General features: G+C 38.5%; 3 protein-coding genes across 15 annotated transcripts; 2 read left to right on the forward strand and 1 right to left on the reverse strand.

Moving 5' to 3' along the window:
• Positions 1-1,455: 1,455 nt before the first annotated feature.
• Positions 1,456-44,982, forward strand: ep300b (E1A binding protein p300 b). 11 transcript variants are annotated; one of them, XM_067381550.1, is made up of 30 exons: positions 1,456-3,373; positions 5,256-5,839; positions 11,554-11,715; positions 12,375-12,615; positions 12,715-12,828; positions 13,067-13,294; positions 15,402-15,495; positions 15,586-15,717; positions 16,100-16,217; positions 16,502-16,670; positions 17,033-17,131; positions 17,230-17,318; positions 17,409-17,561; positions 18,732-19,190; positions 25,468-25,692; positions 25,824-25,983; positions 28,097-28,248; positions 32,460-32,699; positions 33,514-33,602; positions 36,527-36,607; positions 36,775-36,831; positions 36,927-37,004; positions 37,414-37,481; positions 37,731-37,881; positions 39,043-39,189; positions 39,331-39,610; positions 39,736-39,903; positions 41,089-41,250; positions 41,331-41,612; positions 41,745-44,982. In XM_067381550.1, exons 1-30 carry the CDS (start codon positions 3,280-3,282, stop codon positions 44,634-44,636), a joined length of 7,968 nt encoding a protein of 2,655 aa, XP_067237651.1. In that variant the 5' UTR covers positions 1,456-3,279; the 3' UTR covers positions 44,637-44,982. The 11 variants fall into 11 exon arrangements, with proteins under 11 accessions (XP_067237651.1, XP_067237656.1, XP_067237654.1 ...); XM_067381555.1 differs by having other exon boundaries at positions 28,097-28,215; XM_067381553.1 differs by having other exon boundaries at positions 25,827-25,983.
• A 140-nt stretch (positions 44,983-45,122) lies between these two features.
• Positions 45,123-51,675, reverse strand: cbx7a (chromobox homolog 7a). Of its 2 annotated transcripts, none has more exons than XM_067381563.1 (6): positions 51,385-51,675; positions 50,274-50,317; positions 49,334-49,399; positions 49,149-49,215; positions 48,438-48,789; positions 45,123-47,766 (listed from the first exon to the last, which is right to left on the reverse strand). In XM_067381563.1, exons 1-6 carry the CDS (start codon positions 51,442-51,444, stop codon positions 47,168-47,170), a joined length of 1,188 nt encoding a protein of 395 aa, XP_067237664.1. In that variant the 5' UTR covers positions 51,445-51,675; the 3' UTR covers positions 45,123-47,167. The 2 variants fall into 2 exon arrangements, with proteins under 2 accessions (XP_067237664.1, XP_067237663.1); XM_067381562.1 differs by having other exon boundaries at positions 51,376-51,670.
• Positions 50,377-61,894, forward strand: desi1a (desumoylating isopeptidase 1a). 2 transcript variants are annotated; one of them, XM_067381564.1, is made up of 7 exons: positions 50,377-51,269; positions 53,064-53,181; positions 56,537-56,558; positions 56,802-56,871; positions 57,152-57,261; positions 57,417-57,539; positions 60,775-61,894. In XM_067381564.1, exons 1-7 carry the CDS (start codon positions 51,222-51,224, stop codon positions 60,866-60,868), a joined length of 585 nt encoding a protein of 194 aa, XP_067237665.1. In that variant the 5' UTR covers positions 50,377-51,221; the 3' UTR covers positions 60,869-61,894. The 2 variants fall into 2 exon arrangements, with proteins under 2 accessions (XP_067237665.1, XP_067237666.1); XM_067381565.1 differs by lacking the exons at positions 50,377-51,269; positions 53,064-53,181 and adding an exon at positions 55,189-55,837.
• The last annotated feature ends 52,799 nt before the right edge of the window (positions 61,895-114,693 follow it).

Here is a 114,693-nt window from a genome sequence, read left to right on the forward strand (position 1 = left end):
TTGAGCTGAGCTCAGTCAGAATGTGCAGAAAGTTCTCAAAAAGTATGTCTAGGTGGGGAGCTCACTAGGTTGTGAGACACAACTCTCAGCTGAGATGACTTGCAATCAGTTTATGCCCAGAAAATGCTGAGTAAGTAACTTTTTGAGCTGAATTCACTATGAATTGAATATGCATATGATGCCCAAAATGCTGGCTGCATAGTCAGTTCCCTTGATTTTAAGACAATCTCTCAGCTTGTGCTCGTAATGCGCTCATGTCCAAAAACTCGGTATAGGTAATCAACGCTTGAGCTAAGCTCAATGCGCTTATGACATCAAAAATGCTGTCTAGGTTTGAAGACCACAAGGTTTTTTGCGAAACAGCCCTTGAACTCAAATGACTATGATGTCCAGCAACGCTGCTGTGTTTAGACACAAAATGCATCCCAATTTGTGTACCTGTGCACTATTCTGTCATCTTGTAGTATTAATAGTTTTTCTATTCATAGTTTTTCAGTGTTTTCAAACTGAAAATCCCCCACCCACCCCAAAGGGTGCCCAATAAATACCCAAGTGATGCACTTAATTAACCAAAAAAAAAGAAGTGTGGAATCTTGGACATGCATTCAACTGTTGCAGCTTTACTATCAGACTATGATGCTGAATGACAAAATAACCATGTATACACTACACAGTTAAGTAGAGCAAAGTATATAATGTGTGATTTGGGACACACTCAGCTGAGAAGATTCACAGTATGGTCAAAAATGCTATCTAGGTTGAAAGCCCATGCAAGATTTTTAACACGAATTGACTTTGAACTCATTTATAATGCTGTCTACATAGACAAGTCTCTAAGTTTTTAAGTGTTTTGAGCTGAGCTCAATCAGACCACACCAAAGGAGCCCCTAATGCTGGGTACGCAACTTGAAATGTTTGAGCTGAACTGACTCAGAACACGATGATGCCCAAAATGCTGGTTGCATATTCCGTTCCCCCTGCGGTTGTGGGACACAATCCTTCAACTGAGATGATTCGTAATGTGGTCATGCCCAAAAAAAAGCTGTCTAGTTTTTGTACTAAGCTGACTATGAATGTGCTTATGATGTCCAAAAATACCATCTAGGTTGGAAGCTTACTAGGCTTAGCGAGAAAGCCTCTGAACTGAGACCATTGCTTGTTCTCTATTGCACTTCATTAGGGCACTTGACCCCTGGGCTTCACTGTCCCTCCTCCAGGTAGAAAGCCAAGTCGAGTAATGTGTTTCTGCTGAACAAGTCATTTCACTGTTATGACTCCATCATCTGATGATGCTTGGACGCCGTCTTGCACCCGCCCAGAAAAGTCGCAACTCCGAAACAGTACGGAAGCAGCACTGTCCGGGAAATCCCGATCGCCATCTCCCCCTCCACCCCCCTTTACTAATGTTACCGCACCTCCAACCTTCCCTCCCCCCAGCCAGAGGAGTAGAAACAACAAGCCGCCATTTTGTTTGTGCGGAGAGAGTGAAGGAGGCAGGAGCGACCGAAAAAAAAGCCACTCGAGCGCCGACCACTGCGACTCTGAGCGCCGCCGGCTCCGTCCTCGCGGATCCAAACCGGATAAAACACAACCCGGGTGATTAGCGGAGGAAACGGAGGGAGATTATAGATTCTTCAGTGTGGAAATAAAAAAAGCAGACCGGGTTTGCCTTTCTTTTTCTGTTCTTTTTTTTTTAAACGAGGCGGAAGAGGGCAATACATTTAAACGAAGGGAAGCTCGTCAGGGGGAAAAGGAAAATAACAGCGTCACGAAGTGGGAATATCTGTGAAATTACATCGCCGGTTGCTGGTGGACGACAGCGAAAGTGGGAAAAATTGCAGGAACTGTGCAAAAGAAGGGAGAAATTTAAAAGGGATGAACGCGCAGGGGGGTTCACAGCATCACAAAGCCTATGAAAGGGGTTTGAGGACCCCCAGATTTTGGGGGGTGCAGCTGGCAATATCACCCGGATCGGCAGATGCTTCAGACCCGAGATATTACTGAAGTCCACCTCGGTTCGGTTCATTCTATTTTCGACCCACTGCTGTTCCTCTCGCTCTTTCTTTAATGCTCCGCAAGGCTCTTCGTGCAGTGACAAATTATTCTTATTTGCTCGATGTGACAGTGCATTGAAATACAAGCAAATGCATTGACCAACTTCACTTGATTCCCATTCTTTAGTTCGTGCACACAGCGAACTGCGAGACAACATCTTCTTGCACTTCAGACGAATTGCATACATGTTCTGTCCATCAGACAGCCACTTTTGAAATCATTTCTTTGCATTTTTTTGCATGCACGAGCTGTGCGCAGTGCAGGGTGGTCTCGTGAAGCAATGGTCAGAGATTTCCTGCAAACACTTTTAACTCGTGCAGTGGACACATTCACACAGAGGGCGCACGAGCCATATTCAGACGTGAATGCACAATAAACCATTTAACTTGACACTTTGAAGTGTTGTTGCAAAATACTAAGACATGGACACTTAAATATATGCAAGTTGTCTGGAATCCTCTGAAGTGGTAGCTCGTGCATTCAAACTCAAGTCATTTCAGTCCTTGGATGCACATTTCTCGTGTTATTTATTCTGCAAAGAGGAGGAAACTTTTACATTCATACGATTGCTTAATTATATTACGATTTTCAAGTATTTATTTGTTCTCTCTATCCAACTTGATTACTTGGGAGGAAATAAAGACGTCGGCGAAGGAGATTCATGTCAATTTTAAGGAGCTCGATGGACTTTTAATCAAAGTAAAGTGATGCTGTTTGAGAATTGCACATGCTACAATGCAAAGCGAGAAGGAATTCTGAATCTTATTGTTTGCTTATAAGCATTGCATGAAGTCGCACCGGAGTGAGTTCGCTTTCTCGTACACAACGCCTTAAAAAAAAACCCAACACTTCAGTTCGCCGCCGACAATGGCGGAAAAGACGGATGCAAGCAGCGAGGATAAATCTTGGGAAAATTGCTCAGTCGCCGAGGAGGCTACGTGAGTTTGCGGCGAGCTTGCATGACCGTCTGTCCCTCCCTTCACCTCCTCCATTCGGAAATATACTTTGAGGAACTAAAGACTAGAAAATCTTAAAAGGGAGCATTAAAGGTGGACTGAACATTGAAGCATTGCATTGCATGCATGTATCGTCCCATGAAAGGGAAACGGGAATACGTCCGGAGCTCGTGAACGAGGAGATTTCATTCGCACATCGGCTCGCGACTGCACAGGAAGGGCTATCCTACGCGGGATATATGCATTAACACTAAACCGGAGGAAAACTATGGCCGATAATGTGCTGGACTCCGGTCCGCCTTCAGCTAAGAGGCCTAAATTGTCTTCCCCGGCTCTGTCGGTCTCCGCGAGCGATGGAAACGGTAAATAATAATGTTCACGCGCTGCGGTGTGCGGCGTATCTCGCGCCTGCACATCGCCGCCGTTCGCGTGCATGTATGAAAAAAACACACGCGACGTGTGTTTTTAAGAGCTTTCTTTGCTTGTATTTGTTTGTTTGCATCATCCTCGGTATTTAAATAACTTAGCAGCATAGCTAGCAGGCTAATTTGCTCAGTGGTTTCATTTGAAGTTGATGAGGTGCGTTACAAAACTGTTTGTGCTCGATCGTCTGAGTGTGCAAAATAGTAGGCAGTGTTTTTCCGGGTGTACGTTACACAAACTTTTGGCGTTGTGCGACGTCGAGAGTTGGGGTTGGTGTCAAAGGTTTATGAGGTGATGCATTTTGAGCTTGTCAGGAAAGGAAAACTCGACACACACGCGTTATAAATCACGTCGCTTTACTGACACACGATTGGGAACGACGTCGAGATCACTTATCAAGTTGCTTCACATTTAGTGTGTACTAAATAGTTGACAAACCAGTGTTTGCGAGTTTCTAATAAACACTAAGCGGTAGATGCTGCCTCATCTAACTGGTTTTTCTATATCTTAAACTAGCTTTAGGTGGTTTGCTGGTCTTCCTGTCTGACCAGAGGAAAAGTGCCCAAGACCCTTCTAAAACCAGCATGTCCAGTTAAGGCCAGCTGACCATCCTAGGCTGGTTTAAGCAGTTTTTCCTAGCAGAGTTTAATGTCTAGAAATCAAAGTCCGGTCATATTGTCTTATGCACTGTAGAGATCCACAATACAGTGTTTTAATGGTTGATGTTATGCTTTTATATATATTTACTTATATCAAATAAGGTGAATTTGAATCACCATTATATAAAAAAAAGAAACTTTTGATAACTGAAAATAAGTTTAGGACGTTCGGGGTAAGTTGTGCCACTGTTTATGTTGTCATGTAGGAACTGAGAAATGAGATTTTATGCCAAATTGAATACTTGGGATTTTATTCCAGAGTTATTTTATTGCTTTCTATCCACAGTTTCTTAAAGATACCCATAAAACAGCCATAAATAGGTTATTTTAATATTCAGAATATTCATATTTCATTTTTAGAATTTTTTTTTTTTACTTTTCTCCTATGCATCTCTTGAAATAATCATGCATTTAAAAAAAACATTTTTAAATATAAGGTGACATGACAAATTAAGCCTTTTAGATTATGATTATTTAGATTAGATTAAGCCTTTAGATTTAGATTAACCATTTTGTCTATGACCTCAACTCAAATCTAAATATTGTATAATTATGAATCACTTGGCTGATAAATCGATCTATCATTAATGTCGAGACTGCATTCAAAAATTTGCTTGCTTCTTATATAGAGTATGTTGCATGTGTAAGTTGTTGGTGCGTTGCTGTTATCAGGACTTGCCATTATGTAGGAAAAGGCCCCCATTTTGTCCCACTTGTCCATTGTTGTGCCATGCCATGTGTTTTTTATTAGTATGAACCATTAGGGCATGCACACACCGGCTCTACTATATGAGATGATAATCTCAGCTTTTTTTCTCGTCACGAGAGCTGTCATAATCTTGCAGTTTTCTCACCATCAGCTGAGATTCGTTAAATTTCACTGGTCAGTTTGTGTAGATTCCTTACTGTGTGGTGTCTGATAGACCGAGATACTGAGCAGTCTAACTTTACATTAGAGACGTTGTTCGTTTATTGTGTAGTATTATTTAATCTCATCAGATTAATCAGTCTGCAAACTCACAACTTGGGTAAAATATGATTTCTTTTGCTGAAAAGGTCTCATTTTTTGGGCACGCTATAATTATTCTCTAATGGATCTAATTATGAGTGATTTTTCTGTGAGCGACAACCTGATTAAAGTCTGTTTTTCTCCGTCTTTCAGATTTCGGCTCTCTATTTGACCTGGAGCATGACCTCCCAGATGAGCTCATTAACTCCTCCGACCTGGGCCTTCCTAACGGGATGGACCCCAGCCAGTTGCACACCAGTCTGGGAGGCGGAGGGATGTCAGGTCCTCTGGGCGGCTCGGGCCAGGACACTGCGGCCAAACACAAGCACCTGTCTGAGCTCCTCCGCCCTGGCGCCCCTCCATCCACCTCCACAGCCACCAGCAGCCCCGGTAACGCGGCCTCCCTGGGGATGATGGGAGGTCTGGGCGGCGGCCCGGTTACTCAGGGACTGGGTGGCCCTCAACAGCAGCAGCCTGGCATGATGCCGCAGCCTGGCATGGTGTCGGGAATGAACCGGGGCATGATGGGCACCCAGAAAGGGAACGGACAGCCGCAGAGCATGATGGGAGGGCAGATGATGAATGGTGCACCCAGAATGGGCTACGCCAATGTGAACATGAATGCGGGCATGGCTGGTAACGGGAACATGTTGCCCGACTCTCTGCAGCAGCAGAACGCAGGGCAGCAGATGGCTCAGGCAGCAATGAGACCGCAGCAACCAGGAACGGTGAACAAGGTAACCTGTGAACAATACTATAGTGAGACAAGTATGCATCCATGCACAGTGGAGTGCACACAAAACTTTAAAGCTAACTCATTACACTTCTGTAATCTGACATGTTTCTAAACGAAAGATCTATATCAATATCTGTGTCTTTATCTGTTAAAATATCAAAATGATCTGTATTTGGAAAAACAGAAAGTGAGCAGGGTCTAAACTGGAAGTTCGTAAAATTACATGAGACGCTTGTTTTAATTCTGTTCCCTTCATAGTTTTATTTAACAAATATGTCTTGTATAATAAATATTTTTATTACAAATATCCTCTGATTAAAACAATAATATTAAAAGTTGTATAAAAGGGCAGTGTTGGGGGTAACGCTATCGACTGACAGCTCTCCTGTCCCCATGTTGAGAGAAATCGGGAGTAAGTGCAGAGGCGTTGTGTGATCTGTGTAAATATAATGGTTATTCTAGACTAAATGTGAGCGTACATTTACTCATTTATTCGTCTGTAATCCACAATGGCAGCACAGCTGAAAGGCTTGTTTGTTTGAACTGCGCCCTCCACTGTACAGGCGTGAATCTCATTTCCTTCAGCCTGAGGCTTATTCATGTCACTGTTGGTGTGACTCGGCCTTAAAGTCGTCATGAAATCAAAATTGACCCCATTTACTTTGTTGGCGTATATTACTGGTCTTGTGGTGAACAATTAATCCGTGCAAGTTAACACACAGAAAAAAATAGTTTGTCGTGGTAATCTTTAATCAAAATCTGAAAAGTTACTTCCGGTCTGTAATGGCGTTCCTTCTCTGATGATGCCAGTTTGACGGCTTGGGTTGAAAACATTTAAACCACTCCCCTCCAACGGTTAGTCTGCTTTGAGCGAGAGATGGAGAGGAGGAGCGCTAAAGTAAAACCCTGCCCTTTATTCAGTATTTCATTTCACTTGGTAATACGTCACAACACTGGAGAAAATTTGTTTGCAACTTCTGGTTCACGGGGACTTTAAAATGAGCCTTTTTTTGTTGTTATAAAAACAAACAGCGCAGCCCAGATGAGAAAAAGTAACACACAAGTAATTCATTACTTTCCATAAAAAGTACCTAAGTAACACAAATAGTTACCTTTTTAGGGAGTAACGCAAAAGTAACTTTCCCCAACACTGTAAAAGGGTACAAAATTCCAGAGGAATGTTGTGTACAGAGTTATATCAGGACAAACATCCCCAACCTCAAATAAGAGGATTCTATATAAACTAGATGATAAGAGAACATGGAAGTTGAAAGAAAATATTCAGTGGTTGAAAATTGCTAAAACAGCTATTACTATTCATACAAATGCAAATCTGAACAAAGTATAAAGAATACAAAATTCTTACTGGCTCCGGGAGAGAGTGAGAAACTTGTATCCCCTCGTACAAGATTTATAACCTTTAAAAAGACACGTCAAGTAGTAGAAAATGTGTATGATTCAGTATCTAAAGGCTGGAATACACTGCTCAACTTTAAAACAATAGTCATTTTACACTTGCCGACTTTGTAAATAGTTACAGAGGAAAAAGTGGGCATCATACGCTAAACGACATGTACGATCACACACTATCAGACTTTCAAGACATTACGAACAACAAATGACAACAATATCTGTTCTAAAATTGGCTCAGGCCCTTTTTACACTAGTGCATTTTCGTTTTGAAATGGCGTTTTAAAATGAAAAGATCCTCGTCTATACTTTCGTTTCAGAAACAATCTCTGTCTACACTACTCGACCGAAAACGCATGTCACGTAGGGCTGCAACGATTAATCGCGATTAATCGTTTGCAAAATAAAAGTCTTTGTTTACGTAATATATATGTGTGTGTTCTGTGTATAATAATTATGTATATATAAATACACACACATACAGGTATAGAGTTTAGAAATATATGCATGTATTATAAATATATATATTTATATACATTTTATATTACATATAAACAAATATTTTATAAATATAAATATAAAATTTTTCTTAAATATATACATGAATGTGTGTGTATTTATATATACATAATTATTATACACAGAACACACACATATATATTACGTAAACACAGACTTTTATTTTGCAAACGATTAATCGTGATTAATCGTTGCAGCCCTAATGTCACGTGATCTTTAATGCTAAAAAGTACTGACTTCGGTACCTATCGGTACTGAAATTTTAAAAATGTGACGCTTTGAGCGCTGTTGAGTGGATTCATAAACATCTCTGATTGGCCATTGTGTTGACGTGCTCATCGGATATGCCTGTGATTGGCTACAATGATCAGCGCATGGGAGCATTTGAAAGCACACGGAAGTGTTTGAATTTGAAAGCGTTTTGAAAGTGGGAGCGCGAGCGATTGAAAGCAGGTGTCTAACAGTGGACCGATCTGTGATAGATGCCTGCTTTCAAACGCTCCCGTGTGTATCTGTGTAAGCGCTTAGTGAAGAGATTTATTGATGACTATTTACAACATTTTTACAGCATTGATCATTGAAGCCAATCACAGACATATGCGATGAGCCGTGAAAACAACGGCCAATCAGAGATGTTTACGAATCCACTCAACAACACTCAAAGCGTTCAGTACTGACTAGGTACCAAAGTCGGTACTTTTGACAACTCTAGCGTGTACAAGTGTAAACAGTTGCATCTTGCACATCTAGGCAGCTGCGATATTATAAAATGCAGAGTTTAACTGCACAATGGCTACTAAAAAGGACCACAAAGTCAGCAAAGCATGCAATTCCATCTCCATGTTATTGTTTACACGGTCATCGAGGCTGATACATTACAGAGCCGCTAAGAGAGACGACTCTGGGCTGAGTTTCCCCAAAGCATTGAAAGTTGATCATATAGCCACCAGCGGTCTCGCTCTACGATCAATTTAGGCTTGTGATGCTTTTGGGAAACGATCTGTTATTGTTGTGTTCTGGTAGCAGAATGTGGGCAGTCACGCCTTCATCATCAAAAGTCTCAGTTTTGGTCCGTTTACACTGAAATGCAACCGTGGAGCTTTCAAACTAAAATGGGGTCTGCAGCATTTTCGAAAGTCTCTGTTTTCGAGGGTCAAAAGCGCTGGAGTAGTGTAAATGACAGGCGTAACTGTAGTAAAAAATTATTCGTTTCAAAACGAAAACGTACTAGTGTAAACAGGGTCTCAAAATATCAAACATGCTTGATATCTTCCAACTGGATGGAATCAAAATTTAAAGTCTTTCACCATCATACACTACACGATTTTCTGTGAGATCTGTCTACTCAAATCTGCAACTGGCTCTGACTTTTGGCAACTAGCGTCAGGTTGTCCAGACTGTAAATCAGGGCAAAAGTCGTGTAGTGTATTCCAGCCTTTAGTTGATATTACTCTTGTCATGCTCTTATTTCTGAGAGGCGAGAGGCACAGAGATGGCGATGTGGCTATTAGATTTGCGATCGTGCTGCGCTCATTTCATTAGTGTACAGTCATTTGTGTTTCATATTGTAGATTTTAAAACATTGAAATAGACATATGAAATAGTAGTAGTATTTTAATTTACCTTACTCCTGGCAGGCTCTTATTTCTGAGAGACACACCGAAGCGGCAATGCAGCTATTTGCGATCATTATGCTCATTTAATTAATGTATAATGTCGTGCTATGATACCCTGGTTCATCTGTTATCCAACAAACATGAGAAGTGTCTGCCGAATATTTTTCCTTTTATTCTGTTGAATTTGTTATTTGTTTTGAAGCCATTATCTGCCTTTTTGAATTAGGTATTCGGCTTCGGGCACATCCCTAGTTTCCACAAATGTTTTCCGTCACAGAAATAAATGACATTTTAAAATATATATTAAAGTAAAAAGCAGTTGTTTATATATAAATTTTTACATCAACATGAGTGTTACTGTCCATCAGATGAATTAAAGACCCAATGAAATCGATATCAATAAACCATCTATTGGATATTTTTAAATTTAAAGGTGCCCTCGAATGAAAAATTGAATTTATCTTGGCATAATTGAATAACAAGAGTTCAGTACATGGAAATGACATACATTGAGTCTCAAACTCCATTGTTTCCTCCTTCTTATATAAATCTCATTTGTTTAAAAGACCTCCGAAGAATAGGTGAATCTCAACACAACACGACTGTTACGTAACAGTCGGGATCATTAATATGTACGCCCCCAATATTTGCATATGCCAGCCCATGTTCAAGGCATTACACAAGGGCAGCCAGTATTAACGTCTGGATCTGTGCACAGCTGAATCATCAGACTAGGTAAGCAAGCAAGAACAATAGCAAAAAATGGCAGATGGAGCGATAATAACTGACATGATCCATGATATCATGATATTTTTAGTGATATTTGTAAACTGTCTTTCTAAATGTTTCGTTAGCATGTTGTTAATGTACTGTTAAATGTGGTTAAAGTTACCATAATTTCTTACTGCATTCACGGAGACAAGAGCCGTCGCTATTTTTATTATTAAACACTTGCAGTCTGTATAATACATAAACACAACTTCATTCTTTATAAATCTCTCCAACATTGTAGCCTTTAGCCACGGATCACAGCCTCAAATTCATTCAGAATCAATGTAAACAATATAACAGTATACAATACTCACATAATCCGACGCATGCATGCTGCATGCATGACGAACACTTTGTAAAGATCCATTCGAGGGTTATATTAGCTGTGTAAACTTTATGCACTGTTCAAGGCAAGCGCGAGCTCCGTGGGCGTGGAGCAGGAGAATTAAAGGGCCAGTAGCCCTGAATCGGCTCATTTATAATGATGCCCCAAAATAGGCAGTTAAAAAAATTTATTAAAAACAAATCTACGGGGTATTTTGGGCTGAAACTTCACAGACATATTCAGGGGACACCTTAGACTTATATTACATCTTTTAAAAAAAAGTTCTAGGGCACCTTTTAACATTTTTTTCTTTTATGTTTAGTCCCAACTTCCTGTTTTAACAGTTGCTGAACTGTTTTATGGAACAAAAAGTGCAATGCTCCGGTTCTGTCGCACACCTATCAGTCCTGTGGACCTAAGCTTTATGGTTAATTTGCTTTGGATGGAAGTAAATATCAAATATTAAAGGTCAAAAAAAAAAAAAAGGATCTATGACTTTTAAAGGCCAAGTTTTCTTATTTTCAAACTTTGACTTGAAGACTCATGTAGTGTTTACTCACTTGAAAACTCAAGTTGTTTTTCAAAAACTAAATTCACAGATCTGATTAGTTATGTTCTTGTTACAGCACTGTATTCCCCTCTTTTTTTTTTTTTTTGTCTAGTAACACTTAGAAATCAGGTAGTGAAATAGACTACTCAAGTGAATAAATAAAGATCTTGTGGTGTTTCTTTTATTTGGACGAGACGTTCAGTGATGTGATCCTTGGAACACATCTGAAACTCCTCAGTTTGAAAAACCTTCTCAGCTCCCTCATACGAGGAACTGCGCACCATTTTGTGGATTCACAGGCGATTGCACAACCTGGGCCGCAGGAAATGGGTGGAAAAAAAGAGGGAATGACATTTTCTTTGTTTTGCTTTGCTCTTTTAGAAATTTTAGCAACTGTTTGAGGTTTGTTTTACGGAATTGATACCGCAGTGTCACTAACATTATATGTATGAAGTGAGTAGACAATGTGAACATTAAACATGCTGATGAATCTACTGATTTTTTTTCCCCTCTCTGTCTCTCAGATGGGAATGATGGCTGCTCCGGGCCCCTACGGTGGTTCGTACGGTCAGTGTGGAGGACAGTCCCTTGGGCCTCAGCTCCAAAACAAAGCGGGTCAACCCAACAGCATTAATCAGTTCAACATGGACAAGAAACCTCAGCATGGGCAGAATATGGGTGGCATGGTGAGAGACCTATATAGAAAATATCATAGTGAACCACATCCACACATTCACTTAGCCTCTCTGACTGAAAGGATGACAAGCTGACAAGCAAATTCGTCCGTCCGTCCATCCATGCCACACTCCCCATCATTATTTTTTTTTAAAGATATTATGTCTATTCAGCATGGATGCATTAAATTGATCAAAAATGTCAGTAGAAACATTTATAATGTCACAAAACATAAATGCTGTACTTTGCATTTATCAAAGAATCCTGAAAACACTATGTATGTATCATAGTTTCTTCAAAACTAAGCAGCACGACTGTTTTCAACATTGATAATGAGAAGAACTGTTTATTGAACGGTGAATCAGCATATATCTAGAAGATCATGTGACACTAAAGAAAAATTCAGCTTTGCCTTGACAGGAATAAATAACAATTTAAAATACATTCAAATAGAAAACTGTTTTAAATTGTAATAATATAACACATTATAACTTTACTGTATTGTTGACCAAATAAATGCAACCTTGATTATGACAATAAAAAAAACTTTACGTATATGCTGCCATCATTGCTAACAGACACTCCAGTCTTCCCTGATCCTTAAATATGTAAATCACTTTGAGCTGCAGGAACATGAAATCCTGACCCTTGGAAAACCTTCTGTTTCTAGCAGAGCTCAGGTGTGGTGGGTGGCGTCTCGGGCCCGGTTGGGGCAGTAGCGCCCCCTGCGGCGGACCCGGAGAAGCGTAAACTCATTCAGCAGCAGTTGGTGCTGTTACTGCATGCTCACAAGTGCCATCGCAGAGAGCAGGCCAACGGAGAGGTCCGCCAGTGCAACCTGCCCCACTGCAGAACCATGAAGAACGTCCTTAATCACATGACCCACTGTCAGGCCGGCAAATCCTGCCAGGGTGAGCGGAGCCACCCATTCATAATCTTTCATTCCTATTTTATCTTCCCCGCACATAAAAAAGATAGCACCTTACTTACGTGCTTGTGTTCCCCGACAGTGGCTCACTGCGCGTCCTCCAGGCAGATCATCTCTCACTGGAAGAACTGCACGCGGCATGACTGTCCCGTCTGCCTGCCGCTCAAGAGCGCCGGAGACAAAAGAAACCAGCAATGTGAGCTATTATGCACAAATGCTACTGTATGACTTTCTTTCTTCTGTGGAACACAAAGAAAATATTTGGATGAATGTTTCAGCTGTTTTCCCCCTTACAGTGAAAATCAATGGGGTCCAAAACAACACTTGATTCCATTGGTTTAATACTTGGTTTAAAATATCTACTATTACTCAACATATTGTAGTATTTGAAAGGATTGTTCGATCACTCATCCTTCATCTCTGTCTTTCTCTAGCTCTGCTGGGAGGTGCTGGGATGGGCATGGGTGGTCCATTAGGTGGGTCATTACCTGGCGGCCAGCCTTCAGCCCCAAACTTAAACCCACCCAGTCAGATTGACCCAAGCTCCATCGAAAGGGCGTACGCCGCTCTTGGACTCACCTACCAGGGCAACCAGGGATCCAGTCAGAATCAGCAGACCTCGGTACCTTCTCAACCCGGCATGAGGACACTCAACAACATAGGTAAGAGTTTCCGTAACCTTTTGTTTTTGGGCTTGTACATATTCCCACGACAGGAAGTAAGTGCGCAAGACCATCCCTAGTCTGAAACATGCTGAAGTGCAGTACTCTTAACACATACTGAATCCACACTATCTCTAATACCGCTTCAGAGCGGGCTTTGAGACTATGCGTATCATTCATCTCATTCAGGAACTTGCATGCCCTGATTTTGCATTATGTGTAGGAAAACTTTCCAGTGTAAGGTAAATTAATTAAATGTCACACATAATTTGGTTGTGAAACATTATCCCCCGGTTTCACAGACAAGGCTTAAGCTAGTCCTAGACTAAAATGCATGTTTGAGCTGTTTTAAATGAAAGCAACTTGTACTGGCATATCGTAAAATATGTCAGTGCCACTGTTTTGACTCAAGATGTAACACCAGTAAGGTTGTTTTTTTTTTCTAGTGTACGTTTATAAAAGCTACTTAAATATCCTAATTGAACTAAGGTCTAATCCTCGTTTAGGCTAAGCCCTGTCTGTGAAACCGGACCAAAGTGTTGCACATTATATTGGTGCAGAGATTTGTATGTATTTTGTAAAACGTTTGAAAAATAAAATAAACAAAGCACCATAGTCACACAGTGATTAAGTGTGTCCCATTGAGTAAACAAAAATCTTAAAACTCAGAGTTCATGCCCACTTGAACACTTTCGCCAAACTCCGGAAATCCGTCATGCAAGTAGACAAGCGGTCAAGTGCAAAAACAAGAATTGTGGGTATTTGGACAAGCCCTCCACTAATGTGATCCGCTGATCTTTTATACGTCTATATTGTTGTAGAACAAAAGATTGATCATATTGATAAAACACATCTGATTAAACAAAAAAAGTGTCAGTAATTCAATACAACATACATGAAAAATAGAATGTTTCTGAAAAATAATATAATGAATAATAATAATAATAATTTTATTTTACATTAATTACAATACTAATATTTATTGCTGTCTTAATTTCTTCATTTTTAAACCATCAAAGCCCTTAAAGCTTCACTTTTGTCAATTGCTTCTCATTACAAGAATGATGAGATGATTGATGCATGCTGCGTTCCCAAATGCATTAAAATGATTCAAACTCCGAGCAGATGCAGAGATTGTTTTACAGAGAGTTTTTGTGGAGCAGCATTTACTGTAAACCGAGCTGCCTCTGAGCCGCTGCAAACTCCGGGAGATAATGAGCTGCTCATGCGTATAAACACTGTGAAACATGCAGTGCATATATTTATTTAATTCAGTTGAAGTGTTTGCAATTTATTTTTAACTGCACTAAGCCATATCACAATTTTGTTTTTATTTCGATTTTATGCTTGCTGCAAAAAAAAAAGATTTTCTTAGTCAGTATTTTTGTCTTGTTTCCCAGTATCTGATCATTCTTAAATCAAGATGCATTTACTCCAGATATTAATTCATGTTGTCTCGAGAGAAAAAAAAAAATGCTTAAAACAAGAATAGTATTTGCCAATGGGTTAAAGGGTTAGTTCACCCCAAAATTAAAATTCTATCATTTATTACTCGCCCTCTTGTGGTTCCAAACCTGTAAGACTTTCGTTAATCTTCGGAACACAAATGAAGGTCTTTTTTATGAAATCTGAGAGATTGACAGCCTACACAACTACCACTTTCAAGCCCCAGAAAGGTAGTAAAGACATCATAAAAGTAATCCATGTGACTCCAGTGGTGTAAGTGTGGTGTTCAATTTTATGAAGTGATGCAAGCGCTTTATTTGCACAACTGGGGGGGGGGTGGGTTCATAATTTACCACTTTATTTACAAAATACTAATCTCCAGTGCGCATTCATGCAACATCTGCTCTCGCGTCAACACAACACGCATGTTTTGTGGTGCTCTCCGATTTCATTAAAAACATCATAATTTGTGTTCCTAAGATGAACGAATGTCTTACAGGCTTGGAACGACATGAGGGGAATTAATGAGTAATTAATGACAGAATTTTTTTTAATTTTTGGGTGAACTATCCCTTTAAGAAAAAAAAAATTATTAAGTTTATTAAAGAATTAAGTTTATTTAGCATATATTACCTATAATGTCTTATACTGTGTGCTCAAGCAGGTGGGAACTCAATGGGAGTGAACGGTGGAGTCGGGGGTCCGATGATGAACCAGCATCCGGGAATGCTGCCTGACGGCATGTTGCACAGGAGGTACTGAATATCACTGCGGTTCACTGGTTAAAATAGGTTGGTCAATGAAAGTTTAATGTTGATGTTTGATGGTTTGTCTCTCTCTTGCAGTCTGATGAATGACACCTCTGGTGTTGGTAACATGAGTTCTGCAGCGACTGCCACGCCCCCCTCTGCAGGAATGAGGAAGAGCTGGCATGAAGACATCACACAGGACCTCCGGAATCACCTCGTACACAAACTGTGAGTGATACACACACGCACACTACCGACTGCCAATTATGATTAAATCTAACGATCGCTTAGCTCGAATCACGCCAAGCCGTGCAAATTATTATTACTGTTATATTGTTCTCAAATTGTTAATGTTAACAACATCAGCACTGCGTGACTGTGTATTTGGTGTATATTAGCGTTACCTGTAGATTTCAATTTCTGTAGCCATTTTGCATTTTGACTACGAGTGAATCTCCAGCTGTCACTGATGATTGTCATTTGGATCTTTCTGAATTACAATCCACCATCAAAAAAACAAATCACACACAACTGGAAAGTCAAACATAAGGTGCTGTTTAATTCTATGAGCTCGCTCTCAGTCACATGTGTTGTTTTTGTGTGTGAGTAGTGTGCAGGCTATCTTCCCCACTCCGGACCCTGCAGCACTGAAGGATCGTCGTATGGAGAATCTTGTAGCTTACGCACGCAAAGTGGAGGGTGACATGTACGAATCTGCCAACAGCAGGGTAAGAAAACGCTTGCGCAGTCTCATGTCTGTGGATTATATTTGGAGAATATCTGAGTGAATTGACAGGATCACTTGTTTCTTCACTTTTTACCCATGACACAGCTGTCACAGTCTAGTGCTGGACAGAACACTGGAAAAACCATCCTAACCAGGCACAAATACGTCCATAAATTTTTCTGTCTTCACTAAAAGTGCATGAAAAAGACTTTGAACTGAATCATTGTACATGTTTTAAACCGATTTGTAAGAATGATTGTCTTCATGAATGTTTATCTTTTCCAGGCGGAGTATTACCACTTGTTGGCGGAGAAGATTTATAAGATTCAGAAGGAGCTGGAGGAGAAGAGGAGAACCAGACTGCAGAAGCAGGGTATGATGCCAGCTCAGCCTGGCATGCCCAACAGTGCTCTACCTCAAGCACCAGCTGGCATGAATCAGGCACAGCTGCCCAGTACGTACACATACACACCTGCATACATCCGTGAACGGCTACCCGTCAAAATAAAAGCTCGATGCATGAAACGGAAGTTGAGAAATACTTATCTTCCATTTCGTGAGGTATATTCGAGTAAAACGGCTTCTCAATCAACAAAAAATGTAGTGCGGGACTTGATTTTGTCCATCAGGATTTGGATGGGTGCGGTTTGCTATTGGTCAATACCATGTTCATATCGCAGTCTATATTGCAGAAAAAGTAAATATCGCATTGTCAACATTTTTTTTCCAATACCGTGTAGCCCTATCACAATCAGATGCTGATGTTTGTTATTGATTGCGTTGAGTGGTTGTAATGGATGATCTGGTCTCTCCTAGATGGTCCTCATTCAGATCCGTCCTTAGTTCAAGCCACTGGACCCAATCAGATGGTCAACCGCATGCAGAATCCTGCTGGTATGGCACACTCACTAAATGGTCTGTAGTTGAAGAACAGTTTCTTGAACATCCTTAAATAAATCCATATTTTTGTGTTTGTCTTTTCTTGTAACTTTGATTCTCGCTCACCTTTGCAGGTATGAATCAGTTTGCCCAGGTGGGGATGCAGCAGCCAATGGGTCAAAGGGCAACGCCGCCCCTGCCGATGGGAGCAAACCTTAATCAGGTAAATTGACTTGTGACCTGAAGGGGGATGACTTATTCAACTTAAAATGATTTAAGCTTTATTTTGTTGTCTTTATTGTGTATTTTTTAGATGAGTATGCAGGGAACACCTCGAATGGCTCAACCCAATGTACCCCAGTTACAAAATCAGTACATGCAGAACCAGTTTCCAGGGACGGGTGCTGGACTGGGCCAGGGTGTGGTTAGCCTGAACCAGCCTGCAGGGCAGGGAGCCATACCACAGGTCTGCTATTAAAGCACATTCATACCATATTAGTCAGTACATTTTGTTGTATCTAATACTCTAATATGATTCGTCTTTTGGTGGTTATAAGAGTGTATAACCGTTTTTCTGTCATAATCTCTTGTAAAAGACAATATAAATTGACACATGCTAAATTTGAAGAAAAATGACTTTTATTGAGATTTAAGCATAACTTGAGATTATTAGGTTGGAATTGCCATATTAAAACCTCTTTTGTTTCATGTTTTACGTCTTGTGTTTAGTTATGTTGTGTGTGTTTTAGTGTTATTTGAGTGTACTCATAAAACTTAATGTTAGGATGTAAATGAGGATGGATGATTTAACGTTTACATCGTAAAAAAAAAAAACAGTTTATACACTTATTATTTAGCAAGGACACATAAAATTGATCAAAAGGATAGTAAAGAAATTTATAATGGTAAAAAGATTCATATTTCAAATAAAATGCTGTTCTTTTCTACTTTCTAGAGAAAATAAAGTCAATCTTTTCAACAAAAAATCCTAAAAAAAAAAAAATCATAGTTTGCACAAAAATGTAAAATGGCTGATTTCATTGTTGGATATTTCATAATATTACTGCTTTTTTACTGTATTTTTGATCTAAATAATGCAGCCTTGCATAAATTTTAGCGACTCAAACTCTTCATATAATATTTTCAACAAAATTATTTGGACCAAGCAGCCATTTTTGCTAAATAGATTGTAAATGTTTAATGCAAAAACTAAAATACATGTTAAAAATCTAGTTAAGATTAACAGCATGTTTTTCACAGATAGTTCTTTACTGCAGAAACTCAAAGTAATTTGTTCATATTTATATGTACCAATATACATAGTAATACACAAAACACAAACATTTTAAAACATGAGGTGAGACTCCAGTGAATTACTGAATCAGTTTTTTTTTTTTTCAAAATTGATGGTTTGAAAGAACTGATTAGCGATTCATGAAACAAGAAGCAGCCATGAAACATTCTTCAGGAAACTTGCACAAACTTGCGATCATTACAGTATTGATGATGTGTGGTGTTATATCACCAACAAAACTATCAGGAATGTGTTAAATAATAAATGCATCGGCCAGACATTGATGTGTAGTAATACCACCCAGTTAACTCTCACCTCTTTGTTGTCTTTTTCCTCTCTCAGAATCAGATGCCCACTCCACCATCGCTGGCAGTCAGTAGTCCAGTAGCTCAAACTCAGTCTGCGGTCTCTGGCTCTGGAGCCTCTGTTGGCCCTCAGGGGCCTCCGTCCAACCTCCACCAACCTGCTCCACAGTCTGGATTGCACACGCACTGTCCTCCCTTACTCCAGAACTCCCCTTCTCCCGCACGCAGCCTCACCCCTACCCCTGCACCGCACCAAACGCCCCCGCAGTTGCCGGGTAACCAGACTCCCCAGCCCCACACCCCCACTTCTTCGACCACTATGGCCCCACCTGCAACGCAGCTGCCCCCGATGGCACAGGGGGTAGGCTCAGAAAAAAACAGTCAGCTACAGCAGCAGTCACATGGGGGCGGAGCCACCGGAGGCCCCCAAACAGGGCTAGCGTCATCTGTGCCTTCCCAGAATACCCACGGGCTTTGTGCACACCCACACACTCCTGTGAGTATCACAATCGAGAATGTGTTTGTTTAGGGTGCTTTTGCTTGTACCTTCACATCTTCTCATAAGTTGACTCGAATGTCACTGAAGAGCCTCCATTTATTTATTTTTTGTTTAGATCTGCTGTGAATTTAGGGATTTTCGTGGCGTGGAAAATGTGGACAAAATCGTGAAATCCAGTCATAAAAGTGGATTTTACTGTATAACGTGAAATGTCATTTGGCGAAATTTGGATGAATGGATCAAAATAGGATAGTGCTTGAGAATAATACTAAAGCTCAGAAAGACTGCTGTTGAATATATGAAGGCTGCATGTTCTGCGTGTCTCTTGTGTGAATGAGTGCCGCAGTTTTGTCTCTAACACACATACTCAAGCACGCATGAGGCTCGTGGTGTTTTCAGCATCTGCCATCTCGTTATATGAGGACAGACCACTTAAACTTCATCATCAGATACAAAGAAACACAAAAGCCTTCACTACAACTCAGCAAAACAAAGGTTTTTGAAACCTGAAAAAATTTGAACAAATTTATTACTATTGTGGAATATACTTTTCAAAGTAATAATATAGTTTGGTCACACTTTATATTAAGTGGCCTTAACTACTATGTACTTACATTTAAATTAATCATTTGATACAATTCACTTATTGTGTACATGTTTTTACATTGTACTTATATTTTAAAAACACCTGCATGAAATAACATCTGTAATTAATTTCTGTAATTGCATTTATAATTACACTGTTGACCCATCCCTTAACCCTTACCCCCACCCTTAAACCTACCCATACCACCAAACCTGTCCCTAACCTTACCCATATCCCTCCTCAATAGCAGCAAAAGTGTTCTGCAATTCAATATGAACCCAATAAATACATTGTACTTATTTTTGATCTAAGTACATAGTAGTTAAGGCCACTTAATATAAAGTGGGACCTATAGTTTTTAAAACATTTTTTAAATGTACATTTTTTGTCCAAGTTTTAATTTAAACTTTAAACTTCTGTTGTGCAACACTTTGTTTGCAAAACTGAAAAGAAATGGTTCAAATTTAATTTTAAAAGATTAAGTTTAAGGCCCGTTCACACCAAAAATGATAAAATAAACAGAACGATATTGTCGATATTGGGATGCTAATATAGTTATCATTTTAATTATCATTATAGTTAAGCGTGCGCTGCAATTATGTTGTCTGCCACTTTAAATGCTCGAGCTCTTAAAGCAGGATGGATTCTGTCAATATTTTTATCGTTCATCAGCTGGAAACAAAATCGTTCTGAAAGTGATTCCGATGATACAGTTTCTCTGTGCCATTATCATCATTAAACGGATAGTTCACCTAAAAATGAAAATTATCGCATGGTTTACTCACCCTCAAGCCATCCTAGGTGTATCTTCTTTCAGACGAACACAGTCGGAGATATATTTAAAAATATCCTTAGTCCTTAAAGGTATGGTTGTGAATGGGGGACTGAGATTTGAAGACAAAAATAATGCATCCATCCATAAAAAAAAATAATACATACCACTCCTGGGGGTTAATAAAGGCCTTCTGAAGTGAAGCAATGTGTTTTTGTTAGAAAAATATCCATATTTAAAGGTGCCCTAGAACTTCTTTTTAAAAGATGTAATATAAGTCTAAGGTGTCCCCTGAATGTGTCTGAAGTTTCAGCTCAAAATACCCCATAGATTTTTTTAAATACATTTTTTTAACTGCCTATTATGGGGCATCATTAACTATGCACCGATATATAGGTTGCGGCCCCTTTAAATCTCGTGCTCCCGTGAATACAGTAAGAAACGATGGTAACTTTAACCACATTTAACAGTACATTAGCAACATGCTAACGAAACTTTTAGAAAGACAATTTACAAATATCACTAAAAATATCATGTTATCATGGATCATGTCAGTTATTATTGCTCCATCTGCCATTTTTCGCTGTTGTTCTTGCTTGCTTACCTAGTCTGATGATTCAGCTGTGCACAGATCCAGACGTTAATACTGTCTGCCCTTGTGTAATGCCTTGAGCATGGGCTGGCATATGCAAATATTGGGGTCATACATATTAATGATCCCGACTGTTACGTAACAGTCGGTGTTGTGTTGAGATTCACCTGTTCTTCGGAGGTCTTTTAAACAAATGAGATTTATATAAGGAGGAGGAAACAATTGTGTTTGAGACTCACTGTATGTCATTTCCATGTACTGAACTCTTGTTATTCAACTATGCCAATATAAATTCAATATTTAATTCTAGGGCACCTTTAAAATCTTATAAATTCAAATACTAGATTCTGGTGGACAACTATAAGAAGAATGCACAAGAAGAATGTGCAAATCACGGGATAATTTTCATTTTTGGGTGAACTAGCCCTTTAATGGGGGTGTAGCGACTGGTGTTCGTTTAAATTTAGAGTGATTTTTAGAACTATGTCTTCATCATTATAGTTATCATCCTTGGTGTGAATGGGCCTTTAAAGTTGTATGCATTAATTTGATTAATAAATGAAACATAGGGCCCTGTGAATTCCTTTGTTTTGGTTGCAGTTCACTCTGTTTCTCTTTGGATGTTGCATCTCGGATGTTTGACTGTTCCTTATGTCTTAAGGTATACTTCATTTTCCACGTTCCGATCCTTTCGAAGTACTCAGGAGTGCGAAAAGACGTGTTTTTCACGTTAGTGGACTTTGTTTCAAGCGTTCAAGTAACTCCCACATGTGGTGTTGTATGAGCCAAAATTGGGCTGCGGTGTGCGCGGATGTCCGCGGACCCTCCTTGTTACGAAAATTACGTAGCTCAAACAGTGCATGGACCTTCACGGACGGCCGAAGTTTACTTTGGGCTTTAGTGTCTCTTATGTTTGTTCTCTCTCATTCTGCTGTTCAGCATTTCCTTTTGTCTGATCCTTCTTTTGTTTGTCATTGGTTGTTCTCTCTTAGGGGGTTTTCACACTGAAGTTTAGTTCAAAACCGAGCACGGTTCACATGAAAAATTGTTAAGCTATCATGCAGACCAGGGAGCGCACTGAAGTTCCTAAACCAAGACTACCTGTTGGAGATGATCTGAGTTCAGTTGCAATGAACCTGTGGCATGATTCATGTGACTGTGCAACTCAAACTCTGGTCTGCACTTGTTTAGGAAGTAACATGCACATGCATTTTAGCTGATGACGATGTCATTAATTCAAACACATCTAGGAGATAACAGTGGTGTACCTTTTGATATAACAGTGATTTACCTTTGATATGAGCGACAGTGAGCATGCAGAGTGAATGAATGCGACCCGCAATCAGCTCTCTCCTCCTCAAACAAGATTGTTTGTGCGCAGCAGAGAAGCCGCCGTCATGCATCACACAGTCACAAGTATCATTCATTTTTCTGCGCATAATAGCGCCAAATTAAATAACACAGTATATTGACCCCGCATTGTTTTTTTTTCTGTCATGCGCGCTGTCAGGGCTGTCCTTAGGGCGGTGCAACCGCTCCGGGCCCCGTGCTTGAGGGGTCCCCACGGCAAACAGACCGAGGGCACATTGTGATGATGCAAGATGACCGCAAATGCATTGGGGTTTGATAGAACTAAGTAAGTGTGAAACCAGAAGCTCCAGAACAATTGCATTTAGATCCGGTCCGCCACGGCAGACGTGCCCAGTGTGAAACCCCCCTTAATCTGCTGTTTGTTTTGGCTTTTCCTTTATACTCTTGATTCTCATTGCTTTTCTTTGTTGACTGTTGCTTATGGGTCTTGTTTTTTTATTTGCTTGTTCTCTTACTGTATTGTTCTGCAATGGCTGTTCCTTCTGATGTTAGTTTTTGTTTGCCATTGGCTGTTCTTGCATACTCAATTATTCTTTGACTTGTTCTGACATTTGTTTCTCTTTTTGCTCGTGCAATACTTGGTTTTTTTTTTTTTTTAATCATTTTTATTTATTTTTTAGTTTGCTGTTCAATCTGATTTTTGTTTGCCATTGGCTGTCCTTGCGTGCTGTGCTGTTGACATTTTCTATTCACTCCTGTGCTGCTGTATTTTAATTGGCTGTTCCTTCCGACTTTTGTTTGCCATTGGCTGTTTTTTGGTTACTCTACTATTCTTTATTGAATTGTTCTAACATTTTTTTTTTTTTTTTTTTTCTATTACCTCTTATTCTACTTTTTAATTAGCTGTGCCTTCTGACTTTTGTTTGCTATTGGGTCATTCTGTATCATCTCAACCAGAGGTCCCTGGCTCAAATTTTTAATTTTACATTTTTTTCTGTAGAAAGACAAACATTAATAATGATGAAAGCCAAAATATTAAATGTCACAGATGTATATTTACTGAGTAATGCACTATTTTGTAGAGGGGGTCATAATGACAATTTTCACCTGAGATTTGGAGCCAAATTAGAGGGGTGTAAAAATGACTTTAGAAAGATGGCAGCATCGTTATTTTATTTTTGCACAGAGTTTGGTAGGTCTATTAGTAAAATCTGTTGACTTTAGCAATCTTTGTTTCATTATATGCCAATGGCAAAAAGCACTTCTTGTGTGTTTTGCCTCATGTTTGCATGCCTGTAACTCAAGAAGTATTAAAGATATCTTAATATCGTTTTAAAATTCTGGTTCTTAACAAACTTTCCTTTTGGTATCTGCATTTTAAAGGCCTTCAATAGTTCAATCCCAGAGAAACGGAGATCTTAAATTGGTAAATTGTACACATTTTCAGTGGTCAAAAACCAAATGTGGGTCACTTTGCATACAGCTGATACTTTGTTTCTTCTTAAGATATTCCTCTTTAAAAGAAAAAAATGTTAAAACTAGAAATGTATCTCGTGTTTTTTCTATCAACACAATTTTAAGGACATACCTGTCTGAGTGCCATAAATATTATTTTTCTAAAGTTGTCATACCTGTAACTCTGAAAGTATTCAAAATATCTTAATATACTTCTAGATTCTCATTCTTTGGAATCTTAATTTTTCAGTCCCATAGATATAGTGATCTGTTTGTCTTTGTACAGAAAAAATATTAAATGGTTAGTTCACCCGAAAATGAAAATTCTGTCATTAACTACTCGCACTCATGTCATTCTACAACCATAACACCTTTGTTCATCTTCAGAACACAAATTAAGATATTTTTGATCAACTCCGAGTCCAAGGGTATCTGATCCACACATAGACCGCAACATCATTGCACCTTTTGATATCCAGAAAGGTGTTAAAGACATGGATAAAATAGTCAATGTGACTACAAGGTTCAACCTTAATATTATGAAGTGACGAGAATATTTTTTTTGTGCGCAAAAATAAAACAAAAATAATTTATTAACCAATTTGAACCGTTGTCAAACATAGTGAGCTCAGTGCAGGCTTCCTTGTTTACGTCCGAACGCCAACTCAGTATGGCCGAAGTTGAACAGGTGAGCAGCACGACGCATGCATGTGATGCTGACACAGGATCTGGCCAATAATGAGCCGGCATTTGGACATAAGCAACGTAGCCTGCACTGAGTTCACTGTGTTTGACAACGGTTCAAATTGTTTAATAAAGTTATTTTTGTTTTGTTTTTGCGCACAAAAATATTCTCGTCGCTTCATAACAAGGTTGAACCACTGTAGTCACATTGACAGTTTTAGCCATGTTTTTAAATACATCTCTGGACGTCAAAAAGGTGCAATGACGTTGCTGCCTATGAGTGGATCAGATACCCTCGGATTTCATAAAAAAAAAAAATCTTAATTGTGTTCTGAAGATGAATGAAGGTCTTACGGGTGTGGAACGACATGAGGGAGAGTAATTAATGACAGAATTTTCATTTATGGCTGAACTAACCCTTTAACAAAATTTTGGAAACTTCCCCAGCTCAAATTTTTGATTGATTTGACACGGAATGACCCTATTTGGCTGTTTTCCTGTACTCTATTTTGTTTATTTGCTGTTCCTTCTGATTTTTGTTTGCTATTGGCTGTTTTTGCTTTCTCTACTGTACTTTATTGACTTGTCCTAACATTTGTTTCTCTTTTCATCCCTATGCTATTTTTTATTTGCTATTTCTACTGACTTTTGTTTGCCATTGACTGTTCTCTCTTTCCTCCTGATTCGCTTCTTATTTGACTGTTTGCTTTTACTCCTTTCTGTTGTTTCTCATTGTCTGATCTCTCTATTTGCTGTTCCTCCATAATTGTTGTTTTCTATTCTCTCTTAATCTGCTCTTCTATTCTTTCTGTTCTTCCTCATTTCTGTTTGCCATTGGTTGTTCTCCTAATCAGCTGTTTTGTCCCACCCTCAGCTGTCTCAGAAGTCGTCTCTTACTGCGGACGGTCAGGCCTCAACTCCTGCCTCGGTCAGCAGTGCTGACCCTAGCTCGCAACTGACATCGTCTGAGCCCACCGCCCCACTCGACCCCAAAACTGAGGTCAAGCAGGAAGAAGAGGATGAGAATGAGACGGAAGATAAGGCCTCAGGGAAAATGGCCGCCATGCAAACTGAGATAAAGTCTGAGGAGAAACCAGAGGTGAGCAGGAGAAGACAAATGACATATAAAGTCACTAAAACAAAAATACACTTTTGTCATCTGTTAAATCTGAGACATGCGAATGACTGATTGCTTCCCTAACCTTATATTAATTGGTCTGCTACATTAAGAAGGAGGAGCCTGCAGGTGATGAATGCAAGACGGAACCAATGGAAACATCGACTGGGTCGACAGATGAGGATAAGAAGCCGGAGGTCAAAACCGAACCCAAAGAGGAAGAGACTGCAGGGACAAACAGCACTCCCGCAAACACACAAAGCAAGAAGAAAGGTAAAACAAACTCGTCCACACAATCTTTCATCCTTAAAGGTGATGTTTTTTCAATGTTAGAATACTTTTGCAAGTATAATGTGCTGAGAAAACTATATGCAAGCCATAGGTGGACTGTAAATGTGGTGCTTTCATAACATGTTGTGATAGCTGGTTAATTTGGTTTATTGCTTATATCTCTTAAATGAAGACTTTTGCGTCTGGATCCAAAGTCTTTAAAAAAAAATGGACAGGCACTGTTTGTATGGTGTGAGTTTGTGGTGTTACTTTTTGTTTCTTGACTTATTGTCATACAGGGGGCTATTTGAGAAAAAAAATGTTTTTATTCTGTTTGCTGAAACTAGTGGCACAGAAATCATATGCTTTCACCTTTAAGGATCCTACAGACGTTCTTATATAATTTGCATAAATTCATTAACCAAAGCAACTTACAAAAAGAAAAAACACCATACAAGAAGGTCCGTGTACTTTTGCGTCCATTCCTTTTTCGTTTTTTTTTTACCACGTCAAGAAAAACAAAAAAACGAACCGTTGCTTTATTTTTAAATGCTATGGTGAATACCAAAATTTAAATTAAAACTGAATGCACAAATTTAATGTGCACAAAATAAATATTGACTTCTTTTCAGATTTTTTGTTTATTAAGTTTTGCATCTTTAATCTGTCCATTTTTAATTTGGGTTTTTAAAGTCGAAGAAATGTGAATTTACAAGTTTTCTTTTGTAAAATTGTTGTTCCTCCCATACTTTCGAGAGCCATGTCTCTGAAACATGATGATAATTGACTTGATTTCCACCCCCTTCTCACTCACGATAGGGTCCAGAGAACACTATACTGGCGGCAAACGCGTCCAGCGAAGCGGGACATTCTAAGTGCTTAACGTGAAAAATGCCTAATGTGGCTTCATGTAGGTGATATTGGAGGAGCAAATTCACTACACCTTATAAGCAGCCCACTATGAACACAATTAATAACACGTTAAGCATTTTCCTTGAAAATAAAACACAGGTATGAAGAAAACGCTTAATGCATTAAGGCACTGATATTAAATGACCAATAAAGATATATAGACAAGCAGGTCAGGCCGAATATGAAGACAACACGCTTTCAAGTTTCAGCGTTTTCCGCTTATAGAAAACCATTATAAATGCTTAACATAAAAATATATAAAAATATCCTTCCACTTTGTTTACGTTGCCGTTGTCTTAGCCTTTGATGATAAGAAAATGTGCAAGAAAATAGTTTTTCACTGGTTGTTGTTTTAGTAGGATTAAGCCACATAAAGCGTTAATGTCCAGCAACGCAGGCGTAACACCTTGCTTTCAATGAGAATTGAGAAATATTTTATGTCAAACCTCCACTAAGGCAAAGGTCAAGGGATTTTGTCTTCATGAAAATCACATATTGGGGTATAATTTTGTTATCATAACAAATGTTGGTATATTTTCAATTTGAAAAGCATAGCATAGCTAAGTAAGGGACTCCTAATCCCAACCAATTTCTCAATAGAAAACAATACAAAACACCTAACTGAGCCAGATGAAAAAGTCACAGTAATTTAGATGTCATTTTGGCCTTTATTCATTTATTCATGCAGGCTCTTGAAGCGAAGGAAAAGGCACTAGAGGGCGCTTTAGCATCTGTGTGTATGACGCAAAACACTGGAAGTTAAATTTAGCATTTTTACATATTAAGAAACAAGTTGTATATCATTTATATTATTTTTCACAAAATAATAATCATGCATAAAGAAAATAGCCTGTATCTGGTAATTCTATTCATCATTGTTAAAATAAAAAACAAAGAAACCGCATTTTCCATATTTCATTTCTGGTTTAAAAAAGGAAAAACGAATGGACGCGAAAGTATACGGACCCAAGAATTACTTTTGTAATTCATTTTATATGGTGTTAAAACTAAGGAAAAACGTCAGGTCTCATTGCATGAAATCTACTAATTCTGTTCTAGTATCAGCAGGTGCTTGTTCATATTCCTTTCCGCAGTTTAATATGAAGGACAAACACTGCTTTGAAATCAGTACTCATGATTTTCATATGAATATGTACCTGATTCCTGACTCTGCTGCTTCCTTCATTTCCTTCCTCTCCATCAGTCTTTAAGCCCGACGAGCTCCGCCAGGCTTTAATGCCCACTCTGGAAGCTCTGTACAGACAGGACCCAGAGTCGCTGCCCTTCCGGCAGCCGGTGGACCCCCAGTTACTGGGAATACCCGTACGTATTCGAACTAGTAACAAAACTAACCTGGTAAGGGCCTGCGCTGGCACGCATTATGCTACAAACAACCTAGCACTTTTCAGTTCTAGTCTCATTACTTTTTTTTTTTTTTTTTTTTACCTTTACTTTTTTTTTACCTCTCTTCCTCTTCTGCCTGCTGTTGTGTGTTTTGTATGTGGATGTGAGAGAGACGTTGCAAGCTTGCTTCTGTAGCGTTTCTGTCAGAAAAGAAGAGCGAAAATAAGGCAGCACAGACTATGAACATCTGTTCTTGCGGTTGATGTGTCTTCATCCTATCAAAAAAGACAGAAAGTTATGTTAGACACAATGCACATCAGGAGAATTTAAAAAACTTAAAGCTGATGTTTGTAGTTCTTTTAACATTAAAATTTAAGATGAATGTGCTGAGATGACAAAAGCCTTTTTTTTTTGACCAGTCCAACACTGCAACTGTGATTTTGGGGTGGGACTACCTGCTAATTTTTTTTGGGAATACTACTATTGTTTTTTTAATCCAAATGTTAATGCTGCAGAGATTACAGACTTAAGCTTTAAGCTTGTTTTATTTACACAATTTTCTTCAACTGAGGAATGTAGTTTTAAGATATATACAGATTTGGGATATGAAACGAAAACATTTTAGTTAATGATAAATTAATGATTTGGTGAAAATGAACTGGCACTTGGAACTAGTTCGTTTTCAATCTTCAATTGGCAATAAGTCTTGCTGGTTGTTTGGCATCAACAAAATGAATCTGCTGTGAATGATCCCATAGCCTGTGCTGGCCTTATTTTCTTTGTTCGTTTAGTATAGTTTTTTTTTGCTGTCATCTGCTTAAACTCCATGTAATTCATTATTTTAACCTGAGCTTTAATCCATCACATTTGTTTCATTTTGCCACATAAAAAGCCTCAAGTTTACCATCAATCCCCAGAGTTATGGCCAATATTTTTTAGCTGTAACCAGCATAGCAGATTAAAATTTACAGATTGATCAATGCATCACATTTATGCAAAGTATAAATGGCTTTTATTTGCTAAATAGCCACAAATGTTTAGTGTCATGTGTTGCATGATGGGATCAGTTGAGTGAAAATGACTTTCCTGCTATTCTGGTTATGATTTGATTAAATGATGCACTGGCCCCACTTAAAGGGTTAGTTCACCCAAAAATGAAATTTCTGTCATTAATTACTCACCCTCATGTCGTTCCACACCTGTAAGACGTTCATCTTCAGAACACAAATTAAGATATTTTTTGTTTTTGAGTTTGTTTTTTTTAATCTCCCATAGAATGCAACAAAATTACCATATTCAAGGTCCAGAAAAGTAGTAGACATAGTTAAAATAGTCAATGTAACTATAGTGGTTCAACCTTAATGTTATGAAGCGACGAGGATACTTTTTGTGCGCAAAAACAAATAAAAAATAACTACTTTATTTCGACAATTTCTTCCCTACCCTTTCAGATTCGTATGCCGTTTACATTGAAGACACATTGCAGAGCTTCTGTGTTCTACGTTAGAAAGCAAAATCTGTATTGGCTGGCTCCTTAATCAGCATCACACACATACGTCGTGCTGCTCATGTGAACAGCGTCAGCCAAAACTGAGCCGCCGTTTGGACGTAAACACGGAAGCGCTGCACTTGAATGTGGTCATTTCGTTGCTTTTCATGGGAGATAATAAAAAAAAACCTCTCGGACTTCATCAAAAATATCTTAGTTTGTGTTCTGAAGATGAACGAAGGTCTTACGAGTGTGGAACGACATGAGGGTGAGTCATTAATGACAGAAATGTAATTTTTGGGTGAACTAACCCTTTAGGTATGACAAGCAAACATTACAAACAAAAAGAGAGATGTTTGACCTAAAAATTGAACTTTTGGCGCCATCTTGCTGATAGCCATCCCACTGCTGCCACCGAACGTGCAGGGTGTAATTTATTGATGGCACCGAAAACCCAAAAATGCAAGTAAATTTGAACGAAATGTCTATAACAATCCTCATCCAGTTATCACAGATGACTCAAAAAGTCAGACATTTATTTGGTCAAAAGGTGTGGGAACCCTAAAGAAAAAATAACTAAATTATCATGTGTAACTTTGTAGTGCTTATAATGATTCTGTCCATCTGATTCTGGGTTTATACACTCTCGTCACTGGTCTCAGATCAGTGTTTGTTAATGTATGTTTGTTTGAAACACCTCAGATTGTCATGGCATTGGTGTCGTTCCCATTGCATCTGTTTAAAGGACTCGTATGGTTGTGTGGGCATAGATCAGGTGACTATTGTAAATACTGTAATTTGTAATATTTAAATAGATGGTACTGCAGCACTGTCAGAGGCTGCTGGTGGTTACAGGAACCCTGCAGTCTCTAGACTTTTGATGTGAACCAAAAGTAAAACTCAGTGCTGTAAAACTCATCATAAGTCTGTTTTAAAGAAAATCAACTCTCTGTGGCACACAACCTGAATACTATGGGGTCGACACCTGAAGGAATGTATTTTTACTGTGTCTTTTGATGATTTGTGATGTTGGACTTTAAAGAAGGGAGTCCAGCTGTGCTTTGTGGTGTAAACGCTCATAGCTGCGCTGATGTAATTGAATGTGTCTGTGACGATATCACCCCGCTTGTACTCACCTCAGCTTACTGTACCCTAAACGCTAACCCTGCCAACATCACCCTAGAAAGCCTGTTTATTTGGCGAAATGATTCATTTTGCATCCAGGCTGTCCTCCAGATGTGAAATGAATCCACCAAACCTGGATTTAAAATTAGTAAATGTTTTCTTAAAGCTTTAAAAGATGACAGAGCAATGAATACATTCCTAATGGTTACAGGGTGAAGAAATGCCAGGATCTTATTTCTCCCCAAAATCAAAAGAAAAATGCTAAATTATATTTAGCATAAAGTAAATAAAGTTTGTTTTTAGGACTGTTATTTTTATTTTTTTGCAATATAGCTTTATTGTGGCAATTAAGCACAAATAATCTCTTCATTTTGTACCTATATTATTAAAAAATATATATTTTTTTAATTATTATTATTATTATTATTATTTTAAAATCACTGCTGAGGGAGGGTTAGTTCACCTAAAAATGAAAATTTTGTCATTTATTACTCGCCCTCATGTCTTTCCACACCCGTAAGACCTTCACTCATCTTCAGAACACAAATTAAGATATTTTTGATAAAATCTGAGGGTATCTGATACACAAATAGGCAGCAACGTAAAGTAGTCCATGTGACTACAGTGGTTCAACCTTAATGTTATGAAGTGACGAGAATACTTTTTGTGCACAAAAACAAAACAAAAAATAACTTTTCTCAACAATTTCTTCTCTTCCATGCTGACACAGAAGCCGGCCAATAGTGAGACGGCATTCTGACGTAGAACCTGGAAGCGCTTCAGTGTCTCTACAATGTAAACAGCATAGGAGACTGACATGGAGGAGAAGAAATTGTTGAATAAAGTCGTAATTTTTGTTCTGTTTTTGCACACACAAAGATTTGAAGACTGAGGTTGAACCACTGTAGTCACGTTGACTATTTTAACAATGTCTTTAGTACCTTTCTGGACCTTGAAAAGTGCAATGACTTTGCTGCCCATGTTGTGGTTCAGAAACCTCTCGGATTTCATCAAAAATATCTTAATTTGTGTTCTTACAGGTGTGGAACGACATGAGGGTGAGTAATTAATGACAAAAATTTCATTTTTAGGTAAACTAACCCTTTGTGATTTTAATAAAGCCAATTAAATTGCCATTTGTTTAATTGCCATGAAAATAAAGACGATGCAAAAATCTTTCAGGTCTTAAAAATTTGCTTAATTTTCTTTACGCAAAATATAATTTTCCAGGCATTTCTTGACATTTTGAATGCGATTCAGACTACTATCTGATAATATCTTTGCCCATCCCAGTTCGTCTGCCATCATTGGCGCTGGCCCAAAGATTTGTGTGTTTTGTTTGTGTGTATGGGAGAACAGGAGAGAAATAGGGTACAGATTTGAGTGAGGCAGTGGGAGTCTGTTACGTTTTTCTCTGTTTGTGCATGTGAACCTCTTCTACAGCGCTCAACATTGTCCCCCTGCACCCTCTTCTCTCCCCCTGATTCTCAACCCGCCGGGCCACCATCCATCGCTCCTTCTGTCTGGAACTTCATTTCATCTCATGATGATGATGATGATGGCCTTCATCCTTCATCCTGCTTACTGTGCTCTGGACTCCGTCCTCCAGGACTACTTTGACATAGTAAAAAACCCCATGGACTTGTCCACTATCAAGCGTAAGCTGGACACGGGTCAGTACCAGGAGCCCTGGCAGTACGTGGACGACGTGTGGCTGATGTTCAATAACGCCTGGCTGTATAACAGGAAGACGTCACGGGTGTATAAATACTGCTCCAAACTGGCTGAGGTGTTTGAACAGGAAATAGACCCCGTTATGCAGGAAATGGGGTACTGCTGTGGAAGGAAGGTGAGCTGTGTGTGTGTCTGTGCATCACATCTTTTATTTAGGTTTGTGTTTGATTATTTGTTTTTGTGTGGATTATGTTTGTATGGATTTTGTATAAAGACGTGGCTCAATCAATCAGTTTTCATTAGTCAGAATATTATTAAACATATTTGCTAATATAACTATCATTAGTATTATCATTGTTTTTTTATTATTATTATTATTATTATTATCAGTAATTCTTCCAGCAAGCAAAATGGTAATGCATTAAATGTTAAATTAAATATTATTATTACTATATTAATGCTACAATTTAATACCAAAAATAACTATTATGAAATATAAAATGATTCTTCCAGCAAGCACTAGTTAATACTTGCCTTAAATGTATGTTAAAATGCATTATATTATAAATACTTATTATTCTTATTTATTAATAAGAATTATAATATACTATCATGTAATACCAAACCTATTTAATAATAGAACTATTATTATTATTAGTATTATTAAATATACAATCATTCTTCTAGCAAGCAGTATATTTAATATTTGCCCTGAATTTGTTAAATGTTATTTTTTTTATAAATTCATACTACTATTATTATTTTATTAAATAACAAATGTCATCTTTTGTCATATTATTATTTCCATGTACAAAAGCACTACACCACTTATTACAGTGTTTTCACCATGGGTGCGTTGTGATTTTTGTCACATTGTGAGGTGGATTGTGGTTTATTGCTTTAATATCATTATCTGGCCTAAAATAATGGGATATTGCTACCCCACTTCTTTCTTTTAATGCCTTTATCCCTCTTTTTCCATCTCTCAGTTGGAGTTTTCTCCTCAAACTCTGTGCTGCTATGGCAAACAGCTGTGTACCATCCCTCGAGATGCTGCGTACTTCAGTTATCAGAACAGGTCAGTATTACACACACTATACACCATCACTCACACCCTTATCTTAATACTATGCAGTGTAGCCATTAAAATATTGAGTTATAAAATGCATTAGAGTAAGAATAACTACTTGAAAGTTCAAAGCGACTTAAATTGGGTCTATATTTATGCATACAAACTCAAGCAAGTTATTATATTCATAAGAATAGTTATATCATAGTGAATGTGGCCTGATGGGTAATTGACTGACCTCATCAGGCATATCATCACACATTTGCATTTCAGCCTGAAATATATTTCATGTTGCCTGGCAGCATTAAAACTGCTGCTGTGAAGCAGCCCAGCGGTAGAATGAAATTATGAAAGTATTATGAAAGCTGGACACGTTTTCTGAACACTTAAAGACAAACATATTCAGATTTGATAGACATTGTGATTTGTATGATAAAATATTCAGGTGAGTATTTTTAAAGTGGTAAGAGTTGTTTTTTGTGTGCTTTTAAAAATGTAAGCGCTGTTCTGCTGTGAGCACATATTTCCCACATCAGGGTGTTGTTGAATTTCAGGCCTGTTGATTTGACTTTCGGTGGCAAAATAGACCACATTTCACATCTCTGCTCTTTTTCTGATTTTAAATGGCCATTTTAAAGAGGGTCTGCATTTCTGTCTCTAATTCTGTTTTGAGGTTTTTGTTGATGTTCTTACAGTTAACTGTATTGGCAGGTGTGTTGGCAAGTATTTGTGTTGATTACCTCAGTTGGTAGCTATGAACACACACGCACACACACAAAAACAAGTGGTAATAAGAAGGAAGCACCAAAACTATTGCAGCGCACTTCCTCTAATGCCTTAGTGAAAATCATTGCCAATTTTAAACAGAGTTAAATCATGCTAGTAATTGCCAGGCAATGTGAAAGAGTTTTGCTGCATCTTTCACCAGAATCCAAGGTTTCGTATAAACACAGAAAAGCTTTTGTATTCATTTGGCTACATTAGTTAATATGGTCCTTACTTTTGTATAAAAATGCTACTTATGTTAATGCTACTATAGTGTAAAAAAAAAAAAAAAAAAAAATAAATAAATAAATAAATAAATATATATATATAATAAATATAATTAATATATATATATATATATATATATATATATATATATATATATATATATATATATATTAATTATATTTATATAATTAATTTGTCTTTATGTGGATTTAAATAACAAATATCTCAATGTCTCAATATCACCAATGATAATAAAATTGTAGTATTATTAAAACATTGAAAATAAAAGGTTATATTATAACATAACATTGCATTATTTTATATAATAACATTTTATTTCTAATGTAGTAATGATAATGACAATAATCAAAATAATGTAATTTAACAGCATTATTTTATATTATTTTGACAATTTTTAAATGTGTCTTAAAAACAAAAGGTTATAACAAAACAAGATAGTGTTATGCAATTATTTTATTTTGATAATTATTAAGTCTATTAAAAATAAGTTATAACATAAAACAAGATAGTGTTATGCTATATATATTTATTATATTTTAGTAAAACATTGAAAAAATTATCTTATAACAATTACATTGTGTTGTTTTAAACTTTTATTTTTTTAATAACAATAATCAACATGTAAATTAACATTTAATTATTAAATTTGGATTGTTTATTAAAATATATATTAAAAATAAAAGGCAAATAAAAAGGGCAAATGTCAAATAAGATTTGACATGATGATCATGTCAAATCTTAATGGTCTTTATGCAAAATATCCTCTTTTTATTAATTAATGATTTTTTGGGGCATCATGTGACCTGGATATGTTTTGTGAAATTCACCCAAAAAGTACTGACACAAAGTAAAAAATGGCTTTTTTTTATTTATTGGAATATACAAAGAAAACAACAATATTAATGAATCTCTACAATCCTTTTCTTCTTTTTTTTCTTTTTTATTAACAACTACTAAGGGTGGACACAAAATTGAACAATCACAACCCTCAGTGAGCCCTAAACCCCCAACCTCCCCCAAGGAGGAGAATAAAAATTAAGTACATTTTCAGAAAGATAAATAAAAATAAGACAATTATACACATTTGCACAAACAAATGACTCCATAGAATAATTAAAAATATATATTACAGATCAACAAAGATAAGTGGCATGTTTTTGACAAAATGAAGTAGAGGACCCCAGTTTTTATACAATATTTCAGTGGAACCTCTTAATGCAAACTTAATTTTTTCAGGCTAAGACTTCTTTCACAAGAGTTCATGCTGCCAACTTCAGGGTGTACTAACTGTTCATCTGTCACACATTTTGTTTTGGTAATGAATCTTGAGACCCTCTTTAAAATGCACTGGAAGGATGATGGGTCTCTGTTGCTCCTGTTCTCATTCTTCTCATTCACTCTGTCCATTGTTGTCCCTCGCTCCTCTGGGCGTCACGGTTGTTTTGGAGCTCAGTGGACGTGAGGGAGCCCGTCTGTGCTTTGCCTCGGCTTCCTGCTCTCTCTCTTTTAGTTACGTTTTCTTCTTCTACATCTGACCCACCCCTCCACCTGTCCAACACTTAGCTCTTTGTCCCTCATAACAGTTTTGTTTCTCACACTTTTTTAAAATATTCATTCTGCCCTCCTCCTCCCCCCTTTCTCTCCCTCCTTTTTTAACGCTTGTGATGTCTGCATTGGCCTGCTTTGATGTGACCAATCATCCGCTCCGAAATTTACACGCAACCAATCAATCAATCTGCCCACACAAAAACCCTGCTTCATGATTGGCTGCTCCCGGCGACGAACCTGCCTTCTCCTGTGTGCCTGTCTCCTGGCCTGTCCTGCCCTGATTGGTGGCTGCTTCCACGTGCCCTCACTGTGATTGGCTGTGCTCTTGGCGAACGGTCTAGTTCACCCAAATATGGGCTTCTTGCTGACAGGTACCACTTCTGTGAGAAGTGTTTCAACGAAATCCAGGGGGAGAATGTGTCCCTGGGGGACGATCCAACCCAGCCTCAAACGTGAGTAACCCGTCTACACATTTGTGTTTTCATCTTCTGCTTCATTGTTATTGCCGTGATGTTATTCCTCAGTATCTGATACCGTTGAGTGTTCGTTCATTGATTCTCATGACTCACTCGATTGGGCGGCCTCCTCTTCTCCTCTCTCTCTCAATTTCTCTCCTCAGGTCCATCAATAAAGATCAGTTTCAAAGGAAAAAGAACGACACCCTTGACCCCGAACTGTATGTTTACTTTTCCACATATTTGCTCACTCGGATTTGTCGTCACTTGGATTTGTTGTCGTCATCTGACCTTTGTTTCCACCCTTCTTCCTCAGACTGCTGGAATGTGCCGACTGTGGTCGAAAAATGCATCAGATATGCGTTCTGCACAATGACACAATATGGCCGTCAGGGTAAGCTAGTTTTATTTGAGAACTTTTATTTGACACTTTTCACTGCAAAACAGAGCTTAAAAACTTTTAGAAGTTAGTCTTTTTTTCTATTTATCTTTATTTTATATGAGCATTGCATGGGTTTTATCCTATTTAATGCAGTTTAAAACTGTCAGTTTTAAGCAAGACATTTTAAATATTTTTTTATTTTTATTGGTCATATTAAAAAATCTATGCAAACATGGAAGATGTAGAACGACTTGATGTCCTTTGTAATTACTAGTTTCATCTAATACTTTTAAGCTATTTAAATCTTTCAGCTGTATGAATGATTTTATGATTTTTATTATTACGTATTTTATCTATAGAACCAAGTTACACAGTTTTCTGTTTTCAAATTTTCCTCTCTATCTTAATCCCATCCATTCAGGTTTGTTTGTGGGGGCTGCCTGAAAAAAGCCAATGCAACAAGGAAGGAGAATAAATACTCTGCAAAGAGTGAGTGGAAGCTTTTAAGAGCTTTACAAATTTGCTGTACTCAAAAATTGCTTATAGAATGCCATGCTTAACCAATCAGAATCAAGTATTCCAGGGAGCCAAGTAATAAAAAAAATTATTGGCAGATCTTGAGTGTGACACTATGTGTCAGTGTTGTACTGTTTTACACTAATGAATTGTCATGCTGTGTTGTAAAATGCCATATTTGTATTATTTTAAACTCCCTGCTCTTCTTTCTCTTTATCCCAGGGCTTCCTCAGACAAAGCTTGGTAACTACCTGGAGACACGAGTGAATGAGTATCTGAAGCGTCAGAGTCATCCAGAATCTGGTGATGTCACCATCCGTGTGGTCCACGTCTCTGATAAAGTGGTGGAGGTCAAACCTGGCATGAAGTCCAGGTGAGGGACAGTGCAGAATTTTATGTTGTTGGCTCCAAAATCCAAAACCTTAAAATAAATATTTGCTTTATTTCTTTTGATTTGAAGTATTATTGTGATTTATTATGAAACACAACAATGTTCCATAAGCTTACATGCAGTAATACACTTGTTCACACAACGATTTTGTCATTGAAGGTCATCAATTTGCTGCATTGTTGGTTGTAGTAGGTATTTATACTACTGAATGCCCTAACCAGTGTTATTTTAGTACCATATACTGTATATACTATTAAAGTATTTATTTATATTTTGAATTGGATTTTATATTTCCAGTTTTAGTCATTTTGTTCTATGCTTTTGTTTTTGTTCATTTTATTCGTTTTTTTTAAATAATATTTCTGTTTATTTTTAATGTATTATTTTTTTATTTCAGGCAACATTTCTTTTAAGTTTATTTTTTTTTATATTAATATTTTATTTCAGTTTTATTTTAATTAACAAAACATTTAAACTTTTTTTTTAGTTTTAGTTAACAATAACAATTGTGCATCCTTGAAATATTGGACTGCCACAGCTTTTGAAAATCTAGTCATATAAATTGCCTTTGTTTTATCAAGAAATAAGTTTGAGGGAAATTGTTTTTAAAACAAAAAAATTGCAGCACTGCATCATGAAGAACATGAACGATTATCAATGCATGAATCAAACTCTTGTAATGCCAATGATTTTCCATACTAAACATTAACACCTTTGTCTTGCTTGGACTCAACTACAATGTCTCAGAGAAGGCAGCTCGCTGTCACACAACTCACACAATTTTTTTTTTTTTTACTTACTTTAACTTGGACACAACTATATTGCATTGTCATCATTGAAAATGAATGATTTCAGGATGCTTTGACACTGCAAAACACTTCCAGTGCAGAAAGCCTTTAGGCAGATAAAAAAAAACAAAAAACACACACACTTGCAATACCCAAGTTTGTGTAATATATTGATAGAAAGTGGATTAATGCATAGATCTCTTCTTTCTATACCTGTAAAAGATGATAAATATTCATACTTGCTTAATTAAAATTTTAAAGACCTCATTCCTTTTATAGTAGGCTTTTTGAGAAGTGGTCTTTTCAATGTTCACCATGAAACTATCTAAAAAAATGCACTGTCTTTTTATCACAGGTTTGTTGATAGCGGCGAGATGTCAGAGTCATTCCCGTACAGGACAAAAGCTCTGTTTGCATTTGAGGATATTGACGGAACAGATGTCTGCTTTTTTGGAATGCATGTGCAAGAATACGGTTCCGACTGCCCTCTGCCCAATCAAAGGTTAAAAATAACAAAGACGCAGTCACACATCTTCAAGCACACACCGAATCTTCTCTCACGTGCACGTGGATGGCATTACAAAGGGGTCTGAGAAACTCAAGTAACTAGCGATATCCTCTGTCTCTTTCTCTTTCCATGCAGACGTGTGTACATCTCCTACCTAGACAGTGTGCACTTTTTCCAACCCCGTCACCTGAGAACAGGAGTCTATCATGAGATCCTCATTGGATACTTGGAGTACGTTAAAAAAATGGGGTTTGTCACTGGACACATCTGGGCTTGCCCGCCAAGCGAGGGTGACGACTACATCTTCCATTGCCACCCATCGGATCAGAAGATTCCCAAACCTAAACGCTTACAAGAGTGGTACAAGAAAATGCTTGACAAAGCAGTAGCTGAGAGAATTGTACATGACTACAAGGTACTGCGACAGCTGCACTTATGATTGACAATAATAGAAGTTTAGAGTCAGCATACTGCACAATAGTCTTTTTTCCTTGGTACTTCTAGTACTTTACTAACTATTGCATGCTTCTTTTCACCCAGGACATTTTTAAGCAGGCAACAGAAGATCGTCTGACCAGCGCAAAGGAGCTCCCATATTTTGAGGGTGATTTTTGGCCTAATGTGTTGGAGGAGAGTATTAAAGAGCTGGAACAGGAGGAGGAAGAACGGAAGAGAGAGGAGAACAACACCTCTAGTGAAAGCATTGATGTAAGTGATGGACCAAATTTGTAACGTACTCAAGTGCCAGAGGAAAACATTTGTTGGGCATAACATTTCAAAATTTCATCAGCAAACTAAGTAACTTTTAGAGCGTTTTCACAACTGGCATATTTGGAGAGTTTCAGAACCTGATGTGTTTTTTCCCTTAGTTGGTTCATTTAGGTATATATGAACACTGCAATCGTGCTCGAATCTGCAAAACAATTGCTCCAAGATTGCCTGAACGAGGTGGTCTCGGCCCAATTGAAAATGAACTCTGAAGCGGTTTGGTTTAGGTCAGAAAGCGATCTGATCCAACGAACCAAGCAGTGTCATAATTCATAATGGAAAATGTGTTATATAAAAAGCTGCAGTGTCAGATTCTGTGAGTTTTTGTGGTTGAAAACCAAAGAGCACCTCTTCATCTTAAAATGTTGTGTAATTGCTCCAGGCATTGCACGATTGCTGCTGAAGCCTTGATTCTCACTCTAACTATATCTATATATATATATATATATATATATATATATATATATATATATAAATAACATTATATACACAGCTATGGAAAAAATTAATTAAGAGACCACTCCAAGTTCAGAAATCAATGTTAAGTGGTCTCTTAATTTTTTCCATAGCGGTGTATATAATTTTATTTATATATATATATATATATATATATATATATATATATATATATATATATATATATATATATATATATATATATTTTTTTTTTTTAATCGTTTAAAGCCGCAATAAGCCAGCGGAGTGAACTTGTCAATCCATCTTGATGGATGACGCAGCAGAACGTAAACAGGTGAACTCTGATCAATAAGAGGACAGTTTTACTCACATGTGACTTGCATAAACACGTTTTGGTATGCTTTGAAACATTGCCTTGTGAAAGTGAACTGAACCAAGAAGAAAATGCAACATTGTAACACATTTTGTCCCTGTTTTGGAACAAAGCAAACAATCTATAGGTGTGAAAACATCCTTAAAAGTACATCTTGAGAAACTGAGCACATCCTTTGGGTATTTAGCCTTTGGGTATTTAGCCAGCTACTGTCCTCACTTGTATTTAACTAGATTGTAGAGTTTATTAAGGTGCAGCTGCTTTAATACTTAACATTTATTCTTAAAACTTTATTATAACTTAATGCTTAAGGTTAATGTGTTTTGACCATCTAGGCAACCAATGGTGACAGCAAGAATGCCAAAAAAAAGAACAGCAAGAAGACTAGCAAAAACAAAAGCAGCTTGAGCCGGGCCAATAAAAAGAAACCAGGCATGCCAAATGTCTCCAATGATCTATCCCAGAAACTCTATGCCACGATGGAGAAACACAAAGAGGTATGTAGCTCCCAAAAAGCATTTTGTCATTACATGTTTGGGCCGAACTCACAAATGTCAACATATTGCTTCATTTCAAGGTTTTCTTTGTTATTCGTCTCATCGCTGGCCCTTCTGCCAATTCCCTTCCACCCATTTTGGACCCTGATCCCCTGATGGCCTGTGATCTAATGGATGGACGAGATGCTTTCCTAACACTTGCACGAGACAAGCACCTTGAATTCAGCTCGCTGAGGCGGGCCAAATGGAGCTCCATGTGTATGCTAGTAGAACTGCACAATCAGAGCCAGGACCGCTTTGTCTACACGTGCAATGAATGCAAGCATCACGTTGAGACACGCTTTCACTGCACTGTTTGTGAGGTAAGAAATGTCCATTGGGATGATTAATACTTTGATTGTCAGTAAAGATGTTTCAAAAAATACTGTATTGTGGGGTTTGATGTTGGATAAAACACCACATTTTTTAAAAATCTTTTTCTCCTCCTCTTGTAGGATTATGATCTTTGCATCACTTGCTACAACACCAAGGGCCATGAACATAAGATGGAGAAACTTGGACTGGGTCTTGATGATGAGAGCAACAACCAAGCTGCAGCTTCCACTCAGAACCCTGGTGACTCGCGTCGTCTCAGTATCCAGCGCTGCATCCAGTCTCTGGTGCATGCGTGCCAGTGTCGCAATGCTAATTGCTCTCTGCCATCTTGCCAGAAGATGAAGAGAGTGGTGCAACATACTAAGGGCTGCAAGCGCAAGACCAATGGTGGCTGTCCCATCTGTAAACAACTCATTGCACTATGTTGCTATCATGCCAAGCACTGCCAGGAAAACAAGTGTCCCGTGCCCTTCTGTCTCAACATCAAGCACAAGCTTCGTCAGCAGCAGTTGCAACACAGGCTTCAGCAAGCTCAAATGCTGCGTAGACGTATGGCCACCATGCAGCGTGCAGGACAGCCACCACCATGTGGTGGTGGGCCTCCTGGTGGTCTTCCATCACCTGGTAACAACGGGGCCACAGGTCCTAGCACACCAACGTCGGTCGGTACGCAGCCTGCAACACCTCAGACACCCACACAGCTGACACCGAACCTTACGTCTCTGCCCCAGCCTGGTGTGGGTGGAGTCCCAGCTGGAGCTCCCCAGCAGCCTCCTCAGCATCCCGTCCACCACCAGTTTCAGCAGATGCCAGGTGCAGGCGGGATGATGACCTCACCACAGCACCAAATGGTTCCTCAGCAACCTTTGGGGCAAGTCCCACATCCACACAATCAATATGGTCCCCATTCCACAGGTCCTTCCCCAAATCCACAGTCCCAGGGTAAACCAGGCCTTGGCCATGCGACTCCTCCACAACTCCCTAGCAACCCAGGCACAGCATCCATGTCCCAGCAACAGCAACCTTCAGGTCCTCCGCCTGCAGCTGTGGAGATAGCCATGAAGATTCAGCAAGTGGCAGATGCACAGCGAAAGATGGCACAGGTTCAGTTGCTACAAAGGCAGGCTGCGCAAGCTGGCATGATGCCTCAGCACCAACAGCCACAGGGACAAATGGGAGTAGCCCACCCTGGTATTGGCATGGTAGGGCCACAAGCGTTAGCCCCGCAGGCACAAACATCAGCTAACAGGGTGCAGATGGAGCAGCAGCAAGGACCTCAGGGAATGATGGTAGGAGCTGGGCCCATGCAGCAGCAGCATCAGCAGCAGCCTCAACAGGCAGGTGTGCAAGGTCAGATGGCACCACAAATGCATCTACAGCAGCCGAGAATGAACCCACCACTTCAGCCTCAGCAGCAACAGTGGGCAGGGCAGGGTATGCCAGCCCAGCAGAGACCTGCCATGATGGCTCAGCCGGGAATGGTTGCAATGCAGCCCCAACCGCAGCAGCAACAACAAATGCAACAACAGCAAGCATCCCAAATGCCAAATCGAAATGCCTTGATGAGTATGGTGCAGGCTGGTCTGCAGAGTGGTGTAGCAAGTGGGGCAGCAGCTGGCAATCTGCCCCAGGGAGCCCTGCAGGAACTTTTGCGGACCTTGCATTCTCCAAGCTCTCCACTACAACAGCAGCAAGTCCTCAACATTCTTCGGTCTAATCCACAACTAATGGCAGCATTTATCAAGCAACGGGTTCAGAAGTATAAAGGAGGCACAGGTGGCCCTGCTGGACCCCAGGGAGGACCAGGACCTATGGGAGGTCAACCAGTGGGTGTCACTACTGGGGTGCCCCAATCTGGCATGCACCTTGGACAGGGTGTTAACATGCAAACTCAACTTTCTCAGCTCCAACAGCAGCAGCAAATGCAACAGCGGCCGCTATTGCAACAGCAGCAGCAGCAGCAGCAAGTCACTGCTTTGCAGCAGCAACAACAACAACAACAACAACAACAACAACAACAACAACAACAACAACAACAGCAGCAGCAACAGCAGCAGCAAGGTATTCAGGGCCAGGGTGCTCCAAACATGGCCAACATAAATCCACAGTTTAGAGAGCTGGTCATGAGAAGGCAACAGCAACTACAATTTCAGCAGCAGCAGCAACAACAACAACAACAACAACAACAGCAGCAGCAGCAACAAATGAGCAATCATGCTGCATTTCAACAGCAGCAAGCGTACATAGGCCAGCAGGGTAACATGCAAGCCCCACCAGGAGGCCAACCACTACAAGGGGTGCAACCCGGCCAGCAGCAGAGTTTTCCAGGCAACCATGCACAACAGCAAGCTGCAGCTGCAGCTGCCTTGCAACAGAGACTTGCACAGCAACACCAGCTACAGATGCAACAGCAGCAGAATGCGGCATCACAAGGTGCCGACATGGGGCCTGGAGGAGGTCCACAGCCCACACAAGGAGGTCCTGGTCTTCAGACATCACAGGCATTATTGCAACAGGCCTTGCATCAGCGTATGCTTCAGCAGCAACATCATCTCAGTGGCACCTCACCGGCACAGCAGAACAACCCCATGAGCCCGCAGCAGCAACAGATGTCTCAGTCGCCCCACTTGCAGGGCCAACAGCTCCCATCCTCCCTCAGCAACCAGGTTTGTTCCCCTCAGCCCTCCCCACGACCCCAGTCCCAGCCACCTCACTCAAGTCCGTCCCCACGCCTGCAACCACAGCCCTCGCCCCACCACATCTCGCCTCAGACCCAAACGGGTTCACCGCATCCTAGCCACCTTCAGCAGCATCACTCAGGCATGGCGCCGCCTCCTCCACCTCCCCAACAGCCACAGCACAACTCTAAAGACCCAGGCGGATTTGGTGCAGATCAGAATGCCATGCTTTCTCAGATCAGTGGCATGGCAGGACTCCATGGACCTGGAGCTAATGATATGCTTCAACCTAGTAGCCAGGACCTTGGCATTAACATGAATCTAACCCTTTAGACTTCAGATAGATATTACGAAATTTACAAAACCTCACCAGAGACAGTGTTAGCTTTTTATATACTGCAAAGATGAATTTAGTGTTTTTCCAGCATAAATGAAGATGGACCCTCCTATGAGAAATAGCAACTATTCGACAAATAAGTATGGGGTTTTTTTTTTTTTTTTTTGCCATTTGTGTACAAATTGAGGATTGTTTCTCAGCCTCAGAGAACAAACCACAAGTAATATTTTCAACGTCAGGTCCAGGGGAGTACTTTTCCTTTTTCAAGAGATATTTTTTAAGATTTTAAAAGTGGTATAAAATTAAAGTGCAAATGATTAAGGACTTTTTTTATATATTTGACCATGTACCAGTCTCTGTTATGTGTTTTACAGTCATATGGAACATTTCAAACGTTGTGATGCCTAAATTGTTATTATAATTATCTGAACATCATGCATATCTTCCTTGTAAATTTGAGTTTTGCATTTTATTTATTCTAGCTTTTTCATTTTTTTTTTTTTTTTTTTTTTTTTTTGTCATGATGGATTTTGTTCATGTGTGTTCCCAGAGACTGCTACAGTTCACATAGAATATATTTTTGTTAATACCTATTAAAATGGGGAGCTATTCCTTTACTCTAGCTGGAGATTTAGGTTGAGTATAATATAAATTACAGTGTTGGGGGATCGGGTTTGGTGTGCGCTCTGCTGCCCAATGGATCTTATTTCATGCCATATTGGAAATTCCATTGGACATCACTGCTTCTGCAACAGGACAAGTTCTTGGACGCACACACCTGCCCTCAGAATGTGTGCGCACTCCTTAAAAAGACTTACTGGATAGTGGAGGTGTCTGTACAGGTTGGATGAAAGTTTATGTGTGTATGTGTGAATGTGTATGTGTGTATTGGATGTGGTGCTGGAATTCATCTGCTCACGCCGATGTCATATTGAGCAGCGTTTCACATTTGAACTGTATGGTGCAGTGAAACGGCGGTGAAGAAGCGACGGGCCACTGATTTCACAATTTTCATCTTCAGTACCACTCCTACTTTTTCTCCACTTCCAGAATTTTCTTTGCTCTGAACTTTGGGAGTTTAATTTGAATATTTTGTACTGTACAAAGGAAACACAAACTGTGGACTTCTTACTTTTTTTTAATAAAATGAAGATAAATTTAATTTATTGGTCATTTATTATTGGGGATTATTTGAAGATTACAATTTTTAGCCACTTACCTTTCTGCTTAAATCGTTCTCTTTATATGGCTCAAACAGATACTTTCTTTTGGCAGAATGGCAGTGCTCTTGGATTTGGTTTTGTTTTGTTAAGCGCCGTTAGGCTGGTCATAGTTGACTCATCAGCCAGCTGTCATTGCTAGTTGACTTTCAGGCCGATGCTAAAGAACCTGTTGCTTTCTGCAAATGATGATAAGGTGATAAAAAGAACTGTTGAGATTTTCTGGCAAAACTGTGGCTTTCTGGGTGGTTAATTTTAATTGGACTTGATGAAAGCTGCCATAAAAAAAAAGCAGCTTTATGTCTTACAATTGTGACACATTCTCATAATTGCAACTTTATTTCTTATAATATCTCGCAATTGCGACTTTATAAATCACAATGTGACTTCCACCATGTGATCTCACAGCGAGACTTTTGCAATAGCAACTTATTTTGCTGTAACTGCAACTTTGTTTCTGGACTTGACTGCATATCCCGCAATTGCGACCTTATATCTCAGCCTGAGTATATATCTCACAATGTAACTATTTTTCACTCCGAGGCAGAAATGGACTTAAACACACACAAAGTGTTACTCACAAATTAATTAAAATCACCCACAACTTTATTTTTCCATTTATTTGCTGTAAATACAAGCAAAAAAACAGTGTAGTTGTCACACGTGAGAGCAACAACAGAGCTGACAAGCCATGTTCAACTATCACGACCAAAACATGTAATTTAGGCTCAGCTTTGATTTCTGCCATGCTAAAAGCACACCTAAAACACGTGTTCAAATGAACAGGATCTACCCCTACAAAAGCGTCCACTGTAGCAGTTGTGAATGTAAACCAATACTGTCTCTTTAAAAATGCACAAAGGCCTCCGAACAGAGTGAAGAGAGCTCAGGCGCAGATATGGAAACAAAGGAGGGTGGCCTTTCCTTTTCCCACCTGGTTGGTTACAGGACAAAAGAGGCAATGTAACAGTAGTTTTGTCTTCGATTCGGAACTTAAAAACGGTTTCTTTTCACTGTAGTGCAATGACTGCTGCTGATGGAAAAGTAGTGGTACAGATTTGAAGATTCGCTTTACATGCTTAAAGCCTTCACATACAGCATCACTGAGTATAATCAGAAATGTCGTCCTTCAATGATTATTTTACCACAATGACACAAGGACTAACTTAAGAAAACAATGCCTTGTAGGTGTCTTTACCTTGCTTAGACAATATCTGCTTCTCTACTGCGAACTGTGTTATTCACTTGGTCCTGACTAAATGTACATTAATCTATTGTAATGTTGTTCTCGTGTTCCTTTTGTCAGTTTAGACCTCAAGCTCATAGCTGCTGAAAAAGCCTTCTGCAGTCATGGCCTCTTTAAATGTCACGGTCAAGGAATTTATTGTCACCTGAGTCACAATGACTTTCTCAGGATGCACTGTGGTGGAAGAAGTCTGCGATTGGTCAACTGGGACATGTAATGTTGTTGTGCATTCTGCTGTGACATCAGTATCCATCATTTCCATTTCTTTGGCCTCTGAACTGTCTACCTCACCTGTTTCTCTTACCTCTTCCTGTCCATATCTAGCGCTCAAATGTACCTCGATAACCGAAGGTCTGTTCTGTACTTTGTCAAACGCACCTTTCTCGACTCCTGACTTTATACTGTTGTGTAGTGATTGGTCAGTGTTTGTTGTGTCATGTGATACCCATACAGAGTCCTCACCCCCTGCAGTGTATGTGACTGGCTCGTTCTTTTGTGTGTCGGTGATTGTACTGTTTTCTGTTGCTTCTAAAACTGGACAGGAATCCTCGCTTGGCTTCTCGGCAGGGTCAAAAATGGAAGAGCAGTTCTCAGTTTCTTTGATGGTAATTTCAGATTCCTGTTCTGTCGAAGAGCTGTACCCCTCAGACATCTCTTTACCTGGAAGAAAACGACAGAAACTCGGAATAAACTCTCAAGGAACGGTTAGTGTAACTCAATGCTTAGTCATTATTTAGTCACCCTCAAGTCGTTCCGAAGACATGTGACTTTCTTTCATGTTGCCTAAAGATATGTCATTCCAGGTTTGATGTCAATGATCTTCATGGAGTTTAAAAACCTGCCGTGATGCATCTTCAACAGCAAGTTTAACTGTACCCGATTGCGAAATCTATTGCAGTGTGTAAGATTTTTGATGAGTTTCCTCACACACATATACAGTATAACTTCAGAAGAATTGGAATATAAAGCCCGAGTCGGATGGACTACTTTGTGAAATTTGTTATTGTATACTAAAAAAACTAGTGTTTGGGTTGCGTTTCCCAAAAGCATCGTATAGATCGTAGATTTGCACCAATGGTCTGTACAATCTACTTAAGCTTACGATACTAATGCGTCTTTTGAGTTTGACGGCCTATCTTATATCTTGTCATTTTTTGGTGAACTACTTCACAGTTGAGCATTTCTCTAAATCACATCAAACATGTGTTTGTTGTCACTGTGATTCAGAAAGATCTGGCAATATTTTTCAGAACGGCCCTCATGACCCCTGAATATGTTCCATGCAGAGTATCTTAGCAACAGTTGCTGTATCGATGCCACACAACACCTACCGCTTGGAATGTCCTGGTGCACTTCTGTTGTGTTTTCTTCATTTTTTTTCATCTTCTTGACCTTTTTCTCCTGCTCATCTTCCTCGTCTCCATTCCACTCTTTCTCTGAAGAGTCTTTTGATGAAAGTGGATGTCTGGTTAGTTGTTGGGATAGTTTGATGTCTTCTATGAGCTTGGACCTGCACTGCATGTTCTTGCGCTTTTCTATACGACGGTAGCCAACGCCTTCTCTACAGCGCCGCCCATTCTGGTCTATTTCTGTCCCCATGGAACGGGTGAGCGACAGGCGGATTCTCGGAGTTGGTTTATCTGGAGCCTTGTGTGCACTTCGTAGGTCCATAGGGTAGATGTTCTGTTAGGAGGTTGAGATTATGCTGTATTTATCAAATGTTACAAATACTGAAATACTGAAGTGTCTGCGCAAATGCTGTGATACATTATCTTGAAATCTGGATGGCTCTGTTGATGCATTTACAAAAAAATGTATTGGACCAGGTCAGGAAGTAAATCTCTGTGGATGCTATGCCAAATTTGGACACTGTAACCAATAATGGACACAAACACCAAAATTCACATCCTCCAGCACATCTGGGACACTTTAATAAATCAGATTTCTTTTACGTGTATCTGATTTTGTGCATTATGGTTAAAAAAATTAATCAGAATCACTGAACTGCAACTGGACTTGAAAATAATGAAGCTAACTCATACCCTCAGGATAACTCGACGTGGTCTCAGGCCTTTCCTCTTATAAGCCAGAGCTCTGTCCTTCTCCTCTCTGTTAGAAAGAGAGAGATATGCTAAGGAATGAGGAGATGGAAAGGAAAAAACATCTTGTTGCCTCCAGCCTATTCATTTCCACATCAGCAACTGAAGGTTCCCAGATTGTGACTTACTTTTCTTCGTAGGCAAGGACAAGACGAGGGTCCAATATGTTGTCCTCTGGTTCCCAGGTGCTGTACCTGACATTCACACAGACAAATCATTGGAGCAGAACATGGCCGAAAAATCTACAGTAATTTTGTCTGATAATGTTCAGTTAAAATAGTTCAGGGCTACGTTTTATTTGAAAAACCAATAAATTACTTTAAACACAGCATCCGTTGTCTTCTCTTGTGTGATATCTTTTATGGCACGAGTGAATTTCCTGGTACTTGTCAAGAACGTACTTCGGTCGTAATTCACCCAAAACTCAAAAGAAAGAAATAAGCATTGCAACATTTTCTTTCTTTGATTTTGGTGTTAAATAATCAGGTTTTCTTCTTGACAAGTTTCGAGAGATTCAGCGATTAAAATATGTCAGATGAGAGAAAATAATGTGATGCTGTGTTTTATCCAAAACCTAATTTTCTAATTTTAATCTTTTTTAGGGGTGAAATGTAATGAAAGCTCGTTTCCGCCACTGAATAAAATAAAAAGAAAGGTAATTGCAAATTTTTATCTTGCAATTGCAAGGTAATATCTCACAATTCTGAGAAAAGAAGTCAGAATTGCAGGATATAAACCCACAATTGTAAGAAAATGTTAGAATTGTGAGCCGACTTTTTTTCCTCAAAAAAGTTTATCTTAATTCTGAGAAAAGAAGTCGGAATTGCGAGATATAAACTCATGATTGTGAATTATAAAGTCAAAATTGCAAGATATAAACTCGCAATTCTGAGAAAAATGGAATTGTGAGATGATATAAGTCGCAATTATCTTTTACATTTTTTTTTTAATTCCGTGACAGAAACAAGCTTCCATAGAAATGTGTCCTTGACATGTGGGATTCACGCACATATTGTGACGGTTTTAAGTCATATGGTCTTGGATAAAATTACCAATATGAGAACTTACTTAGGCGACCATCCTTGCCACTTTAGCAGATATTCCACATTTCCCTAAAATGAGAGAGAAAGAAAAGGAGTCACATTCAGTTTTAAAGTTCAGAGGAAGATAAACGTCACCATTCTGTCCACAATCCATGATAGAAACATCCCACACATTTTGAAAAAGCATGCCTGTCTCTTTAAGATGTCAACACTCAGTAGTATTTTGACATGTAAGATTATGCAGGATGAAAACGGCGCCGCGCGCTCGCTACTGTTACGATGCGTGATGTCACCGAGGGGTGAGCTCGTGAGTTCCATTAAAAAAAAAAAAAAAAGAGTTTCAGGAACATTCATGGGATGGAAATAGGTGGGGCCATGGAAACGCGTAAACAACTCGTTTTGTGCAACGTGTGGAGCGGTGAAGGTCTTTCCCCCGTCATGCTCGAGCATATGAAACGAAACCCGCGTGCACATAGAGCGTTAGTCATCACCATCACTAGCTATTACTGTACATTACAACATCTCCACGTATACTACACAAAATAGTAAATAAAAAACACATACCAAATAGATACTTGCTCGTGCGTGCTCTATTAATAAACATGACCTATTTTATTTATCGCTATTTAAATATATTTAATCTTGTTTATTCTGCAGTTGTTCTTAACTGGTCCGATTATTTTGACAATTGCACTGATGTTAGACGTATCATCCTTGACCCTGCACCCGTATAAATAAACTGCGTAGCTCCGAAACGCGGCGATTTTCTGAGCGAAACGCGCATTGATGGCGATGATGATGACACGCGCGCTGTTCTCACACACCCCCCTCCATCTATAGCGCTCGCGATTCAAGAGCGAGACGTTATAAACATCCACAAACTTTGGAGATTAACCGCAATGTTTTGCACACGAAAAGTCATGCAACGAAAAAGTTCCGAAATGTTATGCAAGCTTAGAGGTGTTATTCACTCATGAGTCATTCCAGAACTGGCAACAGAAGAAAACTGTGCGGACTTTTGGTGGGTATTAATCATTTCAAAACAGAAAGTAAATAGTGTGTGCAGAATATATTGCATTAAAGCAACTGAACGAAATGCATGTTTAAACGCACAGGAACGTCCTTACCTTTCTTACCCTCTTCTTCGTTATTGCCTCCACAGCAAACACTTGCTCTCCTATTGATGACAGCTCCATGTTAATGAGATCATCCAGTGCAGCAAATATAGTTTCTGATCTCTCCTGTTTTTCTTCTTCAGGGGTTAAAATGTCGCTTAACTATACAGCGTAGACTCGGAGAGTGTTTTTTTTTTTAGGATGTAAACCCACTGGTACTCTCGGTGCACCCTCAGGTCCGCCGCTGTTCCAGCTCTTTCTGAGTTTTAAAATCTGCGACACATGTACGCACTGGCTTGGCTTGGCGCGTGCACGCTCTACGCGCGCACACCCACCCACTTCTCCGTCTGGCAAGCAGCATTAACATTATTCTTCTAACAATTAAACTTTTTAGTATTATATACAAACCCGATACCAAAAAAGTTGGGACACTGTACAAATTGTGAATAAAAACAGGATGCAATGATGTGGAAGTTTCAAATTTCAATATTTTATTCAGAATACAACATAGATGACATATCAAATGTTTAAACGGAGAAAATGTATCATTTTAAGGGAAAATTAAAATTTCATCAACACATCTCAAAAAAGTTGGGACAAGGCTATGTTTTCCACTGTGTGGCATCACATCTTCTTTTTATAACAGTCTGCAAACGTCTGGGAACTGAGGAGACAAGTTGCTCAAGTTTAGGAATAGGAATGTTGTCCCATTCTTGTCTAATACAGGCTTCTAGTTGCTCAACTGTCTTAGGTCTTCTTTGTCGCATCTTCCTCTTTATGATGCGCCAAATGTTTCCTATGAGTGAAAGATCTGGACTGCAGGCTAGCCATTTCAGTACCCGGATCCTCCTTCTACGCAGACATGATGTTGTAATTGATGCAGTATGTAGTCTGGCATTGTCATGTTGGAAAATGCAAGGTCTTCCCTGAAAGAGACGATGTCTGGATGGGAGCATATGTTGTTCTAGAACTTGGATATACCTTTCAGCATTGATGGTGCCTTTCCAGATGTGTAAGCTGCCCATGCCACACGCACTCATGCAACCCCATACCATCAGAGATGCAGGCTTCTGAACTGAGCGCTGATAACAACTTGGGTTGTCCTTGTCCTCTTTAGTCCGGATGACATGGCGTCCCAGTTTTCCAAAAAGAACTTCAAATTTTGATTCGTCTGACCACAGAACAGTTTTCCACTTTGCCACAGTCCATTTTAAATGAGCCTTGGTGCAGAGAAAACGCCTGCGCTTCTGGATCATGTTTAGATATGGCTTCTTTTTTTACCTATAGAGTAGCCGGCAACGGTGAATGGCACGGTGGATTGTGTTCACGACAATGTTTTCTGGAAGTATTCCTGAGCTCAACCGTATTTGCTTGACAGGTGAGAACAAACCTCATTGGTTCTTACAGAAGCTCAAACGTGCTGCGTAACACGAGAATGAACCTCATTGGTTCTCGCACTCCAAGCAAGCATACTTAGCTTCTGTTTACCATTTCCGATGTGTGCTTTGATGAATGTTTATATGTGAATAAAAGCCTAAATTCAATCTATTGATCATATAAAGTGATCATGTATCTTCCAAAAATTTGTACTAAACTGCTCAATTCATATGACGTTCATTTTACGTTCTCTTTATGAACTTTTAAAATCAAGTTTTTAATGTTGTTTATATGTCTATGTGGTGTTTTTAATATGCTTTCAGACAAACCATGTGCAAATTCATATGTCAACACCATTTCTGAGAACTGCAGTGAAAAAAGACAGTCTCAAACTAGCGGTCCCGCAAACCCGAAAGTCTTACGGTTTGGAACAACTCGAAGGTGAGCAAATGACAGAATTTCCATTTTTGGGTGAACCCTTTAAAGAATAGGCTTAAATGTTAACATGGCTTGCCAAACTCCGTTCGTCCCTTTAGCTCTGCACCGAGCGCGAGTCGCCACGAGAGTTCGCGCGCGCTGAGGAAGGAGCGCGACTGTTTTTGCCAAGAAATGGAAATGAAAGACGGGAAAAGGTGGTCTCTCTCTGAGCGATAAAAACGTATTAGTACGATGAGTCACTTTTGAGCTACACGAGAATACCGGGTCATTGCAGAGGCTGATGTAAAGCCCTGTATGAAATGTGATCTACACATACACCTAGAACATAATGAAAGTACTTTAATAGTGTTTTCCGAGAAACGCGCTGAATAACAGCGATAATGAGTCCTTCCCGGAATCTGCGCCAGCAGAATTCCACAGAAAGTTCCGCAGATTTCCAGAGAATTCCAGCGTCCATCATTTACAGTTCTACACACCTCCCGCGCGCTGATATCACTGTTTTGGTTTATTCGATGTATTTAGCATTTTTAAATCAAATCGAGAATTCCGTTAATATTCCCAAACTATCAAAGCAGAAAAAGGTGAGAATGTGTAATTGATGCACAGTGACAGTGAAAGTGAAGGATAAATTTAACTTATATTTGCAGGCAAGCAGACGAGCCCAGAATATAAAAGCAGCGCCCAAAGTTATACGTTAAGCATTTTCCCTCAGCAAAGCGTTATTTAGAGGACGCTTAATGTATTAGGACAGTATCGGAGAACCGAATTCATTATGGCTACATCTTGATGATGATGCATAGACAGGTACGTTATACTGTATACATGAAAGCAGATGAGCACAGAATACAAACGCATTCTCGGTCCTTCAATACCTCTGTCTTTGTATTAAGCAACGGTTTCTTTATAATGGGTTTCTATCGGGGAAAAGCTTAGCGTGTAACTTTTTTTTTTTTTTTGCCTTGCGTTCATATTGGGTTTACCTGCTTGTCTGTGTTATAAATAAGTTGTGTAGCCTACTGAATTTGGTCCTGAATACAAAACCACGAAGACATATAGATATGGCAAATTTTGCTTCCCACACAGAATTTAATTTCAAAATTAAATTATCTCATTTTTGGATATTCGTCTTTTTAAATTGAATGATGCTCAATAAGATGCAACTCCTTTGGGTGGGTGGATAGATAGATAGATAGATAGATAGATAGATAGATAGATAGATAGATGTCAGAAAGAAAGAAAGAAGGAAAGAAAGAAAGAGAAAGAAAGAAATGGTCGGAAAGATAGATAGATAGAAATGGTCAGAAAGAAAGAAAGAAATGGTCAGATAGATAGATAGAGTCAGATAGATAGATAGAGTCAGATAGATGAAAGAAAAAGAAAGAAAGAAAGAAAGGGAAAGAAAGAAAGAAAAAGAAAGAAAGGGTCATAAAGATAGATAGAGTCAGATAGATGAAAGAAAGAAAGAAAGAAAGAAAGAGAAAAATGATAGATGAAAGAAAGAAAGAAAGAAAGAAAGAAAGAGAAAAATGATAGATGAAAGAAAGAAAGAAAGAAAGAAAGAAAGAGAAAGAAAGAAAAAGAGAAAGAAAGAAATGGTCAGAAAGATACAAAGAGTCAGATAGATGAAAGAAAGAAAGAAAGAAAGAAAGAAAGAGAAAGAAAGAAAGAAAGAAAGAAAGAAAGAGAGAGAGAGAAAGAAAGAAAGAAAGAGAAAGAAAGAAAGAAAGAGAGAGAAAGAAAGAAAGAAAGAGAAAGAAGAAATGGTCAGATAGAAAGAAAGAAAGAAAGAAAGAAAGAAAGAGAAAGAAAGAAATGGTCAGATAGATAGATAGACAGACAGATAGATAGATAGAAAGAGTCAGATAGATGAAAGAAAGAAAGAAAGAAAAGAAAGAAAGAAAGAGAAAGAAAGAAAGAGAAAGAAAGAAAAATGGTCAGATCGATAGATAGTCCTTTTGTTTAATCTTTCGTTACGAGTTTTTTCTAGAGGCTTTGGGTCATTTATTCTCTGATCTTTTCAATTTCAACAGTCAGGAAGAATAAAACGGTAACGATTAGTCAAACTGGACGAATACAAACAATAAGAAGTGTAAAAACTTACTTTCATCGTCTTCGTGAGTCTCATTTTGTAACTATGGATATAGAAATTCAGTAATGAAAGGAATGAGGTGATAGGAGTGCAAACCAAGTGACTTTTTTATAATGGTAAAACCTATTTTTAGGTACACAGTCGATTTTTTTTTCGGGGGCATATGGTTATGTCGTGAGCCGATCGCCTGCACATACAATAGATGGCGCTGTCGTGCCGTTGGATTAATACGCTTCTTCATTGGCGACTTGGAAGGACATAACCTATTTATCTTGCTATCCCTTTGAATGTTTTTTTTTTTTTTTTACTCAAACCCTCCTAATGCCATTGATTCTCAAAAAGTCCGATATAGCTACAGTATTTCAAGAATTTCGAAACTCTGATATCAGACTGTCGTGACCATTCGAGAGTCTTAAGGCCGAGAGCTGCAGGACACCCGCAGACAGGCTAGTCAGCCGCATTTAGCCACCATCACAAACATGGATCAGCACAACTCGACGTTTGGAGTGCAGCTTTTCATTTATGATTTGTCGAGGGGAATGGCCAGACAGCTCAGTCCGATAATGTTGGGTGAGTGATGTAGTATATCTTTACCGTTACATTGGTGAGGGCCGACAAATTTCCAATCCTACCATGAAGAAGGGTTCGCTCATATATATTACTTCTGTCTTGCTTCGTTGCCTGGTCACCATCCAATGAGAAATCTTGGCTAATGAATATTAATTAGGTAATGCCACCGTTACCTGGTAACCTTCCAATGGCGAAGACTTAGTGTTTGATTATTAATGATGCGATACTGACGTTGCGGTTTTACCATCCAATGGCGAAGCTTTGCTTATAAATATTTAAGAGAAGCCTTCGCTGTTCTAGGATATATAAAATTGCGTTACAGATGGTCAATGAAAACACTTTTATCAACAAAATCTTTTATTCCCATAACCTTAAGAGCTATATTCACAGCGAGACCCGCTGATCTGTTTATCTCAGCTATCTAGCATTGTTTATTAATAACAAAAAGAACAAACTGTTCTGGAACATGATGTTCTTTATGTTAATTAATCGTGTCACATGCTAGAGCACTGGTTAGTTAAGGTTCTTTAGATTGAAAATAAATCTTTAAATGGGTCAAACCATAACAGTCCTGCTATTATATTTTGATAATAAAAATGTAACTGTATTATGAGAAACAAATTAATATAACTATATTAATATAGTTTTATAGTAATAAAACTAATATAAATGATTTCTAAAACATATTGTTTCTTACAGGAAAACAGCTTGATGGGATTTGGTAAGTGAATTATTCTGCCTATAAAAGATTATGGTTAAAATCCTTTATCTATAAATAAGTTAAACATATAATTATATAATATTTATGTAATATCTTTTTAAAATTAGAATTTGTTTTTATGCATGTGAAGTGCTTTGAACTGCATTTCATGAATGAAAAATGCCATACAAATAAATTATCTAAAATGTATAACATTAATATGTTTTAACCATATGCATTTCCTGTTATATTATGTCAACACAGGCACACATCTATAGTGGTCTACGGAGAGGAATTTTTCTATGGTGGTGCTGGGATCTCTAGTTGCCCACCGGTAAAATCACAGCCCACTGCAACACTTTTAGTACTCAAGATAGGACAAGCACTTAAACATCACCCGCAAATATGCTTAATGTACTATTTATTGTGCTGTTTGTGAGCCCTCACTTTACATGATCATGGTCCATGTGGAGCTTTGAACAGCACATTGTTTTTGTCCGTTTTATTTTTGGGATGTTGAGATTAAATGGCCTTGGAACATAATTGTTCTTAAGAGGTACATTTGTTCTGGGGGCGGCTGCAGTATGTGCCATAGTGTATGCATGTGTTTACAGGGCGGGACGATGCTCGGACCTCCAGACACAGTGGTGGAACTGGGAAATACGGAGGTGACAGAGGAGATCTTTATGGATTACCTGTCCTCACTTGGAGAGACAACATACAGGTGTGTTTTTTACTATTTTTATCACTGAATATACAAGAAGGAATTCCTTTCTTCCAGTTTAAAGTCCTTATAAAGTCTTTGTGGTGTATAAACGTGCTTTACATGCATTGCTTGAATTCATAAGCCTCTTTTTCTGGTTTGGTCTCTCTCTACAGTGGTGACAAGTACAGATTGTTTGAACACAACTGTAACACGTTCACTAATGAGGTGGCCCAGTTTCTCACTGGCAATAAAATTCCCTCCTATATCACAGATCTACCCTCTGAAGTGCTCTCCACGTGAGTATGCTAAACATAAAGTTGCTCAGACATGCTTACATATTTCAAGATTTTCAGGGTTATTTTTATTTCCACTTCCACCATGGGAAAGTATTCAGGAACTACATACAGTACAGGGAATAAATAAACAGCTTGAGATCTGTCTTTATTGTCAAAGGGAAAATAAAATACAGTTTAACAAAAGTATAAACAATAAAAGTAAAATGTTTGGATGCAGTTTGGAAATTAATAAAATTTGATTAATTAATAAAAATTTGAGGTGAAAATGCTTAAAGGGTTTAGGTCACTCAAAAATGAAAATTCTGTCATTAATTACTCACCCTCATGTCGTTCCACATTCATCTTTAGAACACAAATTAAGATATTTTTGATGAAATCTGTGAGCTTTTTGCCTCTGATAAGACTGCAATGAAAATAGTCCATGTGACTACAGTGGTGCAACCTTAAAGGAACACTCCACTTTTTTTGAAAATAGGCTCATTTTCCAACTCCCCTAGAGTTAAACAGTTGAGTTTTACCGTTTTTGAATCCATTCAGCCGATCTCCGGGTCTGGCGGTACCACTTTTAGCATAGCTTAGCATAGTTCATTGAATCTGATTAGACCGTTAGCATCGCGTTTAAAAATGACCAAAGAGTTTAGATATTTTTCCTATTTAAAACTTGACTCTTCTGTAGTTACATCGTGTACTAAGACCGACAGAAAATGAAAAGTTGCGATTTTCTAGGCTGATATGGCTAGGAACTATACTCTCATTCCGGCGTAATAATCAAGGAACTTTGCTGCCGTATCATGGCTGCAGCTGTGCAATGATATTACGCAGCGTCTCTCACAAACGTCTCCATGGTTGCAAGGCACGTTCCCTGTGCAAGCAGGGGCTCACGGGCGCTGCGTAATATCATTGCACTGCTGCAGCCATGGAACGGCAGCAAAGTTCCTTGATTATTACGCCTGAATGAGAGTATAGTTCCTAGCCATATCAGCCTAGAAAATCACAACTTTTTATTTTCCGTCGGTCTTAGTACATGATTTAACTACAGAAGAGTCAAGTATTAAATAGGAAAAATATCAAAACTCTTTGGTCATTTTTAAGCGCGATGCTAACGGTCTAATTAGATTCAATGAACTATGCTAAGCTATGCTAAAAGTGGTACCGCCAGAACCGGAGATCGGCTGAATGGATTCGAAAACGGTAAAACTCAACTGTTTAACTCTAGGGGAGTTGGAAAATGAGCGTATTTTCAAAAAAAGTGGAGTGTTCCTTTAATGTTATGAAGCGACGAGAATACTTTTTGTGTGCAAAACAAAAATAACGACTTTATTTATTAAAGTCGACATTACTAATCTTTATTTATTATAAACGACTTTATTATAACAATTATAAGCGATAAACGCATTCTGACATGGAACCCAGAAGTGCTACCACATAAACAACGCAGGAGACTGACATGGAAGAAATTGTTGAATAAAGTTGTTATTTTTATTTTTTGCACACAAAAAATATTCTTGAATGAAGGTCTTATAGGTTTGGAACAACATGAGGCTGAGTAATTAATGACAGAATTTTAATTTTCACTCTTTAAATGTACAGAAAATATGGCAATAAAAAAATTAACGGAGTGTCTATTTACACTAAGTCCAAATAGTGTCCCTTGTTGGCACTAGTTCTGCCCACCAATGTCTGGTTGGGCCACTCAAGTTTAAAAAGGACGCAGAGTATTCAAAGTCTTCAATGGTGCAGCAGTAAGGCTCACAGACAAGGGTTCGAATCCACCTTTTGCCAAGCTCTCGTTTATTTTCAATAAAAAAAGAAAATAATGTTCTAAAAGTGGAAATAAACTGCGAACGAGCATTCACTTAGTAAATAGCATCTACTGCCAAAAATTAAAGAGACACTCTCTATCGTTTCAAAGATGTATGATTTTTCTCTTAACTGTCACTGGCCCACCGGTGGGCCCACAGCCATTACATATTTAATATACATACTGATTTTCAAAATATATTACAGAGGAGCAGTAATTTATCAATTTGCAACAAGCATATTTTCATACTCATAAGGCATGTTCAGACCTTTATTGTGAAATAGCGATGAACATGAAAAATCATTTAAGATTGGTTGACACTTGTTTTTATGCCAAGAGTTAAAAAAATAACATCCATTCAATGTTTTGCAGAAAAAAGGTCTGAAAATGTTTTTAATAGAAAAAAAATAAATACATTTATGATTTTGGCTGTGATCCATAACCCACATACATGTTATTTTTATGTTTATTAGAGGCTAAATTCATATCAAATTCTGCCAAACTTCCCATACTACTTCTATATAGGATGTCTACTTCATAAATTGTATGAAAATAATGGAAATATATGGTTCGGATCGCTCAAACCATATATGGAAATGGAGGAACCTTTATATGGTCAGCAATGGAGCTTGGTTGTCATCTAGTGAAAAAGTGTGGTACTGCGCCCAAACAAAATCTTACTGAAAGCTCTTTTTTTTTTTTTTCAGATATCAACCTGAAATTTGGAACACAACATGTTCAGATTTTTGGCTTTGATTTCCTTGCAGTTTTAGAGTAAAACTTGTTTTGTAAAACATATATTTTATATAAAATATAAAATATTATATTTTTATTTTTTGTGTCACTTACATAAGTTATTTCACTTCTACAATAATCTGCCAAATTTCACCTTTAAAACAAGACCAGACTTATGTCTATATTCCAAAGTATTCTTGAATTACAACCATTTAAGTTTGGATAGTGCATTTACATGTCTAAAAAAAAAGTGGGGGTGACAGTTAACAGGTTATTCTGTGAAACACAACCAATATATTGAATAATGTTCAATACGATTTTCAAAAAAAAAAAAAAAAAAAAAAATGACATTGGATTCCACTGATTTTAATTGTATGGACAAAAAGTCATTTTTCAAAATGCATTTTCTTTTTATATTTCAAAGCAAAACATTTTGGATCTTAAATGATCAAATGTTTATTTTTGGGTGTAGTAGCCATTAAATGGTCCTAAAGATAGTCTTCAATGTCTTTTGATTTTGTAGTGAAATGTGACCTGGACCATGTTTTTGTGAGATTCTCCCATTTGTGATTGTATAACTGTGATGTCAGTTGAAAATGAGAGAACATCACAGTTATACAGTGCTGAAAATTTATGTAAGAAGATCTGTGTTGTTTTCACAGTTTTCACAGAACTAAATGCTCTCTCTTTCTCTCTCAGACCATTTGGTCAGGTGTTGCGGCCAATCCTGGACTCGATACATATTGCCCCTCCAGGCGGAAACGTGATCAGCAGCCAAAATAATCATAGTTAGATCATCTTTGTAATCTCATACACACACATACACATGCAATAATTCTCAGACAGGCTTGTTTATACACACACATTTGCCCTGTTGTAAATGAGGTTTGGCTCAAAAATCCACATCAGTTCTGATCCATATTCACAGTTGCTCAAATATTTTGAGACAGGTTTGCTTAAAGTGTTTCAAGCACAAGGTCTTGGTTCATCCTTCCAGATCACAGATGGTTCATATTTTTCTTGGTTTCTATGGTTTTTTTCATTATATAGCTTTATTTTGTATCTCTACAGCCCACCACGTGCAAAGGTCATTTGTTATTTGTTGATGACAATCCAACTTTTCCCCTCTTGCTAGTTTTGATTCATTTCATGCTGTTTTTTTCCCACCAATATATGTTTATATTTATTAATATTGGAAACCAAAAAGTATTTTCAACATTTATTTATTTATTGTGGGTTACTTTGTGGCAAAGAAGCACATGTGCTATAATATGACTTGCATTAGTTTTTGTCTGAAGATTTTATTGAATGTGAAAAGATGGACAATGATACATGTAGCTCAGATTCACAAAGAAATATATGTATCTATGCCTTTGTCATGGCAGCTTGGGCACAAGTAACATTTTTCATGTAACTATGTAAAGATCAAATGATTTCTACATGTTATGCTTAATGTAGATTTGGTCCCTTCTATTTATTTACCCAGCTAAATGCCTTTATATATGCTTATTTTATTTCCACTAAAGGAAGGTTTGCTACTGTTGTCGGTGTTATATAGCTGAACGTGCGTCTTTGTTGTTGGTATTTATTAACATGTATGTATTTTGAATCTGTTTATTTATTCAGCTCACACATGATGTATGTAACATTCAGAGATGTTTGATGAAACATTACCTTTTTTATTTTGTTTTCATCCTGTTCTCATTGTCAAAATGTTGCTAAAAACCCTAAACTGCATTGATTGCTTTGAACTTTATCCTCATGTTTTAATGGAAGTCACCTCATTAAAGAACCAGCAATGAGTCTACATAAAGAGCGTTTATGTGTACTATCCAAACATAGACATAGTACATCGCACTACATGTAAGAATGTATATTTCCACACAGAGGGGAAGATGGGGTGATTTGTGCCAGGGGGAAGTAGTTCCACCCATTGTTTCTGGAATACCATATAAGAAATTGGTCACGTGACCACATAATTTTGAAAAGTCATCCATTTTACTCATCCTCCGAAGAAGAGAGAGACATGGCATGAGAGGAAAGGTTTTTTGATTGTAGTGTCTGAACAAGTTTGAAAACATTTCACACGTTTCAGTGCTTTAGCAGGCGACACAATGAGTCTATACAGTTAGCATGATGTTAGCTCTTAACTGCTGGATCATGCTAGTTTTCAAACTTGTAGGTCTGGGGTGATTTGTGCCAAAGGGCCTGGGTTAAGTTGTGCCACCTCCACTTATGATTATTTTCAACATATTACTAATTTGTACATTGTACTCTTACATTTTAGCACTTAAACTATGTGACATTCTTGATTTTAGACCAAAACCGATAGAAGTAACAAAGATGGGGTATAAGAGAACAGTACTTGTCAACCAAGTTGAGTGTGCAATATGTTATTAAAGAGAAGTTTTATTTAGTTTTTAAGTGGCCTGTCACAATAGGATGTTTAGAAATTAGCCTAGTCACTTTACACCTCGTTCCAAATTATTATGCAAGTGACATATCAGTAAGATTTCAATAGAATAAACATTCAGATTTTAGTTTTTCTAAGAAAATGTTTGTTTATCCATGTCTTTTTAGATAACTGGAATCAATCTCAGACAAAATAATTTGCCAGGTACTTAGGTAAATGGAAACCCTACTTAGAGAGGTTGTTCCACATTATTAAGCAAGTCACAGTTCTCATGCAATATGAGGAGGAAGAAAGATCTTTCTGAAGAGGAAAAGCATGAAATGGTGCAATGTTGTGCAAAAGGCATGAAAACAACTAATATTGTGTGAAAACTGAATGGAGATGATCGAATTATAAGATTTGTGAGTGATTTAGAGCACAGCAGAACACGGTCAGATAAAGGCTTATTAATGAAAGTTCCTGTCAAAAAAATTAATTGTATTAAAAGGGCAGCTATAAAAAAGCCAGTGTTAAGCAGCAAACAGGTATTTTAATCTTCAGAAAGATCTTTCTTCCTCCTCATATTGCATGAGAACTGTGACTTGCTTAATAATGTGGAACAACCTCTAAGTAGGGTTTCCATTTACCTAAGTACCTGGCAAATTATTTTGTCTGAGATTGATTCCAGTTATCTAAAAAGATATGGATAAATAAACGAACAAACAAACAAACTTTTTTCTTAGAAAAACTAAAATCTGAATGTTTATTCTACTGAAATCTTACGGATATGTCACTTGCATAATAATTTGGAATGAGGTGTATACTTTTATCTATCTATTGCCAAGGCCTTTTTGCCTGAAATGATTCACAGATATCATATATTGTGTATTTAAGTTTTTAGTGTTTTCCCAAAAACTACAAAATATGACTTATTCCAACAGTTTAGTAGGGTGACAATATCTAAATAAACCTTAAATGAGTAATTTTGTATTGAATTTGTCTTGTTTTACTTCAGAAATGACCGGTACAATTTACCCCAACGTATTCTCCCCAAAGGCACCAGGGGCAAGTTGTGCCATGAGACCACTTTTTCCCCCCCAAAAGCTATATTTCTGAAACAATTTATTTCAGATCCAAAGTTATTGTTCTCAGGGATGCACCACATCCTGAAATATATGTACATTCTTAAGTTGAAGGCATTACTGCCATGGCCTCACTTTAAAGTCACTTTGAGTAAAAACTGGCACAACTCACCCCACTTTCCCCTACATTTTTAGCATGGCTTAGAAATTACATTCACAGTTCTGAATTAATAATAATAATAATAATAATAATAATAATAATAATAATAATAATAAAAAAAACAGAACTAAAGGTCGACTGACAAAGATGTTTGAATATTTTTGAGATTATCCTACCGCTCATTAAACATTCACTTCTAGGCTTAAGAGACAAAACCAGTTTAGACGGAAAGGATGTGAAGACCCTAAAAGCCACCTCAGGTAAAAATTAGATAATGAAACTGAGTGAATGTTCTCCACACATAGTATATGTTCATCAAATTCTTTCACTTTAAACCCGCTAAATCGTACTCGGTTACTAACGTAACCTCGGTTCCCTGAGATACGGAACGAGTACTGCGTATGGGGAAAGGTCTCCCTTTTTCCCCGCTGCTGAAGCCTTTTTCAATAACGCAGTGTAACTGCACCGTCATTGGTTCACTCATAGACAAGTTGTTGAACCAATGACGGCGCGGCATAGCTGCGCGGCCTATGGCGACAAAGCGCGCGAATATTCCCGCCGAAATGGGAGTGGGCTCTGACTCCTATGGGGCATTTGGCTCCCAGTGAGGAGTAGCACAGCGTAATAGCGTCCACTATCCAACGAGAAATGCGCTGTTTTGAGACCGGAGATCCTTTGGTGCGGCCTCCAAAACAGACAAAGAGCTGATCTGACTGTCTGAAAGACTGCGATCGCTCTATGTAGGTCCTCAATGCCCTGACAGGGCAGAGTAACTCCAGCCCTTGCTCTTCCGTCGAAGGGGGCAGAGCAGAGAGCGAGATGACCTGAGCTCTAAACGGCGTTGAGAGCACCTTAGGGACGTAGCCATGCCTGGGTTTCAGAACGACCTTAGAGTCTCCAGGCCCGAATTCGAGGCATGCAGGGCTCACAGAGAGGGCCTGCAAATCGCCAACACGCTTAACCGAGGCCAGTGCTAACAGCAAGGCGGTTTTTAGCGTCAATGGCCTGAGGTCGACTGAGCCCATTGGTTCAAATGGGGCTCCTTTTAAGGCCCTGAGGACCAAAGACAGGTCCCAGGAGGGAACGGTGAGGGGGCGAGGGGGATTCAATCGCCTAGCGCCCCTCAGGAAACGGATGACAAGTCCGTTTCGTCCCACTGATTGGCCAGCAATAGGAGCATGGAACGCTGCAATGGCTGCTACGTAAACCTTGAGCGTGGAAGGGGTGCGCCCCATTTCCAAGCGTTCTTGGAGGAAAGACAGTATAGAAGATACGTCACTCTCCATTGGGTCTATGTTGCGTGACGAACACCAGTCAGCAAAGACCGACCATTTCTGGTCGTAGAGGCGTCTCGTGGACGGCGCTCTAGCCTGAGAAATGGTATTTAGGACGTCCCTGGGGAGGTTAGTAGGCTCCCATCGAGGGACCAGAGGTGCAGAGCCCAGAGCTCCGGCTGTGGGTGCCAGATTGCCCTGTTCGCCTGAGAGAGGAGGTCCCGTCTCAGGGGGATCGGCCACGGGGCTCTCAGAGAGAGCTTGAACAGCTCCGAGGACCAAATCTGGTTCCTCCAGAGCGGGGCCACTAGAAGGACTCTGTGTTGGTCTTCTCTGATGCGCCTGATGACCTGAGGGATCAGGGCGATCGGAGGAAAAGCGTAAAGGAGCGTGCTGGGCCATGAATGGGCCAGAGCGTCGACCTCCTTCGAGAAAATGTTGGGCAATGAGAGTTGTCTTCTGAGGCGAAGAGGTCTATCTTTGCCTTCCCGAAGAGCTCCCAAATCCTGAGGACAACCTGGGGATGGAGCGTCCACTCGTCGGAGGGGACGTTGCTCCGTGACAGCATATCTGCACCCAGATTGTTCCTGCCAGGAACATGAGTCGCTCTGAGCGACTGAAGCCTCGGAAGAGCCCATTCCAGTAGACGTTTCGCCAGAGCGCATAAGCGGCTGGACGAGAGACCGCCCTGGTGGTTTAAATATGACACCACTGTCATACTGTCCGATTGGACTGGAACGTGACGCCCTGTCAAATGAGCCTGAAAGAACTGAAGGGCCTTCATCACTGCTAGCATCTCTAGACAGTTGATGTGCAGAAGGCTTTCCTCTTGGCTCCATGAGCCGAAGGCCGGTCTGCCGTCGCACACAGCGCCCCAACCCGAGTTGGAGGCGTCTGTTGCTAGCACCGTCCTTCGTGAGACCGCCTGTAAGGGCACTCCGCGCTTGAACCATACAGGGTTCGTCCAAGGTTTCAGGGCTAGAAGACAGGCCTGATTGACCTTGAGGCGAAGGCGGCCGTGCCGCCAAGCGCTGGGAGGAACCCGGAACTTCAACCAGTACTGAAGAGGCCGCATCCGAAGAAGGCCGAGCTGTAGTACCGGAGAGGCGGAAGCCATTAGCCCTAGCAGCCTCTGAAAAAACTTCAGAGGGAGGCAGGCTCTGTTCTTGACTGAGGCTGTGAGCTGCTGAATCGTCAGAGCGCGCTCTGGCGAGACTACTGCCGTCATATGGACTGAGTCGAAAACTGCTCCCAGAAACGATATTCGTTGAGTGGGGCACAGCAAGCTCTTGGTTGCGTTGACCCTGAGACCCAGGCATTGTAAATGGCTGAGGAGCACGGATCTGTGGTGTTCCAGCTCGACTCGCGAACGGGCTAGAATGAGCCAGTCGTCGAGATAATTCAGGACTCGGATTCCCGCCTGTCTGAGAGGGGAAAGTGCCGCGTCCATGCACTTGGTGAAAGTGCGAGGAGCCAGAGACAGCCCGAAGGGCAGGACCGTATATTGGTATGTCACTCCCTCGTATGCGAATCTCAAGAATCGTCTGTGACGAGGGGCTATCTGGATGTGAAAATACGCATCCTTCAGGTCCAGCGAGCAGAACCAGTCCTCGGGGCAGATGTGCGCGAGGATCTGTTTCAGTGTCAGCATTTTGAACTTCCGTCTCATGAGGGAATGATTCAAAAGTCTGAGATCCAGGATGGGTCTGAGACCACCATCTTTCTTGGGGACCAGAAAATAGCGGCTGTAGAAGCCTGACTCGCTTTCCGCGGGGGAACTATTTCCACAGCTCCTTTTCTTAGCAACGTCATGACTTCGGCTCGGAGGACATGGGCGTCGTCCGGATTGACCAAAGTTTGAAGCACCCCGCCGAAGCGAGGGGGCCGGCGTGCAAACTGGAGCGAGTAACCCTGAGTTACGATCCCCATGACCCAATCTGACACATCGGGGATGGCCTGCCAAGCCTCGGCCCGAGTGGCAAGGGGTTGAATGATATCGTGTGACAGACCGCCGCTGAGGGGGTTGTACACCGAGAGTAGCGGAAGAGGAAATTTGCTCTCTTTTAGATGATATAAAAATTTGTTCGCCGTGAAAACGGCGTTTGGAGTGGGCGCAACAGTTGTGGGCCCAGTTGTCACTTGAAACATGTTTCCCACGCCCGGATTTAAACGAGGCGGAGGGGAAAGTGTTCGTGGGAGCTTTTGGGGTGGTCCAGTCGTGACGGGACGATTCCCCATCCTCTTCCTTCCTGGCAGATCAGGATGACTTCGGAGGCACCGGGTCCAGCACAATCTTGGGCCGGGGTCCCTGGCGTCTCGGGAAGGGATGGCGCTTGGCAGAGCGCGAGCGCTGGCGCTGCTCCTTAGGTGGCGCTGACTGCGGTGCTGCAGGTGGAGCGGGCTTGTGCTGCTGAGCCGACGCAGTCCTGGGGGCGGCTGGAAGCAGAGCTGGAGCGCTTGGGCAGGAAATGTCTCATGGCCTGAGACGATTTCTGTGCCGCTGTGAAGCGTTCAGTGAAGCCATCCACTGCAGGGCCGAAGAGACCAGAGGGAGAGACCGGGGCGTCTAAGAAGGCCGTCTTGTCATTGTCCTTGATCTCCGTCAAGTTAAGCCACAGGTGGCGCTCCAACACTACCAGGCTGGCCATGGAACGGCCGATGGCCTGAGCCGTAGCCTTCGTGGCTCGCAGGGCAAGGTCAGTAGCGCTGCGAAGGTCCTTGAAAGCCGGCGCGTCAATCCCAGACTCGTCCAGAGAGCGGAGGAGTTTGGCCTGGAAGACTTGGAATATGGCCATGGAGTGTAGCGCAGAAGCGGCCTGTCCTGCCGAAGTGTAAGCTCGACCAGCTAAGGTGGAAGTAGTCCGGCAGGGCTTGGAAGGGAGTGACCTCTTAGCTTTCCATCCCACAGCCGCAGGAGGGCAGAGGTGAGCAGCCACTGCTTCGTCAAGGGGTGGCAGGTGCTCGTATCCCTTTTCCTCGGCGCCGTCGACGGCAGTGAGGGCGGAGCGGTGCGTGGTATGAAGGCGGGCGGAGTACGGCGCGCGCCACGACTTCGTCAGCTCCTCGTGGACCTCGGGAAAAAAGGGCGCTGCTCGCTGGCGAGGGGCTTGGCGGCGGCCAGGCAGGAACCACTCGTCAAGGCGACTGCGCGACGGCTCCTCAGGTGGGGCCCAGTCGAGGTCCAGCTCTTCTACGGCTCTGGATAGGATGCGGAGGAGCTCGGCATCCATGCCCTGGCCATGTTCAATGGGCTCCACGGGTGGGGGGGGGGCGGGATCGTCCGATTCGCCAGCCCACACTTCTGCTTCGGAAGCCGCAAGAGACATGGAGTCGTCTTGCTCGTCGTCTGTTCCACCGAATGAGACAAGGTCACTCGCTTCCGCAGAGGGACGCTGCTCAGGCCGAGAGTCCAGGACGGGAGAGGGTTCCCTCGGGGAGAGGGCGAGGAGCACGCGGGAACTGGGCCGGCGTGAGCTCGCCTATCTCCTGGCGCTGGGTCGCTCTGCCCCGCTGTCTCTTCCTAGCCGGCTCGCGGTAGGAAGGAGACGGGAGGGCGCGAGCGGCGAGATCACCCTCTGTGAAGAAGGCGACCCGCGAGCGCAGGGAACTGAGACTCATGCACTCGCAGTGCGGGCATGAGTCCCCAGCGAGCGCGCCGTCTGCATGGGGCTTGCCCAGGCAAGCGACGCACTCGCTGTGACCATCACCGTCGTGCAGGGGGGCCCTGCACGTGCCACACGAGTGGCGGGGCATCTGAGAAGACGCCGTTGCCGTGAAAACGGCACTTGGGTGGCTCTTTTAGAGCGGCGAGGGCCGCGGAAGCTCTAGAAGCGGTGAAAACCGCTGAAATACGCTCTTTTAGAGCGCCGTTAAGCCGCGGTGAAGCTCTCAAGATGGCGCGCCGGATGGCGGCAGGGGACACACAGGAAGCGGCCGGGAGCGGGAAGCGGGAGGCGGCGACTCGGCGACGGCGCTGACGCTGCAGTCGGAGAGGGCGCCGGCGCTGTCCTCAGTCCGGCGAGTCCAGGCGAGTCCGCTGCGGGAGCCTCTTCAGACGGCGGCGAGAGCAGTCAGGAAGGCGGCGAGCTTCTCGGCTTCAGGCGGAGATCAGCGAGGAGATGATGAGGTCGTCGCTGAAGGAGAAAACACTGAAATCCTATGGCGAAATGCCTGCTTATATAGCCCTTAACCCCGCCCATTTCGGCGGGAATATTCGCGCGCTTTGTCGCCATAGGCCGCGCAGCTATGCCGCGCCGTCATTGGTTCAACAACTTGTCTATGAGTGAACCAATGACGGTGCAGTTACACTGCGTTATTGAAAAAGGCTTCAGCAGCGGGGAAAAAGGGAGACCTTTCCCCATACGCAGTACGAGTGAAGTATCGAAAGGGAACCCAGAGTCAGCAAATTCAGAAGTACAGGTGTTGTGCTGAATTTCGACCCCCTGCCAAATTATTACCCCTCTTTCAAGTCACTACCTGATTGCCTAATCTTAACCCCTCCTTCACACCTACTCATAAACCTACACACCCTAAGAGGGGTAATAATCTGGCAGGGGGTCGAAATTCGGCACAACACCTGATAGCCTGATAAAAATTTTTAAAGAAAAACATCAGATGGACGTTTGAACTCTTAGAGAGCTACATATGGCAATTTATCTTTTCAATAAAATATCTTACTTGCTGGTGGAGTAATAAAAATGACATTTTCCTTGTTAGGTTTACCTTTCCAGTCCCTTAGTTTCTCGAGATCCATGAAAAGATAAGCAATCTTGATTCTGGTTTTATTACTCTGTCACGTTTCTTTTTGCCAGCAGACTCTCCTCTGTTTGGCGTAAAAAAAAAAAAAAAAAATGATTCCGGGAGGTTTGAGATTTAGCTGCATGTCAACACATATCAACCTTTCTCGCTCATGACCACTAACCTGTGTCACTCCCACAACATACACACGTCAAAGTAACTGGTTTAAAATATAACATAATAGACTTAGCATGGTGAATCAGGCTGACAAAAACATGTTTTGGAAGAAGGACTGATGATGTATTGATTATTAAAATGTAATTCATTTTTAACAAAAAGTTACATAGTGTACGTTTAACATAATTAACTCTTTTATATTAAAAAATCTAAAAATAATAAAATCTGAACAGGCCTACTAATAGTTCAAATGCGTATTGCTATCAAGTAAATAAATATAATAGCCTACAACATGGTAATTTTATTTACTCCTTTAAACCCCCCAGAATGTTCTCTACTTTGTAATCAAAATGACTCTTATCAGAGAACATCTCTTATCATGGGCAGAAAGACAGATATTTTATTCAGATTATGCAGATACAGTGATTATCCTTGTCATGTGACGTATGCATCTGAGAACATGAGAAAAGGGAGACATTTTTAAAGGTGTACTACCCTAGAAAAACTCAAGATGGAGACGTTACATAAGGCAACACTGTTGTCTTTTGGCTCGCTGTTACTTTCCTCCAGAATGGAATAAAATCAACACAGTGAGGCAGACAGCGTGGGACACTTCTGATCAATAGTGCAATCTCCTTTGCGAGGCAAGATAAGACAGATACAGGTCCTTCATCTGTTCTAAACTAGAAGATACATAAATGGCATCTTAACCCTTTGATGGGTAGGATTTTTTTCAGCACCTCAGAACTTAATTTTTCTGCAAAGTACCGCATTTATTTTTAGTTTCAAATAACATGTTGCCATTTTTATTCCAGAGCTTTTATACCAAGTAGTTGAATGGAGCCCATATTTGAGGGTCACAAAAACACCTGCACTTCCTCAAATGGCATCTTTCTTATCCATTCCTGTAGTACTTGAGGACAATGTCCATTTGTAGCATTGCGATTGAATGCATCACTAGAGAAGGGACGCCTGTGTTCCCCCCTGAAGTCAACCCCGTTACACTCATTCACTGACTCATTCTCTCGTCCACTCTCCAGCTACCACTGTCACTGCGGGAGGTGTGACCTCTGCGGAGACGTCGCCAATCCTGTCACATACTTGCGGTCACAAGAGTGTGTGTGTTTTTGTATTATGACTGTGACAGACCCTCGATCTGACAACCCACTGTCTTAGTGCACACGTAAACATGACCCAGAAAGGTTCTGAAAGTACATCTCAGAATAGAAATAAGCAGTTTAACCCAAACTTAATCCCCACATAGAGACCTATGATGGATTCTCTTGGTACTCCATCCTGTTCTATTAAATGCTCTGTCATTTATGTGAAAAGTCAATGGTGGAGCATTACAATAGAGGAAACATTTCCAGCAAACAGCAACACATACAAAAATAATATCTATCTAAACAATTCTCATGTCATTAGCAGTTTGCATCCAAAGTTGAGAATTTAAAGGGGACATATCATGAAAATCTGACTTGCTCCATGTTTAAGTGCTATATAATCGGGTCCCTGGTGCATCTACCAACCCAGTAACTTTGTTTTGGCAAGACTCTTGCTGGAAGCATGTGAAAAAACAAGCCACTCAGATTTCGCTCCCCTTGTGACGTAGGAAGGGGATCTTGTTATAATAATACTGTCATGATCACCAGTTGGAGTTCCCTGGTTGGTCACTAGAGGGCACTCCAACCCGGACTGTTTCTCACCACACTTTTGGACTGCATTTCCCATAACCCACTTCCCGGACTCATTATCCCGTTCATTGCACCCAGCTGTTTTGTGTTTGTTCATTAGTGTCTGTCTATTTATACCTGGTTTGTTTCTGCTTTTGTTATGGTGGTTTCATGTATGGTTACTGGTTTCTCCGTTCTGGTTTTCTTTGTTTGGACTGTTCTCTGGATTTTGACCCTTGCCTGTTTTGGATTACGTTTTTGGATTACCCCATTAAAAAGCTGCATTTGGATCTAACCTTTCTTGTTTCTGTGCCATACGTGACAAATACCGCCCCTTAATCTGCGCGTTTCCACCCATGGTGCCATCGTTTTGTTTTTGTTTGCTCAAAAGTTTGAGCAAACGAGTCTCGTTAGCTTGGATTTTGGAAAAAATATTAGATCATTCACAGCATTTGATAGCAATCATAAACGTTAGCCTGGTGTGTATGTCTCTGTTTGGCAAACAGGCACGCTATGTATAGCGTCCATATGGGTTTGCACAATAGATTAACATGACGGCACATGCTAGTCGATGAGTTGGATCAACTCCACAGTAACTGCATAAATTTATCCACTAATCATTCAGAAACCTCCAGTTGCATTCTATCGCTCCATCAGTGTCCGACAACAATGTAAGTCTGAACACCGTTACTGACAATCGTCATTTTGGCTGTGTGAGATTCTCCAGTTTTGTTGTTGTTGAGCAACCGAAGCTTGAGCTGTTAAAGCTCCACCCTTTTTTTTTAAGCAGGCAGGAAGCAGCAGCTCATTTGCATTTAAAGGGACACACAAAAACGGCATGTTTTTGCTCACACCCAAATAGGGGCAAATTTGACTATAATAAATGATCTGTGGGGTATTTTGAGCTGAAACCGCACAGACACATTCTAGGGACACCAGAGACTTGTATTACATATTGTGAAAAGGGGCAAAATAATTTATGCACAAAACTGTATTATCGCATTTGCGAATAAAGAACCGTTTTCAAGAGAAGAAAATAATCACTTCCTGGGAAACTGGTGCAAAATATCTGTAACAAAAATGGAAGTTGCTGCAATCAGGGAAGAAACTCTTTTTTCCTCAGTCATAAATGACTTGTGCCTCAGAGCGTGCAAAGTGCAACAAACGCTGTCATGTTATCTTGCATTCGGAGGCCTGGTTTTTGTGAACGCAATCATGTGAGACGCTTCTGGGAGGTCATTATAGCAAATCATTCTGATGACAGACTTTGGCTCAGGAGTTTCAGAATGATCAAAGCAACATTTGAGATGCTGTGCAATGAAATTGGTCGCTGCTTAGTTCAGTTATCCAATCATAGCCACTGTTGGGGAAAAGTCACGTGAGTTTTTTGTTGTTGTTGTGCATTGAGGGATTTGTTGAGTAAATGTGTTTCAATTGTAGTTCACGCGCACGTCTTATCAGATAAAAAAATCGATCTTCCTCAATTGAGCGCATACATTTTTTTACTTGCATTTTTAGAATTTAAGCACATTGTGGCATTTCCATCCATCCGATGTCCCAAAATTCACATAAAAATACATCATAATTTCATGTATAATTCAAAGTTGCTTGGTGTTTCTTTTCACTTTACACAAAACCTTTTTTTTTAAAAGCAATTTTAACTTTTAAATGGCAAAAAGTTTCAATTGCAAGACTCGGAAAATAGAGCAAAAGGCATATAAACTACTTTTAAGGTGCTTTTTTTTCCAGTTTGACAACCATGGCTTGAAATGAGTGACTTTTTAAATTACAACTTTAATTTGAGGTGATTATGATGGCATAGAGCCAGTTTTAGCTTCCGCTCAGTCGTTCCCAGAGACTCTTTTGGTGTTTCATCATAACGTCCAGACATGATGTCTCACACTCGCTCTTACTGCATGTGATGTCCCATCTTAAGTGGGTCGACTCACAGACAAAAGCAGAACTAAGCTTCTCGAAGGGTTTAATTCCAGCTTTATCTGGAGATCTCGTGTCTGACTGTCGGTAAAAATATTTCTGAGAACGTTCAAACCCTCTCTGTCTCTCTGCCACTGTCATAAATGAACTGAATAAAGTGAAACGAGAGCGAGAGTCTCATGCTTGAGTGCATGTACCCGTGTCTCTTCCACTTTGGCTTCTAATATCTCTCCATCCATTTCTCTCATCTCTTGTTCCTCACAACAATCTCTCATGACTTGTCAGATTCTTGAGCTCAGTGACATACAAAACAAGCATCTTTTTCAATATATTGTTTAATTTTCTCTTTCAGCCTTTCTCTCTCTTTTCATTTTCTCTCCATTTCTTAGTTAGAAAAGCTATGCGCTCTAACTAAAACACTACTAGCACATTCGTTCTTTATATTTAATGGAATTGACCACGAATGACCATAAAACAGCACTTCACTAAAAACAATAACATTATAATAAAATGAAAATAAAATTAAAGCTAGTTTTTAAATTAAATAAAAACTTAATTTGTAAAACATCTCCACACAATTAATTTAAGTTCATAAAACAAACAAGTTCAATCAAACAAAAAGTGCTTTTTGCAGAAAGTTAATCTGGAGTATAAATCAAATCAATCAGTTGATATGATATAATAAAAAGTGATTTGCTACTGACCTGCTATTAGTACAACATTTGAAAAACTATACATCATAATTTTCAATAGCTGCCCACAACTTAAGCTCAAGCTACACTCTTTTGCTCAATGCTAACCACAAAATCATCAACATAACCTAAAACTAAAGACTTTCATTAAGACTTATTTTCAACATTTACTCTCCCAATCCAGTCTAATGCCAAGCATGCTGGGAATTACAAATCTATCATTGTCAACAGTAAGGATTCATGTAGTCACAACACAGGATTAAGGATTAATTTAAGTATGAAATATTCAAAAAAATTGTGTTGCTTTTAATTTCATTACATTTTTGAGAATTTGTGACTTTATAACATGAGGGTCTGTTTAGTTTATTTGTTCAGAATGCGGTTCAGCATGATTCTGTTTTCCATGATTCTATTTTTCATTTGTCCTTCTGTTCACTACTTTGTCTTTTGTAAACTTTTGTGACATTGACCTGAGGGGGACCACTGCAGGGCAGGAGCCATATGCTTCTCCTGAGATTGGCATGACCCAGCTCAGTCAAGGCCAACCAGATAAACACACGTACGCACACAGAGGACAGAGTTTGTTCACGCATATGTGACTTTATAGTAGAAAAAGTACTGCATGTACATTTGCCTGAAACAGCAGGAACACTGCGACCATTGTTACTTTAATGTCCCCATGTATGCATACAAATAAACACACAAGCTCATTCTCACATATGCAGTATATCAAACTCATTAAGACCTAACACATATAACCCATGTAACACATGGTTTACTACTGACATCATAAAAACATTTTAATTATTTGGTTTAATTTGATTTTAGCTTTTTATGTGGACAGTGGTTCCATATATTTTAATTGAGTTTTCATAACATAAAATTACCATGTTGACTCAACTCACACTGTAAAAAGTAATTTTTTGAAGTTGTGAATAAACATTATAGGAGTAGGCTTTACAAGAAAATACTATTTCAGCTATTGCTTCAAAATTTAATTTAATGTGTTACTTGCACAATGAACTCTAACAAGTTGAATGAGAATTTTTAAGTTGAGAACCTCAAAGTTTAATTTCTATTTAAACTAAATTAAATTAAAGTTTCTATTTTGTATTGTTCATAACTTGAAATATTTGAGTATACTATTTTATACATTTAACATGATCAGGTTCTCTCAATGTAAATATTTTGCTAGCTATAACAAACTATTTCAGAAAAAGCCAACTTGCTAATTTGGTAACATGTTAACAAAAGTTTGGTATAGCAATGAGTACAGCAACTTAAAACATGTAACTTACCTGCTCTTAAACCAAGCAGCATTAAACCCACATTAACAGAAACTCTTCTAAATAAGCATAACAAACCATTAATCACTACTAAATCTCCCTTACCATTAATCTTGCACAAAAAAAAAAAACAAACAAACAAAAAAAACATTATATAACACTTCATTTTAGCATTTACTCTCCCTTTTGAGTGCCATGGGCAAAGCATGCTGGGAAATAAACAAATCTAAGCCCAGTTTCAGTTAAACTTAAGTTTTTCTAAATTAAAAGAAATGAGTTCATACAGCTCAAATCAATGAAACAGTTCAGTTTACTTGAAATATGTCAGTGCTGTGAACTCAAAAGAAAAAGAAAGTTCTAAACACTCATAACAGTTAATTTAACTGAACTAATTTGTTTAATTTAAGTTTGTCCTACTCAAACCAATTAAGCATTTTGAGCGTTAGGATTTACAGTGTGCCATTTCTTTGTTTTTAGCCCTCATGCGGTGTTCGGGTCATTTTGACCTGGAGATTTTCTTTTTCCCGAAAATACTAGTTAATGTTATCGCATTGGACTGAAACTTCATGACTTTGTTCACACAGGGTATAACTACTTCTCAATTTTTTTTTTTTATAATTTTCATACTTTTTTTTTTTACCTTGTCACACTTGTGGTGTTCCAGGTCAAAAAATGACCAGCTTACAAAAATAGCTTATAAATCACTTATTACACTATTTGTATCACCAAATATTGGATTTAATCTTTAAGCCTCATTGATCTAAGCTTATATTGGTCAAAAATAACCGCCCATTGAAATTGAATGGGGGAGTCGAAAATCAGAGAAACAATTAGTGTTCAGGAGCGTGTTCATCATGTTCATGTTCACATATATACATGTGGGCGAGCAAAAATAAAGGCCTCAGACCTCTGCATGTGTGGATACATGCATACCCGTGCATCCGTGCACATACACACACGTTCATACACAAACAAACAAACTATTTTGAGTATTGCAGGCTTCTCAAATCAGTGAGGCTCAGATCAATGAGGCCTACGATCAATCAGTTTCAAAAATAAATACAAAACCTGTCCTAATTTAAAGAAAACAAGTTGACAAAAAGATTGAATCCAATATTTGGTAATAAAATAGCGTAACAAGTGATTTATAAGTTATTTTTCTGCAGGAAAAAAAATAATAATTTCTGTCATTAATTACTCAGCCTCTTTGTTCACCTTCAGAACACAAATTAAGATATTTTTGATGAACACTGAATGTGGTAATTTTGTTGCTTTCAATGGAGGATAAAAAAACCTCTTGGATTTCATCAAAATATCTTAATTTGTGTTCTGAAGATGAACGAAGGTGTAGAATGTCATGAGGTTGAGTAATAAATGACAGAAATTTCATTTTTGGGTGAACTTTAATTGTGGAATTTACTTTAAATTTCTGAGTGAAAATTGTTTCTATACCATTTTTCTTTCAGTGCACTGTACCTTGTGTACTGTAACTCCCAATAAAATTAGAAGTATTAAATACAAATACACTATACATTGAACAAACCACTCAACTAAACAATCCACAGGTTATAATGATCAAACAATGAGTAACCAAGGAAACAAACTACAAACACAGAAAACAAAATCCACCCACAACAGAAACTAACACAGTTACCTGTAACACTAGAAGTATTATTTATCATTTTGTGTACTTTGTTAGCCTGGGTGCCAGCCCGAACCCCGCCCACAACATTTTTTGGACGGGAAGTTCGGTCTGGACTCGATCCATTGTGGAGTAATTATGCTCGGCTCCCAGAAGGCCGAGCCAATCAAATTGCCAGGGCGGGCTTTAATCGATGATGGACAGGCTATCTGCGGTTACGTAACCACCCACATCATCAAAGAGCGCTTGCGTTGAATTGGTTTTCACCAACGATGACTGCAGCTGGAGAAGTAAGATGTTTAGATTCCGCTATCACGTCTGTAATAAAAGAAATCGACAGCTCATTAATTTTAAAAGACGAACAAAGAACCCCAATCAAGGCATTTGTCGATGGGAAAGATGTGTTTGCCGTCCTTCCAACGGGATTCGGCAAACGTTTAAGTACAAGTTCAACATACGTCACTTGCTGCGTTGCTCTGATTGGTTGTAGGTCTATCCAATTGAGTGCAGAGTTTTTTTTTTTAACTGGTTTGGTTAAGACACGCCCCATAATTCAAGTGCAATGGAGCAGTATCAGACTCACATTCTGCCTAGAATATGAGTATGACGAAGTCAGGCTAGTACTTTTTAAGAATTTAAGAAATAACAATTATACATAAAAATAGTAACATTTCTCTTTCAAATACCATGTTACAGTCAAAAGATGTTTTGTTGCTGAAGGACAGAGAAAACACCTGCCTCATTTAGTTCGGTTGAATCGCACTAGAGTTGGTTCTCCCCCTTGTGTGGTTCGTTTGGGCAAGGTGTGAATGCAGAAATCGCACTCGGGTGCGCACCAAAAGCCAAACAAGCTTTCAAGTGAACTCTGAAGTGGTCTCGACACGGTTAGCCTACTAGACGGTGCTGGGACAGTCAGAGAGAGTGCATTTGTAAAGTTTTTGCGTGTCTGGACAGTTACAAATAAAGCCACAATAAGCTCATGGAGCTAACTTGTCAATCATTCTGATGGATGACGCTGAGAAAACTCTGACCAATAAGAGGACAGTTGTACTCGCATGTGACTTGCCTGAACGCATTTTGGTACGATTTGAAATGTTGCCTTGTGAAAGTGAACCGAACGAAGAAGAAAATGCGACATTGTAACAAATTTAGTCCCCGTTTTAGAACAAAACAAATGATCCAATATGTGTGAAAACAACCTCAGAGGATCAGCCTTTGAAAAACTTAGTTAACTAATGTTATATGAACATATCATTTTGGTCACCCAATGTCACAGTCGACATAAAAAAGTTAAAACCCCCGCCACCTGCAATCTGTGAGTTTTGATTCTTTACATTGTGAGTAGTGTTTTTCCCTACATCTAACAGCAGATCAATAAAAAAGCTTTTCACTACAGATGCAGCTGTTAAATTCAAATGGTTTTAGATGGCATTCAATTGCACATTTCTCTGTGTGCGCTATTGAAAAAGCATCAACTACTGGGTTACCAGATACAACAAAATGATTTAGAACGCACAAACACACACACTCTCAATGAGCAATGCTATTTCCTATATGTGTGTGTGTGTGAGAGGGTTATGGAGTGAATTTGTTATCTGTGACATTTTCCCTGTGGTTGCAAAGGCAAAAGAAATTCTCTTATTCCGCTGGTGAGTGACCAGGAACAGTGGATTTCAAGCGCTGCTCATAACTTACTTTCAATACTGACGTTGCTGATTCCATTCGACTTTAAACAGTGATTCAGAATATGAGAGTTGATATCACAGCAACATACATTGACAGTGAATATTGACTCATCTAAGCAGTTATTGCTTGGGGGCAGGACAGACAGTTACTTAGTCCGACACATGGATGCCCATGATGTAACTGGACTTAGAAATGCTGGGGTTGTACATTTTACTAGCACGCAACATCTGGACAACAATGCAGAAAAGTACCATGAAAGTTATTCAGAGTGTTTTGTACACGTGTTTAACCAATACAGCAGACACAGTAAACGCTTTGAAAAATGTACTTTATTGCAGAAAGTGTGATTCATAGACCATCGTGACATGCAGTAAGCCTATGGCTAAACTCTAAAGATCATTTCTCACTCCCGTCTATTTGTTTTTTCCCCTTCTCGTGGTTTGTATAAATGAAAAGGGCAAAAAGAATCACTGTCATTTATAGCAAAAAGAAAAACGAGTTATTTAAATGTATAGGGACAGAGGTATTTAATATACAAATTTTATATACTAAAATGTAACTTTTCTTCTATTACTTTGAAATTGGCTTTGTTTTAAAGCACATGTTTGATTCCCAAGCCCTCTTGGTTATGAACTCTATTTAGTGACGTAAAAGAGGACGCATCCCCCTCCAATATTTGCATGGTTGACCAAAGTGGGTTTTTAAGGAATGATTCTTAAAATCTTACCCTCCCCTTTCTTTCAGTATTAGTTATTTGGTTACATACAGTGCTTGCATCAAGCCACCTGTGGGTCACAGTCACCAACTCGCCATTCAGTTAAGTGATGATCTGTAATCAATAAGCTACAGCATGCATAAAACATTTATTTCAGTTTTCAATATGATGTTGCAAAGCTTTATTTTTGTTTTGTCCTGATCCTGTTCCTCATTCTTTTGCCCATTGTATCCTATATTGTCTTAACTTTAAATGTAGTTCCAAATGTAGGTTCGGGAGAAGCCTAAACATTCAGTCCTGTCATTCATCATTACAAGCGTATATAAGCAGCAGTCATTACGTCTTCCCAGCGACAATTCTTCCAGCATCCTTTCTCCTCCTTTATTTCTCTTATTCTCCCTCTGCACAGTAATGTTGGGCTTTAGCTCAGAGTTGTATTTTTTTAGAAAATGACCGATCGTTTCACTAGATAAGACTTTTATTCCTCGTCTGGTATCGTTTAAAGCTCTTTGAAGCTGCATTGAAACTGTAATTTTGACCTTCAACTAATTGGAGGCCATTGAAGTCCACTATAAGGAGAAAAATCCTGGAATGTTTTCATCAAAAACCTTCATTTCTTTTCGACTGAAAAATGGATGACATGGGGGTGAGTAAATTATCAGGAACATTCTATTTGAAAGTGAACTAATCCTTTAAACTATGCCAGAGAACGTATGCACCTCACGCACCGGATGCCGTGCGTAAGGCAGTTGGACATAGTGTTGTTTTAGAGGTAAAAAATGATATAAATACTGTTTGGTTTCTCGTACAAACCAATCGTTTCGTGTCTTAGGACATCAATGTGTCGTCATGAGCCACAGGGTTTAATTTGGTTTTGTCTGTGCATGTTTTTTTGACTCTTATAGATTCTATCTTATAGATAGTTCCCATTGACACGCATTATACGACTGACAGACTGCAACGGTTGGAGTTAAAAATCATCATTTGTGTTCTACTGAAGAAAGGTGAACTATCCCTTTAAAGTTATACACATCCCTGTAAATATATACACATACACACAGTCAAACCAAAAATTATTCAGATACTAGATATAATTTTTAAATATTTTTACTAGTGGGTGCAGGACACTATAGTTCATTATAGTAAGCGAGGATAGCAAAATAAAGTAAACTGACATTTTATACCCAAAAATTCTTCATACAGTGGACTACCAGTAAAACTACTCAGACACTTTGACCTGACCATGTTTCGATGAAGTATTATCTGATAAAATTAAGATAATTTGTTTGACACAGTTTAACTCTGAGATCTTGTCATATTTTATTACTATTAAATTGTATTAATTAAATCTGTTCATAAAATTTGAACTAAATCACTCAATTCATATGAATTAGTTTTACGATCTCTTTATAAACTTTTTGAAGCATCAAAGTTTAAATTGCAATGGCAGTCAATAGAGAGACAGACATCTCTCAGATTTCATCAAAAAGATGAACCCTTTGTGTTCCAAAAATGAATGAAAGTCTTAGGGGTTTGGAACGACATGAGGGTATTTACTGACAGAATTTTCATTTTTGGGTGAACTAACTCTTTAAGCTAACAGTAACTCAGTTACTACACCCAATAAAATTTTAGAGTTCAGGGATCAGATTTATGAGTGACTCTAGCTTAGCAACTGCATAGCAACCCAAAGTCCACTCACAACCCCTCACAACATCTTGCTTAGCAACTGCACAGCAGCATTCCTCCCACCACCCAGAAAACTTTAGTAAAGTGACATCAAGTTTTGCACATGCAAGCACTGCTGGTTTGGACTTTTTTTTTTTTTTTTTGCATTTCCATTTGGTGCCACTAGAGGCACAGAAATGCCACACAGCAGCGACATGTTCTCTCTTTCACTCTGTAAATCTCCATGATTGCACCTTACTTAGTATGCACACACAAGCATGCATACATATTCAAGGTGCACAATTATCTGGCCTTCAGGTGAAATTTTCACTTAAGTGTGAATTATGTTTACATCAAATAAATAGAGGTTATTTTCTCAACTTAAGGAACTTTTATGTCTCAGGGGTTGTTTAAAAAATATAACATATCTTAACATCTTTATTGTTACTTTTATTGTTTTACAGTTGTATAAGAATATCAATATTTTCGTGACAATTTTTTCAAAAAGTTTCTGTAATAAAAGTCAAGCTTTTTTAATCATCTGAAACAAGCTGCAACGTCTATTCCAAAAAGACTTACATAATACAATTAACGTTCAATCGAACAAAGTGCACACGAATGACTGAGGTATACATGAGCCCAAATTGATTTGTATAGCACATTTCCCACACACCACCAGTTTCGCTTTTGTTTAGGCTTGGTGCTTATAATAAATGTTGTTTATAATAAATGACACTATCATTGTTTTATACTTATATGTTCAGTTCTGAATACCATTAATTCTAAAGGCCTGCATTCACAGCAATGACACTTCTTCTCTCAAGATCCATAAAGGTACTAAAAACATATTTAAATCAGTTCATGTGAGTACAGTGGTTCAATAATAATATTATAAAGCGACAAGAATACTTTCTGAGCACCAAAAAAACAAAATAACGACTTTTTAACAATACAGTGATGGGCTGATTTCAAAACACTGCTTCGGAGATGAATGAAAGCCTTACGGGTGTAGAAGTACATGAGGGTGAGTAATAAATGACATTCTTTTCATTTTTGGGTGAACCAACCCTTTAAACAGTAGACAAATTAAATTAATGAGAAATTGCACATTGTCCTCAGGGCCAAAAGTACCCATACACTCTTAAAAATAAAGGATCCAAAAGGGTTTTTTCAAAGCAATGTTTCCCAAAGAACCGCAGTTCTTCAAAGAACCATTTTGTCTTAGTGTAAAGAACATATTAAAAATCTAAAGAACCATTTTCCACTATAAAGAAACTTTTGTGGGATGTTAAAGGTTCTTCATGGAACCATCAATGCCAATAAAGAACCTTAATTTTTAAGAGTGTAAAGAAACACCCATAAAACACTGCGGCAATGCACAAGCAGACTTTTGAACCTCGGGACATATCCATAATCAGCATCATTCTCTCTGCCTTCTCTGCTGTTTTCGCCTTTGCTGTTCCCTCCAGATCTACGATAAACTGACGTTTCTTTGCTGATATGCACATTTCCCCAATCACCTCATCTCTAGTCCTTCACACACACACGCACACACACACACACAATCTGTATCTGGATCCGCCAGAAATTCTCTTGCTTCACGCCGGATGCCGTGTTGCCTCAGTGAATTCTTTGATGTTATAGGCCGTCACGGCGGGGGAGCCAGCTCAGGCTTTGTAAGGCGAGGTGGTGACGTCACAGCATGTAAACTCAAAACCCAAACATAAACAGGGCTCACTGCAGTGCAGCGCTGCAGGATTATAACACTCCAGTCACGCAGGCCTCTGATGGATATATCAGTGCGAAGAAGCAACATAAAAAGAATGTTTCGGGCTCGATACCAGTTAACATTCTGCCTGTGTGGCATCCTGCTGAAAATATGACTCAGTTTGTAAAATCTTGTGTACAATAGTGCACTTACTTACAGTGGTGCTGTTCGCATGCCCCATAGGCTTTCATTGTAAGTGCAGTGCTTCCCACAAATAGACTTTGCTTGGGCGTACCGCCCAGGTATATTAACAGCCGCCTAGGTATATTTGGAGACACGTTTTTGCTTTTATTATTTTTATCCTCATACTTTTTTATCCACCCGAGATAATGAAATCACCCGCGATCGAATAACTAATGGAAAATCTCCTCGCCCTACACGTTTTGTACCTGTGTGCACGAGAACAGTACTGTTTACTATGGAGCCTCGCACATGACATGCAGGAAAATAATAGTAGGCTAAATCGTGCGCACGATTTACGAAGTTGTTCCCTTGATTTATAAATTGTTCACAAGATTTACTAATTTGTTTCCTCCATTTATAACTTGTGCGCACCATTTACTAATTCATTCCCTCGATTTTTAAATTGTGCACAAGATTTACTAATTCGTTCCCTCGATTTTTAAATTGTGCGCACGATTTACTAATTCGTTCCCTCGATTTTTAAATTGTGCGCACGATTTACTAATTCGTTCCCTCGATTTTTAAATTGTGTGCACGATTTACTAATTCGTTCCCTCGATTTATAAATTGTGTGCACGGTTTACTAATTCGTTTCCTCGATTTTTAAATTGTGCGCACGATTTACTAATTCGTTCCCTTGATTTTTATATTGTGTGCACGATTTACTCATTCGTTCCCTCGATTTTTAAATTGTGTGCACGATTTACTCATTCGTTCCCTCAAATTTTTAAATTGTGCGCACGATTTACTCATTCGTTCCCTCGATTTATAAATTATGCGCACAATTTACTAATTCGTTCCCTCGATTTATAAATTGTGTGCACGATTTACTAATTCGTTCCCTCGATTTATAAATTGTGTGCACGATTTACTAATTTGTTCCCTCGATTTATAAATTGTGTGCACGATTTACTAATTCGTTCCTTCGATTTTTAAATTGTGCACACGATTTATTAATTAGTTCCCTCGATTTATAAATTGTGCGCACAATTTACTAATTCGTTCCCTTGATTTTTAAATTGTGCGCACGATTTACTAATTCGTTCCCTTGATTTTTAAATTGTGCGCACGATTTACTAATTCGTTCCCTCGATTTATAAATTGTGTGCACGATTTACTAATTTATTCCCCTCGATTTTTAAATTGTACGCACGATTTACTAATTTGTTCCTTCGATTTTTATATTGTGTGCACGATTTACTAATTCGTTCCCTCGATTTATAAATTGTGCGCACAATTTACTAATTCGTTCCCTCGATTTATAAACTGTGCGCACGATTTACTAATTCGTTCCCTCGATTTACTAAATCATGGGCATGATTTACTAATTCATTCCCTCGATTTATAAATTGTGCGCACAATTTACTAATTAGTTCCCTTGATTTATAAATTATGCGCACGATTTACTAATTCGTACCCTCGGTTTATAAATTGTGTGCACGATTTATTAATTCGTTCCTTCAATTTTTTAATTGTGCGCACGATTTATTAATTCGTTAACTAAATTTTTAAATTGTGCGCATGATTTACTAATTCGTTCCCTCGATTTATAAATTGTGCGTACAATTTACTAATTCGTACCCTCGGTTTATAAATTGTGCGCACGATTTACTAATTCGTTCCTTCGATTTTTAAATTGTGCGCAAGATTTATTAATTCGTTAACTAAATTTTTAAATTGTGCGCATGATTTACTAATTCGTTCCCTCAATTTTTAAATTGTACGCACGATTTACTCATTCGTTCCCTCGATTTATAAATTGTGTGCACGATTTACTAATTTATTCCCTCGATTTTTAAATTGTACGCACGATTTACTAATTTATTCCCCTTGATTTTTATATTGTGTGCACGATTTACTCATTTGTTCCCTTGATTTTTCAATTGTGTGCACGATTTACTCATTCGTTCCCTCGATTTTTAAATTATGCGCACGATTTACTAATTCGTTCCCTCGATTTATAAATTGTGTGCACGATTTACTAATTCGTTCCTTCGATTTTTAAATTGTGCGCACAATTTACTAATTCGTTCCCTCGATTTTTAAATTGTGCGCACGATTTACTAATTCGTTCCCTCGATTTATAAATTGTGTGCACGATTTACTAATTTATTCCCCTCGATTTTTAAATTGTACGCACGATTTACTAATTTGTTCCTTCGATTTTTATATTGTGTGCACGATTTACTAATTCGTTCCCTCGATTTATAAATTGTGCGCACAATTTACTAATTCGTTCCCTCGATTTACTAAATCATGGGCATGATTTACTAATTCATTCCCTCGATTTATAAATTGTGCGCACAATTTACTAATTCGTTCCCTTGATTTATAAATTATGCGCACGATTTACTAATTCGTACTCTTGGTTTATAAATTGTGTGCACGATTTATTAATTCGTTCCTTCAATTTTTAAATTGTGCGCACGATTTATTAATTCGTTAACTAAATTTTTAAATTGTGCGCATGATTTACTAATTCGTTCCCTCGATTTATAAATTGTGCGTACAATTTACTAATTCGTACCCTCGGTTTATAAATTGTGCGCACGATTTACTCATTAGTTCCTTCGATTTTTAAATTGTGCGCACTATTTAGTAATTGGTTCCCTATATTTTTAAATTGTGCGCATGATTTACTAATTTGTTCCCTCGATTTTTAAATTGTGCGCACGATTTACTCATTCGTTCCCTCGATTTTTAAATTGTGCGCACGATTTACTCATTCGTTCCCTCGATTTATAAATTGTGTGCACGATTTACTAATTTATTCCCTCGATTTTTAATTTGTGTGCACGATTTACTAATTTGTTCCTTCGATTTTTAAATTGTGCGCACAATTTACTAATTCGTTCCCTCGATTTTTAAATTGTGCGCACGATTTACTAATTCGTACCCTCGGTTTATAAATTGTGTGCACGATTTACTAATTCGTTCCTTCGATTTTTAAATTGTGCGCACGATTTACTAATTTGTTCCTTCGATTTTTATATTGTGTGCACGATTTACTAATTCGTTCCCTCGATTTATAAATTGTGCGCACAATTTACTAATTCGTTCCCTCGATTTACTAAATCATGGGCATGATTTACTAATTCATTCCCTCGATTTATAAATTGTGCGCACAATTTACTAATTCGTTCCCTTGATTTATAAATTATGCGCACGATTTACTAATTCGTACTCTTGGTTTATAAATTGTGTGCACGATTTATTAATTCGTTCCTTCAATTTTTAAATTGTGCGCACGATTTATTAATTCGTTAACTAAATTTTTAAATTGTGCGCATGATTTACTAATTCGTTCCCTCGATTTATAAATTGTGCGTACAATTTACTAATTCGTACCCTCGGTTTATAAATTGTGCGCACGATTTACTAATTCGTTCCTTCGATTTTTAAATTGTGCGCACAATTTATTAATTCGTTAACTAAATTTTTAAATTGTGCGCATGATTTACTAATTCGTTCCCTCGATTTTTAAATTGTGCGCACGATTTACTCATTCGTTCCCTCGATTTATAAATTGTGTGCACGATTTACTAATTTATTCCCTCGATTTTTAAATTGTGTGCACGATTTACTAATTTATTCCCCTTGATTTTTATATTGTGTGCACGATTTACTCATTTGTTCCCTCGATTTTTAAATTGTGTGCACGATTTACTCATTCGTTCCCTCGATTTATAAATTATGCGCACAATTTACTAATTCGTACCCTCGGTTTATAAATTGTGTGCACGATTTACTAATTCGTTCCTTCGATTTTTAAATTGTGCGCACGATTTATTAATTCGTTAACTAAATTATTAAATTGTGCGCATGATTTACTAATTCGTCCCCTCGATTTATAAATTGTGCGCACAATTTACTAATTCGTACCCTCGGTTTATAAATTGTGCGCACGATTTACTAATTCGTTCCTTCGATTTTTAAATTGTGCGCACGATTTATTAATTCGTTAACAAAATTTTTAAATTGTGCGCATGATTTACTAATTCGTTCCCTCGATTTTTAAATTGTGCGCACGATTTACTCATTCGTTCCCTCGATTTATAAATTGTGTGCACGATTTACTAATTTATTCCCTCGATTTTTAAATTGTACGCACGATTTTCTAATTTGTTCCCTCGATTTTTATATTGTGTGCACGATTTACTCATTTGTTCCCTCGATTTTTAAATTGTGTGCACGATTTACTCATTCGTTCCCTCGATTTTTAAATTATGCGCACGATTTACTAATTCGTTCCCTCGATTTATAAATTGTGCGCAGGATTTACTAATTCGTTCCCTCGATTTATAAATTGTGTGCACGATTTACTAATTCATTCCTTCGATTTTTAAATTGTGCGCACAATTTACTAATTCGTTCCCTCGATTTATAAACTGTGCGCACGATTTACTAATTCGTTCCCTCGATTTTTATATTGTGTGCACGATTTACTCATTTGTTCCCTCGATTTTTAAATTGTGTGCACGATTTACTCATTTGTTCCCTCGATTTATAAATTATGCGCACAATTTACTAATTCGTACCCTCGGTTTATAAATTGTGTGCACGATTTACTAATTCGTTCCTTCGATTTTTAAATTGTGCGCACGATTTATTAATTCGTTAACTAAATTATTAAATTGTGCGCATGATTTACTAATTCGTCCCCTCGATTTATAAATTGTGCGCACAATTTACTAATTCGTACCCTCGGTTTATAAATTGTGCGCACGATTTACTAATTCATTCCTTCGATTTTTAAATTGTGCGCACGATTTATTAATTCGTTAACAAAATTTTTAAATTGTGCGCATGATTTACTAATTCGTTCCCTCGATTTTTAAATTGTGCGCACGATTTACTCATTCGTTCCCTCGATTTATAAATTGTGTGCACGATTTACTAATTTATTCCCTCGATTTTTAAATTGTACGCACGATTTTCTAATTTGTTCCCTCGATTTTTATATTGTGTGCACGATTTACTCATTTGTTCCCTCGATTTTTAAATTGTGTGCACGATTTACTCATTCATTCCCTCGATTTTTAAATTATGCGCACGATTTACTAATTCGTTCCCTCGATTTATAAATTGTGCGCAGGATTTACTAATTCGTTCCCTCGATTTATAAATTGTGTGCACGATTTACTAATTCGTTCCTTCGATTTTTAAATTGTGCGCACAATTTACTAATTCGTTCCCTCGATTTATAAACTGTGCGCACGATTTACTAATTCGTTCCCTCGATTTACTAAATCATGGGCATGATTTAGCTAATTGAGGGAATGACTTAGTAAAGCGTGCGCATGGTTTAGCCCACTATTATTTTCCTGCACGTCATGTGCGGGGCTACGTAGTTTACTCCTGCTGACATAGTGACATTCCCACGTGCACTGCAGAGACGGGGTGGATATGTCACAAAGGTGGCGCTATTGCCAAACAACAATTGCCAATCTACTCTACAGGCAACAGCACTTCAGACTGCTTCAAAGTGATTCCCAATCAATGGATAGTGCACATTTATGACAAGCGATTGCTAAAAAACTAAAGTTGATGAATTATGACAATGTCTACTTTATGGCATCTATAAAATATGTTTTGTATACTGTTGTAAAAAAACATATTTTATCTCTCTCATCTAAAGAATCAGCCTCTAATAGTATACACATTTCAAAATAAGAGTCCCTGTGTATTTCGGGCTTGTTTATAATTAAAAGTCACACGTTAAGTTTTTTTTTCTTCTTCTGGGCATTATTGGTGTTTGGTAAATTGTATTGTAATTTGATTTCCATTTAATTCATTGTAAATTATTGTAGTCTCTGGCTGGGATGCTCCCCCACAGTAAAATCTGGGTCCCATTCACTGAGAGACACACTATATGATAAAGCAAGGAGAACTCTACCATTTAAATGCTGTAATTTTACATAATAATTTACAATGCATAATAATGCATAATCTTAGTATGTATTTAAATGTAATTGTAGCCTATGTAATTAAAATGAATTTCAACAAATAAAAATATTGTTAAAAATCACACATTATTTGTTGTTTGTCACATATAGTATACCATTTTTGTGCCGTGGGTAGTAGTTTTTTCACATGGCTGCCCCCGCAAGTATATTTCAAACCTGTGTTTTCCCTTCATTTTTACAAATTGAGGGATTTTTTTAAATTATTGTCTGTGGTAATCAACACAGATTTAGTCAATAGTGAGTATAGCTTATAAAAATATTAAAATATATTCTTTTAAATACAATTATTTATAATTATAAATATAAATACATTATTTAATAATATATATTAAAAATATAATATGCATTTATAAAATAAATATAAATAAATATAATTGTATATATTTCACTTATATTTACTTTAAATATCACTATATATATAATAAACATTTATCATAAGTGCCATTATATTTATGATAATGTTTAAAATATATCGGTGTATATATAAATATATATTCACCCTGCAGACATAACATTATGAACACTGACAGGTGAAGTGAATAACAATGATTATCTCTTCATCACGGCACCTGTTAGTGGATGGGTTATATTAGGCAGCAAGTGAACATTTTGTCCTGAAAGTTGATGTGTTAGAAGCAGGAAAAATGGGCAACTGAAAGGATTTGAGCGAGTTTGACGAGGGCCAAATTGTGATTGGGTCAGAGCAGCTCTTGTGGGGTGTTCCCGGTCTGCAGTGGTCAGTATCTATCAAAAGTGGTCCAATGAAGAAACAGTGGTGAACCGGCGACAGGGTCACGGGCAGTCAAGGTTCACTGATGCACGTGGGGAGTGAAGGCTGGCCTGTGTGGTCCGATCCAACAGACGAACTTCTGTAGCTCAAATTGCTCAAGAAGTTAATGCTGGTTCTGATAGAAAGGTGTCAGAATACACAGTGAATCACAGTTTGTTGTGTATGGGGCTGAATAGCTGCAGACCAGTCAGGGTGCCCATGCTGACCCCTGTCTACTGCCAAAAGCGTCAACAGTGGGCATGTGAGCATCAGAACTGGACCACGAACCAATGGAAGAAGGTGGCCTGGTCTGATGAACCATGTTTTTTTTTGCATCACGTGACCGGGATGCACTAAATGAAGAAGGCAAGTCGACGGAGGCTGTGTGATGCTTTGGGCAATGTTCTGCTGGGAAACCTTGAGTCCTGCCATCCATGTGGATGTTACTTTGACACGTACCTCCTGCCTAAGCAATGTTGCAGATCATGTACACCCTTTCATGGAAACGGTATTCCCTGGTGGCTGTGGCCTCTTTCAGCAGGATAATGCACCCTGCCACAGAGCAAATATGGTTCAGGAATGGTTTGAGGAGCACAACAATGAGTTTGAGGTGTTGACTTGACCTCCAAATTCCCCAGATCTCAATCCAATCGAGCATCTGTGGGATGTGCTGAACAAACAAGTCTGATCCATGGAGGTCTCGCCTCACAACTTACAGGACTTAAAGGATCTGCTGCTAACATCTTGGTGCCAGATACCACAGCACACCTTCTGGGGTCTAGAGTAGTCCATGCCTCGATGGGTCAGGGCTGTTTTGGCAGCAAAAGCGGGACCAACACAATATTAGGAAGGTGGTCATAATATTATGCCTGATCGGTGTATATACGCACATATTTTAGATTTTATAATATTTTATATTTGTTTTATAATTTATAATATTTAAAATAAAACAATGTATGTTTCATCTTGGCAGAATAAATCTGCTGTGCTGCTGCTTTTATTGCTGCTGCTGCTGTAGGTTATTGTTGCTACTGCAGAGCAAGTACAGGACTTGATACTGCCAGTACATACACAACACGCTGCTGTGAGCAAGATGCTGCTGCTGTACAATATAGTCCACATGAATTACCCATAGCAGATCTATACAGGTGGAGCTGGGGAAGGTGTAGGCAATGCTACCAAAGTATTCTGCAGTTTGAGCACACAAGCTCACTGGCTACTGATAAAGCAGGAACCAATCAACTGTGCCCTATAGATAATGATGGATCACGAGCAGGTTGAGTTAAAGGTCCCATTTTTCGTGTTTTTTTTGAAGCTTTGATTGTGTTTATAGTGTGCAATAATATGTGTTCACGTTTCGCGTGTAAAAAAACAGTATTTTTCACCTAATTTACTTACCTGTATACCACTGTTTCCATTGTCATAAAAACGGGCTGATGACTTCCTTGTTCTATGAAGTCCCTCCTTCAGAAATACGTAACGAGTTCTGATTGTGCCAGCGGTTCCTGTGTTGTGATTCGACAGCAGCTTAGTGCTCCTTGCCCAGAAAGGTCACGCCTCTTACCATAGCGTGTGCTGCTCATAGTTTTACATGTGGATTATTGTGGTGTTGTGCCGAATGAACACAAAAGACAATAATTCCCGAGAGACTGAAATCTTTAATCTCCACAAACAGCGACAGAAAATGTACAACGTTAGCACTCACTCAGAAGAGTACCTCTACGGAAAACAGCCATTTACATAACCATAGTCCCCTCTTGTGGCCATTATGTGCACTGCAGTCCAACATTAACTATTGCAGTAAGGATACCACAATTATAATTTTCGGGAACCGAGTTAAACATAAATTGTAACCATTGATCTCTAAGTATAGCATCCCTGGGAATGCCAAACAAAGGTGATTGGACTGTGGGATGAAAATAACAGAGTTTCGACGACATGGCGACAAACACACTCTACAAACGCAACTCTTGTGTATTCCTGTGGGCGGAGGTTAGTCAAAAAACAGTTTTAGTGACGTCATTAAAGAAGGAAGTAGAGGGATGTAGTCCAAACTGGCCGTTCGATGTAGGCGACTTCTGTTAAATAAAATATCTCGCTTGGCATTGAATTCAGCTTTAAAATTTTACAGATTTTATTTATACTCTAACAACAACATTACACACTAACTAAAGTTTGAAACATGGGATCACGAAGAACGGGACCTTTAAAGGACCTATTAGCCTGCGCCATCTAGAGTTTCATGACAGAATATATATATTTATATATATATATATATATATATATATATATATATATATATATATATATATATATATATATATATATATATATAGGATTTTACATAATTATTTTTAATCAGCAGCATCAGGCTCTGTGAAAGATTTAACTGTCCTTGTTGATTGGATCTCTTGAATACTTTTTTTAAAAATTTTTTTAGATAACATGATTGACAGCAGACATGCCAGCAGCAAACACAGAAACACATGACGCAATTCCACCTAGTTTATCAGTCTTACAGAAAAAAATTATTCTATCAGGACTTGGCTTTGCCAGCACCTACTTTCTCTCTTTCTCTCTCCCTGTCTGTGTTACCAGAGCAGCCAGGCAGGAACTGAATGAGCTGAAAATAGCTGTGCTCCTGTTAGTGTTAAGAATACCTGCCTGTCTCGCAGATGAATGTGTGTGTGTGTGTGTGTTTAAGAAGTGAAATTTCCCTCCTCTCTAATTACCAGTGTACTAAAATTAATTAACAACAAGTGATATATGCAGGAAAGGAGCACAGAGCTCAGAAGAGAAGACCTGAGAATTGTGCAATTCTCAGGTTGCTGAAATAATGAAGCAAAGACTGAATTTGAGTTGTTAAATGTGTCAGGACTGTGTGTTCAGTGTGTTAGTGTGAGTGATGTAAACCAGGCCCTTCTGTTCTGGGGTTTAATGGGCGGGAGATTTGGGGAATTTTCAGAATTCGCTGCAGTCAAACTTTCAATGAAATCCAGTGTGATGTAAGCAGCCATAGTGTTTGTAATGTGGGTCAGTAGCTTTGGAAGGGGTGGCACTTTTGTGACAATCGCCTGAGAGTCCACAGTCAAATAATAGCTAATACACAAAACTGAATTTATCTGGGTCAGCCCAGTGGTGAAGACAGTGACCCTTAGACAAAGAAATAAAATGAGTTTGACTGCTGTTTAGTTCTACAAATGTGTGTAAGTGGGTTCAAACTGAGGAAAAAGGCCTTTACATGATTTCACCCATCTACAGGTATTGGTTGTCATCCTCTGGTAAAGACTGATAAAAACACAGAATAACAAATATGAGGTAACTTAGAGGAAAGGAAGTCAAACGCTCAACAATGAGTCAAAGAGAGAACTGGATGGATGTTTACATTTTCTAATGTGAGAGGTGCTTGCATGTGCAAAATTTGGGAGGGATGGAAGGATGGATGGATGGACAGTCAAAAAGATGGATAGACAGAGAGACAGACACATGATGGATGGATGAATGGATGGTAGACAGACAGACAGACAGACAGATAGATAGATAGATAGATAGATAGATAGATAGATAGATAGATAGATAGATAGATAGATAGATAGATAGATAGATAGATAGATAGATAGATAGATAGATAGATAGATAGATAGATAGATAGATAGATAGATAGATAGATAGATAGATAGATAGATAGATAGATAGATAGATGACTTTCATGTGGTCTTTGTGTCTGAGATCTTTCCGAAGCCTTTGGCTAAATCAAAATATTGCCAGTAGCGGGTTTCCTGGTTCAGACTTGGATTCTCTCTTTAAACGTCAAACTTAATCTCAAACTACACATTTAGCACGCCTAAAAGAAAGTATGTGCAAGAGAAAGAGACTGCAAGCAGACCGAGGTGTGCGCTTGTGCGTGTGTAGGAAGGACACAGGGAGCTAGAAGAGAAAATAACAAGATGTGAATGGGAACTAAAGGGATCACAGAGAAACCAAATCTTAAATGTGGGGTGTTCGCTCCTCTGCTTGCTTTTGGCGAGTTTCCTGCAGACAGATCCAGCCTAAACCAGACAGACAAGTGAGCCTCAAACTAGGCACAAATATCAGAAACTCTTTTCTGCATTGACGAGATTCCAGCTAGAAATCATTCGTTTGTCCACAATATGCAGAGTGTAATTTTGGACCAATAAGACTGTGGGTGGATATACCTAGTGCAATGCAGCAGAAATAGAATCCTAAGTGATCAACAAAATGTCTTTAGTAACATCCTTGGTTAGGTCACAGTCTAAGACATTCAAACTTTGTTAGGTAGTTGCCAGGGCAATGCTGTGTGGATTACTAGATAACTCAACATGTCTGTACTAGTAACTTATAGACATGTTTCTTGTTTCATGACCTGAATAAATCCACTGTAATTCAAGGTTTTATCTTGAGGGTTCAAATGTGCTCAATGCCAAATTAAGACAATAAGCTCTAAGATTCGGTTTTAGAGTATCTGTATCTCAGCTGTTCTTGTTCTCAGTTGGGCATGACCTCTGCTGAGGTTCAATCACTGATGTTTTCACAACCACCGGCGTGAAATTATGCTTTAAGGAAAAAGCTTTGAGCATATTAACACTGGATAACATGCCTGCAGATAAAAACTGTGCCTCTGTAGGAGGCGGCTTCGTATCGCTCATGACATGCTGCGTAATAGAATTTATGAGGCTGTGAATCTGTTGCAAACCACTGCTCCAATTTAGTGTTAGGATGCAGTTAGCCACGGAAATAGAGAATTATGTATAAAGCAATTTAAAGAGTAGAAATTGGATTATTCACAATCAAGGGTTTGATCACATCAATACAATTATGCATATTTGCAAATGTATATTGATAGTAAAAGTGTGTAGTTATGGAAGTGGGTGTTTGCTGCCTAAACTAAAATGGTTAAACTATTTAAGAGCAAGCTAAAGCAATAGGGTGAATCCTCCAAAAACACACACAAATATTTCCTAATCATAATTAACCTCAATGTCAAAACAAAGAAAATGCATTTGGTAAAAAGAAAATGAAGCATATCTTTAAGACCATTCAAACATTTTGCATTGTAACATTATTTTCATAACAATTAAGCATATTTAATGAAATACAAAAAAATGTATATTACATAAATATACATTATGTTAATTCTTTTTTTGTGCAGTTTATTCATTTCTTAACTAAAATACATTATTTAATTAAATCCAGTAATGAGAATTTGTGGGGGAACATGTGCTTAATTACCATAAATAATATTACAATGCAAAAATTCCTAATGGTCCTAAATATAAGCCTTATTTTCCTTATTCTTGAGGTAAACTGTGAGCTAGACATGTTTTCATGAGATTCACAAAATCAGCTACTAATACATTAATATAGATGTATTTGATACATTGCTATATTAAAACATTGATATAGATATCAGCTACTGTTACCAGCTATTTTACAACTTACCCAACCAATTTTATAATTTCATATTTATTGACACTGGTGACTGCACTTTGTACTCTATGGCATACTGCATGTATAATATAGCCCCACATATGCGACATTATACACACTGTATTGTCAGTGCTGGTTTATAAAGGAATTTTATAAAGGAAATCTTTCATTTCTGTTTTAACATCATATGTATATATTAAATGCCTCACAAAATGGGCTAGATAAAACTGAAAAAAAAGTGGCTGTTGTTCCCTTTTGCAAAATAGGTAGGAAAACTTCAACACCTATAATGTTGCCATCCAAGGCCACTTCCATCAGTGTTGCCAGACGTACGGTAATTATCGTATTTGTACCATAATTTTGATCACTGTACGATCAATAATGAGAAAAATCCCATAATGTACGATAATTTCAGAATTTTGTAACACTTCAAATTATGGTCTTTGTAATCATAGAGCTTCTATACTCATTGATCTAGCTGTGGATCCTACATTTAGCGTCATGATTGTGAGGAGAACGTGAAAATGGTGTTAGGCATGTCTTCCATCTCATCTCATATTGCGTCTTCTCAGCCAACCATTGTGGAGAATGACTCTCTCTCACGAACACAAGTTAATGTTCCTGCCGCGGCGCTTAGGTCAGTTGTTTCCGTGCTGAGGTTGATAGTTTAGCAATAAAGTATAGAAAATGAGTGCCGAAAAGGAAGGTGAGGACAGGGGAGAGGCGAAGATTGTGTCATAAAGTTGTTGGTCTAGATAAATAGCTGTATTCTGTACGTTGTACGATAATTTTCTTACAAATATGATAATTTTGAGCTTCTATACGAACACTCAGAGATTTCCAATATGGCAACACTGACTCCCACCAGTCTACTATGGATCCGCTTGACCAGAGTCAAACACTGCCTTGCTTTAGTAGGAAATACTTCTTGGCAAACTTTTAGTCGTAATGGAGTCTTGTATTGTTGTAGTGTTCCCAGGTGCAAAAAGAGTAAACATTTAGCAGGTGTGAGTTACTTTCGGTTTCCCAGTGAAGGATTCAGCTCATTGCAGGCAGCGGCTAAAGGCTGCAAAAAATCGTGGATGAGCTGGATGACCATGAACAGTGTTTTAGGACAAACGGAGGGGAAAAACTGAAAGAAACTCTGGTTCTGTCAGTTCCCCCCGAAGCAAAACAGCATTACATAAAGGTAAGAAAGCTGTTGCCATTGTAGCGAATTAACTCAAAGGGGGAATATTCATAATAATTAATAACTCATTATGATTATTAATTATGATTAATTATGAATATGTGAATCTGTTAATCAGATTAACATGATGTAGCTACATTAAAATAAATATTTCAATCAATTAAAGGTGCTACAGAGGATGTTTTGTTTTATACATTTTTGCAATATTACTTGAAACTGTCTTTACTAACTGATAAAAGACTATTTATTAGGTGGAGTGAAAGTAATAATATTAATATACATCATCTGTGCACGAGGTAGGGCCTTAAAAACATCAGCCAATTGGCCCTCTGGCTTGTCAATCACTGCCGTGACGTTCCTTGTGAGAGACGAGCGCGGCTGCGCGCTCCAGTAACTTTCCACACTCCACAGGCGCCGCATGCAATATTTTTGTCAGGAGACAGGAATAACAACTGCAGATTATGAGTTACCAGCGGTGAGTCCGACATAATGAATCCACTAACACGACACAGCGAATGCCGGTGGTAAACACTCGTGTTCCAATACTCGTGCACGAGTTTTGGGAGGCATTCCCTCAAAATGAGCTGTGAAGGAGGGGGGCTGTTCTTACGCACGCGCTCATTTCAGTAACAGTCTTTGGATTCTCAGTCGACGAAAAAAATCCTCTCTATCACCTTTAACCTGTTTGTCCAGTGAACACTCAGTGTTAATTGTTTATTAATTCTAAGAAATGTTCATTTCCAGGTTATGGAAAGCAACATTCTTATTGTACTGTACTACTCAGAGCATGTAGTCAAGATCTAAATCATTTAAGAGGCAATTCATTAGCAGACGGAGTCAGAACCAAACATGTATTGTGCACAAGCTTTATTAACTAACTCACAAACACATAACTAAACTAACAAACATAAAACATACACGCAGGTCACACTCATATGTAGGTAAAAATGAACAATGATAGAGTTGAACCGGAAGTGGGACCGGAAATGGAGCTATGGGAAAAAGTCAAAGACAATCTGGAAAAGAATCATCAGTTTCCTCAGTAATAAAGCACCTTTGCTGACACAGGTGGTTTACAAATTAATAGTAAATCGCCATTTAGTGTTCAAATGTACGATACTTGCAAAATGCCTTTAGGCCGAGGAGCATCGGATCTGCCGGCTGCGGAAGGATCCTTGATGATTCGGTCCGGAGTTGTAACCAATACCTTCTGCATTGGTCGAAGACATATGAAACAACTTGAGCTGTTAATTGGACTCTTAGTGGGAAAAAGTTCTCCCTCTCCTAGTCAAGCACATGGTTGGGGGCAGGGCAGGCCCAGGCCCACAGGCAGCCCCTGCAGTCTCTGTGTTGTCGGAGAAGTAAGAGAGTGGGCATTGCGTACTGGCTTCAACCTCTGGGAGAAGTCATACCCCTAAGGGTTGACCTGACCAATGAAATGGGTAGGATCTCCGAGTGGCAAAATTCCTCTATGGGGGCTTTTATAACCGAGCATGAGTTAAAATGGCTGAGTTGTTGAAAAGGAACTATTAAAGATTCTTGTAATACTGATGTATCAACATATCGTATACACAAGCATTTGAATCTTCTCGATACGAACCCATAGACACTAAACATGGCATAATTGAAGTTACCTTAAATGTATCATAAAACATGTGAATACACTGTGAGTACAATACAACAACAGTAATAATGGATACAATTTCCTAGGGATGTGCATGTTCATTTATAGAACAGACTGTCTATAAATTAATACAGGAAAGTCTGTGTTATGTGGGAAAAATGCAGGAAAGATGCAGGTTTTCTGTGTCTCTTTGTCTCTGCTTCTCCATGTGCAACATACACATCAGGGCAATAAAATTAAGGCTTTTCTTTTTGGGGGATGGGGACAGACCCCAGAGTAAGTTTTAAATAATTATTTGTTTAATATAACAATTGTGTCTGATTTGTTTCAATGCTGTTTAAAGTGTAGACAGTAAAATTCAGTTTTCAATGATAAACCTACTCTAACAATAACTGTTCTGTTAATAACCCTCTTTCGATCCGACTGTCCGTGGGTGGGATAAAAAAAATGAAAGCCCTGTAGCTGTCAAAGCTTTGCTGACAAATAAATGTGAATTTCTCGGTCCAGGGGTCCATTCTTCATAACTCACTTAATATATCTGAGATGATTTGACAGATGCCAGATCTTCTAATCATGAAAACTGAACTCTGTCTAATTTGGTTCTTAAAACGAATTTGCATGTATCTTGTATGTATTTGAAATACATAGTATTTCCAAAGTCTTTCTGGCATTTATATGTTAATTAGAAAGGGCAGATATATAGATATTCAAAACCATGATCAGCAATTAATGCACAGCTATGACTAACTGTACATCATGTGTGTAAGACTCCAAAAAAAATATTAGGTAATTAATCCCTCATGAATAAATCTCTCAATGAGTAAAACTGACTGTGTCTATGTTATGATAGACTAAATATATAATAAATATATAATTTATAATAATAATAAAACTTATTAATCATTTAGTACCAACACATTTTTCACTATAAACAAGAACACAGCCAACATTTTTTTCTTTGCTTTACTTTCACTCGAGTCTGTAATTCCTGTACTAACAGTCTTACTTGCCTAATATTAAACCTCAAGGATTTTTTTTGTTTCTTTTCATCTTAATCACTCTTCCTCCCTCACATCCTCTTCTCTCCACTATCTGTCTCACGCATCTTAAATGATCTGATCTTAATATTTAGTCTTGTAAATAAAACCATGATTGACATTTTTAAATACACTTGTGAAAGTCTTTTGAAGCCCATCTTCCTTGCAAGATAAAACATTTAAATCCTAATACAACATTAAAGATGTGTTGCCGTTCCTCATGCTATGATAAGGTCTCTGCAATTTCTCCTGAGATGGGCTGAGCAACCTCAGTAAAGCCTTTTCTCTTCCAAAAACAGATCTTTTGCAGAGTTATGAGATGGTAGCCAATCTTAATGGCAAACAGTTTGCCAGAACATATTTTCTTGGTCTGCCATTTAACATTTTTTTTTTTAAATTAATAAAAAGTAAAGCATGTAATGGCTTAGAATTATGTTTAATTTGAGGCTTTTTTTTCCGGAAATATATGCGATGAATTAATCAGCATAACGTAGTTAATTTTATTAAACTTTTTATTTGATGCAAACATCAACTATTGAGCTTGCCAACTATTGTCCATGTCTTACAGCACAACCACACTTGGATAAAGCAGCTATACTGGAAACAATTTGTAAATCTCAGAGAAAAGCAAAGAAATTCACTATGATTTGCAGTGCAAGCATGCTATATTATACTATCACAGTGCTGACTGTGTCCTATCAGCACTACACAGGCACATTACTGTCATCTTCTAGAGTATAGTGCTACACTTGATTGACTGCTCTAGGTATTTTCTTGTTCATGTGCTGTACTTTTATCTGTTTTAGCTAATCTTCTAGCTGGTAGTCCACTATAAATTATTTTTTATTACAGGTAAATTTGGATTCACCCTTATAAAACAAAGACAACATGGTTTAAACACCTTACCAGAGTGAATGCCCCAAGATATAGTGGTGCAAACAGCACAAAATGTGTCCAGTAATCAGCCAAGATGACAGCCAACAACACTGCTTATACTCCATCTACCTATATACGGACCACATGACCTTCTACTGCCAATTGATCAGATGCATGACCCACAACAGCCAAGATTTGCTGTCATCTGGGACAAATTGTTGTCATCCAGTTGTAACAAGCCTCTACCAGGCTGCTCTGCTCTTGAACTTGTTCATCGCCCACAATTTATGGATTTTTATGTTCATTTTTAATCATATAAGTAAAGTACCTATTTCTATATCTTGCTGTATTGTATTGGGTAGACAGTTTTTCCTGATTGCTAACACACTACAATTGATTCATTTGGCTCAATTTCCCAAATCATTGATTCATTTCTTAAAGGGATAGTTCACCCAAAAATTAAAATTTTGTCATCATTTACTCACCCTCATGTTGTTCCAAACATGTATGAGTTTCTTTCTTCTCTTGAACAAAAAAAAAAAAAAAAAAAAATACTATGGAAGTCAATGGGTGCCATCAACTGTCTGATTTTCTTCAAAATAACTTCTTTTGTGTTCAACAGAAAGAAACTCATGCAGATTTGAAACCACTTGAGGGTGAGTAAATGATGACAATTTTTTTTATTTTTGGGTGAACTATCCCTTTAATACAAGTTCTGCAAAACTTTGCACACAAAAATGCCCTATTTTTTGATGTTCTCATTTAGAAGATAAATAACTCAAGCTGTCACAATATGAACTCAAATAACACACATTTATCTTGTGACACGCTAATCAGAATCTTAATATAAATGGAGCCAAAGGTGATTACATTTCAACACTGGTGAGAAAGCTGGAAAAAGAGGAAAATGAGAGGAAACTAAAAGGAAGGGAAATCGAAGAACATTTGTTCCTGATGAAATATGAAGCACTCTAGTTGATCATGTTCTTGTGCACGGAATGACCATGAGGGAAGCTGATCTACAGGGTTTTATCTACTACTTACTCATACAGTATCATTACAGTATCAGTATACAGTACTTTAGATGAGAAAAGTATAGTATTTATTTGGATGTTTACATTTGATTCTGACTGAGTTTGATAGTGATTCGTGGCTAACGGCTAATGCTACACTGTTGGAGAGATTTATAAAGAATGAAGTTGTGTTTATGAATTAAACAGACTGCAAGTGTTTAAAAATGAAAATAATGACATGGCAGAGCCGTGTCTCATCTCTGTGAATAAAGTAAGAAACAACAGTAACTTTAACCACATTTAACAGTACATTAGCAACATGCTAACGAAACATTTAGAAAGACAATTTACAAATATCACAAAAATATCATGATATCATGGATCATGTCAGTTATTATTGCTCCATCTGCCATTTTTCACCATTGTCCTTGCTTGCTTACCTAGTCTGATGATTCAGCTGTGCACAGATCCAGACGTTAATACTGGCTTGTCTAATGCCTTGAAGATGGGCTGGCATATGCAAATATTGGGGGTGTACATATTAATGATCCCGACTGTTACGTAACAGTCAGTGTTATGTTGAGATTCGCCTGCTCTTTAGAGGTCTTTTGCACAAATCAAATTTACATAAGAAGGAGGAAACAATTGTGTTTGAGACTCACTGTATGTTATTTCCATGTACTGAACTCTAATTATTTAACTATGCCGAGGTAAATAAAATTTTTAATTCTAGGGCACCTTTAAAGCTCATTGTTGTATTTTGCTGTATCTGCTGCAAATCTATTTATGTTGTAAACAGTAACAGACAATGACCTACATGATTCCCAATTAGAGGTTTTTGTAATAGTGTTTTGAATTGATATATTCAGTATTTGTTAGGTTTGTGTGTCATCTGAGGCCAAAGTTTGATTTTGACAGAACGGAATATTTTTTTGACTGAAAAATTTGAGTCAGACAAATTGGTGTATAGTTACGAAAATGTGTTTATATACTGTATTTTTTGTTTTTGCTTTGTTGTTTCAACTTAAAAAATTAAGTGTGGTGCTGCCTTAAAACTTCAAGTTTAGTCAACTCAAATATCCAAGCTGTCACTTAGTACTTCATATTTCAAGTTGACTAAACTTAAAATTTTAAGGCAGCACAAACACTGTGTACTTACATACACAACATATTGAAATGTAATACTTTTCTAAAGTTTATTCTACTTTAGAGTATTCAATTATATATCCTGTTTGCTACCTCAAATCAAGAAATTGAAATTAAAAATCATACTCAATTAAAAAATTGTAATCATGATTGACAAAGGTTGACCTTGCTGATTAAGATAGTTAAAAAGCTTATTAAGGACAAAAGCATCTGGTGCGGATTGACTCATGCAATCCCAAATCCTCATACTCCACCAGTAAAGCGGAGTGACTTGAACCAAACATGTCCAATAATACACTGGCACTAAAACAAATAACAGCAAGCACTCAGGCACTAAAACAAATAAAAGGCCGCAAATTACAGAGCCCAATCAGAAAGAACAGATTCAGAGGAGAAACAGCATTACACAAGCAGTAGAAAGGAAATAAAAGCTGTATTTTGGGAGCAATGTTATTTATATTATAATGAGCTGGAGAGAAAGTGAGAGACTGTCTAATTGCACAATAACAGTAGCTGAAACAGTAAATCTTTGGGGACGTTACCATGACTGTCAGTCTCTTTGCCGCTTTTCAACCATAATTAATTCAAGCTTCTGTTACTAATTAATTTGGCTCAGCTAATTAAACAAAAGAGGCACCTTGGGTTCCTATCTTTCTCTTTTTTCCTCTGTCCTCTGTCGTTGTTCTGCTTTTTTCTTTGGATGTTTTTTGCAATTCAAGCAACAAAGTCTTAAAATTTGTTCTCTTCATCATACTGATGTTATTATTTCTTGTATTATGCCTGTTTGCTTTTATATGTTATTTAAGGTCCTAGTATAACATAACTAAAATATAAACATAAACTAACTAAAATATGCACCATAGAAATTATTATACAATATATTATGTATAAAGGCCAAACTATATATGTATATTTCAGGATCATCTTGGGTAATTGCAAAAAAACAGATGCTGTGAATGGTGCATCATAATAGAAAACACCTAGACCTCAGCTTCAATTGTCAGTGGATGATACAAAAGGAGGTTGGCATCTCAATAAGGTGAGAAATGACTCCGGTGACACTTACATGTCTCTCCAGTTGTAACGGGAAGCAACTGAACAGCATCACCTAACCTCCTTCTGCTTGTTGACAGAGAAAGAAGCACAACCTAAGCATCAGATCACCCACACTTAGTATGCACATTTAGTATGCATTTAGTAAAAAAAACCCTCTAGGTTTAATGTTCATCTACTTTACCTGTTATTTTTCTTGCTGCAGTGACGTAGAATGAGGTTTTGTATGTCACCATGGCTAATATACTTTTTTTCCAGCAGCACATCACAAAACAACAGGTATGGAAAAGGACAGCAGGATAACATGGAAGACTTCCTTCATACATGCTGAGGTCATCACCTACTGCAGGGGTTTAAACTGGGGTCCAGAAACCCTAAGGGGGCCGCAAGGGAGTGTTAAAGAGTGTAAAAAAAAAAAACTTACAATAAAATAAAAATATAAAATAAATAAATCTGATTGAGATAAACAAGAAAATTTGATCAAAATAAAATAATATTAATTTGATTAAATAAATAAATAATAACAGTACAGTACTATAGTGAGAAGAAAAAGACATAAGTGTTTTGTCCATAGTGCAATAAGGCATAAACTTTTCTGAAGTACCAAGTCTATGCCAAGTACTTCATAAATAATCATAGTACATAATGACGCATCAAGCCATGGTCCAGCATTTACCTCTCCAAATGGGTGTTTTTATCAGGGGTTAATTATCTATCAACAAGCATGGCAATTTCAGGTACAATAACTGTGGGGAAATGACATTGGGATTGTAAAAAACTACTAGAAACACTGACAGCTACCATATTCCAAAGCACGGTTCACTTCTACTCTGGATCTCACACTACTGGCAAGGTCACTTTTCGCCCACAGTGAAGGGAAAGACCTTATGGCATGTATGGGCAGCTTCTAGAGATTAATGCATAGGTTGCAGCCTCACTAATGCTAACATCTGCTTACCTAGATGACGTCGTTGTTCACCTTGAGAGCTGTGGTGCTGAACATCTGTTGCGACTCTGAGGACCTTTGCAGTGCTGGCAATAAACTTGGTCTTGTAGCCGCTTTTTTATCACCTTCTGGGCAGCACTTTTTCCTCATCACAAACCAATGCAGTGGATTGCAAAGGTAGGCTAACGTAACTAACTCGCGCTGTCAAATATCGAGTAGTACAATGGCTAAAACAGTTACAAAAATAACATTTTTCGTCAATAATGTAACGTCTAGTCGACATTGGTGACAGTTAGAACAGTTTTCCGGGCGTAAATAGGCCTATGTCATATCTTTAGATTTATGTCTTCACAGCGCGCGCCGGTGTTTACCGCAAAAACAACGAACACCGTGATTGCACGATTCGCGAACTAGAGACTTTTATGATCATACCTGATCCAGCAAAATGAGTCACAGTGACCCACATTTCAAAACTGAGATTTTGGTATCAATGGAAAGATGAGACAATAAGCTTTAAAATGATATATCCGTCAAAGTCATACCTTGAATGGTTTTAAAGATATACCCATTTCCTCTTTTTCCAATTGAAAACCTGAGAAAATCGCATTTAAAGTTTTTTGCCCGTTTTTTTGTTGATATCTTTCAAAATCCATTGCATTTAAAGAGATAAACTATTTATTTTACAGCTTAATTTGACCAAAGACATTTTTATACAAATGCTAGTAAACCAGGCTGAAGCTAATTATTTTAAAGTATTTATTTGAATTAATATTTTATAGCCTAAGGCACTTTTACAAAGATTTACTAAAATCAGAAAGATTGAACAGAGGTGCTACATTTTTGCTTGAGAAGAGAGGTCGTGTGTGTGAGAGAGAGAGAAAGTGAGGGAGGCCATAGACAGACGTATCTCGTAAACGAAGTCTTCATCAAATGACAGAAAACACTGCTCTCCACTGTTGAGTTTACACCCTTTACAGCAAAAGGCACGTATTTTGGCTAACTCAACATCTCGATCACAGCTAACTGATTCACAACTAGACATTGAGGAGATCTGCTAGCTTGTTTACACAGAGCGCGCGCTAATCTGACAGGAGGATGGCTGGACCGATCGCGTGCAGGTCAGTCGAAACGGGGCTTCCCATTGATAAAAATCAGCGTTTATGTCAGTGTGTTTACATTTCTAAGCTATTTGGAGAGCAGAGACGTTTCAGGGGATACCGGGAAATGCTCATAAGTGACGAGAGGAGTTCCATGTCAAATTTAATAGCCATTTAAATACCTTTACTCAATTATCTGGACTACGAAACTTTGGGAGATTATTTTTGAAAGTCTGTTCTTTTCGATTTTTTCATTGTTTTTCCACTTTATCGGCCCATATCTTAAAATAGAATGTTGCGACTTCCGACTCATTTCGCCAGAGCAGGTCACATTTTATCGACTCAATGCGATTATTTAAAGGTATAGTTCACCCAAAAATGCAAAATCTGTCATCATTTACTCATCCTCAAGTTGTTCCAGACCTGTATGAATTTCTTCTGCTTAACACAAAATAAGATATTTTGAAGAATGTGAGTAACCAAACAGTTGATGGACCCCACTGACTTCCATAATATTAAAAAAAAAAAAAAAAAAAAAAACCTATGGAAGTCAATAGCTATGTTTCCATCCACCTATTTTAATGCACATTTTGGGATATTGCATAAAAGTAAACGCTGGATGGAAACACCAAGATGCGCATAAATTCTAAAAACGTGCATATGCGCTCAAATGAGTAGGATAAATATTTTATGCGACACGAAAACATAGGCATAAACTACTATGGAAACTTTTTTACTGAATAAATTCCTTGATGCACATCAAAAAAGACATGTGACTTTGCGATGGGACGGCACAACCGGCGGACCGATCTCGTTACACAGCATCTGTTTTTGGTCATTCTGTAATGCCTGAGCAAAGTCTGTCATTAAAGTGGTTCGGTTTAAGGGTGCGTTCACACTTGTAGTTCGGTTCGTTTGGTTCAATTGGTCCGGACCAAAGAAAAAAAAAAAACATTTAGTCCTGGTCCGGTTAGCGTTCACATTGGCAATTTTATCACCGAACCTAAAGGCAAAGGGATACATTCACAACCTGATTGGTCGGATTTTATGATTTTCTGAGGCAAATGCGCTCGTTGTTTGTGCGTAGCCTGCATGTGATCGTATTTTGACCAGCTGGGAACTGGGAAGAGCTTATAAAATGTGTAAAGTAGTCAAAACACCAGCGGGAATCCATCCGTCACACACACAAATGATCTGCTGAATGGAGACGTGTGTCTGATGCCTGTCATGGGCAAACTCACGACTATGACGAGAAAAACCGTCATGCGTGAGGATTCTGTCATTTTTAGGGTCTCGTCTTCCTGTTTTTGGTTCGGTTACATGTCTTTGGTCCGTGTTGCATTCATATATCATTCGAACCGCTTCGTTTGGAAGCGGACCGAGACCCATCTTTTCAGTGGTCTCGGTCCGCTTGTTTGGTGCGCACCAGGGTTCGGATGGCAGCGTTCACATATGTTCAAATGAACCGAACTATCCGAGCAATCGCACCAGGGTTCGTTTTAATCGAACCAAACATGACAAGTGTGAACGCACTCTAACTGACCCTTCGCTGGGAGTTTGATTGACAAGCGATCCAACGAATCATAACGCAGAATCCTCCATTTTGTCCGTCAAAGCAGTCAAGAGTTAGAAGATTAACCTTGGTGGACTTGAACTTGAAAAATGGTGTGTACTGACAACATACCTTCTGATGTTCATTCATGTTTATTTGATGCTATAAATAAACTAGTAGGAAGAGATGATCGGTTCACGAACCGCTTGAACTGAGGCGCTACAGCGATCTGTCACGACACATTACAGAGCCACAAAATGGTTTTTATTTTTCGAATTTCTTAAAAAAATGACACAATTTGAAAGCTGGGACTATAATATCATAAGTTCTCTGTCTAGTCTGTTGGTGTGTTGTCAGTGTCCTCTTTGCTCCACGATGTATTTTTCACTCCGTGTGGCGTGACAGCGCCATGGCTTGTCGGACAAAGCAACAGTAAACTAAGGGGCGCGGGTCTTTGCGAAGGGTCAATTCCCTCCCAGAAGCGCATTTGAGTGCAAGATAACATGACAGCCTTTATTGGGTTTCATCTGCATGCTCTGAGGTGCAAATAATTTATTATATGTGAAAATTATTATATTCATTGGATTCTATTGCAGAAACTTCATTTTTCTTAGTAATATTTAGCGTCAGTGTATCAGGAAGTGACTTTTTGTTCTCTTTGACTCACTGGATGGAGAAACTGCTGTATTCGCAAATGTTTTATGTAATATTCAAAATTTGCGCATATGTTAAATACGCAACTTTGGATGGAAACATAACTAATGGGGTCCCATCAGCTGTTTGGTTTCTGACATTTTTCAAAATATCTTCTTTTGTGTTCAGCAGAAGAAAGAAATTCATACAGGTTTGGAACATCATGAGGATGTGTAAATGATGAAAAAATTTTAATTTTTGAGTGAACTATCCCTTTAAGAAACTATAAATGTTAATTTGGTTGCAGTACTAAATTACTGTAATTGAAATAAAAATAAATTAATATAGAAATATATAAAAAAAATAGCCTATAAAACAGAAAATATAAACAAAACAGAGTGATAATTATATGACAAATAGCCTACAGCATGCAATAGGAACTAAACCATTTTTGAACAACTATCTTTATCGAGCAATTCTGTAGTTTGTCAGCAACAAATTTCATTTGTCTCTTAAATGTTTAATCTCTCTGTCCTAAATATTCTGCTATAATATTCACTTAGTTTATTTTTGTTTGTTTTCTGCATTGTTAAACTGACATTTACATTCTCGAAGACATTTTGTAACAGTGTGAATCACAATCGCTGACGCATTGTCCCAGAAATAACGACAGCAGCAAACATATCCATGATCCTCACAGTTATATTACTGCTGTCATAGTGACAGATGTTTAAGAGCTCTGCAATTGATTTAGCCACAAAGTGGGTTTAATGATTTCTATAGTTTTTTTAGAGATTTTGTTACTCTATGGTTAAACATCACTATGGGGATCAAGCAAGGTTGTTCTGGCCCCCAGGGGCCTCTGGTATCTATGGTGATGTACTTAATTGATGAATTGATTGCCTTGATTAATGGGGAGCAAGAGCAAAGACAGATGTTCGATTCCGTTGAGCAAACCGACGGCCTCACACGGCGCTCACAATCATGTGGGATGAGCACCTTCATGAATGTAAAGTGATGTAGGCCTGCTTCATAGCACTCTCTTATGTCAACGTGTCAACTTGTGTTAACCTCGCAATTCATTTTAAAGACATATAGCTGATTGCATTTCAGGTTCTGTTTTCAATTTCTGACTGATGTGCTGGTCATTCGTAGTAGAAAAGCTAGAGTATGTTTTAATAGCTTTCTCACTGCAAAAATTGTTATTATTTCTCAATAATTGCACAGTAGCACTGACCGTTCGCAAAGACCCGCCCCCTTTAGTTACTGTTGCCATGTCTGACAAGCCATGCCGATCTCTCGCAACACATCATGTTCTCACAGAGTGAAAAATACATTGCGGAGCAAAGAGGACACTGATACTTTTGATATGAAACAAAGTCTCAAATTTTAAATTTTGTCATTTCTAAAGAAATTTAAACACTAAATACCATTTTGTGGCTCTTTAATGTGTCGTGACAAATCGCTGTAGGGCCTCGTGAACCGATCATCTCTTCTTAGTAGTTCATTTATAGCATCAAATAAACATGAATGAACATTATAAGGAATTTTGTTTCAATTTTTCAAGTTTAAGTCCACCGACGTTAATGTACTAACTCCCCTGGCTGCTCTGTGGGACAAAATGGCGGATTCGGCGTTATGATTGGTTAGATCGCCTGTCAATCAAACTCCTGTTGAAGGGTCAGTTGTAATTTAACATGTACTAATGAGGAACAATACTTCTACAGCATTTATCACTCTTAGTTAATGTTAATTTTACCATTTACTAATACATTTTAATATCAAAATGTTAATGTTTATGTTAGTATGTAATGTTAGTTAATGCACTGTGAAGTAACAAACAATTAACAGTTTTATTTTTATCAACTACAATAAGAACGAAAAAAAATGCTCATTGTTAGTTGATGTTAGCCAATGCATGAGACAGATGAGACAGGGTTTCCGCGGGGTCTTAAAAAGTCTTAAAAAGTCTAAAATTCTGAACTTTAAATTTAAGGCCTTAAAAAGTCTTAAAAACGGCCAGATTTTCATCCGAGGTCTTAATTTTCATTTAGTCACGTCTTAATTTTTTTTACCCATTTCCAGAAACGCTACCTGCTGAAAGTTATTACAAAGTAGCAAAAAAGTAGCGAGTCGTAGTTCTTTCTGGGGTATATTGGTGTTGGTATACGCGGTGATAAAACTACAAATCCCGTGATAAATGCAATACCTGCCCGCGAAATACGTCTGCGTCTCCTCAGAGTTTGTTAAAGTTCGGCTACGTGTGGAAAATGGGAAAGTGTAACGTTACTTTCAACGAGACATGGCTAGATCACAGCGATTTCTGCTGTTGGTTACAAGCGGTACCCAGCTCCAGGTACGAGGCTCACTGCAAACTTTGAAAAAGAAAAAAAAAAATCAGCTAGAGAGTCTGGGTGTGAAGCGGTGTAAAGGCGCTGGAGTCACACGCCAGAGTGGAGAAACACAAGCTAGCCGCAAAATCCCTTCAGCGGACTCGGCCAATTAGCCTCACCACTGCCGTCGTCCTCCTCAATGCCTGGTCCCTCCGGTCTCCAGCGCAATATCATCACAGCTCCGTCGAACAACCATTGGGGTACTTTTGGAGCGACTGACAAATCGAAAGCCAAGATGATTTGTATACTACACACGGTGACTAAACAAACACCACTCACTTAATAGCAACAGTGGGATTAGCGATCTCTTCCAAGTGATGTTCCCTGATTCAGTAATCGCGAAGCCGTTCTCTTGCGGGCCCAACAAGATCGCTTATGGCGAGATTTGGATTGGGGGAGTTTATAAAGAGGGAATTGATTCGTACTCTTACCGGGCCGTATGTCGTAACGTTCAATGAAAGCCAAAATCAGACCAACAGGACCATTGTTCTGGAACAATGAAATAGTTTAGTCGAGGTACCTGGGCTCACAGTTCATGGGACAGTGCGGGACACACACACACACACACACACACACACACACACACACACACACACACACACACACACACACACACACACACACACACACACACACACACACACACACACACACACACACACACACATCTAAAATGGATTATATGGTGTAGGTGTGTGTGCTACATTGGTTGTTACATGGGTTGGATTAGCCTGTTCAATCTTTATTAGGCTATTAATATGCTGTTTTGTAATGTAAATAAATAATGAGATGAAATCTATTCTATTTAAGGGCAAGTTTGTTTTAGCCTATTTTCATTTTGGGCCTAAGGTTTTGGGCATTTGGCATATTGATGTGTGTGGAAGGTTACTAATGTGATTGCTTTATCTGTAAATTAAATAAATGCTTTTTCAATGACTGAATTCATTGAAATAAAATGATTTTTTCAGAATTTCTTTGATTTGAATTTTTTTTGGTAATGCGTCGTGTAGGTCTTAAATTTCAGTCTTTATGGTCTTAAAATGTCTTAAAAAGGTCTTAAATTTGACTTACTGAAACCTGCATAAACCCTGTGAGACCTAAAATGGGTGAGAAAAAATAGGACAATGCCACAAACCAAACCAAATTAATATAGTATATATAATTCCTGAATATATATATATATATATATATATATATATATATATATATATATATATATATATAGTTCCTGAATATTATTTATAATATAATATTTATAATATTATTTAGATCCAAGTCAAATTTATTCGTATAGTGAAATTCACAATATGCATTGTTTCAGAGCAGCTCCAGAGGAAAATATTGCTTTAATATGATATCCAAGTTATTAGAACACAGTGTTATTTTTTCAGTACTTTGTTTCCATATTTCAACCCAATCTTTTTTATTCTTCTGTCAAATAATGCATATACTTCAGCTTCCTTCCTGTTTAATATTCATTTGCATCATTGGAGGGCATTTACTCTGTGCAGCTGTGTTCCAGATGTGCGTCATTATGTCTGCAGCAGCTGCTGACACGCAAATTACTGGAGAAAGAATGTGCTACAGATTTATTCAGTTTTTTTAAGTGTGTAAATATGAGTTAATCAGTCGCCCTCCACATGTTCTCCCTCTCTCTCTCTCGGTCTCTCTATCCTGCTGTCTCCCTGTTCTCCAGGTAATCTAGGCACTAAAATAGAGCTCATAATTTCAGAATAAGACAGACTTAAACAGCCTCTGACAGCCATTTCCAGCATCTTTTCCCAAGATGCTTTGCTTCACAAATAAATGGCCTCTATCTGACATTTACTGCCATTTACTCGCCTGTATGAAATGTGAATGGGTCGATCTCTCTTCGTGAACCAGTGACAACCACAGCAAGAAGTAAACCTTGTTTTGGAAACCAAAGACAGGAAATAGGACTCTTTCAGAGCCCGACAGACAGTCCGTATATTTAACCTAGTTTAACGAGTCTGCTCCCAGAACAAAAATATGTTATTTCCAGATATTTCGACACATATTACAGTGCTACATAGGAAATGTGGCATCTTCGTAAATGCAATCAAATAAATGTGTTTTTGTCTGTGTATTTGTTTGTAGGCAATACAGAATTATTATCTCTTGTAAATCAAGAGCATTGTCGTCTTTTATGACCACACTACAGTGCCGTAAGATGTTTTTCTTCTTGTCTTCTTGTTTCTAGGTCACTGTCTCATTGGTTGTTGCTATTCCAGCTATTAGGAGGTAGGAATATCATAAAGCGTTTGATACTTCCTGCTGACATGGAAATCTCTTTCTCTCCATGAGTTAAGTCCTCCTTTTCCCCTTCCTCTCTAACTCCTCCACCTCTGTGACGTCTGAAACGTGAGCTGTAATTTCATCCGTGAGTTTGAGCAAATCTCAGGGATGAGGAGCAACTCCTGTGACTTTTGTTTTCTTTTTCTCTGAGTTAAAGTTAAAGAGTCATATTACCATTCAAAGGTTTGCGGTCAGTAAGATTTTTTAGTTAAATAATTAATACTTTTTTAAAAAGTACTTTTAGACATTAATAATTTTATTCAGCAAGGATGCATTAAATTGACCAAAAGTGACGTTAAAGACATTTATATTGTTACAAAAGATTTCTATTTCAGATAAATCAGTTCTATTCCTTAAAGAATCCTTACATTATAATACATATATATATATATATATATATATATATATATATATATATATATATATATATATATATATATATATATATACTGCGTTTATGAACCACTTGCAGAATCTGTGAAAATGTGAATAATTTTAACTAAATAAGAGGGATTATACAAAATGCATGCCATTTTTTATTCAGTACTGTCCTGAATAAGTTATTTTACATAAATGATGTTTACATAAATTCCACAAGACAAAAAAATGAATTTATAAATATGACCCAATTCAAAAGTTTTTACGAACCCGTGATTCTTAATACTGTGTGTGGTTACCTGGATGATCTACGACAGTTTTTATGTTTTGTGATGGTTGTTCATGAGTCTCTTGTTTGTCCTGAGCAGTTAAACTGAGCTCTGTTCTTCAGAAAAATCCTCCTGGTCCCAAAAATTCTTCAGTTTTCAAGCATCTTTTGTGTATTTGAACCCTTTCCAGCAGTGACTGTATGATTTTAAGATCCGTCTTTTCACATTAAGGACAATTGAGGGACTCAAATATAACTATTAAAAAATGTTCAAACATTCACTGATGCTCCAGAAGGAAACACGATGCATTAAGAGCCGAGGGGTGAAAACTTTTTTGAATTCGAAGATTAAGGTAAATTGTACTTAATTTGTCTTCTGGCAAACATTTAAGTGTCTTCTGTTGCTTCCGAAGGGCAGAACTAATAATAAAAAAAAAGGTGTTTAAACAAAATAAGAAATATTTCGACATCTTTATCCTGTTCAAAAGTTTTCACCCCCTGGCTCTTAATGCATCGTGTTTTCTTCTGGAGCATCAGTGAATGTTTGAACATTTTTGAATAGTTGTGTTTGAGTCCCTCAATTGTCCTCAGTGTGGAAAGCTGGATCTCAAAATCATACAGTCACCTCTGGAAAGGGTTCAAATATACAAAAGATGCTGAAAAATGAAGATTTTTCAGGACCAGGAGGATGTTTTGAAGAATATTGGACAGTTTAACTGTTCAGGACAAACAAGGAGCTCATGAACAACCACAAAACAAAAAAAGTCGTGGATCATCCAGGTAACCACACATTAAGAATCAAGGCTTCACAAACTTTTGAGCGGGTTGTTTTTATAAATTCAGCTATTTTTTTTGTCTCGTGGACTTTATGTAAACATTTTTTATGTAAAATTTCTTACCCAGGACAGTACTAAAAAAAAACAAAAAAAAAACATGCATATTGTTTTGCCCTCTTATTTTGTTATTTTTTTTTCACATTTTCACAGATTCTGATGATATTTTTCCTCGAAGGTCAATGTTCAATGTTTTTAGTGCCAAATCCAGTCATAGTTTTCCACACTCTCTCTCTGTCTGACCTTTACAATTGAACAGACTGTTATTTGTGACTGCACCTTCAAGATGTCTATGTCTTTTACGTGCAAAATGAGTAATAGAGCCTTGTTGCACTGATTAAAAAAGTAGATTAGGTAGGTAAATATAGTACATTGTTAATTATAAAAGTAAATTAGTAAAAAAGGTTAATTCAAAGTTGACTTTAAGGACAGCTTCAGCCATGTGATGCTGCCTTGGACACATTCAAGAGTAAAATGCCTCACAACCATGACTCCCTTCTCCTTCAAAGGGCAAAAATTCAGTCTACAAAATTGTACCTTTAGGGGTACAACAGCTTGTCACTGGGGCAGTAACCTTAAAAGGGCAACTTTGTACCTTATCTACACCTAAAATGTGTATGTTAATACCTTAATACGTACCCTTAAAGTACTGCTATGAACTTTTACAGGTAAACATTTTACAATTTTACAGTGTAGCGGGTTCACAAACAGGGTAGAGCTGAAAATATTAGTTTTTTTGTACCTCAAACTTTGTAACTTGCTTATTACCTTGTGGAGTTGCTGAACATTGATAAATACAAAAACGATCTGCTTGTCAGTGTACAGTGTGTACATCGGCAACAATAAAACACCTAAATGTGTGGGTCTTTTTTGTTTGTTTTGTTTCAAAAGTTTTAGTTATCTGTAAGTTGTATATAAAGCAATATCTTCATGAACAGCATCGTGTCTCTTTTTAAACCCAAATACATTGTGAATTATTCAGGCGACAACATCTACCAGGAAAAGACAATA

This window comes from Chanodichthys erythropterus, chromosome 3 (assembly GCF_024489055.1).
Source record: "Chanodichthys erythropterus isolate Z2021 chromosome 3, ASM2448905v1, whole genome shotgun sequence".
NCBI lineage: Eukaryota > Metazoa > Chordata > Actinopteri > Cypriniformes > Xenocyprididae > Chanodichthys > Chanodichthys erythropterus.

What these genes read in the sequence shown, in the direction of transcription:
- ep300b (XM_067381550.1), top strand. Translation starts at nt 3,280, where the DNA reads ATGGCCGATAATGTGCTGGACTCCGGTCCGCCTTCAGCTAAGAGGCCT. An exon ending in AGTCTGAGGAGAAACCAGAG is followed by an intron (nt 25,693 to 25,823) that starts GTGAGCAGGAGA and finishes TGCTACATTAAG; the next exon opens with AAGGAGGAGCCTGCAGGTGA. An exon ending in TACTTCAGTTATCAGAACAG is followed by an intron (nt 33,603 to 36,526) that starts GTCAGTATTACA and finishes TCTTGCTGACAG; the next exon opens with GTACCACTTCTGTGAGAAGT.
- desi1a (XM_067381564.1), top strand. Translation starts at nt 51,222, where the DNA reads ATGAGTCATTCCAGAACTGGCAACAGAAGAAAACTGTGCGGACTTTTG. An exon ending in GAAAACTGTGCGGACTTTTG is followed by an intron (nt 51,270 to 53,063) that starts GTGGGTATTAAT and finishes ATATGCTTTCAG; the next exon opens with ACAAACCATGTGCAAATTCA. An exon ending in CTTGGAGAGACAACATACAG is followed by an intron (nt 57,262 to 57,416) that starts GTGTGTTTTTTA and finishes CTCTCTCTACAG; the next exon opens with TGGTGACAAGTACAGATTGT.
- cbx7a (XM_067381562.1), bottom strand. Translation starts at nt 51,444, where the DNA reads ATGGAGCTGTCATCAATAGGAGAGCAAGTGTTTGCTGTGGAGGCAATA. An exon ending in CACGTCGAGTTATCCTGAGG is followed by an intron (nt 48,790 to 49,148) that starts GTATGAGTTAGC and finishes ACCTCCTAACAG; the next exon opens with AACATCTACCCTATGGACCT. An exon ending in GCACCAGGACATTCCAAGCG is followed by an intron (nt 47,767 to 48,437) that starts GTAGGTGTTGTG and finishes GTTTTCTTCCAG; the next exon opens with GTAAAGAGATGTCTGAGGGG.